Raw genomic sequence first — 141423 nt, forward strand, 5'->3', positions numbered from 1 at the left:
GTTTTTATAGTTCTGTGAAGAATATCATTGGATTTCACTGAATTTGTGTAAAACTTTTAGTAGTATGGCCATTTTCAGAATATTATTTCTGCCTATCCAAGAAATGGGAGGTCTTTCCATCCTGCTGAGTTGTCTTCAATTTCTTTCATCAATGTTCTATTATGTAAGTTGTAAAGATCTCTCACTTCCTTAGTTAAATTAATTCCCAAGTGCTTTATTTTATTGATGTTATTGTAAATGGTATAGTTTTCCTGATTTCTTTCTCAGAAAACTCACTATTAAAGTATAGAAAAGTTGTTGATTTTTGAATGTTGATCTATGGATGATGATCTTGTATCCTGCTACTCTGCTGAACTTATTTATCAGCTCTAGAAGTCTTCTGGTGGAGATTTTTGAGTTTTTTAGATATAGGATCATGTCATCAGCAAACAGAGATAATTTAACTTTTTCTTTTCCTCCTTGTATCCCTTTAATTTCCTTCTCTTGCCTCATTGCTCTGGCTAGAGTTTCAAGAAGTATATTGAACAGGGGTGGCGAGAGTGAGCATCCTTGTCTTGTTCCTGATTTTTAAAGTAAATGCTTTCAGTTTTTCATACTCTTGGGTATGATATTGGCTTTGGATTTTTCATATATAAACTTTATAATATTTTATAACCTTTAAAATATAATAACATGAATGGGTGCTGGATTTTATCAAAGGCCCTTTCTGCATCTATTGAGATGATCATATGATTCTTGTAATTCTTGAATTACATTTATTGATTTGCATATGTTGAACTAACCTTGTATCCCTGGAATTAGACCCACTTGGTTATGGCATGGTGCACTTTCTTCTTGGTGTGTTTTTTAAATGCAATTTGATAATATTTTATTAAGGATTTTGGCTTTTTTTTTTTTTGTACCAGAGATAGAATTCAGGGGCACTCAACCACGGAGCCATATCCCCAACCCTATTTTGCATTTTATTTAGAGACAGGTCTTCACTGAGTTGCTTACGGCCTCACTAAGTTGCTGAGACTGGCTTTGAACTTGTGATCCTCCTGCCTCAGCCTCCTGAGCCATTGGGATTACAGGTGTGCACCACCACTGCTGGGCTGCATCTTTGTTCATCAGAGATATTGGTCTCTAATTTTCTTTCCTTGATGTGTCTTTCCAGACAGTTTTAAGTGAAACTCTTTTTGTGTGTGGTGCTGGTGATTGAACCTAGGTCCTGGTGCATGCATGGTAAGCACTCTACCAACTGAGCTATATTCCCAGCCCTTCCAGACAGTTTTAAATGAACTATATTTTTAAAATGCCAATTTGTGACTGTCATAAAAACAACCTAAATTTACAACTTTTGGAAAATGAATCCTTGTTTATCAATTTGTACATTTGTTCAAAACAAATGCATAAATTATCAATTACATATTATGTATGCAAAATTATAATAATTTATTATTATATATGTTTATTATTATTATATATACATATATATCTATATATCTATATATCTATATCTATATATCTATATCTATATATTTATATCTATATCTATATCTATATATATATATATATATATATATATATATATATATATATCATGCATTGAGTGACTTAAAGCAACCACATTAGGGGTTCATAATTCCATGGATTAAATATAAGCACTGCATGGCTGAACTCCCACTCAGAATTACACAACAGAAATCAAGGTGTCAGCCAGGGCTATGATCTTATCTGGTTTCCTAATCCTCTTTCAAGCTCCCCACCAATTGGCAGGATTAATTTCCTTGCAATTGTGAACTGACCTCCTGTTTCCCTGTTAGCTGTGGATGGAGGACTGTTTTCAACTCTTTGAGGCCACCTCTTGTCATATGCCATCTATAAAATGAATGAATGTTGCTTTCTTCCAGGCCACTAGAACATGTCTCTATGACTTCTCCTGGAACCAGACTGAGAAAAATTCTTTGCTTTAAAAAATTTTAGACAGCTATATGTGGTGATGCAACCCTGTAATCCCAGCACCTCCAGAGGCTGAAGCAGGAGGATCAAAAGTTCGAGGCTCTAAGCAATTTAGGAAGATCTTGTTTCAAGATAAAAATAAAAAGGGCTGGGGATGTAGCTCAGTAATAACTTTGGGTTCAGTCTTCAGTACTGCAAACAACAACAAACTCATGTGATTTGATTAGGATCACAAAGATAATCTCCTTTTCTTGAAGCAAATTGTGTAACACGATTTAACCTCATCAGGGTAAAATCCATCATATTTATATCACAGGGATTATGCAGGGCATGTACAACAGGGAAGGGGATCTTGGATGCTATCTTGGAATTCTGATATTCACATGTTCTTTTACTATAATGATTACTAGAGGAACAGCAGTTTCTAAGGAGTAGGTTAAAAAAAGAAAAAAAGAAAAGAAAGACAGTCCCAAAGAAGAAATGGTCCCAATGAAGATCAAAAGAAGTCAGGGTAAAAAAAAAAAAAAAAACTTGTTATTGTTGTGTGATGAGACAGAAGTCTTGACTATAGTGATTCCATTTTGTTTAGTCACTCCATTTTGTGAAACAGTTATGCCAACTAGAAAGGACATGACTGGGGCAAGTTGTTTTTCCTTTTGTTGTGGATACCCTCAAGAACATGGAACTATCTAACTGGGCTTTGTTTCTGTAACTGGGGTAACTGGGCTTATTTTGATTGGCTAACCCTCCCATTTCTGTTAACTTGCTTGCTTGCATTAGCTAAACCCCCTAACATCTCTTTTTTTGTTGTTGTTGTTGTTTTTTTTTTTGGCTTAAATATAAAGCCAAATTGAAGGGGGTACACCACTCTGACTATCTCACTTTTAGAGAGTAGAGATTCCACTGCTGGCCAGCAATAAAGGCTTAATTGGAATGGCAATGTGTGGTCTGAGAGTTATTTGAGGGTCTCAGTTTGATCCTCAGCACCACATAAATAAAATAAAGGTGGGCTGGGGTTGTGCCTCAGCCTAGGTCGTGCAAAGCCCTGGGTTTGAACATCAGCACCACATAAAATAAGTAAATAAAATAAAGGTATCGTGTCCACCTAGAACTAAAAATATTTGAAAAAATGAAAAAGACAAGGAAGATCAGTTGAGTAGACAAAGGGAATAAAGGGAAGGGAGGTGGGATAGAAGAGAGAAAGATGGTGATGTAACCTTCCTATGTACCTATATGAATAAACCAGAATGAATCTCACAATCACATAAATTCCCAATATACTAATTTAAAAAATAGACTCTAAGTTAAAAAAAGAAAGGGGAGTTTGAAAAGAGAAAGGGTGTAATAGAAGAGAGGTGGAAGATTACATGCACCAAATAATTGGACAAAGTATTGAATAGTGAGTACAGAGCCATCAAAGGGTAAGAGATTTTGGGAAACAAAAAGGATTAAAAAATCTAAGTTATTGAAATTAGATGTGGTAGCAAGCAATTTAGATTTTGAGTTGTTTGAGAATATTTAAGTCTTAAATATTCCCAAGTTGGCTTCATATTGAAAAATCACAAAATCTCTTGAGATAATGGATCATTATTAGAGTCCAATAGCTAAATAATTTTGCATTTTATAGGTGTTTTTGTGTGAATTTATGAATATTATCTAACTTTATATGGGTTGTGAAGCTAATTTGAATGGGAAATGGTTATATATTAGACAAGTCAGAATGTGTTTTCTCATAATTTGACTGTGATTACTGTTACTATAAAAGATTGCCATCAAGTTCATGCCATTTAAGTTTCCTATAATCTCATACTTGTTTTAAGCAGCTGGTAAGAATTGATCATATATAATATATCCAATCAAAGAACAGGGTTTCAGCAAAACACCTGGCATATGTGAAGAAGTGAATTGAAAAAGAAATCATAATTTATCTAACAACCTTTAGATATAAGAGGAACAAAAAACAGAGAAGTTTGAGAGAACCCTTAGGGCAGGGTTAGAATTCCCATCTTGTGGTTTCTCACATAGTTTGTGAAGATATGAACACAAATGTAATTGGATTTGATGCAGTTATCACATATTTAGAACAGTTTTTGGTCACATGATGCTGCATTAAATTCAAAGCAATGTCACAAAAAAGCAATGCCTCTCAAGCTTTAGTGCACATTATGTAGGGATCTTTTGAAAATGAGGATTCTGACTTAAAAATCCAGGGTGAATTCCAAGAGTTTGCATTTCCAGCACACTTTCTGTGATGGCTACAAGGGCAGAGGGCAGTCCTAGGATGAGTCTTCTGGGCTTCCCTCCTTGTGAAAGTGGAGAACTTTAATGTTAGATGTTAATATCGTCTTTGGAAACATTATCATATATGTAATATAATATGTAGAGGCTAACTCGACATTGTCTCTTCAGTCCTGTATTCACCTGGGTTCCTTTAAGCTCTGCGTCAATCTGGAGGTGCTCAGCAGTATCACTATTAGACCTGGCAAGTGGGAACCTTGTCCTAGCCTTGCTCTTTGGAGTGACCTTGTTGAAAGTTTTAAATCCTCTTTTGGTGGCACTTCTGTTTCTCCCCTTTGGGGTACTTTCTCTCCTCCTGCATATATGGATTACAAGATATCCTGGAAAGCTCTGGGACTTGTATCTATGGGGCCCTGTTTCCTGGCTATGCTCCAGGAGGGTGACCCAGAGAGCAAATTGTTACTGCTGGTTGGCAGATATTTCTTTTGCAGGATCATGTGAGATTGGGCTTCCAGAATGATGCTGGCATATTTATTTTGAGTGATGTTCACTTACATCAGACACAGTTCTAATTCAGGGCTTTGAGTGCTTATTATCTGTGTTCTGAACATGGTTTCACCCCTGATATGTAACATCCAAGGGCTGCAGGCATGGGATCAAATATCCTTGACATTAACTTGCCAGTAATTTGCCACTGTAACTCAGGACAGTCACCCCAACTCCTCTATGTCATGGGTCAGGGAGTCTTTTGGTGGGAGACTGTATTTACTTCTTGTGAGGGACCTCTAGATTATTGCTTCTCCATACCAATAGATCATTCTGACTGATTTAGTGATGCTATGTTCTCCATGACTGGTGTTAAGCTCTCCCAGAGGAGGGTCAGACATTCCTTGTATAAAGAGAACTGCTGATTTTGTTCTCCTGGGACAAAATAATTCCCTCCTGCTGGAAGTGATGAATGGGAAGCAGGGTGCAGTCAACATGAAAAGTATCAATTCTGGGAATGCAGTGTTTAAGGCTGAAAGAGTTCAAGACAAGTCATAGTTGGAAGATGTGTTGTTCTGTTATGCTGTAACATTCTATATAATAAATCGAATCTATCTAGAATTCACATTTATCATTTGTGTTTTCCTATATAGCCTGGATCAATCTTGAGTTCATGGTTATTACCAAAGAAATGCAATATTCATCTGTCACAGTGGATGATATTTCACAATGCGCAAAGTAATGGTGAAATACTAAATAAATAGTAGTACAATATTGTTTTAGTCAGCTTTTTCACTGCTGCAACTGAAAGAATCAATCAGAACAATAATACAGGAAGAAAAGTTTATTAGAGGGCTCACAGTTTCAGAGGTCTTAGTCCATGGACAGCAGAATGTATTCCTTAGGGCTCCTGGTGAGACAGGACATTACGGTGGAAGAGTGTGGCAGAGGAAAGCAGCTCACATGGTGATCAGAAAGCAGAGAGAGGTCTCTATTTGCTAGATACAAATATATACCCCAAAGCCACACTCCCAATTCCCACCTCCTCTAGCCACACCCTACCGCTTCAGTTACCACTATCAGGCTTGATCTTTCTTGCATTGCCTCACATGTGAGCTTTCGGGGAACACCTCTCATCCAAACCATAACAGACATTTCAGAGGGTAGAAAATTCATATTATTCCAATATAAACATGTTACAAAGAGCCATAGCATTATAAGTAATAACAGTATTGTTATCCCTTTTTTGTAGTGAAAGGTATGAAGTTGACAAGGAATGGCTTATTTGATAATAAAGGAAATAAAGAAATAACTCCTGGACCAAACAAGAAGAGATGATACCTGGGTATCAAGAAGGATTTTACAGGGCTGGGGCTGGGGCTCAGCAGTAGCGCACTTGCCTGGCACATGTGAGGCACTGGGTTTGATTCTGAGCACCACGTATAAATAAATGAAGGTCTATCAGCAACTAAAAAAATATTTTAAAAAAGAAGGATTTTACATGCTTTGACTGGACAATAAACCAATAGCCCATTATTCCAAATCTTCAGTAAACCACAATACCACTTGCACATGAACTATGAATTTTATGATACATCTTTATTTAAGTAGTTTATATAGACAGGATCATTTTAAAAAAGTATTTGCCTATAGATCTGCACTCTAGTGGCAGTCTCGGGACTGGTGGGAGTGAGGAGATGGAGATTATCATAGTAAAACATTTAGAAACTCAGCTGGAACTTATAGGAAAGAAGTCTACATTCACAATATTCAAGAAAAAATGGGCAAAAATAGTTCATTTGTGCTTCCAGGCATTTCTGTGAGCTTTATTTAGAAAGGATTAAAACCAAAAGTGGAATTAAAACAGAAAATTTTGGACCAGGGACATAGCTCAGTGGTAGAGCTCTAGCTTAGCATACACAAGGCCCTGAGTTCAATCACCAGCACTAAAAACTAAATAAAAATAAAACAAAAACAAAAACAGAAAATCAAAACCAAAAACAACCCCCAAAATAGGAAGTTTCATTTTTTGTGGGGATTTATTTGGGTAGATTATGATGTTAATATGTGTATAACTGAATATTTTTTAATTGGCTGGTGTGTTTAGTGATTGCTCAATAATATACAACAAAAACCAAATATGTACAAGAACTTCCATCAAGTAAAAGACTAAGGTGTTGAGATTTCACAATTGCAAATCTGTGTAAATATTTGGCTCACCAAGTTAGATAAACAATATAACTCATTATTTACTCCCAGGCTGTGAGAAAAACTGAACTTTAAAGACAGATTATTAGTAAAATAAATTCTTTTGTAATTCATATAATCAAAGAAACAAGACAAAATTTTCATTGTTTGCAAAGTGCCAACTCAAAGCAATATTAAAATCCTTCATCAAAAGAGAAATCATTAGAAATAATTTTTGGAAGGCAACCTGGCAGTATTTTATGAAATTTTAATGGTTTGCCTTATTGTTTACTTATGTAGTAATTTAGTTTATAAAATATTTGCACAACACTGCAAATATCTATGTAAAAACATACTTACTGTCTTTTTCCTTGGTTGCCTAATAACAATGTCTTAATCCTTTCCTGCTGCTATAACAAAATACCACAGACAGGGTTATTTGTAAACAGTAGAAATTTATTTCTCACAGTTCTCTAGTTTTGAGACATAGAAAGGCAATTAGTTTTGCTGCTAGTGCCAAATCAATGTTTTTAATATAAACATCACTGGAAAATGTGAAAGAACGCTTTGAAGCATTGACTCTGTGCTTAGATTAACATCATAAATGTGCATACATCTTTGTCATTTCATTCTGGTTTTGTGACCAACCACTGCTTCAAATTGTATATTCTGTATACGACTTAAAGCTGCCAAGGCACGTTCAGGAAGAAACCTACATTAAAAAAAAAAGAAAAGAAAAGAAAAGAAAATATTTAGTTTAAAAATCGCTGACTCCAAAGCCATTTGTTTGTTGTTAGTTAAAATGGCCTGACCATTGAGTTATCTAGCTTGTATTTAATTTTCTTCTCTTCCTTAGTGCCCCTCTCTTTTGTGTGTCTTTTAGCATTAGTAGTCCATATTGCAGGCAAACATAAAGAAAACACCGAACATAAAAAACACTCTTCTCACCCTCTCATCTTATGTAAAATTGTATGAGATCTTATATCTTTAATGATCTAAAACTGAAGATCTGAACTCATTGCTGAAATTGTTGCTTAATCTTGATGTCAAGACCATATTGACAGACAGCACAAGAACACACTCCATCCATTTCTCCACCTCTTCTAAAGTAGAAATTGAGTATCTATTACATATTCTATAAAAAGAGAAACTAAAGAACTTAAAAAATGTCCAGTGCCTTAGGAATTTATTGTTTAGTGGGGAGGCTAATATAGCAAACTTGAAACAATCAATGAAAAATATTAGCCACATACAATTAAGGACTGGAACCATGAGGAGGGTTAACATGGGCTGGAATGTCAGAAAAAAATCTTCGAAAGACAATTGTATGTTCAAGGATGGGAAAAATTTTGATAGACCTATGAAGGAAAAGAGTATGACTAAATGGAAAGAGACAGAAATAACGTGTTCTGCAAAGAAAGTCATATTGGGGGAGGGGAGGGGGGATAGTAGAGGATAGGAAAGGCAGCAGAACACATTAGACACTAGTATGGCAATATGTAAAACAGTGGATGTGTAACGGATGTGATTCTGCAATCTGTATACGGGGTAAAAATGGGAGCTCATAACCCACTTGAATCAAATGTATGAAATATGATATGTCAAGAACTATGTAATGTTTTGAACAACCAATAATAAAAATTAAAAAAAGAAAGTCATATTGGAATTTTGGTATTATTCTCTAATTAAAGATTCAATTCCCCTGCCTTGGGATGGGAGGCTAGAAGATGAGAGAAGGATCAAAGGGGCGAGGGAGATGAGGCTGGGAGAAGGACAAGGATAAGAAAAGAGCTGGTGCAGGCCTTTCAACTACTCATGAAAAGAAACCTTCGTATTAGTAGTTGTATCTGTTCACAAAATGTGTCTCTCTGAAAGAGGAAGTAAGCGTAAAGAAGACTAACAAGATGACCCTGTTACTGAAATAAACAAATTCATAATTATAGTTGGAGATTTCAAGGGTCTTCTCTCATTTATTTATTTATTTGGTAGACACTAGTTAGTTTGTTCTTTTTTTCACATTGAAGAGTTATGGGTTACTTTTCAACAAAATAACTATTCAGGGCAGGGAAACCCAGTGGCTTTTATGTACAGGTCCATCCCCGGGGACCATACTTTCTGAGGGGCCTCATCTAGCCCCTTCCTGGGTCTCTGGAAACCTACTATAAAGAAGCAAGAAACAAAAGCCAGTTTGACTTTGGCACTTGCTTTCACCCCAAGGGAAAGTGGCAGCTGGTGGTATCCGAGTCTCTCCCTAGTGGTTGTGGGTTCTCTCAATTATTGGGAGATCAAGTAGACAAAAAAAATCAGTAGCGCTATAGAAACCGAATAACTCTATGAACCACTTTGACCTAATTGACATTTGTAGAACCCTCATTGAAAGCAGAATACTTATTCTTTTTTTTTAATTAATTTTTATTGTTGGTTGTTCAAAACATTACATAGTTCTTGATATATCATATTTCACACTTTGAGAATACTTATTCTTTTCAGGTGTACTTGGAACACTTTCCAAGATATACCAATGTATATTCATCTATACTATATATTAATCTCTGGTATGAAACATAGGAGATATGAAATATATCTCAACAGATTTAGAATATTTGGCTAATAAATAGAATTAAATTAGAAATGAACAGCAGAAAAAAATCTCTAGAAAGTTTCCTCAAATATTTAGAGACTAAAAAAACATTTCTAAAGAGTCCATAATATAAAATAGAAAATATTTTGAATAGAATGTAAATTTAAAAAGTATCAAATTTTGAGGGACAGAACAAAAGCACTACATTTGGGGAAATTAATAGCAATAAATGATTTTTTGAAAAAAAAAGATATATATATATATATATATATATATAATAGAATACTATTCAGCTTCACAAAAGAAGGAAATGTGTAACATGCAACAACATGGATGAATCTTGAGAACATTGTTCTAAGACATAAACCAGTCACAGAAATGCAACTACTGCATAGTTCCACTATATGAGATATCTAAAATTGTCAAATTCAGAGATTCAAACAGTACAATGGTGGTTTCTAGGTACTGATGGATAGAGAAATCGGGAGTTAATAATAATAGAATTTTAGCCAAACAATATATTTGAACAAACTAGGTAGGTGTGGTGGTGCACACCTGTAATCCCAGCAATTGGGAAGGCTGAGGCAGGATCACAAGTTTGAGATCAGATTCAGTACTTTAGGGAGATTCTCAGTAATGTAGTAAGACTCTGTCTCAAATCTCAAAAACAAAGAAAGGAAGAAAGGAAGGATGAAAGAAATAAAAAGAAAAAGACTGGGGATATAGCTCAGTGGTAAAACACTCCTGGATTCAACCCCTAGTATAAAAAAAAATAGCATAAACTCTAGAGATCTGAAGTGCAACATTGTATCTATGATCAATACCAGTGAAATGTACATTTGTAAATATATTAAGCACTGGTTGTCAGAGTGAGGCAGGCACTATTGTGCCAATTCTTCCCACTTAGGGGGGATCCACTCTGGGTGACTGTACTAGTATCATCCAAAAATGTAGCTTTTGAGTTTGCTCCAGTTGTTGATAAATTGAGTCTTACTGAAGAGGACTAAAATCTGGATGTAGGTATTCAGTGTCTTAGCACAGTATCTTGTCATGTAGAGGTAGCTTGAAGCAAAGGGATGAAGGCCAGGAATCCTGAGAAGTGGGAAAAGCCTTCTAGCATGGGTGATGAGGCTTATTTCAACTTGAATTTCACTTTTTCCCCTCATCAGGTCTGAACCTGGGACCACTTATGTGACCTTTCTGAGCCCCAATTTCTGAACCTGTAAGAGGAATAATAATTATTTTGCCCTGAAGGATTATTGTGAAGTTTATATTAGATAATGTGTGCTATTCACAGGTGTTCGGCACACACAGAAAGAATTGACTTTTCCTAGATGGTCTAGGGTTCATCTTCCCCAATAATCAATTGTCTGAATCTAACTGACCCTTCTAATGAGATATTAATAATTAAATGGTGTGATTTTCTCATTATTATGACACATCAGAGAAATATTAACCAATTAAAGTAATATGGCTTTCATCGTCTCATTTGAATGTGTTGACTCATAGTTTTCCTCTATTGCTTATAACACTGATATTGTCACATTTACACTTTTTAAAAAATATGGCTTACGTTTTCTATTTTTATGTATTTTGTTTTATGTATTGTATTTTAAAATATAAATATCATTAATATAAAATTTTCTTTTTCCTTTGAATTCCAGTCCTAGAGAAATGTTTCTAGTTTTAATATTTCTATTAAAAGATCACCCCACCCCCCAAAAAATAAAAACCAAACTGTTAAGATATAGATTTCATGTTGTGTTCCTAGCACAATAAAATAAAAAGGATAAAGTATCAAGTCAATTAATTCCTCCACATTAAGAAATTAGAAAAGAGAAAATTAAATGAAAAGTAAGTAGAAGCAAATTATATATATTAAAGGAGAAATTAATTAGAACATAAAAAACAGGAAAAATTAATTAAACCAAACACAAGTTTTTTGAAGAGATCAATAAAGTGGACTTCTAACTAGATTATGAGAAGAGAAGGAACAGAAATTATAGGTATCAGGAATAAGAAATTCTAAAGAGTTAAAGGACAACAAAGGAATGTGATACACAAATTTATGTCAGTATTTTTGACAACTTAGATGAAATGGAAAAAATTCCATGAAAGACATATTATCAAGAATAAATAAGTAGCCCCTAAATCCCTATGGTATTAAAGAAATTAGAATTGTAATTACAAACTATTCCCTCTTTGAAAAGTATAGGCCCAGTACCTTTGCTGTCGAATTCTACCAAATGTTTATAGAGGAAATAATACCAATACCACAAAAAGTATTCCAGAAAATAGAGGTGGGAATGCTCTCCAGTTCACTCTATGAGGTCAGTATTACCCTGGTATAAAATCAAACACAGTACAAGATAGAATTTGTTTATCTTTTAGAATGAATTAATGTAATTCATAATATTAAACTAAAATGGAAATATTATAAGAACTTCTCTATATATTCAGAAAAATCATTTGACAAAAATTTTTGTCAAAGTAGTAAAAGAAGGGAAATCCCTCAATCTGAAACCAGGGCATCTGTGATGAAAAATAATTCATAACTAACATCATACACAATAGTGAAAGGCTGAACATTTTCCTCTTAAAATCAGGAAGAACACTTAGATGCGTGCTCTCTCTAGTTCTATTCAACACTGAATAGAACTGGAGATTCTAGTCAGTACAACAAGGCAAGGGGGCTGGGCTAATGACTCAGTAGTAGTGCTTGCCTCGCACATGCAAGGCCCTGGGTTTGATTCCCAGTCCCACATATAAATAAATAAAATAAAGTTATAAAAAATAAGGCAAGAAAAAGAAATAAAGTCATGTAAAGGGAGAAATAAAAATTTCTTTTTTAATGATTGTGTAAAAATCTGATAGAGTCTACAAAAAAATCAGTGAGTTTAACAAGTTAGTTTAGCAAGGTTATAGAATACAAGAATGAAATGCAAAAATGAAATATGTGCTAGCAACAAACAATGGAGAAAGAAAAAAATTTAACCATGCCATTTGCAATAGCATTAAAACCATGCAATACTTGGAATAAATCTGATGAAAGATGTGTAGAACCTGAAAATACAAAATTTTTTAAAATATTTATTTTTTAGTTTTAGGTGGACACAATATCTTTATTTTACATTTATGTGGTGCTGAGGATCGAACCCAGTGCCTCGTGCATGCTAAGTGAGCACTCTACCACTGAGCCACAACCCCAGCCCCCTGTCTAAGGATTTTAACAAAACAAGAAAGATAGATTGTGTTCTTGGATTGGGTGAATCAATAATGCTATTATGTCACTTCTCCTCCAGTTGGTCTATAGTTGAAGATCAATACAATCTCCAACAACATTTCAGCAGATTTTTAAAACATAGAGCTTTTATTAACTACTTCACTATATTATGTGCTTTTAAAACTGTCATTCCTCTGTTTGAATAGTCATTTTTTTTAGAGAGAGAGAGAGAATTTTTTTTTAATATTTTTTTTAGTTTTCGGCATACACAACATCTTCATTTGTCTGTGGTGCTGAGGATTGAACCCAGCACCGCGCGCATGCCAGGTGAGCAGGCTACTGCTTGAGCCACATCCCCAGCCCTGTTTGAATAGTCTTTAGCAAAGTTTGGCCAGAGATGGTAGAGAAAAGGAATAATTTTCTATTTTTGAAATGAGTGAGAAAAAAAGAGGGAAAACTTAAGTGTTCATCCCAGGAGTAGAGAGTCTCCATAACAACTTTTACAACTGCAAGACTGTCAATAGTATGGTTCTATGTACAAAGAGTACAGATAGTCCATTTGTATTTTAGGTGTTCTGTGCTGTACTTACTTTTCCAGTGTTAGAGAAATACCAATATATGATGGCACAAAAATCATTTTCTTATTAGTAAGTATTCCATCTATCAGACTTCTTGCAACTTCATCTGTCTCTAATACCGGCCATAATCTGTGATTAAAAAGAAAAAGTTTATTTTCATTTTTAAAAAGATTTATTTATTTAAGTGCTAGGGATTGAGTCCAGGGCCTCACGTGTGCTAAGCAAGTGCTTTACCACTGAGCTAAACCTCAGGCCCCTAGTTTTAATGTTTTTCATTAATGAAGATAGACAAATTAATAGATCCTTTCACCAAAATTAGAATTAGGTTTTAAAATGTTCCAGATTCTACCACACAAATGTCCCTTGCCTCCTTTCCACACATCTCATGTTGATATTTTGTTAATACAATCTTATATTTTCATATGTAGTAGGTGTATTTCTTAGCTCACACAGTAAAAATACCAAAATGACAGAGAAGCCTTAGATGGTAAGGAATAGAGGAACCAGGGAACAAGGAAGAATATGTTAGTTCTGTGTCCACTGCTGTGGACAGTATAAAACTGGCACATAGCCTTAACTTTCCATACTGTATTTGCAGAGGATGACCCACTATTGGGAAAGGGGATATTAGGTATAATTCAATGTGGAGGTGTGGTTTCCAGGAGAGAAGGTTTTCTCCATTATCTTAAGTGTGCCTCACTAACCCACTCCTCCCCACTCCTCCCCACTCCTGCCTACTCTTGGCACCCAGGTGTGTATTGACCTTTTTGATGGACACAAATAAATACCAGTTGCCTAATTAACTGGAATCTGATCACACCTGCTAGTCCCTAATTTGTTTTACCCTCCTTAATTGTTTAAATTCAAAGCAAAATTTAAAGGTAATAAAATAATATTAAAAAGTAATCCCCCATTTTCTTAGTTAACCAACTTAAAAAGTTTCTCATATAGTTTTCGTATCAATTTCTCATGCCATATTCCCATCCTAACTTGATTTTGACTTTACCTTGTGCTTGGGTTTTTGGTGAACCCAGTATTCACAAAAACTGGGCAGAGACATGAGGTTTTGATACCAGTTTTCCCCAAGGTTTCAAGTTCTGCTGTCAGAGCCCTGTGAAAGCCAACAGCTGCAAATTTGCTGGAACTGTAAGAGAATTACCAACCATCATCAGCTAAAAGAGAGCAAGACAGTCAGCTATCTGTAAGAAAGCAGAATCATTTGATTTGAGAACAAGAAATCAAATCTCCCAAATCATCTCCTTGTGATTTTTCTGAGAGGATGAATGGTCAAGTGGACAAGGGCTGATGAACTCGAGATGATGTTTGGAAACAGGGTGACCTAAGCAGATTTTAAGTTAGCTTTATTTATCATTATATTCTAAACCATATGAGAAGATTTTCTTATAAGGATTCTAAGAGGAACTCATAAACCTGGGTCATTTTTAAAAGGTTTCTGAAAACATTAATGGCAATGTTAAGAATGAGAATTGTACTGCTGTGGAGGTGAAGGAAGGCTTCACAGAAGATAATATATTCCTTCATTTTGAAACTTGTGTCCTTATATAAATGATTTTGTCAAATGAGTGGTAGGGAAATGGTGTGTTTGTGTCATAAATTAGTGTCACAAGTACATAAATTAATGTTTTATTAACCATAAAAATAAAGCTAAAAAATTTTTAAAAAGTTTCATTTACATTTTCATATATGATTAAACAGAATTCTGAATGTACCAAGTTGCCTTTTTCTTTTTTGTTGCTGGGGATTGAACCCAGGGCCTTGCTCATTCTAAGTGTGTTCTGTATCCCTGGTCTCTGTGCCCAGTTTCTTAACTATCAACCATAACAAAAGAACAAATATAACTTTATTGGCTGGCCTGATGCTCACTTTTCCACCCTACATATAGCATTTTTCCATTCAATCTTCAAAATGTTTTCTAATCAGTTTTTATTATTTTTTTATTTAGAAAAATACCAATCATGAAAAACATATTTAGAAATACTGCAAAACTAATATCTGTTTCAAACTTCTGTAGGACTCTGAATGTTTTTCTGCTTTTGATGACTGACCTGATAGCTTCCCTCTTGACACTGGTGCCACTTTGTCATCTCAGCACATGTCTTTATCGTTTTTTTTCTTTCTGATTTTTAAAATGAAGATATTAAAATATAGGTTGTCTTAAAGATTCAATGAAGTACCATATGTATAATCACTTTATATATAGAGATATATTTAAGTATTAATTATATAAATGTTTTTTACTGAAGTGACACATAAAAACAGTAATGTTAGATAGTGGTTGTTTTCTCCAAGGAGAATGAAAGAAAAACTATTATTATATTGAGTTTCTACATTTCTAAATATTAAAACAACAGAAATGTTTAATCTGTGAAATTCTTATTTGCATTTTAAGATGATCAAGAAAGATTGGAACAGCCAGATGTGTGTATAATGGCAATCTACCCTACGTTGAAATTTAACTGTATCTGTGACTGCATTCAGTATCAGAAAGAATTTGGTTCTTGACTCGTTTAACCTTAAATGTGTATCTATAAGTAAATAATAGATCAACTAACTGCCAACCCACACACCTACCCATTCATACTCATGTGTTGGTAGAGATTTTTCTGAGGTTAATGTAAAGCTGAAGTAAGAAAGGGAGATACCATTACAGAGTATACAAGGAAAGGATATTTTGCAAACAGTATATGCTGAAGGCCTCCTACTTCCTTTTTTTTAATGTCCTTAATAGAACCTGGGGGTGTGGTGTTTGCATTGTTTTTACTCAGGTGGAGGCCTCTCTACCACACGTGAGCACACACACATGCACAAATGAACTCTCACTATTCAAACACCCACTGGAAAACGTTTTGAGGCAGAGTCCACTGTGGTTGGCTTATCTTGGACAGACATGCCATGCCATAGATTTGCATTCGTTTTAACTTCTGTATATTTTGTTTCTTATGCTATGTGTTTCTGATTTCTTCTATCAACATCTCTTTATTCCAGGAAGTTATGGAAATATACTTGGTATTTCTGCTTTCTTACATTGATCTATAGAGGAGTTTTCAAAGATATTTAAAATAAAATTACAATCATTAAAAAAATTATTCTAACTTACTTTTCAAATTCTGCAACTCCAAATTACTGTGCTGTGATCATTGAAATTCAAAGACTAATAATCACTCAAAAGTACAGAAATACATAGCACTGCTGGCAAGTAATACTTACCAATATGGGATAAGATAGGGAATTACTCCATGGCCGCACACTGAAGCCACTGTGACAATGTGGCCGTAATTTCTCTTTATCATTGAAGGAAGAAGTGCTTTTATGATCTTAATGCCAATGTAGAAAGAAGAGAAACAATGACAGAGGCATTAGGTTTCTAAATCAGGTCATCTTATTTTTGTTAAGACATAAGGGCAGACTGGGGATGTGGCTCAGGGGTAGAGTGCATACCCAGCATGTGTGAGGCCCTGGATTCCATGCCCAGACCACAAAAAAGAGAATGGCATTTGAGAAAACTTTCCAATGAAATAAAATAATTGCAACATTTTATGATAATTTCTACAAAATGAGAGAAATGAAAAAGATAAACATGTACTGGTTTTTAGCTGGCATTAAACACTGAATCTTGTCTATCATCTGCTAGGAACACATCTCAATATTCCCCTTTCTTCTCTTCAGAATACATATATGCATGTGTGCGTGTGTGAAAACACACACACACACACACAAAAACAACAACAACAACAACACACTTGCTCCTTTTTGAATTTGCTTTCTAAACAATGTTATTATTATTATCATTATTTTTCCAGTGGAAATAGAACTTAAGGCCTCATGAATGGTAGGTAAGCAATGTGCCATTGACTTATACCTCCAGCCTCTTGATTAAGGGAGAAATTCAGTCTTCAGAATTGAAAGAAATCCCTATGGTAATCTGGTATTTTGTAATTTTGATTGGGGATTCATCATTCTAATTACAAGAGTTGAAATCTTTTGTACCTGTCAAACAGTTGAGAAGAATGAACTAAGAGTCATATGGAGACCCAAACTATTATAAGGTATGAGTAGATTCAGCATCTTCCTATTTGTAATATTATAGAAATTATATATAGTATAATTTATATATATATATATATATATATATATATATATATATATATTTAGTATATATTACAATATACTAAGTCTGTAATACATATATAGTATTATACGTCCATGTTATAGGAAACAAAAAGCCTTTCTTTTTCCCTCCAAACCTTACTGTTTTGTGAAAAATATCAATAATATTTTATAATCCTACCCCATAGACCCTATGCAAATTTATTAGGCTAAAACTACCAAACCAAGCCACTTAGAAATTGTGGATCCATAGAAAGTATGAGGAGATAATGAATGCTTATTGTTGCTCAAACTTCTGAGTTTTGTTATGCAGCTATAGATAGCTAATGTATGGGTCTCTGGGTAGTTTTGTGGGCATGATCATCAATTCATATTAGCATTGCGAGGGGCTGGGAAAGGTAAAGGGAGGCATCTCTTTGCTGTCTTCAAGAATCCAGATTTGCCCCAGGTTCTACACTAATAGTAGGCCTGGAAGATTGATTCATATAAATGCTTTCTACAAAGGCGGTTGAAATTCATATTTTAGTTTCCCACAAAACTAACAAATTATAAGAGGGTTCTTGAGCTTCTTTCTCTCCTTCCCATCCTTTCTTTTCTTCTTTCCTTTCTTTCCTTCTTTTTGTGCTGGAGATTTAACCCAGGGCCTTGACACATTCTAGACAAGTGCTATAACCATTGAGCTGCATATCCACCCCCTTTGAAAACACATTTTACTTTATTTTTCTTGTTTGAAAACACATCTTATTTTGAAACAGGATCTCACCAGGTAGTGCAGGCTGGCCTTGAACTTTTGATCCTCTTGCCTAAGCCTCCTGAGTAGAAGGGATTATAGGCATGCACCACCTCACCCAGCAAGCTGTATTTCTAAATTTTAGCATTCCATGGGTCTGGAACTTATCTCAGAGTCCTACCCAGAAGTGTCCCAAACTGCTGTATTCATTTAAGTACTTTCTTTGATGTCTTTTCAGTTGTAAAATTTCATGAAAGGAGGTCACAAGTGAATGTACACTTTGTATATTTCCTCTAGAGGATGGAAAAGACATCTACTGATGACCGACCCTCAACAAAGCTCCACAAATATTTGATGAGGACCTGGTACTTGCCACTTGTGTATTCAATACTGTTGGATAAGACAGATCAAGTGGCTTATATTCTGGTGTGTTGTGCCCACTTGAACTCTAACCTTCCGTCAGAGACTGTGGCTCTTCCCAAGCAAACTTGATAATTCCTGGTTTAAGAAAAATATTTGATGTGTTTCCCACACCCAGGTGTGTGAACTCAATTATGAACTCCATGTGTCTTCAATGAAGGCATATAGACATGCACAGATCAGAAATATTTCTGATTATACTCACCCAAAAATGTCCCAGGATGTTGACTTCAAATGTTTTGGTAATTTCCTCATCCTTGGTACTAAGAAGATCGGCTGGATATATTGCTCCAGCATTATTCACCACGATGGTTACGTCACCCACTTCTTTCTTTATCTTTTACAATGGAAAGGACACATCAGTTGAGTTATACAAACTCAAAAGTTTTGGGACTGATATCATCCATATTTTTTATTCTACTAAGTGATGTTTCAGAGTTTAGGCATGAAAAAGCCTCTAGTTCAAATAATAGATGCAAAGGCAAAACTTTCATAAATGTGGGCTAAAATTCTTTTAAACATCTAAATTTTAGTGCCAATACATAATGGGATTTTGAAATCTTATCAATAAGGTAAATTTAATATTTGTGTTGATAAATTGATATATAAGTTCTGATTACATATTTTTCAAGTGCTGATTGAGTTATCACAGTTCCACCACCTACAACTACATGATCTTTGTCTGGATTAACCTCCTTGAGCCTTAATTAGCTTATCTACAAAATGAGATTAATAGAACCACTGAACTAAACCAAACTTAAAGAATAGAGTAGTTTATTGAAGTGTTAGGTTCATTGTGTGTACTTGGTATTTGTTCTTTTAAAATTTGTTATAACTTCTTTTTTTTTTTTCAAGCTGGGGATTGAACTCATGGCCTCACACATGCTAGGCCACTGAGCTGCAACTCCAGTCCTAGAATTATTATAACTATTATTACATTTTCCTTACTAGAGTAAATGATAACTAAAATTTTAAAATCTTACGAAGGAAATATTAAAGGAAGAAAAATTACTGCAAAAATACCAAAAATAGTTTTTACTGAAAACTAGCAAGTAATCCATTTTTCCTACTGATAAACCTTTTGTCAGTTACTCTGCGCCACTGCTCAAACTTCTGATCAGAATGAAATTGAACAACAATATGAAACCATCATAATGAGCAGAGTTGAGTGGCTTCTCTAGAACAAAAAAAGCGTACATATCCTTCTTTTGTCACATTACTTCATTTGGCAGTAAAGTCTAATTTAAATCAGTCATGAAGTACCTTTTTATTTTGCATGTCAGGGGCCATCAATAACAAAATGTGTGACCTGAAGTCACAGGAGCTGTCTCACCTGATTCACGGAGCTGTAAATCTCCTCTCGGCTACTGCAGTCGACCACAAATGCATGCACAATGGCCCCTAATTTTTGACATTCAGTTGCAGTTTCCTCAACACCATGCTGTAATTGGGGGGAAAAATATTCAGGAAAGAGTGGAAGAAAAAGCACTGGACAAGAAAATTTTTAAAAATATTAAAATTCACATCCAGAGTACCTCCTTATTTGTAAAAAACCTCTTGAGAGAGATTGTTTGCTTAATTTGTAACTGGATTATACATGACTTTTCTGCCAGGCGATGCTCAGATTATACTAAAGCAAAAGCCAAAAGCAAAACCAAACCAAAATGAAATGAACCAACAAAACTTCCAAAACCACGTTTATGTTTTTGTTTTCCTAGCTTTTCATCTTAACTTGGAGGCCCTCTCATAGGTAGTTTCTCTAAAGAGAGCTACTTTTGTATCTTGAAGAGTAATTATGATGGGGCTCTTTGCTGTGTCATGTAGGCAGGTGTTTGAGTATGAAGAAGGAAGACCCAACAGTTTATTTAACACACATTTGTTGAGCACCATGCATGTAATGTAGGCAGTGAAGTGTGGAGTAGCAGTTCTAAAATAGTGATAATTCTAAACTGTATGCCTCCACATATTTTTCTCGAGGATTCTGATTTATTCCTCTGGTAGCAAAGGGTAGAAGAAGGATCCTTATTTGAGAAAGACTTCTTTTGCAAGTTTTCCAATCTTAAAATATTTTTGGTACATATAGGGAAACCACGTCATTATCCTATGAGATAATAAGAGTATATTCTTCAGGTGGTCAGGGACATGGGAAAGACTCTCAAATTTAGGGAACAACCTTGCACATGACCCTAGGACATGAAGAAAGAAAGATTTATTTGGGGCCCAAATTCACAGACCTTTTTCCTAAAATTGTCCTAATGTTTCTTTTTTAAAAAATATTATTTTTAGTGAGGAATTTATTTTTATGTGGTGCTGAAGATTGAACCTAGTGCCTCACACATGCGAGGCAAGCACTCTACCACTGAGCCACAACCCCAGCCCCTAATGTTTCTTGACTTGCATTTCTGGAAAATTAGAATTCTCCTCAAGACTTAACATCTGCTGACTTTTATAGAGACAGTTATATGTTTTTAAAAATTATACTTTTTCCCCTCACAATTTGTAAACTATTCTCTGTGGTGAAGAGGTGAGGACATGTCAAAGTCCTTTCCTCCATTATTTGGGGTCATCCCTGAGGGAATGGTGGCTGGTTTCCCTTTACCAGCACTACCTCCCCTGCATTCTCTGTATTTCATGATTTGGGGTAAACCCTGAAGCAGCAGCCTGAAATCCCAAAGAACAGTCTTTAAGGAGTCCAGGACTATTTATTGTAGCAAAGCCCGTGTCCTTTCAATTAGCCTTTTGAGGGGTTGCAGAAGTGTAAAAGCGGGATGGGTCAGGAGAGTCACTGACTTTGGCTTCAGCAGGTAGCTTGCTCACTGCCAGAATGCATGGAGGACTATGTAATTCTTCATTCTGTCTCCAGATTCAAGGTCATAAGCAGCATTAGTAACCAGAGCTTTCATCCGATATTTTGATGAAGAAAAAATTCTTGAGTTATATCATTGAGCTAGAGCTGCAAGATGTGGTGCCTTGTCTTTTTATAAGTGAAATGCATGCTTCAGTTGCAGCTTCAGTGTGCATTGTGAGCTCCTCTTTTCACTGTGTTCCTAAAGCAGCAGTTTCGATGGAACAAGGGCCAAACTTGCCTCTCATCTTGGAAGGCAAAAGAAGCCAGCTATGACAAAAACCCAGTTGGTCCTTGACTAAAGGAAAACTGAATTACACCGATAGCCTTAGAGCAACTCATTTAATATTTTAACATTTAACCATATAATTCAAGGATTTGCAGAGAATTTTACAAGGTTGGGTTACCCATCATTCAGGCAGAACCTTAAGTCCTTTTTAATATAACTTCTTTCTAATTTTATGTTTGCTTTGTCACTGGAAATGTTAAAATTGAAAAAAAAAAGTAATAGATATAGTCCTCTCTCCAAAAAGACATATCTGGAAAGAGATCCAAAGGTTAAATTTTCATGGATTTATGAAATAAATGCCTGAGAAAAGCAGACAACAAATTTCTCAATTTGTAAATTCTTGTCCTAATCTAAAAAGTTTATTGGAATTTCTTCAACGATCAAATTCATGCCAAGTCATTTTCATATGCCAAATCATTTTCAGCTAATATACAAATGCTCCTATCTGTTAAGTAAGGAAATACCAACTTTTTCTTGAAAGTTATTCTTCAATATCCAGAAAGAACCAGAGAAGAATTAGTTCCTAAAGTTCAGGAGATATTTTCAAAGTCCCTAGGAATACAGGTGTCAACTAGACATGATGGCAAGGAACATGAGAGTAATAATTTAATGGCAATTTAAATCTCATTGTGATTGGTGGAAGATCTGGTTTTCAAAAAAATTTTTGTAAGTTTTCCAATCTTAAAATATTTTTTGTACATATATTCTTGATTTTATGAGAATTTATGAGTTTAGGGAAAACCATATACTACCTCAGTTATTTCAGATTTTGGAGGGGGGGGCAGTTAAGATAACATTTACAAACAAGAGTACAAGAGAAATAATGAATGTAAAAGAGAAAGCCTGACTCCCTACACTTAGATATTATTTAACACAACTAATGCTAACCATGTGCTAGGCATTATTCTAGGCACTTAAAATACATATTTAATGCCCTTGTCCAGGAGTTGGCAATATTTTTCCTCAGTGGGCCAAAGAGTGAATATTTTAAGAGTGTGTGTGTGAGCCAGGAGGCACTAAGGGTTTCAGTAGCATGTTCTTCTTTGTTTCTTTGGGTTTTGTTTTGATAACCCTTTAGAAGTGTTAATATTATTCTTAGCCTAGGCTGTCACAGGATAGATTTGGCCCTTAACTATAATTTGCTATGGTTCTTGATACCCCTAAGGTATTATCCCCATTTCAGAGATAAGAAGGCCGAGGCAGAGAGAACTTGTGACTTGGCTAATTTAATCAGCTTAGAATGATCCTGGCTCTATGTTTTTTGTTATACTGTGCATAACCTGTACACTATGGCAAAAAAAAAAAAAAAAATCACTGCCTGGGTCTTAATTATGTTCCCTTCATATAATCAACCTGATGCAAATGTATAATAAACTCCAGAAAATTTAACCAACTCTCATAAGAGAAATATGAAGATAAGCAGATGCTAAATCAAGAAATAAAATATGAGTCCTACTTTGTGAGTTTAAAAGATTGGCATTACATCCATTACCTTATTAATATCCCAAAGAACCAGTCTGCTTTTCCGCTTTGCAAATTCATAGGCAGTCAGCCTGCCTATTCCATGCCCAGCTCCGGTAATGAGAACAATCTCCCCAGCCACAGATTTTCTCCTTCGGGGAAGGAAAAACTTCACCAATGACTCCAAGTAGGAGTAGATGATGGTGACCAGAAGCAGGAGGATATCCAAGACAATGTTCATGGCTCAGCTCTACCCTCTTCCTCTGGCTATCTTTGTGTAGTCCTCAGAAGGAAATGGCCTCTGCACAGAGCACCAGTGAAGACCTGTGTGCCCAGGTGTTGACAGCAGAGCTAAATGAGGAAGGCTTTTGTGTTCCGATGAGTCAGAGCCACCTCTTGAGTTTTTGAAGTGATGCCAGTTGCTAGCAAAAGCTTAGCACAGATCAAGGGAAAATGCTCTTTGGTCATGTTTGTCTTAGAGCTGTTGTGTACCATGTTTCAACATGAAATTTAACCTCTAGAAGTAATTTTAGAGGTGAAAGATAATAGCCTGGTATCTCTCTGTAAATTGAGTGTGTGTGTGTGTGTGTGTGTGTGTGTGTGTGTTTATTTATTTTTTCAGAAGAGAAAAGGAGAAAGTAAGATCATTATCTCAGAAATTAAAACATGGGTCAGTGAAATGTAGTGGTTTGATTTCATTCACAAAATTTCAGCATTAATACTATATTTCAGCTAGCTAATCATCTTACATATGATTTTCATTTCTCAGAAAAACTTCTGAGGTTGAGGGAGATTTTAGGTTATGTAAGACAATCAGTTCCCTTTATGATGATATTTGAAAGATCATTTGACCAGGTGTTAGAAGTCTTGACATCTGACATCTGTCTTAGTTCAGGTAACTTTAACAAATTATATAAACTTATGTTGGCTTATAAGTAGTAAAAATTTATTTCTCACTGTTTTGGAGGCTCTGAAGTCCAAGATTGAGGAAATGTTAGGTGCCAGAAGAGTCTATGTCTAGTGAGGACTGGCTTTCTGGTTTATAGACTGCTTTCTTTCTTTTTTTTAAAATATATATATTTTTTATTGGTTGTTCAAAACATTACAAAGCTCATGACATATCATCTTCCATACATTTGATTCAAGTGGGTTATGAACTCCCATTTTTACCCCAAATACAAGTTGCAGAATCACATCGGTTACACATCCACATTTTTACATAATACCATATTAATGACTGTTGTATTCTGCTACCTTTCCTATCCCCTACTATCCCCCCTCCCCTTCCCTCTCATTTTCCCTCTCTATCCCATCTGCTGTTGTTTAATTCTCTCCCTTGTTTTTTTCCCTTTCCCCTCACAAACTCTTATATGTAATTTTGTGTAACATTGAGGGTCTCCTTCCATTTCCATACAGTTTCCCTTCTCTCTCCCTCTCTCCCACCCCACTCGTCTCTGTTAAATGTTAATCTTTTCCTCATGCTCTTCCTCCCTGTTCTGATCTTAGTTGCTCTCTTTATATCAAAGAAGACATTTGGCATTTGTTTTTTTAAGGATTGGCTAGCTTCACTTAGCATTATCTGCTCTAATGCCATTCATTTCCCTGCAAAATCCATGATTTTGTCGTTTTTTAGTGCTGTGTAATACTCCATTGTGTATAGATGCCACAGTTTTTTAATCCATTCATCTATTGAAGGGCATCTAGGTTTATTCCAAAGTCTAGCTATTGTGAATTGTGCTGCTATGATCATTGATGTGGCAGTATCCCTATAGTATGCTCTTTTGAGGTCCTCAGGGAATAGACCGAGAAGGGCGATAGCTGGGTCAAATGGTGGTTCCATTCCCAGCTTTCCTAGGTATCTCCATACTGCTTTCCATATTGGCCGCACCCTTTTGCAGTCCCACCAGCAATGTACAAGTGTACCCTTTTCCCCACATCCTCGCCAGCACTTATTGTTGTTTGATTTCATAATGGCTGCCAATCTTACTGGAGTGAGATGGTATCTTAGGGTGGTTTTGATTTGCATTTCTCTGACTGCTAGAGACGGTGAGCATTTTTTCATATACTTACTGATTGATTGTATGTCCTCCTCTGAGAAGTGTCTGTTCAGGTCCTTGGCCCACTTGTTGATAGGGTTGTTTGTTATCATATTATTTAATTTTTTGAGTTCTTTGTATATTCTGGATATTAGGGCTCTATCTGAAGTGTGAGGAGTAAAAATTTGTTCCCAGGATGTAGGTTCCCTGTTTACCTCTCTTATTGTTTCTCTTGCTGAGAAAAAACTTTTTAGTTTAAGTAAGTCCCATTTGTTTATTCTTGTATTTAACTCTTGGGCTATGGGCGTCCTATTAAGGAATTTGGAGCCCGACCCCACAATATGTAGATTGGAGCCAACTTTTTCTTCTATCAGGTGCAGGGTCTCTGGTTTGATATCTAGCTCCTTGATCCATTTTGAATTAACTTTTGTGCATGGCGAGAGAAAGGGGTTCAGCTTCATTTTGTTGCATATGGATTTCCAGTTTTCCCAGCACCATTTGTTGAAGATGCTATCCTTCCTCCATTGCATGCTTTTAGCCCCTTTATCAAGTATAAGATAGTTGTAATTTTGTGGATTGGTCTCTGTGTCCTCTATTCTGTACCATTGGTCCACCCGCCTGTTTTGGTACCAGTACCATGCTGTTTTTGTTACTATTGCTCTAGACTGCTTTCTTTTCACTGTGATCTCACATGGCAGAAAGAGGAAAGGAACTCTCTATGTTCACTTTCTAAGGGCCTCATCCCACTGGCCAAGTCCTCATCATCTATTCACCTTCAAAAGGTCCTACTTCATAATACTATCACATGGGGGTTATGCTTTCAACATATGAATTTGAGGGGAACACATTCAGTCTTTAGCAACTTCCTAGCCTAGTGAAAGAACTCTTGTCCATCAATAGATGAATGGTATGAGATATATCACACACACACACCATATATGTACATATATATGTATATATATATATATATATATATATATAAATGGTATGCTCAATGGAATATTATTCAGCTTTTAAAATGATAAAGGACTTTTTCTTTTCTGGAGGCTAAGACAAGAGGTTGGCTCCTGGACAAGTTAGCAAGCCCCTATCTCAAAAAGTTTCTAGAGATGATGTAGCTGAGTAGATTGAATCTTGGGTCAATTCCCGGTAATGAGAGAAAAAAGGAAGGAAAAACACATGCTACAACATGAAGGAAGCTCAAAGACAATATGCCAAGTCACATAAGCTAGACACAAAAGTACAAACATGGTATGATTTCACTTATAAAAAGCATCTAGAGTAATCAAGTATATAGGGATAGAAAGCAGAATGGTGGTGGCTAAGGGACGCAGGTAGGGAGCATGGGGTGTTACAGTTTCAGTTTGGGGTGATGGAAGTTCTGAAGGTGGGTGGTGGCAATGGTTGTACAGCAACAGGGATGCACTTCATGCCATTGAACTGTGCGTTTAGAAATGGTTAGAATGGTACACTTTGTGTTGTGTATGTGTAACTTTAAGTAATCCCTTTTATTTTTTCTCTGTTTTAGTTTCCTTTTCTGGAAAATAGAGATAAAGCTCGATTTGCCCAATACAGACCTTTTCCCCACATCGAATTGTCAACCTTCCTTTACACAAGGCAGTTATAAGGATCAAAGAGAGCGCATACATATGAAATGGCTTTACAAGTAGCTTGCTAAGTTGCGCAGGCTGGCCTTGGGCACTTGGGCACTTGTAAGTGTCATTCTCTTACAATCCTCTTGTCTTAGCCTCCAGAGTAGAAAGGTTCCTTCATTTTAAAAGTTGAATAATATTCCACTATTTATGCACTGTACCATTCATCTATTGATGGACGGGAGTTCTTTCCACTCTTTGGGTTGGTTACAGAAATGAAATAATAGTAATAGTGTTACTATTACTATTGAGCTCATGTGTTAGTGCAAGAAGGCTTAGAGGAGACATATTGGAGAAATATTAACCCAATCAGTGATTTAATTCCCTGATAGGGATTAACTGAGTGGTAACTGAGATGGTAGGGTATGGCTGGAGGAAGTGGAAATTGAGGCATGTCTTTGGGTGTATTTTTATCTGGCAAGTGGACTCTCTCTGCTTCCAGATCACCATGTGAGCTGCTTCCCTCTGCAGCACTCTTTTGCCACAATGTTCTGCATCATCTTGAGCCCCAAGAAATGGAGCCAGACATCTTTGAATAGAGACCTCTGAAACTGTGAACCCTCAAATAAACTTTTCTTCCTCTACAGTTGTTCTGTTGGGTCTTTTAGTCACAGCAGCAAAAAAGCTGACAAAAACACATAGTAATGGGCTGAATTATTAAGCACATACCATATGCCAGGGACTATGAATATTTAATCCTCACAATATATAATTGAGGTGGAAACCATTAAAATCTGTATTGTATAGATGAGGAACTGATATTAGGGCAAATAAGTAACTTGTTGACAGTTACATGACTGGTAAGAAGTGGAATGAAAATTTAAGCCCAGAAAGTCTGATTCTGAAGCCCCAACTTGTAACTTAACAAGTTTCTGAATTAGCACTGCTTTTGTACTACAGGGTACATGAGTGCATATCTGAGAGATTTTTTTGATTGCCACAAATCAGTCATGCTACTGTCATCTAGTGGGTAGAGGCCAGGGATGCTGCAACATCTTACAATGCATGGGACAGTCCTGTGCATTGTTTTGTTTTGTGTTTTTGTGGGATTGGGGATTGAACCCAGGGTCTCATGCATGCTATGCAAGTGCTGTACTGTTGAGCCACATCTTTAGCCCCATCCTGTGCATTAAAACAGAGAATTATCCAGCCCCAAATTTCAGTAGTGGTGAGTCTGAGACCCTCTGACCTATGCTATACCATTTTGCATCGGAGAGAGTATAATTGGTTAAGTTTGAAACTCGAGTATGTGTACACACATACGCACACACAGATATATGTATATATGTATATATAAGTGCTTGACTATTCGGCATGCAGTTTTGCAGTGTTATTTATATAAACTCGTAAATATTAACGTGGGTAGGTTAGATTAATTCTCATGCTGGGCTGCAATGCAGAAATCTGTTTTCAGGTTGAATGTCTCTAAAGGCAACAGTCAGTTTGCTCAGAGGGAGCTAGACCAGAGGACAACACCATCTAAATCCGTATGCTACTGATATACATCTGAAAAGCCATTTAAAAATTTATAGAGTCTAGATTATTTTGTTTCTGGGGTATTTGTGTTATCCAAGAAATAAGAAACACCAAGAAAGTGAAAAACAATATTTTTCTCAAATAGTTTGGATGCTTAAAACTTTTTGTCTATGAGATTACCTAATGAAACTTGGGAGGCTGAGGCAGAAGGATCATTAGTTCAAAGCCAATCTCAGCAACCTACTGATACCCTGTCTAAAAATAAAAAGGGCTGGGGATGTGACTCAGCAATCCTGGGTTTAATCCCCAGTATCACAAAGGTGGGAAGAGAGAGATATTACCTGGTGAACTACCATTTTTGTTTTCTGTTCCTCAAATATATAGGTTCCTATATACTTCCTTCAATAATGCTAGAAATATACAATCTACTCCCTGTTCCCTGCCCCTCCCTACCTAATTTTTGGAGACATTTTGTTTGTATGTCTTTATGACACCATTAGCTTCATTTTAACATATTTTAATAATAAAAATGCTTAGTTTACTTTAATCATGTTTTTAGGTGAGTTGTTTTCTTCTGATATCAGTGAAGGTAACTTGAATTTGTCATTAATTTTCTTCATATCACATTTTAGGATGTTATTCTCAAGTAAAATTTTCTCAACTAAGCTAAAATCATCTACAGTATTTAGAATTTTATTAAACTCAAATACTTTCTGAACTCTGCCTTTTCCTTTTCCCATTGCAATGTCTGTTGGTGGTACAGTGGAGATATTTTAGGAACTTAGCTATGTGTCTGGAGTTCAGAGGGAGGATCTAGGCTGGAAAAAGAAATGTGGGGATGGTGACTGATATGTGTATGTGTGTGGTGGGGATTTCGGTGAGGTAGGGATAACTTCAGGCTTTTGGCTTGGGCACTTTGTAAGTGTCATTCTCTATTAGGTAACACAGATGAGGTACAGGAGATGTTAAACTTTGCATATGTTGAGTTGAAGACATTTACTTAACTGGAACTGGAGATGATACAGATTATGCAGTCTAATTTAATTCTTTTATGGATGAGGAAATGGAAGTTCAGGAACAGCTAGCTTACATGAGATTTCCCAGGGCATGTTCTGCAGTCTGAGGCCACCTGAAATTGTAGGGAAAACTATGTAAGTAAAAGATACATCTAGGTCACTGAATCTGGGCTTGACTTAGTCATCCTAGATATCAAAACAAACAAACAAAAAACCCCACAACTTTTTGTAGTGATATTGGTGCTCAAGCCAAGCGAAAATTCCTGCCCACTTTGGGGAAGAATTTAGTGTCCAGAGTGGGTTAACACTCTCCCAATATTGATCTAAATTTATTTTGATTTCAGGAAACTTTAGACTGTGACGATAATAGGAAGAGGCTAGGCTGGGCCTTTTTCAGGTGGAATAATTGGGCATCTGCATTGTAGCATTTATTGCATCTTAAAATAGTTGAATAGTTTTTTACCGTTGTAGATTCCTACTTTTGATTTTAAAATATTGTTTGAATTCCAAGGAAAGTTTGGGTAAATGGAAGTAGGGTAAATGGAAGGGTGCTTAGAACAATAATTCAACTCTCTGAGCATCCCAGTAAGGCTCTATGATAGGTCAGCAAGTCTGTGATCTATCTAGAGTTTGATTTCTAATTAGCTACAGAATTTTAGGTAAGTTGTTTCAACTTCTCTGGGATAGGATTATCCATAAAATGGGGATAAAGGGGTCTACCACACAGAATTGTCAAAGGAAGCACATTTGGTTCTTGATCATTGTTTCCCTTCTTCATAATAACATTGAACCATTTAGCCAGCAGCCAAGTTGGTGTTGAAGATGTACTAAGGGTCAGTTTTAGATTTTCCACTCTTTCTAATCCCAGTTCCCAATAAAAAGACTACTTTCTGTCAAGCGAGAATGGTGGCCTGGGGTTGGGGTGGGTGGTGGGAAAGCCTGGGAATGTTCTCAAAGGAAGAAAGAGGCCAGTAAGTGTAGCAGTCCTGTGGTAGGGTTCCAGAATGATGTCAAGGATTCAAAGGAAGGCCTTGGGGTTTGTCGAGGGACATTGGGTTTCTGACTGCAGGCAGAAGTCTGTACCTCAAAAAAGAGAGCTGTGACTGTCAAAGGATGCCTTAGCATAAGACCAGGGTTGACAACTTGGAGTCTTTCTCAATTTTTTTTTATTGATTGTTCAAAACATTACAAAGCTCATGACATATCATCTTTCATACATTTGATTCAAGTGAGTTATGAACTCCCATTTTTACCCCAAATACAAATTGCAGAATCACATCAGTTACACATTCACAATTTTTACATAATGCCATATTAGTGACTGTTGTATTCTGCTGCCTTTCCTATCCCCTACTATCCCCCCTCCCCTCCCCTCCCATCTTCCCTCTCTACCTCATCTGCTGTTGTTCAATTCTCTCCCTTGTTTTCCCCCCAATTTCCCCTCACAACCTCTTATATGTAATTTTGTGCAACATTCAGGGTCTCCTACCATTTCCATATGCTTTCCCTTCTCTCTCCCTTTCTCTCCCCCCACTCGTCTCTGTTTAATGTTAATCTTTTCCTCATGCTCTTCCTCCCTGTTCTGTTCTTAGTTGCTCTCTTTATATCAAAGAAGACATTTGGCATTTGTTTTTTAAGGATTGGCTAGCTTCACTTAGCATAATCTGTTCTAATGCCATCCATTTCCCTGCAAATTCTATGATTTCTTCATTTTTTAGTGCTGCGTAATACTCCATTTTGTATAGATGCCACATTTTTTTTTTTTTACCCATTCATCTATTGAAGGGCATCTAGGTTGGTTCCACAGTCTAGCTATTGTGAATTGTGCCGCTCTGATCATTGATGTGGTAGTGTCCCTATAGTACACTCTTTTAAGATCCTCAGGGAATAGACCGAGAAGGGCGATACCTGGGTCAAATGGTGGATCCATTCCCAGCTTTCCCAGGAATCTCCATACTGCTTTCCAAATTGGCCTCACCAATTTGTAGTCCCACCAGCAGTGTACAAGTGCACCCTTTTCCCCACATCCTCGCCAACACTTATTGTTGTTTGACTTCATAATGGCTGCCAATCTTATTGGAGTGAGATGGTATCTTAGGGTGGTTTTGATTTGCATTTCTCTGACTGCTAAAGACTGTGAGCATTTTTTCATGTACTTGTTGATTGATTGTATGTCCTCCTCTGTGAAGTGTCTGTTCAGGTCCTTGGCCCATTTGTTGATTGGGTTATTTGTTATCTTATTGTTTAATTTTTTGAGTTCTTTGTATATTCTGGATATTAGGGCTCTATCTGAAGTGTGAGGGGTAAAAATTTGTTCCCAGGATGTAGGCTATCTATTTACCTCTCTTATTGTTTCTCTTGCTGAGAAAAAACTTTTTAGTTTAAGTAAGTCCCATTTGTTTATTCTTGTATTTAACTCTTGGGCTATGGGCATCCTATTAAGGAATTTGGAGCCCTACCCTGCAGTATGTAGATCGTAGCCAACACTTTTTCTTCTATCAGATGCAGTGTCTCTGATTTGATATCTAGGTCCTTGATCCATTTTCAGTTAATTTTTGTGCATGGTGAGAGAAAGGGATTCAGTTTCATTCTGTTGCATATGGATTTCCAATTTTCCCAGCACCATTTGTTGAAGATGCTATCCTTCCTCCATTGCATGCTTTTAGCCCCTTTATCAAATATAAGAAAGTTGTACTTTTGTGGATTGGTTTCTATATCCTCTATTCTGTACCACTGGTCCACCTGCCTGTTTTGGTACCAGTACCACGCTGTTTTTGTTACTATTGCTTTGTAGTACAGTTTGAACTCTGGTATCGCTATACCTCCAGATTCACACTTCCTGCTTAGAATTGCTTTTGCTATTCTGGGTCTTTTGTTTTTCCATATGAATTTCATGATTGCTTTATCTATTTCTACAAGAAATGCTGTTGGGATTTTGATTGGCATCGCATTAAACCTGTAGAGAACTTTGGGTAATATTGCCATTTTGATGAAGTTAGTTCTGCCTATCCATGAACAGGGTACATTTTTCCATCTTCTAAGATCTTCTTCTATTTCTCTCTTTAGGGTTCTGTAGTTTTCATTGTATAAGTCTTTCACCTCTTTTGTTAGGTTGATTCCCAAGTATCTTATTTTCTTTGAGGATATTGTGAATGGAGTGGTTTTCCTCATTTCCATTTCAGAAATTTTGTTGCTAATATACAGGAATGCCTTTGATTTATGTGTGTTGATTTTCTATCCTGCCACTTTGCTGAATTCATTTATTAACTCTAGCAGTTTCTTTGTAGACCCTTTTGGGTCTGTTAAATATATTATCATGTCATCCACAAATAGTGATAATTTAAGTTCTTCTTTTCCTATTTTTATGCCTTTAATTTCTTTTGTCTGTCTAATTGCTCTTGCTAGTATTTCAAGAACTAAATTGAATAGAAGTGGTGATAGAGAGCATCCCTGTCTTGTTCCAGATTTTAGAGGGAATGTCTTCAGTTTTTCTCCATTTAGGATGATGCTAGCCTGAGGTTTAGCATATTTAGCTTTTACCATGTTGAGGTAAGTTCCTGTTATCCCTAGTTTTTCTAGTGTTTTGAACATAAAGGGATGCTGTACTTTGTCGAATGCTTTTTCTGCATCTATCGAGATGATCATATGGTTCTTGTCTTTAAGTCTATTGATGTGGTGTATTACATTTATTGATTTCCGTATATTGAACCAGCCTTGCATCCCAGGGATGAATCCTACTTGATCATGATGCACAATTTTTTTGATATGCTTTTGTATTCGATTCGCCAGGATTTTATTGAGAATTTTTGCATCCAAGTTCATTAGAGATATTGGTCTGTAGTTTTCTTTCTTTGAAGTGTCTTTATCTGGTTTCGGGATCAGGGTGATGTTGGCCTCATAGAATGAATTTGGAAGAACTCCTTCTTTTTCTATTTCTTGAAATAGCTTGAAAAGTATTGGTATTAATTCTTCTTTGAAGGTTTTGTAGAACTCCGCTGTATACCCATCCGGTCCAGGGCTTTATTTGGTTGGTAGTCTTTTGATGGCTTCTTCTATTTCTTCTTTTGTTATTGGTCTGTATAAATTGTGTGTGTCTTCATGACTCAATCTGGGCAGATCGTATGACTTAAGAAATTTATCGATATCTTCATTATCTTCTATTTTCTTTGAATATAGGGTTTCAAAATACTTTCTAATTATCTTCTGTATTTCTGTAGTGTCTGTTGTGATATTGCCTTTTTCATCCTGTGTGTTAGTAATTTGAGTTCTCTCTCTTTTTCTCTTCGTTAGCATGGCTAAGGGTCTGCCGATCTTATTTATTTTTTCAAAGAACCAACTTTTAGTTTTTTCAATTTTTTCAATGGTTTTTTTTTGTTTCAATTTCATTGATTTCTGCTCTAATTTTAATTATTTCTTGTCTTCTACTACATTTGCTGTTGTTTTGCTCTTCCTTTTCTAGGTTTTTGAGGTGTAGTGTGAGTTCATTTATTTGTTGGTTTTTTCTTTTTTTTGAGGAAAGAACTCCAAGAAATGAATTTCCCTCTTAAAACTGCTTTCATTGTGTCCCATAGATTCCGGTATGTTGTGTCTGTATTGTCATTTGTCTCTAAGAATTTTTTTATCTCCTCCTTTATGTCTTCTGTAACCCATTGATCATTCAGTAACATATTGTTCATTTTCCATGTGATGTAGGATTTTTCCTTCCTTCTTTATCATTGATTTCCAGTTTCATTCCATTATGATTAGATATGGTGCATGGTATTATCTCCACACCTTTATATTTACTGAGAGTCGCCCTATGGCATAATATATGGTCTGTCTTTGAGTAGGATGCATGTGCTGCTGAGAAGAACGTATATCCACTTGATGATGGTTGATATATTCTATATATGTCAGTTAAGTCTAGGTTATTGATTGCATTATTGAGTTTTATAGTTTCTTTGTTCAGCTTTTGTCTAGAGGATCTGTCCAATGGCAAGAGTGGTGTGTTGAAGTCCCCCATAATTATTGTGTTGTGGTCTATTTGACTCTTGAACTTGAGGAGAGTTTGTTTTATGAACATTGCAGCACCATTGTTTGGTGCATACAAATTGATAATTGTTATGTCTTGATGGTGGATGGTTCCTTTTAACAGTATATAGTGTCCTTCTTTATCCCTTTTGATTAACTTAGGTTTGAAGTTGATTTTATTCGATATGAGTATGGCCAGTCCTGCTTGCTTCTGAGCGCCATGTGAGTGGTATGATTTTTCCCAACCTTTCACCTTCAGCCTGTGTATGCCTTTTCCTATCATATGAGTCTCCTGCAGGCAGCATATTGTTGGATTTGTTTTTTTTAATCCAGGTTACTAGTCTATGTCTCTTGATTGGTGAATTTAAGCCATTAACATTTAAGGTTACAATTGAAATATGGTTTGTACTTCCAGTCATGTTTATTTATTTATTTATTTTAGTTTGGCTAGTTTTTCCTCTTTGGTTATTTTTCTCCCCCTTTGCTGAGATACCTCCCACTGTTAGTTTTGGGCACTATTTTTCAATTCCTCTTCTTGTAGTATTTTGCTCAACATGTTTTGCAGTGCTGGTTTTCTGGCTGAGAATTCTTTTAGCTTTTGTTTATCGTGAAAGATTTTAATTTCATTGTCAAATCTGAAGCTTAATTTTGCTGGATACAGTATTCTTGGTTGGAATCCATTATTTTTCAGCATTTGAAATACATTGTTCCAGGATCTTCTCGCTTTCAAAGTCTGTGATGAAAAATCAGTCGTTAACCTAATTGGTTTACCCCTGAATGTAATCTGCCTCCTTTCTCTTGTAGCTTTTAATATTCTCTCTTTGTTCTGTATGTTAGCTATCTTCATAATTATATGTCTTGGAGTTGGTCTATTACGGTTTTGGATGTTTGGGGTCCTGTAGGCTTCCAGGATTTGGCAATCCATTCCATCTTTCATCTCTGGGAAGTTTTCTAGGATTATTTCATTTAATAAGTTGTCCATTCCTTTGGTTTGAACCTCTGTGCCTTCTTTTATCCCAATGACTCTCAAATTTGTTTTTTTTATGAGATCCCATATCTCTTGTATAGATTGCTTGTGAGATTTAAGCATCTTTTCTGTGTTGACTATATTCTTTTCAAGTTGATAAACTTTGTCTTCATTATCTGATGTTCTGACTTCTACTTGATCTAGTCTATTTATAATATTCTCGTTAGAGTTTTTAATCTGGTTTATGGTTTCTTGCATTTCTAGGATTACTGTTTTTTTTTTTTTTAAATCTCTATCTCCTGGTAAAGCTCATTCTTTGCAGTTTGAATTTGTTTGTTTAGTTCGTTTTCAAAATATACTTTCAATGTTTGGACTTGCTGTCTCATGTCTTCTCTAATATTCCATTCCATCTGAGTTAGGTATGCCTTGATTTCTTTCCCTGTCCATGTTTCTGATGCTTCTAGGTCCTCCTGTATATTTAAGTTGTCCTGCATTGTTTGTAATCCTTTTTTCCCTTGTTTTTTCATGTTGTTCACATTACTTTCCAGCTCTGTTTGACTGCTTTGTAACTGCTTTCTCCTATACATTTGTTTTGGCTTTGTATATCTCTGTTGTCTCTCCTTTGTGGTGGGAGATTATGCCTAGAAATGTTGGGCTTTATTGTACTTTAAAGCTGATTCATTCAATTCATAAAAGGCTTCTAGGTTCTGTATGCATATAGTGATTTGTTGTTTGTTCTTAGGACTATGGGTTTAGGTTAGGTGCTATGATGGTACGAGGGTTAGTATGTCTTGGCTACTTTAGAAGATTGCTCTACTGAAGGTGGATACTAACAGGCGATTGGATCAGGGTGCTGTTAGTAGCTAGGTATTTAGGAGCCCTATAGACAGCCTCGAGACATTCACCTATTTGCATTTAGACAATTACACGTAATGGAAGACGTAATGCTTGGGATGAAAGTTGGGGGGTAGGGGAATGAAGGTGCTCTTAAAAAGAAAGAAGGAGAGAGAGATAGATTAGAGGAGAATGAAAAGAACAATAAAACTTGAAATGGGAAAGGAAGAGAGAAGGAAAAGGGGAGAAAGGAACAGAGAGAGAAGAAGAAAAAAAAAATATTGAAGTCTTAGAGATCCATTTTCTTCTCTTCCAGTAGGTGGAGCTGTGCCCTCCGAGCGGAGCTTCTGCTCTCTACCTGCCCATAGCAATCCCTGTAAGGCGTCTCCTGGGAGCCTCTCAGACTTGTCAGTCCAGAGCCATTTCACTTCTCTGGCCTTTACCCCCCTTCCTCCTGTCAGCCAGCCAGCCAGGTCCTGTTCACCAGAAGCGGTTCCCCAGAGATCTAGTTACACTTGCAGCCCCACCGCGTGTCCCATTTAAGCCCCAGTGCTGTGGTAAACTGGAGGCTAAGACCTTCGGAGTCACCGTTGGTGATATGGGGGTTGGGGGTCGGGGATCCCCTCTACTTCCCTACAGACACGACCCCTGAGAGGTCCATAAGGTTTCCTGGCTGCTTGTATCTGGATGGGGAGGGAGTCACACGCCTGCTAAAATGGATTCTGCTGGGAAGGAATTCCGTCAGCCGAACTCCAAACCTCCATCAATAAATCTGTTTCTTTCCTGCAGAGTGGGGCTCCAGACTCAAAGGCTCCTTTTCTGGGTTTCTACATCCACTGCCACATCCACAGCTAGTTCAAGTCCTTCTAACAATCCTACTGCACAGGATTGCCATGGGGTTAAATGGCAAACTATGCCTGGCATATGGTTAACATTCAATAAATGGGATAGACTACCATTCTGTCATAAAATATCCAAAGAAGAATGTTTATTTCTCATCAGGGTTAATGTTAAAGTTCATCCAAGTAATTTCTGATGAGTGTTTTAGGAGCCAAGACATATTTATTGGGAAAAGAGGAATGCTATCAGTATACTTTGGTGTATGCTAAATGATCTTACTGAAGTTTCCTAAAGGCTTTCTCTTAGCTTACTTCATTGGCAGGCAAGCTGATACAGGTATTAACTTAACAAATCTATTTCTAAGTGAGTTAGAAGCTTACTGTATTTACTGTATAAGGTAATTTATGGAAAAGAGGGAGAAACATAATGTGGAACAATGCCTTCTGAGAAATCTTGTAGAATCCATAGCACAACTTGCCTTAAACAGATTACCATGATTCTCATAATTTGCATTGACACTGATGAGATGACTTGTTGAATAAGTGAAGCTTTTAACATTTGACATGTTATATAAACATTATTAATATGGATAAAAATCTATTATCTTGACATTTCTGAGCTTAAAATTTGCTCATTTGCTATATTCCATGGGGATCAGTGGTTCTTTCATGTTTTCTGAATATAACCGTCTGATATAAAGATCAACAATATTTATTTCATGTACATGTGACCGAGGCAGTCAGAAAATATTTTTCTTTAGTAGGTCCCCAACAATCATACTTATCTTTTCCATTTAAAGGTCTAAACTTAGTCTGATCTCATTGAGCTTCATACTTAAGAAATTTCTAGACACTTTAAAAAGAGCCGTTTTATCATGATTGATTTTCTTTTAATTTGAAGGTTAAACTATGTGATGTTTAAGATAAAAAGATGGAAACAACAAAAGTTGATATTTGGCCCAATTTATTATTGTTTATTTTATAAGTACATTCTCCCAATTCTCTGCCTTAAATCCCGGTGATGCTTTTAAATTTGTAACACATATCCATCTCTAGTTTCTTTATGCTGAAATGTTTGACTTCAAAATGTGAAGCATCTCTCAGGAAATAGTGGTAACATATAGGATGAAACACTTGAAAGATCACAAAATTCACTGTGAAATGCTACTAGACATGTAACCCTTCATTATATCTGGAGTTTGAAATTTATGATTTTATACAGAATAGAAAAGGATATATGCCAGTTATATAAAATGTAAGTGCAATTAAAAATATAATATCTTAAACATTTATAGTACAAATTTTGAAAACCTGTAGATGAGTCACAAAATCTGAGAAATTATTGTGATGAAATTGCTTTTGTTCTTTTCTCCTCATTTTCCATAAGGTCAACTTTTAAGATCTATGTCTGTATTCCATGAAGTTAGCTTTTACCTACAGAACAAGTGGTAATAAGCCAGTATGGCATGGCCCCCAAAGGTGATATTGAGGAAAATAGGATAATAAGGGGAAATGATTTAAAATATTAAAGTTTTTATTATTATTAGATGAAATCAACTGAAACCTGGTAAATAAGTTTTTAAGAAAATCAGGTGCTTATTGTTCTTTTACTTTATATCCAATAACTGCATCAAACTTAATGTTTACTCTTTTTTTTAAAATTTCCCGGAAACGTTGAGGTAAGAACCTAGAAGAAAGATACATAAAAATAATTAGGAAATAAATATTAAGTGCATTTGCAAAATATCTTCTTTTAAAATATTTTAATTTCTCCTGAATCAGGTCATGTTCCTCTTAGATAAGATTGAGAACTTTAACTCTGAGTTTGTATTATATATTTTTTCCTATTAAATTCATTTCCTTTTCAAAAGGGTAGGAGTGACCTGAATATTTTTGTAAATATACATATACATGTATATACATACATACACACATATACATATATATATACACATATATATACATATGTACTTATTTTTGAAGTTTGTATTTATTTTTGAAATAAATATACTCCTATGTTTTTCAGAATATCTAAGGGAAGAGGCATGAAGAACAGAATAGTTGAGATACTAAAGGGTTAAAAATAGAAACATGACAATGAAAAATAAGTGAGAATAGAAGCTAATTTTGTACTTTATAATTCAGAATATTATTTAAATGTTCCACTAAAGATTGGGGAAATAGAACTGCTAAACAGAAAGGCAGCCAATGCACTTAGTTTTGAGAATACTGATGAACAAATTAATTGACCTTTGAGTTTAAATTCCTCACATGTAAATGGAAAAATTAATCTCTCTCTCCCAAGTGTTCCGTGAGGAATCTTTTTTTTTTTAATTGTTTTTAGTTGTGGATGGACACATAACCTTTATTTATTTATTTTTATGTGGTGCTGAGGATCGAACACAGTGCCTCACACATGCTAGGCAAGCACTCTACCATGGAGCTACAACTCCAGCCCTCCTGTGAGGAATCTAGTGTTGATAAAAAATGTCTTGAACAGTGATAGATATGTAGTATGTCTCATTTCCCAACATATAGTTAAAAGAATATTCAGGAGCTTATAATATTCTAATGTGCTTGAGAGAAAAAGAATTTTAAGTCAGTGTAATATACAGAGATCTGACAGACAGCATTAAAATAGGGTTTGGAAATTGAACAGCCAGCCCTCATGGGGGAGAATTAAGGCAATGATAGTAATTGTAGTTGTAATAATAATAGTAAATAGCAGCACATAACATTCATTGAGTACTCATAGTATAAATACAGAGTACTTTACATGTTTTATTTACTCGTCTCAGCCTCAAAAAGTCCTACTGTTGTTTCCATTTCACAGAGGAAGAAACTGAGTTTCAAAGAAGTTCAGTAATTGATCTGTGTTTCTGTTGACAGCAAGTCCCAAACACATCTTCATTCAACTCCAAAGTACAAACTTTGAGTTAAAGTTCTAGGAATCAGAATGACTTTAGTGCTTTCTATGTGCCAGTCACTCTCCAAAGTACAGGGGTATAGTGATGAAAAATTGGCAAATTTTTCTCTCCCAGAGAATTACATTCTAAAGGGCCATAACACTGAGTGCTCACCTATGCAATGAGACACACACCATGCTAAAAACAAGTTCTCACTCATTTCTCATCAAGGACACCTGGAGCCTTATACCTAAATGTCTAGGGCATATTCAACCATGGCTTCTAGCAGAAAGGGCTAGAAAGATTGACACATGTCATCCGTTGAATATGGAATTCTTTTGGTATTCTAGATCATTAATTCTCAAAGTATAATCTTTAGACCAACAGGTAACTTCTGGTGGCAGTTACCTGTTAAAATACATATTTCTGAGTCCCAGCTCAATTATCCCATATTAAAATTTCTAGAAGTGAGATCCAGGAATCTATTTTTTAAATTTCCCTCGTGATCCTGATCTCCACCAACTTGGAGAAGCCTAAAGTTAGGCACCAGCAGCAAGAGGTTTCTTCTTCCAGTCAACTCAAGGCTCCTCTTCAGTTTCTCCTACTTACCTGAACAGCCTCCCTGCCATACTGCTGTCTCAGGTGAGTGAGTCATGACATGGCGTGTGTCATGATGAGGGAGTCTTTAAGCCAGAGGTTTTCAACATGGGCTGACATTAGTATCCCCCAGAGAGTTGCTACATCTCTGAAAACTAGGCCCATCATGGATCTTAAGGAGCAGGTCTCAGGCATCAGCATTGTTTAAACCCCCAGGTGAATTCCAATGCACTCCAAAGTTGAGTGCTACTGCTCCAAAGGAGGGCTTCTGGAATTTTAATATGCGTATAAATCATCTGGTATTTTAGCAAGTTCTCATTCAGGAGATCAGGAGATTCTGTATTTTTAACAAACTTCCCAAGACCCTGATGGAGGTAGTCCATGGACCCCACTGGAAGTAGTAAAGCTCAAGGATCTCCAAAATGATAAAAGATCATTTAGCAATTCCTATGCTTCACTATGATTTCCCACAAAATAAAAGGTGAATGATATCTGAGAATCAATATCTAAAACCTAACTAGGGTCTTCTTTAATCTCATTGCCCTATGATTTTGCTATGTGAAAATGCTTTAAAATATCCTTCATAGTCATTCATTTGTAAGACAAGACTTCCAGAAATAAACACTTTTTAAAAAACAAAATGAATGTAAAAACATGTGGACATGATTCAGTTAGTTTACTCAATAGTTATACCAATCTCACCTACCTGATTAACCTGTGGGGTTTTTTAAAAAAAATTGATAGAATCTTTGAGTCTATTGTTTTTTCTTAACTTAACTCTATTTAATTACACTTTATCAACTGTCTGGTTTAAAATATGAATTAAAAACATGTAAGAGATAAATGTTCACTTCTAATGCTGACAAACTTAACTGTTACTTACTTTTCCAAGATAAGTAAAAAGTTTAGAGAGGAGGGAACCAAAACCATCCTTTTCTCAGTCAGAATCCCATTCATTAGCTTGTCTACCACTTCCTCAGGTTCCAGGATGGGTCCTAAACTGAAATCAGAGGCAGACTTTAGAAACAAAACATTCATTAAGGTTTCAGTTTTGGCTTAGTGTTAAATAAATGAAATTACCAGATGACTCAACGTAACTATTCTGTATCAGCTAGTTTATCAAAGGTGCTCAGAAATTGCAGCTACTTTATCATTAATAAGAACAACCATTTATTTAGTACTTATTAGGTACGATACATTGTGCTAGACCTTTACATTTGTTATTTAAGTTTTACAACACCCTAGTCATACTGTAAACTTTATTTTATGAATGATAATTATAGAAGGACTCAAAAATAAGTTAGCTATATTAGGACTAACAAGTTCACTTCTAAATCTTGGGGAAGAAGTCAGATACTATTGTACAAGTTTTGTTATTATACTAAGTATCCTTATTGAATGAAGTCTAAAGTTTCAGAAGAATTAAAATATAGTTATTCCCCTGGCTCTACTTTCTTGATCATCCCATGGAACTTTTACATTTATTAGGTCTTGATTTACTTTTCAGCCTTGTTACTTAGTTCCATGTCACACACCATCACTGTGTAACCACCCTGCATCACAGACTAGCAAGTTGTCCCTAAAATGTGGCTTTTCACCAATCCCAAAAAACCAAAGCCTGAATGTTCTCCCTGATACCTGATGCTAACACGCAATAAGAGGAGTATAAGGAAGAATAGAAGTGCTTTGGATTAGACAAATGGGAATGAAGGGAATGGAGAGGGGATGGGAATAGGAGATAGTAGAATGAAGCAGACATAAGTTTCCTATGTTCATATATGAATACATGGCCAGGGTAACTCCAGGTCATGTCAATGACAAGAATACTCCATGAATATTCCATGTATGTAGAATATGTCAAAATATACTCTACTGTCAGTATAACTAAAAAAACACAAATTTTTAAAAGTAGCTTTCAAGTCTGGGTGTTAGGGTTAAGATCACTTAGGGAGGATTGTTGTCATAAGAGTTTGTCAGTTTTTAATATTTTGTTAATCACTTAGAAAAAAGAGACACATAATTAAATGTACTCATGAAACTTGCCAATGTCACTAAACTGAGAGGCTAACATTTTGGGGAAGCAGATTCTGAATGTGTATAATTAGTTAAAAGAAGTATGACAAAAAGTATTATACGAAGTTCTCTATAAATAAATACATTATAGTGCATTCAAGAGGGAAAAAATAAGTTGTAAAGTAAAATTTGGACTACCAAGAAGTGTAGCTTTGTACATGGTAACTGAATCACAAAGGAGAAGACAACTTAAAAACCCATGATACAGTCTTTCATTCTCAGTCATTTATTAGAAGACCATGTTTACCATGGGACCCTGAAACTATAATATTATTTATGAAAAGTTTGGAAACTAAACAGGAGAGGAAATATAAAAATTAGATGGATGTTTTTTGTCCCACTGAAGGCAAAAGTCAAAGGCAAATGGAAGCTTGAACAAACTAAGCAGTCCTTTAGCTAGTGGTGTAGGCCAGTATGTGTGCCATGGAGGATGAATCCAGAAACTGAAGCTTATTTCGCCCTGAAAAGCAAATTCTTTGTAGCATATTGCTACCAGCCTTCCACATTCGCAAGTTCCCTGAAAGCTCATAAACACCTGTGTCCACAGCATAGCTGTGGCCTTGCTAACCCCCAAATCATGTGGTGTTGCACTAACTGATCTTTACTTAGTGACCTGCTCTCTTAAAGTTCTTAGTGTCTTTTCTTTGAAATGTAATGACTATCTAATATCATTTTAATTAATTAATTAAGTAGATACTGGGATTGAACTCAGAGATGCTTTACCACTGAATTACATTCCTGTCCTATTTATTTATTTAAAATTATTTATTTATTTGAATTTGTTTATTTAAATAATCTCACTAAGTAGCCCTGGCTGTCCTTTAACTTGTGATCTGCCTTCCTTAGCCTCCCTGAGGTGCGGGGATTATAGGCATGCAACACTACACCCAATATCATGACTTTAAAAGAACCAAAAGACAATAAATATATGAAAAATTTTCAATGTCTCTAGCAATCAGGGAAATGCAACTTGAAACTACATTAAGATTGCATCTCACTCTAGTCAGAATACAAATAGTAAATGCTGATGAGGATGTGGGGGAAAAGGTACATTCATACATAATTGGTGGAACTGTAGGACAGTACAACCACTCTGGAAAGCAGTATGGAGATTCCTCAGAAAACTAGGAAGGGACTGCCATATGATTCAACTATCCAACTCCTCACTATTTATTCAAAAGAACTAAAATCAGCACACCATAGTGATACAGTCACTTCAATGTTCATAACAGCACAATTCATAATAGCCAAATTATGGAACCAGCCCAGATACCTGTCAATAGATGAGTCAATTAAGAAAATGTGGTTTGCATACATGATGGTTTTATTCAGACATAAAAAAGAATGAAATTATGGCATTTCCTGGTAAATAGATCAAAATGAAGAACATCATGTCAAGTAAAAATAAGCCAGACTCAGAAATCAAGGGTTGAATGTTTTCACTCATATATGGAAGCTAGAGCAACACAAAGAAAAGAAGGTGGGTTGGGTTGGGGTCAGGTATGGTAAAGATATAGGAAAGATCAGTATAGTAGAAGGAGATCAGGAGGGATGGGAAAGGGGAGGAAATTATGAAATGAATCTAACACATTCCTGCTGTGTGAACCTATAAATATGCCACAGGGAATTTCACCTTTTGTATTTGCAGAAAATAACAATAAAAAATAAATCAATAATGAGCAAAAGGAAGACAAGCAGAGTAGAGGAAGAATGGGGGGAGGAGGAGGGAAAGGAAATCGAGGGAATGGGGATAAAATAAAATTCCAAGCATGTTTGCAAAATTATAATGCTCTAATTTTTTTAAAAAAGGGCCAAAAGAAAAGGCTTTTAGAAAAAAATTCTAAAATTTTTTTGGTAGAATAAGATCTTTGTTTGGTAGAATAAAATTTGTTGGTAGAATAAAATCTTAATCACTTAAATGTCAGAACTTGGAAACATTTTCCCCCAACATTATAATGTCAATCAGAATTGCAAATCCTATTAAACAAATGTTCATAATGGATTTTGTAGAAACTATACAAAACCACTTTGGGCCAATTTGTTTGGGTGGGGAAAAAGGGCACGTGTAGGGGAGGAGGAATATTTAGGCAGGAGAGAGTTAAGGTCTGTTTGATTATCTACTTTATCAGCTAAGTAGCAGAGTAATCTGGGGGAAACATTTCAACTCAGGTTTTTGTTTTTGTTATTTCTGTATTTGAAAACCAGGGATAAGGCAGTGGAATGGTGGTAAATGTTTAAAAACTGACACTGGCAAAAATCCCAGTTTTATAGTACTTTCTGATTTCCACAATATACCTACTCACTATGGCTGTCTTTAAGCTACCACCATGACATTACTGGATGAAAACAGGCCAGCATGGAAATACACATATTTCCATGCACTTGATACAGCTATATAAATGCCACTTAATTTTTTCCTTTTTGGGCACAGGACACTGAACCCAGGGCTTCACATACTAGGTGAACGATTTCCCACTGAGCACATTTCCAGCCCCCCAAAATATCTTCTTATACACTATCTTCTTTTTATCATACTATTCAGTAAAAACTAATGCCTTCCTGTGATACACACACACACATACACTTAAATATCTAAAGAAAAAACAATTTGAGTATATATATTACAGGTAGAAGAGTAGGTGTTTTAAAACTTATAGCTATCAAAAAATAATCAGAACACTCTATTATACCTAATCTAACAAATTCAGATTATACTACATTGTTTAAACCATTAATTGAAAAGCAAGAAATAACTTAATTCAGCAAAAAATTAAATCACAATTGCTTGTTCCCCTAACAACAGAGTCCCAATGTATATGAAGAAAATCTTTTAGAATTAAAGTAAGACACAGTTTTGACAATGACAGTTGGAGAATCTCAGCAATGTAGGTAATAAGCAAACAGAAGATTAGCAGAAAACAGAAGACTTCAGCAATATCATAAATCAAGTAGTTTAACCAGACAGATATAAAATACTCTACCTAGCAACACAGAGAACACTTTCTTCTCAAGAGCATATGACCAGATCAGACAGATGATATTTCAAATTGTAACTTGGCTTCTTTTTTTTTTGTAACTTGGCTTCATATTAGCAGTATGACTTGAGAACAATTATTTGGTATCTTTGAATTTCATACAAAAATGTGGATAATAATGTTCCTTTTTATCTAATCTGAAAGAATTAGTACATGTTGTAAATAAATAAAATAAATATTAAGAACTTAAAAAGTAATAAAAAAGCATATGAACAGTCCTTTCCAGAATAGCTCACATGTCAGACCACAAGACAAATTTCAATGTGTTTAAAATGACTGAAATTATTCAAAGTGTGATCTCTGGGTACAATAGTGAAATCAATACAAAAGGAAAACTGGAGTCAGGTGCAGTGGCTCAGGCCTGTAATCACAGTGGCTTGGGAGGCTGATGCAGGAGGATCATAGGTTCAAAGCCAGCCTCAGCAACTTAGTGAAGCCTTAAGCAATTTAGCAAGACCCTACCTCTAAATAAAAAATTGAAAAGGAGCTGGGGATGTAGCTTAGTGGTTGAAGACCCCTGGGTTTAATATCTGGAAACAAAACAAAACACAAAAATCAACCCATCAAATGGATTGATCCATTGATACAGTCAGAGCTCTCCTAATCCAGTGATTTCACATCTGAACATTACTGCATTGCCTTACACATTAGCTTTTGGGGGGCCATTCCAGATCCAAAGTGTAACATTGGTTAAGGAAGAATTAATACCAATCCTTCTCAAATTCTTCCAAAAAAGTAGAAGATGAGGAAACTCTTCTTTTTATTCCAGCAATGCAAAGTGGCTCACCATACAAAAACTAATATTTGAAACTGTTGTAACCCAGTGAGGCCCTACCACTATGATGAGAGAATAAATTTGGACAATCTTTTCAAGGACAAATCTATAAAAAAGTAAACATGTAAGAACATGTTTTTTTGTTTGTTTTTTTTTCGCACCAGGAATTAAACCCAGGGGCACCTTACCACTGAGCTAAAGTTTGAGACAGGTTCCCCAAGTTCTCATCAAATTGCCAAGGGTCTTGCTAAATTGCTGAGTTCTGACCTGGCACTGGACTTGTGATCCTCCTGCCTCAGCCTCCCTAGTTGCTGAGATTTCAAGTGTGCACCACCATGCCTGGCAAAACACATTTTGAGTCAGCCATTCCATTCCAAAAAAAACGATCATAACAAAGTGGATGGAAAAGTGAGCAAAGATACACACACACACACACACACACACACACACACACACACATCTATCTATATAATACATAGACACAACACACATCTATGTAGACATACACACACATACAAAGATATACATTTATTATCTAAGTATCGATCAAACATTGGCATGCCAACATTATAAGAAATAAAGCAAGGTAATTATGTAACAATACAGAAGTCAAAGAGACCGTTTATAGAACAGCATATTTCCAGATACAGGGAAAAAAACCGATGCATTAAAATAAGGAAATCATTAAATTGAAAAACTGTAACTGGAAATCGAATTTTTTAATAAAGTGGTTATCTCTGGGAGAGGAGTATTTATAAAAGGGCCTTTTTCCTAGAGTATTTAAATTTTGTTTACTATCATGATACATTATCAGAAAAACAATAAGGATGTTTCCAATAAACATTTAACATGCATATTAAAATGATGAGTCTCAGGGGGAATTTTTCAATTAAAATTTATGTGAAAAATAAAGCTATTAGTTGGGCATTTAGAGCCAGAGAGACCTATGTAGGAATTCCAGTCAGTGTGACCTTCAGCAGTTTTCTCAAATTTTCCAAATTTCAGTCTCTGTCTTAAAAAAGTATGAAAAGAACACTATAGTTTGGGTCTTAAGTATCCCTCAAAGGTTTGTCTATTAAAGGTTGGTCCCATGCTTGCTGCCACTTGATGGAACCTTTAGAGGTGGGCCTGGTGGGAGGTCATTGGGAGTGTGCCCTTGGAAGAAAGAGCAGGCCTCAGCACCTTCCTCTTCTCTTTTGCTTCCTGGCCATGAGGTGAACAGCTTTGCTCCACCAGGGGGCTCCCACACTGATGAGCCACCTCTCCAGTGGCCCAAAAGCTATGGGGCCAATTGGTCAGAGATGCTGGAATCTCCAAAACCGTGAGCCAAATATTTCTTTACTCTTCATGATTGATTATCTCAAAATAAAATAAATCTTTTCTCTCTATAAGTGGATTATCTTGGTATTTCATTACAGTGATAGAAAGCTAACAAAAAGCCTTACCTTTCAGAATTATTATGAGAATTAGAGCAGGAATAGGCAAACTGTGATCAGGAGATCCAATCTAATTCTCCAACGTTAGCGATCAGAGGTACCTAGTAATGTTTCTATATTTATGTAAGGTACTTAGGAATGCTTCAAATATTTAGCAGGTCTTCAATAAATGTTCTAAAGAAAACTATTGATGGCTAAGTTTATGTAACAGAAATAATTCTTAGCTTCCAAAAAATTCATCAGAACACCCTGCTATATTTAATTTCCATAAACTCAAATTATGCTGTGCCGTAACCTTTATAGCAAACCAGTTTCTTGGCAGTGTATTAGAAGTATATTACAAAAACCAATAAACTTTATCTGGGTGTTTTCAAAGAGATCATGAAAGTTCCAATATTAATATAAAACCAATTATTTCAAATTCAGCCATTTAAAGGTTGGTTCAATTTTCTCTACTCAGAAGTTGAATCTCTTTTCTGGTATTTATGGGCAAATTACTTAATATCTCTAATTCTTAGATAATTCTCTTTCATTGAAGACAACTAACAAAGTATGACTGTGAGATTTAATAAAATGACAGATTTTATTGACTTAGTGTTCAATTAGGGTACTTGCTCTCCTCCTTCTTAGAAGGACCAAATTTCTATATTAAAACCAACTCAGGACTGGGGCTGTGGCTCAGGGGTAGAGTGCTTGCCTAACAAGCATGAGGCACCAGGTTCTATCTCCACAACCACATTTAAAAAAAAAAAAAAAAACTAAATAAACAAAATAAAGGTATTGTGTCCATCTACAACTAAAAATATTTTTTAAAAACCCATCTCTTTTTTTGCATTAAAATAGGACCGGGTTTAATTAATATATAAAAGCAAAATATCATATTGTTAAAGTATAAAAGGTACAACCTTAGGGCACATACCACATTACAAATCATTGATAGGCAAGATTTAATGGCTGAACAACATCTGAAATTCTTTTAGTCTTTTCTTCAGGGGAAAGAAAATATTAAAACACCCTTAAAATTTCAAATTATTCCAAACCAACAGAGTATGAATGATTCTACTCCTAACCTCAGACATAAAGGATCTTTCTATATGAAGTGGCCCAGAAAGTCAGTGACTCTGATAAGAGTTCACAAATTAAAAACCCATCTTTAGGAAACACTCTATTACCAGTTTACCGTAAGAAAGGACCATGAGCCAGGCCCTTGCTACCCAGTTTTATATATGCATATGACTATCAGGCTAGAATCATGTTAGCATCTAGTCATGTTTTTAGTGAATTTTGTTGTAGTTGTGCTAACAGAGTTTTGTCAAAAGAGGGCACTATTGCCTTGTGCAGACTTGTCTTGGGGGTAAGGTTAAAAATTCAGTTATGACTTAAAAAAAAATAGGGTATGTTTTTTAACTAATGAAATACAGTCTGAGGAAAAAAAAAAAAAAAACCCAAACAAAAACAGCTTCAAGTGTGTTATTTTAGTATCTAAATGCTGAAAATAACAGGAAATTGGCAAGCGGTACCTTCCACATCTGCTCAGTTTCAGTGAACTCTTAACTCTTCTACTCCTCTTCTTCAACTTCCTTCCCTGACCCCAAAACACATTTCTTTCCTTCTCTTTTCAGGGTATAGTTAGGGTTTTCTGGTTAATAAAGATGAACTTTAGCACTAGCCTTCTGAAGTATGTATACTTATTTTGTGTTGAGATGGGATCTCACTGTGTTACCCAGACCGGTCTCAAAATTGAAGTCTCAAGTGATCCCCTCTTGCTCAGCCTCCTGAGGGTTGGGACACGTGTGCACAGTCATGGAAAACTTTACTCTTACTTTTATTTTCTAACAAAACTGTGCCTTAAAAATAGATATTAAGGACTACAGATGAATAGAATGACTTAAGATTTTTTTCAACTTTGTGATATCCATCATAATAAACATCTGTCATATGCATCAGTAGAAACTATACTTTGAATTTTGGTCTTTCCCTGAGCTAGTGAGCGATATGCTGTATGATCCTCTTTCCTGAAGCTGGGTTAAATCTCCCTTTCAGTCATGTAGTTAGTCACAATCTTGAGGGGAAACAGTGGGTACTCTATGGTGTACCATGTTTCTGAAATATGACATTTGGTAGGTGAGGTATATTATATGCTTTTTGATTTATGACATTTTCTACTTACAGTGGGTTTATTGGAATATAATACCATTATATGCTGGGTAGCACATGCATTTCATAGATTCTTGGGAACTTCAGAATTTTGGAGAGCTCCCCAATTTTTTCTTAATATAGGCTTTTCACTCTGCCTACCTGTGGAGGGACATAAGCTAAGGTGTTATTCAACTTTTTGTTGCTGTGACAAAATACCTGGGAAAATCAACTTAGAAGAGGAAAGATCTATTTTGACTCGTGGCTCAGAGGATTAGAGGATTAGTCCATGGTTGTTGGTTCCATTGTCTCTGGGCCTGAGGTAAGGTGCAATATCATGGCAGAGGAAAGATGCTTAGCTCATGGTAGCCAGGAAGCAGAGGGAGGTTGAGGGGAAGGAGCCAGGGACAAGATGTAGTCCCGAAAGGCATGTTACCCCAGTGCTTAGGACTCACCTATATAGTTTCCACCACCACTTCTCAATAATGCCATCAAATTATTAGTCGGTCAAAGGATTAATCCACTGATAAGGTCAGAACCCTTATGGTTTAATCACTTCAGGCTCCATCTTTGAACATTGTTGCATTGAGGGAATACTACTGATGCAAACCACAAAAGTGTATTTAAGATAGAACCTGCTATCTCCCTAAGTGTCCACATTGTGAATATTTCTCATTAATTTTAAGTTTGTTTTCAGTAAGAACAGCTAAATTGGAAAAAAGAAGCACAAAGTTTGAGGGGGCAGAATAAAACTTAAAAATTAAATCTCTTGGGCTGGAGGAGTAGCTCAAGCGGTAGCGCGCTCGCCTGGCATGCGTGCGGCCCGGGTTCGATCCTCAGCACCACATACAAACAAAGATGTTGTGTCCGCCGAAAACTAAAAAATAAATATTAAAATTCTCTCTCCCTCTCTCTTTAAAAATAAAAACAATTCCTTCAAGTCTTTAAAAAAAAAATTAAATCTCACCAATGCAACGGAATAGAGAATCAAAAAGTATATCCAAGTAAATATGTGAATTTCTTTGATATAAATTTTAAATCAGTGAGGGAAATAATGCATTATTTAACAAATAGTACAGAACAACTCATTTAACTATTTGGGAAAAGCACACTGTGCCATAACTTTATTTCTCAAATAAAATAAATTTGGGTGGAGTAATGACTCAAATGTGAAAAAATGAAACCATTAAATATTTACTAGAAGGGCTTAGAGAGTAATTCAGTGGTAATGCACTTGGTTAGAATGTGCAAGGCACTGGGTTCAATCCTCAGCACTGCTAAGAAACAAAAAAACAAACAAAACAAAAACAAAAAACCCATGACTGGATATTTTCATATTTTCACTTCATAGAACCTAAAGGCCATGAAGGGGAAAAAACAAACCTTAGAAATTTTAAGGTGAAATAGACTTAAAGGCAATAATAGCATTTGGTAAAAATACATATGTGACAGAAGTGACACACGAAAGGGCATTTCAAATTATCAAGGACTCTATGTATTCATTTAAAAACTCTGTTGTTTGATAGAAAAAAGTGAGCAGAGATCATGAAACGGGCAATTCATATAAGAAGTCAAGTGACCACTTTGGTCAATTATCTGGATAAAATTAAAATGATTCTTCATGTATTGAACTAGCAATGATTAAAAAATAAGCAGAAGGCAGACTCATGAAAAAGTAGGGTCTGAGGTGCTCCCATTGCACTGTGGGTAGGAGTGCAAACTGCTGTGACATTTTTAAGGGGAGTTTTTGCAACATTTTGAAGGGGAGCAATAGGCATGAATATTTACAATCTGTATAACCTTTGATGCAGCAATGCTCTTTCATGGATCTACTTGAAGGAGACAATTACCAAGTATGAAAATATTTGTGCACAAGGATGTTCTTTACAGCTTTGCTTTGTTAAAAATCCAGAAAATTAAAAACCACACTAAAATTAACACTAGCAGCCCTTTTGTTCAATACAATTTTTGATAAAGGTCTATATTCTATCAACAAGAAAAGATGCCTAGAATGCATAATCAATATATTCATAAGTTCTATATTTATTGATATGAATAGATGCCCATGACATAACGCTGAGGGAAGTAGGCAGTTATTGCTTCCGAAACCTCATATGTAATATATGTCAGTTATTTAAAGTTTAGAAACTTATTCTATACATACTGAGATACCTAGGAAGATGTTTATCATATACTGAGTGGTTTCTATGCATTAAGAAAATTTGAGAAGATTCTGATTTGTATTTTTCTGTAATGTTGAAAAAAATTTTTTTTAAAGTATTATGATTATAAAGACATTAAAGCTAGTTTTAAAGAAAGGAAACATTAAAAATTATACTCAGAGGGCTGGGGATGTAGCTCAGTGGGAAAGCACTAGCCTAGGATGTGCAAGGCCCTGGATTAAATCCCTACCATTGAAAAAAAAATTAAAAATTATACTCAGAGCTTATCCTTTATTTTATTTTTCAATCAAGCAAAGAGTTTGGAAATTCAGTTTGGAAGATAATTTATAAACTACCATAGGGAAGAGTTTTTCACATTGTAATCCTGGTTATCTCTATCAGAATCACCTATGATGCTTTTGAAAAACAAAATTTTAAGGCCCTTTCCCCAATCAAATCCAAAAAAATCATCATGCCTGGGTGTGGGGCTTACATGATTCCAAAACACTCCTGTGACATTTAAGCATATCTGAGTCTGAGAATCACTGGTTAAGGGAAGGGGAAAAAAGGATTACCAACTTCACGTGTGTCATTCATATTCATATTTACAGTCTTCTTTCTCTTTTTTTTCTTTATCTCTCTACCTGTTCCCCACAATCTATAGAAGCTGAAAGCAAGATGAATTAAGTGCATTAAATATCAGGTGTTTTAGGGATTAAAATATTTGGGAATACCCACAAAATGATTGATATTCATAGTAACCACCAATCCTTTTGTCTCAACTTACTTGCTGCTTGGATTTTTGATGAAGCCAGTGTTTATGAAATTAGGACAAAGACAGGTTGTTTTGATTCCATTTTTTTCAAAGGCATTCAGTTCTTCAGTCAAAGCTCCATGAAATCCAACAGCAGCAAATTTACTTGAACTGAAAATAAACAGAGAATGTTTGCAAGCTAATTCATCAACACTGACATGTCCTCTTACTTTAGACACCTGTTTTCCTTAGTTGAGTATGGTCCTGCATCTCAGGCCCAGTGCAGACCTAAGGAATCAGCATCTGCATTTTATAAGATGCTCAGGTAAATTTGAAGGTAATATTGAAGCCAAAGAAACACTGATATCACAGTATCACTCATCAGAGTCAGAATTCAGTGTGTTAAATGGGTTGACAGGAAAATTGGTACAATGTTTATTTGTGGTGTTGCTGTTTCATAGAATCCAAAGTCACTACAAGCTGCTTCTTATTATAAAATGTTCATGAAATTCACTAGAAACTTTCCCTTTGTAAACCCTATTCTTTTTTTAAGTCATCACTTGACTTCCTTAAAGAGGCCTTTCCTGACCCCTAAACTGTTTGTTAATGACAGTGTAGTCTTCGTTTTCCATGATAGTCTCAGATTTGTAACTAAACATTCATTTGGGACTGAGTGTTTTAACATTTGCCTCCCATAACTTTATTATAAGCTCTGTGACTGTGTTGGTCATCAATGAATCTCCAAAGAAGCACAGTGCTTTGCTCTTAGTAGGTACTTAAATAAATGAATCTCAGGGCAAAGAAATCTTATAATAGTGCTTTCATTTGGAAATAGTAGTGAAATTATTGTAAATGAACATTATTTTTCCAAATAGGTTTTTAAAATAGCTTTACTGAAGCTGGGTATGGTGATGCACATCTGTAATCCCAGCAACTTGGGAGGCTGAGGCAGGAGGATCGCGAGTTCAAAGCCAGCCTCAGCCATTTGGCCAGGCCTTGAGCAACTCAGTGAGATCCTGTATCTAATAAAATATATATTTTTTTAAAAGGCTGGGGGATGTGGCTCAGTGTTTAACACCTCTGGGTTTAATCCCTGGTTTAAAAAAAATAACTTTATAGAAAAATAAATTCATTTATCATGAAATTAATTCACTTAATGGGTACAAAATTCAGTGGTATTTGTATATAATATTAGCAATTTAAAAATTATGATATGGATAACATAAAAAAGAATATAGTTCAGTGATAATAATTTCCCATTTTTTTTTTAACTTGGGGCATTCAACCACTAAGCCATGCCTCTAGGCCTATATTGTATTTTATTTAGAGACAGGGTCTCACTGAGTTGCTAGGTGCCTCGCCATTGCTAAAACTGGCTTTTTTTTTTTTTTTGTAGATGGACATGATACCTTTTGTTTTATTTATTTATTTATATTTTTTAAATATTTATTTTTTTACGTGTAGACGGACACAACACAATATCTTTATTTTTCGGTGGTGCTGAGGATTAAACCCAGTGCCTCAACACGTGCTAGGCAAGCGCTCTAACACTGAGCTATAACTGCAGCCCAGTTGAGGCTGGCTTTGAATCTGCTATCCTCCTGCCTCAGCCTTCCTAGTTGCTGAGATAACAGGTGTGCACCGCCCACAGGACTCAGTTTTGCTGAGTCCTCTTGCACTGGTAACTTTCATATGTCCCAGACTGGGTAATTGGCTATCTGACTTAACAAAATACATAGCCAGTTAATTGTTTTCTTCTGAAAATCAAAGTTATCTGAGAACAAAATACTTAGCAAGCATTAAAAATACATTTTTGCACATCTGCCACGAGAAGTAGAGAACAGAGGGTGCAGTTCAAAGACAACTCTTTACTTTTACTTGGGAAATTTCTGTAAACATGTAACTATACCTTGATAACCAAGATCTTCCTGTATATTCAAAATCATGTAATAGTATTGCTAGGAAACAAATGTTCACTGATCCTCGTTTATATGTGTGTGTTGTAGAGCAATGTACCTCCTAGTTTCATTCCAAATAAATAAATGTAGTCATAAAAAATATGTTTTCGAATGTAATACAAAGATTGACTTTCCCTACCATGAATCCAGTTCTATCATCTTGTGTTTTTTTTTTTTTTTAAAGAGAGAGAGAATTTTAATATTTATTTTTTAGTTTTCGGCGGACACAACATCTTTGTTTGTATGTGGTGCTGAGGATAGAACCCGGGCCGCACGCATGCCAGGCGAGCGCGCTACCGCTTGAGCCACATCCCCAGCCCTCATCTTGTGTATTTTCACATTAATCATTAAAACTGTTGACCATGACTCCAAAAAGAAACTGAAATATTTTTTCTAAGAGAGATTATTAGGGTTGCAATAGATTCTACTGCTGTGGCAACTCAGGACAGTTATAGACGAGGGCTATACTATATGAGAAAAAAATCAGGTAAATCTGTTTTTCCTCATTTCATTATAATAATCAGGAGCCAGAGCATATATACTTAGTTCCATGGGAGCAAATTATTCTGGAACCTAAGTTGAGAGGTGAGACCTTACTGTTTTGTGTGTAAACAAGAGAATGGAATTTAAACATGATACCAACAGACACCCTTCTGTGACTGAACACCTGCAGGAGTCCAGATTCTATACTAAGTGCACAGAATTATATGATTTAACTGTAATCATCCTGATGATTAGATGCTGTTTATATCCTGTTTTATTGGTGAGGAAAATGAAGCACAGAAAAGCTAAGCAATTTGCTTAAGACTGCACAGCTAGTAACTGATTGAGTCAATAATCAAAATATCATCATTCTTTAATAACCCTATTCTGGAAACAATCCAAATGTACATAATATAAGACTATACAGCCGTAAAAGTGATCAAACAATAGTTAACAATAGCAACAGAGAGAAATCTCCCAAATACAGTGTTATTCCACGTATATAAAAATTTAAGAATAAGCAAAATCAATCTGTGGTGCTACAAGTCAATACAGTCACTTTAAAGAAGGCAAGAAGCACTGTGATTGGGAAGAGTTCCTAGAGAAGCTTCTGGGGTGTGGTATATTCTGCTTTTTGATTTGCATGCTGGTTAAGGGGATATATACACTTTGCAATATATACTGCTGTATACTTGGGATTTCTTCATTTCTTACAACTATGTTCTACGTTTAAATTTAAAAGTTTTATGTTTAAAAGCAGTGTCTCTGTTTAATTACCCAGTTGTTAAAAACAACATCTGATAAATATTGATTTCTGGCTGGCAGAAATCTTCAGTATCTCTGCAAAACTTCTATCATCTATCAGATGCTTATCCAAAAAACAGAGCCAAATCAATGCTGACCTGTTAGCTCAAATGACACCCTTGTGTGAATTTTAAAAAGCCATTTCTCTTCTCAAGCTATTTCATTGCCATCTGCTTGAGAAATCATTCATTTGACAGTATTAAAAGTTCTATTTGCTAAAATATAAAAACAGTCAAGAACTAGCAGGCTCACCCGGCTACTATAGTGGCCTCAACGATCAAGTCTTTACAGCCCATTTGGGCCCACAATTACTATGACTGACCTGCTATAGAAAATTCTTCAGTTATTACAATGATTTTTTTTAATGAATAATCATTCAATTGTTAAACTCCATTGTTAGAAGACTTTCAATATTTAGAATCCCCAATACACACACACATACATTCTCTGTTATACTGTTTTGCATCTACAAAATTTTATCCATTTTTATTCATATTAAAGTTATTAATATTAATTTTATTCTTGGTACAGAAATATTATTGTTTTGTATAATGCCCTGCTGCTAAGAGGGATGAAAAATGCTTTAAGTGGTTTGTTTATAACTGGATAAATTCCGTACAGCCTTTTCTACAATAGTTCTCTAGTTGAAATACAGAAAGCAATTAATAGTTGATAATGCTGTTACACAAGACACCATCCAACTCTATTTTAGCAATTTCAAGTCTATTTTGATAAAGGCGGTCCTCATTAAACAGGGTAAAATATCTCACACAAGTTAAGTATAGGAACCAATGAAGAAAACATGTGCTAACATACCAATAAGCCAGTAAGAAGGGAACCCCAACTAGCCCAGCTGCTGAAGCCACAGTGACAATGTGACCATGATTATTCTTCATCATCGATGGGAGAAATGCCTTTGTAGTCTAGAAAGAGTTTTTATTAAGAGAGGAAAAAAAAATATTGTATTTTTGATTTGCAGACTCATTAGGAATATTTTGAAACAAAGGTATATATTTTAAACATTGTTCCTAATATGAATAAAAAACCTAAACTGTCAAATGCGGTGACATAAGACAAGTGGATGGGATACCCACATTAGAAAAACTAAGCAAAACAAAGATAGGAAAGCTCTAAGAATCCACCTCATCTAAATGGTTAACTTTTTATATCCATGATCCTCCACCTCTTATCATTGATGTCTTCTACTCATATATTAAATTGGGACAATAATCTAAAATTATCAAAAGAATTTACACTTAATGTGAAATTGTTAGAAAACAAGTAAGTTATATCAGCAAAATATTGAAGTAAAGAGCAATCATCCAGTGATAACTAAACAATTCACGTACTAAACATTTATTGAGTACCTACTATATGCAGGAAATGCAGAAACAAGACAATATTCTACATTTTAACAAACATAAAAATACAAATGAAAACATTAGTAATCTGGGAATAATAATATAAAATAATACTGCAATTTCACTAACCCCAATATTCTTTTGCTATGCATCATCCTGAACTCACACCCAAGAAATCTTTGAGGAAACGTTTTATGAACTAGCTAATCAGGAACTATTTGGAGATTTTAGAAACATGAAGTGTATATAAGATTTAAGACCTTATGAACAGTGAGGTTTAGGATAAAGTTTATAATTTTTAGTCCAGGAAATAATATGAGAATCTGGAAGCAATGGATTCGTCTTTACAGAACCACAGAGTGACTCAGATGGTCTCTGTTCTTTCTTTATTTCTCAACAATTACATGAAAATGTAAAAACCTAGCTGAGAATTAGAATACACACAACATCTGAAGTTTATAATTATTTTATTATTATTATTATTATTATTATTAGGAGAATTATAGGTAGAATTTATTCATAGCATGAAAAATGAATTCTCTGTATAATGTTATCTCTAGTACCTAAACAAAATTTTAACATGAACTTAATACTTTTTTTCCTCAGTGGTGGGGACTGAACCCATGTCCTTGAGCATGCTAGGTAAGAGCTCTACCACTGACTTATACCATCAGTTCTTGATTTCATACTTTCTTATATTTGCTAAAAGCTCCACTTTAAACTTAGTCTTTGGAGTTTTCAAAATGGAATGTTTTGTAAAACAAATCATACTCACCCAAAAATGTGCAAGTGTATTGACTGCAAAGGTCTTTTCAATTTGAGGGTCTTGTGTAGAAAACAAATCTGAAGTGTAGACTACACCAGCATTATTTACTAAAATACTAATATCTCCAATTTCTGTCTTCACCTTTAAAAATAAGAAAAATACATCCATTGAGAGGTAAATGTATAAGTCTGCATGTAATCACTATTCAAGGAGTATATTTTTTCACTGTATGTGGAAAAAAAGGTTTGTCATCCACGTGCAAACATGAAAACAAAAAGAAAAAAAGCTTTTTATTTTAGACACCTATACTCAAAACAGCTCTGCCAACCAGTCTACTAGGTAGAAATTTTCTTTTGCAACTTAGTCTCTTGACTTTGTACTATTGATTAGAGCTCAAGAAGCAATTGGCTAAGCAGTATTTATTTTTTAAACATGATTGCAAATGGTAAGCCCCCAAAAGTTAAATTTATTGGCAAATTCTGAGACTTCTATGGAGAATTATGTAAAATTGACTATACTATTAAGCTGGCAACATAGTTACTTCTTTCTTTGTATTTATGTTCAGGGTCACTCTATTCTATTGCTTATCAGCTTAAGTGGCAGTAGGCTTAGGGGTGAAGTGTGGGGTAACTTTGGTCAGCCTTGAGTTGAGTCCTGGCTTTTCTACTATCTGAACTTTGATCATGTTATTTAATCTCTCAAAACTTCAATTGATTCTCTTAAAATAGAGATAATAATATGGTTTGCTTGTGAATTATTTTTTGTTTTCTTTTGTTTTTTTGTGGTGCTGGGGATTGAACCCATGGCCTTGTGCATGCAAGGCAAATACTCTACCAATTGAGCTATAAAACCAGTCCTTGCTTGGTTTTTTATGGGAAAAATGAAATAATGCATGTAAAGGCGCTAGTACTCTCTGATATACATAGAGAATTGCTACTGTTATCACTATTATTATTCTTATTTTGGTCCTGAGGATTGAACCCAAGGGTGCTTAACCACTAAGCTACATCCCAGTCCTTTTTTTTATATTTTATTTACAGATAGAGTCTCGGGCTGGGGATGTGGCTCCAGCAGTGGCATGCTGGCCTGGCATGCGTGCGGCCCGGGTTTGATCCTCAGCACCACATACAAACAAGGATGTTGTGTCCGCCGAAAAGCTGAAAAATAAATATTAAAATTCTCTCTCTCTCTTAAAAAAAAAAAAGAGAGAGATAGTCTCGATGAGTTGCTTAGGGCCTTGCTAAGTTGCTAATGCTGGTTTCCAATTCACAATCCTCTTGCCTTAGCCTCCCAAGCAGCTGCAATTACAAGCATGCACCACCAAGCCTGGAATTAATATTATATATCATTATTACAGACTTATTTATACCTATGTGCATGGAACATGTTTGAAGATTCTTGCCCATCTGAGGTATCTATGAGAGTACTTTATATGAAAATACAAATATGATGTAAATAATGTAAGAACTATGCATGCTTTCCTAACATGCATGTGTGGTACATGTATGTGTTTTCTTTTGATAATTAAATCTCTACTTTGGTATTTATTCAGAAGGAAAAACACTTGAGAGATTAAAGTGATCATGTGCAAGTCCAGAAAATAATATGAGAATCTGAAAGCAATGGATTCATCTTTACAGAACCACAGAGGTGACTCAGATGGTTTTCACAGCTATCTAGGTAAAATGATTTCAGATGGGGAAACATAAGCAAAAGAACAGAGCTAGCTGCAAAGAACAACAGAAGGGATCCTTTGAACTATAAAGATATTTGTATTCAATAGGGAAGAATTACAGATAATGCAATTTTTTCTTCAAAATAATAGGTATATATTCTGGACTTTCATATCATCAGTAACAGTTCCTTTAAATAAGAAAGATTATAGAATCTTTTTTTAAGAGAGAGAGAGAAAAAGAGAAGAGAGAGAGAGAGAGAGAATTTTTTAATATTTATTTTTCAGTTTTTGGTGGACATAACATTTTTATTTTATTTTTTATGTGGTGCTGAGGATCGAACCCAGCGCCCTGCGTGCCAGGCGAGTGCGTTACCGGCTGAGCCACATCCCCAGCCCAAGAAAGATTATAGAATCTTAATGCTTAAGCTCTACTTTTCATAAGACCAGGGTGCCAAGGGCTATCAATGCAAGGTTATCTTATATGATATTTTTTACATTTCTTTGAGTAACTAAGATTTTTGGTTGAATAGACTCTAGCGTCATAATGAGTTTTGCTATATAACATATTTCAAATAAAAGCTAGCTTCTATGAATGGTTAGAGAAAATGCTATGGTGTGTTTGGGTCTGAGGAAAAGGTGGTAGCAAAACACCTATTAGAAGTTTTCACTTTGTTACGCATTTAACATGATTTCATTATTTATCTCATGTGATTCTCATAATAATTCTATGAGGCAGCAACTCTTGTATGTACACTTTAAAGATTGAGAAACAAGAAACATAGAAGGACTGAATTTCTTACTCAAGGTTCCATGGCTATTAAAGGGTGGGGTTGGGATGCTCCCATATCTGTCTAATCTCAGAGACCAAGATAAGACACCTCAAACAGAGAGAAAGCATGGAGGCAAAGGTCCATCAATGCAGAAGGCTCACCCTACACCACTAAATCTCATCAGGTTTTATTTAAATTAGTTAAGTGTCAAGCTAAGTTATTTGGGCCTTGATCAGCACCAATTGTACCTATGTCCATATCTCTAGAACAATATAAAAACTGTTCAGAATGATGCCCCCAAATTATCAAGAAAGCCAGGATGTTTTATGTTGTTGAACTGATGAAACTGTTATAATGTTATAAGATATTAATTCCTATTTCATATTACCAAACATTATCATATTTCCCCGATACTCCTGAATCTTTTCATCATTACTATTAACTCTTCAGGATAGGACTGTCTTGTTTGCACATTTCATAATAAAGAAAGCAAGTCCAGAGTTTGTTTAGTGATTTCAAATGGCCTAATACCCAGATTGCTATATTAATTAGCTACTTCAAAACGTCTGATCATATGTCCTTTGTATACTCTGTTTAAGTACACAGGCTTAGAACAATTTCAATAAAAACATCATAGTTAAATTAGCTGGAATGGGCTAAAATAATAAAATTATTTTTTCCCAGAACAGCCTAGTCCAAGATGAATGTGGAAACAAATGTTTTCCATTTAGGTAACTAAAGATGTTGGGCTAGTAGATTCTTCTAGCAATATCTAACAACAAAATTATATAGATCATGTCCTGGGACAGCTACTATAAGTACTCAAAGTACTTTGCATTGTTAATGCATTTAATTTTCATTAATAACCAAATGAAGTAGGCACTGCGGTAATCCCCATTTTATAGTCAGTAAAATCAGATCAGATATAGAGGTTAAGAAATGTGTGCACAGTCATATAGTTGGCATTAACTGAAGATCAGAATTTGAACCTGCCAGTCTAGCTCCAGAGGCTATGGTCTTAACTATGCAACATGAGCTTCTGTGGGAAGGATAATCATTATTTATTCCAGCTTTCTAATCCAATTTTTTAGGGTTAAAAAAAGAGCTTCAGGAGATATCCAAGGATATTTCCTTGATAAGAATCATGGACTAGGTGGGTGTGTAGGGTACACAACATGTAGTTTCCTGGGTCCTGCCCTAGACCTAGTGGAAGAAAACCTCTGGGGCTCGGTCCCAAGGATGTAGATATATTTTTAAAATTTACTTATTTATTTATTCTGATTAGGTATATATGACAGCAGAATGCATTTTGATTCATTTTACACAAATGGAGCACAACTTTTCATTTCTGTGGTTATATACAATGTAGTGTCACACCATATATACAGTCATACATGTACCTAGGGTAATGATGTCCATCTCATTCTATCCTCTGTCCTGCCCACATTCCCCCCTCTCTGCCCCCTCTTTGCCTAATCAAAGTTCCTCCATTCTTACCACTCCCCACATTATGGGTCAGCATTCACTTATCAGAGAGAACATTCGGCCTCTGGTTTTTTGGGGACTGGCTTACTTCGTTTACCATAATAATCTCCAACTCTATCCATTTACCTGCAAATGCCATAATTTTCTTCTCTTTTAATACTGAGTAATATTCCATTGTGTATATATACCACCATTTCTTTATCCATTCATCTATTTAAAGGCATATAGGTTGGTTCTACAGTTTAAATCTTGTGAATTGAGCTTGAGCTGCTATAAGCATTGATGAGGCTGCATCACTATGGTATGCTGATTTTAAGTCCTTTCGGTATAGACGGAGGAGTGGGATAGCTAGGTCAAATGATGGTTCCATTCTAAGTTTTCTAAGGAATCTCCATACTGCTTTCCATATTGGTTACACCAATTTGCAGTGCCACCAGTAATGTATGAGTGTACCTTTTCCCCCCACATCCTCACCAACACTTGTTGTTGTTTGTATTCTTGATAACTGCCATTCTGACTGGAGTGAGATGAAATCTAAGAGTAGTTTTTGCAATTTATATGCACTAATTATAATAAAAATAGGTTTTAAGAGTGTAAAAAAAAGAGTAGTTTTCATCTGCATTTCTCTAACTACTAGATACATTGAACATTTTTTCTTGTATTTGTTGATCAATTGTATTTCTTCTTCTGAGAAGTATCTGTTCAGTTCCTTAGCCCATATATTGACTTGGTTATTTATTTTTTTGGTGTTAAGTTTTTTGAGTTCTTTATATATCCTGGAAATTAGTACTCTACCTGATATGCATGTAGTAAAGATGTTCTCCCACTCTGTGGGCTCTCTCTTCACATTATTGATTGTTTCCTTTGCTGAGAAGAAGCTTTTTAGTTTGAATCCATATCCCATTTATTAATTATAAGGACATATATTTTTAACAAGCTCCCTGGAAGGCTCTGCAACATACTAACATCTGTGCATATCAGCTCTAGAGACTAATTCTGGGTCTAGCCAACTGCATAGTATTGGAAAAATTATAATATTTCCCAATTACCTTGTCAGTATCATCTCCAAAATACCTCCTAGCTCTAACATGGTGTGCTTCTAACTAAATATAAAATTTTACCTTGTTTGCAGAGTTATAAACATCTTCTCGGTTACTGCAGTCTACTACAAAGGAATGAGCCTGGGCACCCAGTTTTCTGCATTCAGCTGCCGTTTCCTCTATGCCATACTAGAAAAAGCAACAAAAAGGCAAGAGAACAAAATAACAAATGACATGAACATTTATGTCAGCAGATGAAAAAAAGGGGGGGCCAAGAAAATCTCAAAATAAAAGGTTAATTATTTAAACTAACTTCACCTAAAAAAAAAAACCCCAAAACAAACAAAAAACTCTCATTACATTGTCCCTAGTTTTTCCGACCATTTGTCACAAATTCTGCTACTATCAGCCAGATCTGACAAGCCTCCATCATATTTGATTGTCAAAATACTGTCTTCACTTGCTCTTTTTATTTCTTTTCCTCCTCATTCTTTTAATCCAGTGGCTGGAGAATCCTCTTCAACAGAAATTGGCTCAACACCTTCTACCGCCTTCCCAGAGTAAAAACCAAAATGTACACAGTAGTTTCCAGGAAACTTTATGACCTGGAGCTTCTGTCCTTCCATCTCTAGAACAGCATGTCCCATAGATATAATGGGAGCCATGAATGTGATTTTAATATTTCAATAAGCATGATACAAAAATAAAATTTAACTTACCAGTATATTTATTTGGATCAATTGAACAATTTGTCTCTCAGATGCCTTCTGTTGAAGAACTGTCCCTGAATAGTTGTACTAAAGCATACTAAAGCCAAAAGTCAACATCATACTAATTAACAGAAAATTGTTCTAATAAATTCAGTAAAAGAAAACATCAGATCAGTTAACAAGGAATTGCTCTGATACATACAGTAAAGGAGAATTAAAGATATTATTTCCAAATGGATTACACCATATAATTTAGCCAAATATGAGTCAAACACTTCATGATAAATTCCTCTCGTGGTCTTATACTTTGTTTTACTTTTGTTCCAGTGAGACTTAATGTTTTGGGTATGCATCCCAAGAAATGACACAAAATGAAAGTTGGTATCATTGTGCTTAACCTGAACATTTCAGGAAGTTAAGGAGAGGCTGAATGTGTAATTCAAACTCAGGTCATGAATCAGTAAGGGTCAAACCAGGCAGAACTATGCATTACAAAACAGGCAGCAAAGTTTGGTCAGAACCAGTTCCAACAATATCTAAAAGCCCAAGAGCTTGTTGATGTGTAGTTTCTGTAACTCACAAGGTTGTGGGATTTGACCCAGGGACAAATTGTTCAACTGATCTTTCATTTAGCCCAATATATCCATATTACTATCATTTCAACATATAAAAATGACTACATTGTTTTTCACACCAAATCCTTAAAATCAAATGGGTTATTTCCATCCACAGCACATTTCAATTCAGAAATAGCCATATTTCAAATGCTCAACAGCCACAAGGGGCTGATAGCTATGACCTATTCTTCTACTTGATAGCTGAGATCTACATCTTTTACTTCTCTCGCTTCCCTCACTCTGTCCCAGGCTTTGCATTTGCTGATCTCCCTTTACAGAGAGAGCAGAGGGTTCACTGTTTTCTCAGCATCTTCTGGTCTTAATTGTCTCCATCTTTTTTCTTTCAGTTTTTTTTTTTTTTCTTTTTTGGGGGGTGGGGTACCAAAAATGAGCCTGGGCACCCAGGGCACTTGAAAACAGAGCCACATCCCCAGCCCTATTTTGTATTTAATTTAGAGACAGGGTGTCACTGAGTTGCTTAGTGCCTCACTTTTGCTGACGCTGGCTTTGAACTTTCTATCCTTCTGCCTTAGTCTCCTGAGGATGGTGTTTCTGGCCACCAGGTGCCTTCTAGAAAGACTTTTGGGTCCTCTTTTCTTCCTTAAGCTCATGCTTACACTTGTTCTGGGTAAAAAATTACATTGGAATTCTTTTTTCCTTTTTATTGTTTTTGTTAAAGATTATTCTAAACATTACTCTTGCCAATAACTATAGTAATGTTGCTTTATGTTGGATATAATCTTTTAATTCATTTATCTCAGTAACTGCAAACAGGATGCAATAGGTACAAGCTTCTTAATCTTTTAATACCCTAATACTTTTTCTATATGACTAAGATTTAAGATCAGTGAAATCAAGTTCAGAAGAAGATCACAAATGATTTTCAGGGCAAAAGTGAAGATCCATTTACAACACTCATTTAGCCATGGGAGGTAATTGAAAAATCATATCCTCTAGGTATTCATCCTGGGATCATAAACATATTAATTCATGCCCCTCTCATCTGTAAAATGGCAATGTTAAGTTTTTTCCATCTTCTTTACAGAGATGTTGTAAAGGTGTTTGCCAGCAAAATGTAGCCATGTCCACAGATTAAAGGTACCAGAAAGGAAAACATAGTAAGCACTATTACCTTATTGATATCCCAGAGAACCAGTTTGCTTTTAAGTTTGGCAAATTCATAGGCAGTCAGCCTCCCAATTCCATGTCCAGCTCCAGTAATCAGGACGATTTCTCCGGTGACTGATTTTCTTTTTTTAGGAATAAAAAGCTTGACAAAAGATTGTAAATAGAAAATGAACAGTAAGGGCAGAAGCAGGACTAACTCCACAAGGAAATTCATCTTTTTCTGTTGCTGTGAGCTTTGGTTATGTTTTCTTTTACCAAACAGTCTAAACGGCTTTGGAGAGCTGAGTGGTCAAAGATCGGAGTAAAAGCTAGAACAAGGAAGAGCTCCTTTACAAAAGAAAACAACCCTGAAACCGTTCCTTCCGCTGGGCTGGGCTTTGTTAGGTTTTTTGCAATTGGCTCGGGCTGCTGTGCGGAGCGACAGCGCGCTGGCTCAGAAATCTGGGAGGGACCTGGTCCACACCAAGCAGAGCTTCCTAGTTCTCAGCCGCAGGGCACCAACCAACTATGCAGCCTGCGGCGTTCGTAGCCTTTTATCCACTTCCTCCCTGTCTCCTGCGCGGACCTCTGACCGCCAAGGGTTAGTTGCCTTCGTGTTTTCCTAAATTTGATTAAGTTTGGTAAATCCAGGCTGTTAAAAATACATAAATAAATAAATGTGTTTTCCAGCATGCTTCTTTGGAAGTTGACAGTTTTTTTAACTCTAGATAAAGGATGTAAATGTAAAATTATAGGTTAAAGGACATGGTCCTGCTTCTGACCTAGAAGTGACTCTACAGCACATTTAGTTTGAATTAAGACAGAGGAAACTGTCCTTTCAAGGACAGCCATAATCAAGTTTTAGGAAAGTGTTTTATCATATTAAAGGGGACCATTTCCCTAAGAAAAAACAATATATTTATTTGACTAACCATTTTCCACTTGACCCATTATTATTTGGAAACAACAACAAAATATTTACTCCGCGGTAGTAATTGTATCTTTACATAGATTAATAAATTGTTGTGTCCAAAATGCATAATAAAATAGGAAGAATATAATTTTAGCCGAAATTGCCTACGTAATTTTATATATATATATATATATATATATATATATATATGAACCAAATATGACTATTCCATATGTTAACTGGTGATTTTGAGAAACTGATCCATTTTTGAAAGTAAATAAATAACAGCAGTTTCCACCTCAAGGCCTGTCCTAAGGAAGGGGGCGTGACCCTGGTCCTGGAAAAAACCCACAGAGCACTCCTAGGCACATACCCACCCTGCTGAGTTGTTTGTCTGTAAATAACAGGAGAGATCTGCATCAACAGGTGTCCCTGACTCATTTAAGGTAGGTGAGGACCCATAGCAACCCTCTACCAACCTCCAATCAGCATGAGACAGGGAAAATACCTGGCATGCCAGATGACCCTCCCTGTGTAGTTTTATGGTGGTTGATAACTTGTTGGGAAACCATGTAGTTCAGCATGTTCACCCCTGGGCCTAAACCAATCAATGCAAAGGAATCCCCCTCTTGTACTAACCAATCACCCCTACCCAACTTGTTCCCGCCATTGAATGTGCTTATCAATGTTAAGAATTTTTGTTTGATTTTCCCGCGGTGTGTGATGATTTGCTGTGTGATGTTGTGATGCATAGAGTATCTCCCCAAATCCTACAAAATCTCACTGAACAAAGGGCCGGAACTCACTCCCTTGGACCCCTGTGTTGGAAATGGTTGTGAGTCCAGACTCGAGCTTGCAATAAAGACTCTTGTGTGATTGCATCGGATTCAGCTCCTGAAGATCTATTGGGGTCCCACGAATCTGGCATTACAATTTAAAATTAAAAACAGCCCGGACTCCCTGCCAAGCCTATAATCCCAGTGACTGGGGAAAACGAGGCAGGTGGATTACAAATTTGAGGTTATCCTAAGCAATTTGGCAAGACCCTGAGCTACTTAGTGAGACCCCGTCTCAAAATAAAAAAAAATTAAAGTGTTTCCGGTGGTAAAGCACTCATGGGTTCAATCTCCAGTACCAAAAAAAAAAAAAAAGAAAAGGAAGAAAAAAAAGGAAGAAATGAATTAAAAACTAAATATATCCTAGTGAGTAGGATATATATATTCTCTAAAGAGAATGTGTAAGTAAGGCTTGTATGCAGTAAGAGCTTAATAGCTTTCTGTTATTTGCATTTGTTTTTTCAATTCAGTTCTTGACAGTAATTGAATTTGGGCCTTGGGTAAGATGCTCTACTTTTGCAGAGGAGACTTTTGTGGCCAATGAATGATCACAGAAAATTGAAATTCACAAATAGTTCATATCCACTTCTTCTTACTTAGATGGGGATGCAGATTAAGGGATAGTAACAGTCCCACCAATTCTGATATCTACTGTTAGGTCAATGGCAGTGACTTAGAACAAAGCAGCCCCCATGGAAAAGAAACATCAATCAGGCGCTGAAAGAAATGCCTGTCAATCGGCAGGATCTCCTGACTAATGCCTGTCAATCAGCAGAACCCCTTGCCAGGCCTGGCGTTCAGCCAACTCCCCTGACCAACGGGTCAAGGGACTCTAAAAACACCTTATCCTGTCCCAAGCCCTTCCCTTCCTGCTGTAGCCCCATAAAAGTTCAGTCCGGTCAAGCTTCCACACCGTTTCTCTTCAGACCCTTCTCTTGTCCACTCTGTTGGTCTGATCCAGTTCCGCCCAGGAGTGAGTCTCAATAAAGCCTCCTTCAGCAGCCTTTTTAAATCTGCCTCCTTTGGTTGCTGCCTGCCTTGCCTGATCTTAACATCTACATTTTAATTTTTTAATATCTTTGTCAACTTTTTCATATACTCAAGTTTTAAAAGTACAAAGTCATATTGAGAGAATAGTTTCCAAAGTTTTTTTCCACATATTTTATCTCATTTAATTTTCAAAAGCCTCCTAGAAAGTAGAGAAATTTATTTATATCCCTGCTTTATAAAGGAATCAATCAGTGAAATGACTTTTAAAAAATTTCACAGTAAGTAAAAGCAAAAATGGGGTTAGATGCATGGTTAGTGATGGTCAAATATTTTTGACTCATACCTACAGGAAGAAATTACATTTTATGTGGTGATCAAGTATATTTATGCATGTTTGCTTTCATTTACATTGACTTTCATACATACTGAGGTTTAGGCTTTTCTATTTCCTATTTCATTCTATTGAAAAAATTGGCCATGCATGGTGGCTCATGCCTGTAATCCTAGTGGCTCAGGAGGCTGAGGCAGGGGGATCCTGAGTTCAAAGCCAGCCTCAGCAATTTAGTGAGGCCCTGAGCAACTCAGTGAGACTCTATCTCTAAATAAAATACAAAAAGGTCTGGAGATGTGACTCAGTAGTTGATTTCCCTGAGTTCAATTCCTGGTACCAAAAAAATAAATAAGTAAAATAAAATTGTATTAGCTGGGCATGGTGGTACATGCCTGTAATCCCAGCTACTCTGAAGGCTGAGGCAGGAGGATTGCAAGTTCTTGAAATAAAATAAAAGATCTGGTGGTGTAGCTCAGTGGTAGAGCACTTACCTAGCATATGTAAGACCCTGGATTCAATCCCCAACACTGCCAACAAACAATTTAAAAACTGTATTAAAAAGCACCAGGGAAGTTTTAACCCACTAGGTTTACCAAGGTTTCCTTGGTTTTGGGAAGAACCCAGCGTATGAAAGAAGTCATACCTGAATCTATATGTGTATGTAACTTATGCTCTGAACAGTTTCCTAGTTTGTAGAATTGAAAGATTACTGGGTTACCTACAGGATTCCCATGAAGCTCAAATTGTTAGGGGACAGACAAATTAGGATGGTGGAAACACAAGGTTAAGAGAATAATTCTATAAAATGGGCCCATTATGCTAACCCCAATATGCTTTCTTTGCCAAAAAACAATTTACCTGCTGCCTTGCCTGGCCTAAGTGAACAGGATATGCCACATTGCTCAGCAAATTACCTGGTATTCTGCAAGGAAATAACATTGTGAATGTGTAACTAATGTGATTCTGCAATTTGTATTTGGGGTAAAAATGGAAGTGCATAACTCACTTGAATCAAATGTATGAAAGATGAAAATAATAAAATAAAATAAAAAAATAAAGGCAGGAAATAACCTTGATAAAGTAACAGTGGTCCACTTCATCTTTTGAATATAGTTCTGAGGCTCATTTTTAAAAGGGACATGTTTTCCTTCTCCTTTTCTCTCTCTCCCGCTCCCTAACCTAGGGGTAAGGAACAAGATTACCCTGAGTTATCCGTGCTCCTCTGGAAGGAGATATCTGCCAGAGGATCTAGGAAGTGAATATCTCCCAAATTAACAAGTGAATCCTAACACATCATCAGGGTGCTCAGGGACCCCACTGTCAGGGCAAGCCTGGAATGTAGCCTTTGAAGAGCTCCTGATGTCAGTCAGCAGGACCCCTGGCCAGTCCTGGGGTTCAGCAGCTCCCCTGACCAACTCCAACTGGACAAGGGACTCTAAAAACACCTTTTCCTGTCTCAAGCCCTTCACAGGCTCAAGGACAGGAGTCCCCTCTGTTTCTCCTTTGCTAGCAAAGCAATAAAACAATTTTTTCTATCCTCTCAGTAATCATAAGAATAGTTTCCAGGGCTGGGGATGTGGCTCAAGCAGTAGCGCACTCGCCTGGTGTGCTTGCGGCCCGGTTCAATCCTCAGCACCACATACAAACAAAGATGTTGTGTCCGCCGAAAACTAGAAAATAAATATTGAAAAATTCTCTCTCTCTCTCTCTCTCTCTCTCTCTCTCTCTCTCTCTCTCTCTCTCTCTCTGTCCCACTCTCTCTTAAAAAAAAAAAAGAATAGTTTCCATTAAAAACTCTATTATATGAATAAAGAAATAAAGGATTAAGAGAAATTAAGCAAATTATCCAAAGTCATAGTAAAAATGGCAGCAGCGTTGAATTTAAACCTTTCCCTATCTCTCTTTCTCTCCTCCTCCTTCTCCTCCTTCTTCTTCTTTTCTCTCTCTCTCTCTCTCTCTCTCTCTCTCTCTCTCTCTCTCTCAGCTGGGGATCCAATCCAAGGCCTCACATAAACTAGGCAAGTACTCTACCACTGAGCTGTATTCTGGACCCCTGGTCCAGCACTATGGCTTTGGGCTAAGTAATCTTCAATCTCAAACTCCCTTGAAGAGTTGTATCAATATTATAAAATACTAGAACGCATTGTCTTCTCTTTCAGTGCCTTCCTCTCCATAACCAAAGGCAGCTCTGTGGACATTGTGACCCAGTTTTGACAAAGAGTTAAGTAGAAGGGAATTAGATTGTAATGATCTTGGAGATGTACCCCTCAGATTCTCCATCCAGCTGCTGTGGATGTTGATTAGGAGACAGCCTTCAAGTGGTGACCTCTTCTGGGATTGCTTTATTCGTGGAGAACTGCTGCACCTAAGGTAATTGGGAAGCAATTTCTTGAACATGGAGCAAAGGTATAGCTACTGAGAGAGGAGAAAATAGAGGAATTCAAAATAAAAATAATATGAATCTGTAAAATGCAATGAGGCAAAGTTCTTTATTATATGTTAGAACAATGGATGACTTTAGAAACTCATCCAAGAGGAAAATCTCTAGATAGCCAATACTGCTATTTATTCTGAAGAGATTATTCTGTGCCATTACCCCTGTTTTTCTTGGAATGCTTTGCAGCTGTTAGATTATGATTTGTAGGGACTAAATCCAAGTGTTTCCAATTTCTCTATTTAAAATTAAACAAAAGACTCAGGCTCTCTCTATATAATTTTCTCAAACAATCTGTTCTCTACTGCATGTTCTTATCTTGAAGATTATAGCAAATAAAGCACAGTCCCTAGTACATACTCCACTGCAATGTCAAAATGCACAAATTGTCGGGCTGGGGCTGGGGCTCAGTGGCAGAGTACTTACCTAGCATGTGTGAGGCACTGGGTTTGATCCTTATCACCACATACAAAAATAAATAAGATAAGGCATGCTGTCCATCTACAACTACAAAAGAAAAAAAAGAAAGAAAAAGAAAAGAAAAAAGCACGAATTGTCTCACTGAAAAGTAAGTGAAGATCCATTTAGAAATAGTCCTAATTAAATTTATATACTTAATTCAGTAATTAATTTGTTGAAAAAATAATTTTATCAAATTTCTTGGTCTAATTTTTAAATATTGTTTTAATTTAAACATAAAAGTTAAATCTTAATTCATAAAATAGGAGCTGGTGTTGTTGGTTCTCAGGAGAGGCCTGAATTGGGGTCTCAACAAATCAGGTCTGGTCATTTCCCCAAAAAAATCAAAAGGAAAAAGTAATAGTGAAAACCAGGAAAGGAACTTTAATCAATATAGATATTGGGAAAGCAAATGAGATCAAGTGTCTTGGTCCTATATTCTAGTACTGACATGTGCTTTAGGTTTAAATAGAGGAAGAATTGGGGCAGAGCCTGGGAGGTATGTATGATTAAACCACTTGGTCAAACTGTGGTTCTGGTTGATCATTATCTCAGTTCTAGTTCTGCTGCAGCTCCAAGTAGTACTTATTGCTTGAGGAGGCTTTGTTCATTTGTTTCACAGAATGTTTTTTTATCAGTCCTGTGATCCTTGAATTGGGAAATTTGGTTTCCAAGAGATGATTGCTTCTGCTTGGGGAGGGACATTCTCAACCTGAGGTGATTTGCCTGCAAGGCCCCATTGTTCCAGGAAGGTGTAGGGCAATGACTGGAGACTTCTAAGTGTTTCCCCAGTGGCATGGAACAGGATTTTGTAAAAGCTGGCAATTGAGTGTTCCTGCTGATCTTGAAAATATCTCAAGTTACTCTTAATCTTGGTGTCCTTGGTCTTGTAGGGGGATGAGTGGGTTAGGTAAATTTAGGGATAATAAAACTTGTATTAGCATGCCTATGTGCACAGCTGAGCAGGAATATTACCCAAAGATAATAGGAATGTTACCCAAAGGCAGATATGCCAAGCTTTTACTTGTTTTTAGTTACCCATTCTGCAGGCCCAAGTGAAGAGTCAGTGCATTTAGCAAAAGCAGCTTCTAATTCTGTGTTTTAATGGGTCTACCCTAAAACAAAAGAATCAAAGAAAATACTATTATACTGTGGAAAGGCTGAGAATAATTAATTGTTCCTTTTCTTTTTTTCTCCCAAGAGACTCCTTTAGTTAGTGTCTTTATCCCTCCTAACAAAAACTTCTAGAAGCTTACTGTCAATCTGTTTAAGCCATTCAACAAGTGTCAATCCACATTTTTTCCATGCAAGTAGATAAAAAGATATCTCTTTAGTAACCTAAAAGAGCAAAGACATACCAATAAATTACCCATAAAGAGAAAACACAAATATTTGAATAGAAAATAAAGCAAAAGGGTAAAGAGATGAATTCCAATGACTAGGGTTAGAAATAACTTACTGCTGAATTAGATTTGAATTGTGTCCTGAGGGTGGGTAGTGAGAAACCATCCTCTACCTCAGAGCAAAGCCTGTCCAAGGAAGGGGGCATGACCCTTGTCCTTGGAAAGACCCACAGAGCACTCCTAGGCACATACCCACCCTGCTGAGTTGTTTATCTACAAATAACAGGAGAGATCTGCAGCACCAGGTGTCCCTGACTCAGTCAGGCTAGGTGAGGACCCATAGCAACCCCCTAGTAACCACCAATCAGCGTGAGACAGGGAAAATACCTGGGATGCCAGATGACCCTCCCAGTAGTTTATGGTGTTTGATAACATGATGGGAAACCATGTAATTCAGCACGTATTCCCCTCGGCCTAAACCAATCAGTTCAAAGAAATCCCCTTCTTGTACTAACCAATCACCCCTACCCAACTTGTTCCAGCCAGTGAATGTGCTAATCAATGTTAAGAGTTGTTGTTTGATTTTCCCGCGGTGGTGTGTGATGATTTGCTAAGAGATGCTATGATGTATGTGAAGTCCCTGTCTTTCCCAAAGAGTGTATAAAACTATTGCAAACCCTGGATTCAGGGCCTCTCAGCATCACCAGTTGCTGTGTGCGCATGGAGGACCGAGCTAGCTTGCAATAAACATCTCTTTCCTGCTTACATCAATCTTGGCCTCTGGTGGTCTTTTGGGGGTCCCGAATTCAAGCATAACAGTAGGACTCTAAAAGAGTGATGGAGAAGGACATTTCAATCTTGCTTCTAAATCCAACCAAGAGAGAAAAAACTATGCTGTTCCACATAAGTAGAAACTTTATTTTCACAGAACGCCTTCTATTTTTTTCAAGATAATTAAACTTTGAAATCCACTCAATATAATTAAGATTACTTGTTTTATCTACTGCTAAGCCAACTAAAGGAACTTCTGCCCAATTAAAAAAATGCATTGATATTCCAATCTGGCATTTTAAAAATTGCACCTCATCACCTATTAATAAATCAAAGAGTCAGTTTTGTTGTAAAATCAATTTAGAGGATCACACCATCATTTAAAAAGACAACAAATATATTTATAGGATATTTATAGAACATATCATGGTATTGCTTTGGGTAATATTTTGATTTTATATAGGTAGATTGGGTGGGGTGGGGACAGAGAGAGAACATTTTGTACTGTTTACTTGAGAGACAACAAAGCAGTGTTGAGAATAGATTCTGCAGCAGATTGCCTGAAGTTGAGTCCTAGCTCAGCTAATTACTATCTGTGACCTGGGTGCAAATTATATAACTATTTGGTTTTAACTCCTTCAATTATAAAAGGAAGATCATTGTAATTTTTATTGTGCTCATCATGATGATTAAATGAAATATTTATCAAATGTTCAGAGTAGGGCTTGTTACATGGTAAGCTATGCACTTGTGGCTGAGAAACTAATGTGACTCCATTTTTGAGAAACCAGCCTCTACCTCAGACAAAGCCTGTCCAAGGAAAGGGGCGTGACCCTTGTCCTTGGAAAAATCCACAGAGCACTCTTAAGCACATACCCACCCTGCTGAGTTGTTTGTCTGTAAATAACAGGAGAGGTCTGCGGTTCCAGGTGTCCCTGACTCAGTTAGGCTAGGTGAGGACTTAAAGCAACCCCCCTAGCAACCTCCAATCAGCATTAGACAAGGAAAACACCTGGAATGCCAGATGACCCCCCAGTAGTTTATAACATGTTGGAAACCATGTAGTTTAGCACGTACACCCCTTATGGCCTAAACCAATCAGTTCAAAGGAATCACCCTCTGTATTAACCAATCACCCCTACCCAACTTGTTCCCACCATTGAATGTGCTAATCAATGTTAAGAGTTGTTGTTTGATTTTCCTGTGGTATGGAATGATTTGCTGTGTGATGTTGTGATGCATAGAGTATCCCCCAAAAAACCTATAAAATCTCACTGAACAAAGGACCAGGACTCACTCCCTGGGACTGCTGCATTGGAAACGGTGTGAGTGCAGGCTCGAGCTTGCAATAAATACTCTGTGTGATTGCATCGGATTCGATTCGGCTCCTGGAGGTCTATTGGGGTCCCACGAATCTGGCATAACATGACAAAGAGTCAGCAAAAAAAATTGGAAGTTATTATTCTACTCAAATCTGAATTAACCCCAATACTTTAGACTTTAAGAACTGCTTGAGGGCTGGGGTTGTAGCTCAGTGGTGGAACGCTTGCCTAGCATGTGTGAGGCACTGGGTTTGACTCTTAGCACTTCCTAAAAATGTCCATCTACAACTAAAACAAAACAAAAGAACTGCTTGATTATTTATCAATAATAGTTTTAAGTTGAAGGCGAAAGTCTGTGATATATCCTCCACTTTTTTTTCCCTTTGAGAGGGATGATATGTGCAAATATTGTCTATACAAGAAAAGAAAAACATTCCTGGAGGAAGGAAAATAAAATATCCAATTTCCAAAGGAAGGACAGTTCAGGGAAGGAGAATAACTTGCACAAGGAGGTGCTATACACATGGTAGGGCTGGAATTTAGGTCTATGACATTTTTTAAAAGTTTTATTCAGATATAATTTACATACTATAAAATTGATCTGTGTAGAGTATATAATTTAGTGGTTTTTCAGAACATTCTCAGAGTTGTATAATCATTACCACAAATGGATATTAGAACATTTTTATCACCTCAAATAGAAAGCTCATATCCATTAACAATGATTCCCCTCTCTTTCCCAATTCCTCATTCTCAGTCCAAGACAACCACCAGTTTACCTTCTCTGTATATTTGCTTATTCTGAACACATCATACTATGCCATCACATAGTATATTCACTTTTGTGATTGGCTGCTTTCTTTCAGCATAATGTTTTTGAGAACTTGGATACATGCTTCCACATTGCAGGATGTACACTTCCTTTTTTGTCACCAAATAATATTCTAGGATATGGATACATCATATTTGTTTATCTAGGTCATTGAACAATGTTTTCCTGTTTCTATTTTTTGGCTGTTATTAATAATGTTACTATAACATTTGTGGGACTTGGGATGTAGCTCTGTGGCAGAGTGCTTGCCTGGCATGCATAACGACCTGGGTTTAATCCCCACACTATAAAAATAAATAACACTTGGTATACAAGTGAAATTTGAAGTTTGAGAGAAAACTAGTTTAGCACTTCTGCTGGTGGGTTGAGTTTGTATAAACACAGGCCTCTGCAGCCAAGAAAGCCCATTTTAGTGTTAGCAGCTAATCACAGCAGGGGACGCCTGCCCTTTCAACTCTGAGGGTCACAGCTGACAAAGCCAAATTCATCTCCAATACTATCAAGTGGCTTGTTGCAGGTTTTAATGGTTGACCGTGCTCTCCAGTGTTGCAACAGACTCCAGCAGCTCACTGCTGATTTCTTCTTTCTGGATTCTTGTCTTGCGAATTCAAAGAATGAAATCCACAGACAAGGAAGAATGAGTGTAAGAGAGCAGGATTTATTAAAGTGTGAAGAAAATAAACAACTCTCCTAGGGTGAGAGGGGATATAATAGGGGTTGCTACTTGAAAGTGCTAAGTCTAGGGATTTATAAGCACTTGGTCAACGCTACTGGTCCAAATTTATGATAACCTGGTTTTTGAAAGTATCAATGCTGTTGTTTAGCCCTGCACTGTCCATTTGGGTCTGCCCCCACTTCCATTTTTTCACTGCTCATTGGCCCAAGACTGGGCCACCAGGTGACAGATCAGAATGTTCTGACTTGTTTTGGCTCTGGCTCATCTTGCCTCAGGCCTATGCTAGCATGCTGGGCTCAGGCATGGCTCTGACCAGGGCTCACCTCCTGTGCTCCAACAAGCCCGGACCACTTTTCCCCCACTCCACCACTGATTTTAGGAGGGGGATTAGTGTTCTGTCTCTGTGGCTCTGCAGCCCAGCTAGGGAGTCAAGCCACAAAGTTTTTTGTGTGAACATGTAATTTCAGTTTTCTTACCTATATTCCTAGATGTTAAAGTGCAGGTCATATGATACCTTTATGTTTAATTCTGAGGAATTGACAAACTATATACACAGTGAGTGTACTATTTTGTATTCTCATCAGCCAATGTATGATGGTTTCAATTTTTCCATATCCTCACCGATGCTTGTTATTTTCTGTTTTAAAAATAGTATTATGTTCATCTTAGAGAGTATGAAGTGGTATATCATTTTGTGTGTGTGTCTGTGTGTGTGTGTGTGTGTGTTGGTACCAGGAATTGAACTCAGGGGCACTTAACCACTGAGGCACATCCCCAGTCCTATTTTGTATTTATCTAGAGACAGGATGTCACTGAATTGCTTAGTGCCTTGATTTTGCTGAGGCTGGCTTTGAATCCTCCTGTCTCAGCCTCCTGAGCCACTGGGATTACAGGTGTGCACCATTATGCCTGGCTCATTGTTGTTTTGATTTACATCTTCCTAATGACAAATGATGTTGAACATCTTTTCATGTGCTTATTGGTTATTTGTATATTTTTTGAGAAGTGTTGATTCAAGTCCTTTGCCCACTTAAAAAAAATGGACTGTTTTTTAGTTGTTGAGTTTTCAGAGTTTTTTATATTCTCTGGATACTATACCTACTATACCCTTACTGGATATTTATTTTGTGAATAGTTCCTTTCATTTTGTAGGTTAAATTCTTTTTACTTTGTTTATGATTTCTGTTTTAGTCAGCATTTTTTGCTGCTGCGACTAAAGGATCTGACCAGAACAACTATAGAGGAGAAAAAGTTTAAGGGCCACTGAATGAGGCTTTATTGAGATATCACTCCCGGGGGAAGTCGATCAGACCCACAGAGGGGACAGGGGAAGGGTCTGAGGAGAAACCGTGTGGAAGCTCGACTGGACTGGACTTTTATGGGGCTTACTGCAGAAAGGGAAGGGCTTGGGACAGGAAAATGTGTTTTTAGGGTCTCTTGCCCCTTTGGAGTTGGTCAGGGGAGTTGGCTGAACTCCAGGATTGGCCAGGGGGTCCTGATGATTGACAGGCATTATTCAGGAGATCTGGCTGATTGACAGGCATTTCTGCCGGCATCTGATTGATGTTCTTTTCCCTCACGGGCTGCTTTGTTCTAAGTCACAACTAAGTTGCCACCAAGTCACCATCACCGACCTAACACCTCATATCCAAACTATAATAATGTACTTGGTGCACAAAAGTTTTTAATTTTGATGAAGTCTAATTTATCTATGGTTTTCTTTTGATGCTCTGCATTTGGTATCACAGTAGCCTAAAAAGGAAGTTCCATCTGCTTTAACATTTACAAGAAAAGAAATTTTGAAGTAACCAATCTTTTTGTTCAGTTTCTGTTTTCCTTGGTGGTGGTTGGGGGTACGCATACACACTTACATCCTGAGGATTGAATCCAGGGACTCGAACATAAAAAGTACACATCTTACTATTGTGCTATATCCCTATGCCCCTGTTTTTCATCAACAAAGTCAAATTCTTCTGCTCAGCTCATCATAGTGCTTGTTCTGTTTTATAGAATAGGTGTTGAGGTGTTGCCCGATCCAATTCTATAATAACAAATAAAAGACAATTAAGATCTTTAAATTTGTTGTAATTTTGTATTATAATACTGTCTTCATAGATTAGAAAATTGAAGTATAGGGAATTGAAGTAATTTGTCTAATGATCCATGGTTTATAATATGAGAATCTATGATTCTCTAATGCCAAGATCATACTTTTGTAATATTATGCTTTTTTTTTTTTTGCCACAATGATGTCATTGGATTCAAAGAGACTAAAGAGAAGATCCAATTTAAATGGATGTTATATGGCTTCCTTAAGCCAAGCACCCCTCTTGACAGCGAACATTTGAATCTGAAGAAAACATTAATAACAAACAACCTCTCATCCAACTAACCAATGGAAAAAAGCAGAGGTGATCAACAGGTAAATATCCAATAAATTGAGGTGCTGGTCAGTTTCTTCAGGACTTTTCTACTCCCCTTCTAATCTCTCTGCACTCTAAATAACATCAATCCAAGCAGTTAGACTGACCCAGCTTTTGCTATTCTTAGTGTCAATGCTACTGTTAGTGTCAATGTTGACCAGGTAGTCAATAAGACTCACACAGTAGAGGTGTTTACTTTGGACCTTTATTTTGCATCTAAAAAATGATGAGAAAGCCTTTGTTGAAACATAGGCTTGGATGTAAGTTTTCCAAATCACATGCATGTGCTTAAATGATAACTTCCTAGAAAATTGATATAATTTTTTTTTTCTTTTTTGTGGTGCTGGAGATTGAACTTAGGGGCATTGTATTGCCGCAGTCTGGCTGGGCACAAATCACGAGCCACTCACAGCTTTGTAGATTCAAACAGCAATTCTTTATTCCCGATCTCACACCGGCCTTCTACAAACATGTTCTGGGGAAATCCACGTTCTCTGCCCAAATCTACACCTCTACTGGGCTTCTGTCTCCCAAAAATACTGTCTGAATCCCGTGAGAACTCCAGAGGAACTCAGGCAGCAGGATACGCCCTATTCCCAGCAGGAATAACCTTCCTAAACTGGGAACGCCCTAAACCCAGATCCGCCCTGGTCCTTGAGCAAGGTCACTGCAAAATGTCCTATTTCCATGAATCCTTCCACTAAGCAACATGGGGTACGCTGGCAAGGAAATTGTCATACCTAAACTTGGCTAATGGCTCCCAGCATTGTATCACTGAGCTATATCTGCATCTCTTTTTATTTTTAATTTTGAGACAGGTTCTCACTAAGTTTCCCAGAGAGGCCTCAAACTTGTGATCCTTCTGCCTCAGCCTGCTGAGTACCTGGGATTATAGGCATGCAAAATGCTGTGTTTGGCAAAAAGATTTATTAGCATATGATACCACTTCAATAAAATATTAAGGCCTCTGATGAAGAATTTTATTTTGCTTAAGTGATAATGTACTAAGAGCTCTAATAATGAGGTTATCAAATAAATATCAGTATAAATTCTCACATATCACTAATCGGCAACCACAATTTTAGTGTTGTCTATCTCAAAGTGTTTAAAAGATATATATTTTTGCTAAAGCAATCTGATTTATAATACTGTTATTGTTATTAAATATCTTAACAAGATTTATAATGCATTATTAAATAGTATGTTTATTAGCATACACCACTTGGGAAAAATAAGTTTAGAAAATTTAGGCAGAGAATTGCCATTTAACTTATTTCAATGAGTCAGACTGAATGACAGAAAGCAAATATCCAAGGATGACTTCTTGAATTCAGAAAGCCAGTATTGGACACATAGAAACAAAAAAAACAACTAGGCAGAAAGTAAACATTATGTCCTATGATGCAACAAAAATATGTTATAATAGACCAAATAAAGCAACAATGACAACAGATAAGCTATAAAAGAAAATAGAGAAATAATTTATCTAGTTTAATAAACAATGCTTTATCAAAAGGTTAATTCATTAAAGTGCCTGTAGTAAATTATAGTAAACATTTCTGTTCCTAGGAAGCCTCCACTAAGAGACAGTGGAAGAGTGGAGGCAGCTCACTGTAGTTTATAATATTTTATATCAGCATCCACAGAAAGAAATATGTTTTATGCTTCATGAAAGCCAATGCTTATCTGCAACTGCAAAGGTCCTGAAGCAGTTTGTGCCTGGCACTGAGTAAAATGCATGATTCACCTTAAGTCAGAATGACCTGGGCTTCCTGATCCTGCTCTTAACAGCCATTAGACCTAAGACAAAGAATTAATTATTTGTTTCTAGGCTTTAAAAAAATTTAAACTTGTGACCTTTTTGATTAAGAATAAATTTGTTCAAACATAAGGCTTTCCTTTAACATTACTGGAGATAAACCTACAAAAATTAATTATAATTAATGTGTAAGTATGTCTAGGGCTATTAATAATAATAATTAAGCATATTAACACTATAAGCTTATGTTTAAAATTATACAGTGTAAGGGTCTGGCGAAGCGTCGGAGGGAGAGACCACAAGAGACCGGCTCCATGCAATTGGCAGAAGGGGATTTATTGATTCAGCATGCTGAGGCTCCAGGCTCACTCAGGAAAATAGAGCAGCCCAGAGCCCCGAGCAGAGGTCAGGCAGAGCTTAAGTACACTTTTTGGAGAGGGTGGGGGGCTTTGCATACATCAGAACAAATCATCATGAGGCGCAGGAAAATTGAACAACAACTCTGAGACCTGATTAGTACATTCATTGGCGGGAACAGATTGGACAGGGGTGATTGGTCACTTCTAAGCGGGGTACACATTTAAACTGATTGGTTTTAGGTCCTGCGATGCCTACGTGCCAGCTTCACAGAACCCCAGGTTATTAGACAACCAGAGGAGTCAGTGAGAATATTTACTGGGCAGTTCGGGTATTGTCCTAACAGCTACTGGGATTACAGGTTTGGGGGGTAGCAGGGGAACTTTAACAATACTTGGTCTTTTACTTTTTAACCCAAGCCTTGCAGTTAGAAACTTCACAATGTCCGGTCTTTTACACTTTAACTCGGGCTCTGCGGCTTAGAGTCAGCTTAAAAATTTTACCTTTACAACAGAAGAGATCCTGGTAAACCCTCCTTAGGGGAACTCTGGTTTACCCTCTGTTCCATCTTTACCTTCATTTGAGAATCACTTGGACAACCTCACTGAATCTCAGAAGTTTTTTCTTTTGTGGTCTGAGCAACCTAATTAACGTATACAGCCATCTCCTTTCTGGAGAAGTATTTGAAAGAAGCATATCCTTTCTGGGAAGTATGTTGAAAACTCATCTTATTTTGTGATCATGTAATCATACCTCAACAGTAAGTATGATTACAAAATAAAGAAAATAATGCCTTTACTTTAGTCTTTGACTTTTTCATCACAAGTCTTTGTAGTATAAATTATTGGAATTATACATAAAATGTATTTCTTTTAAAAATATATTTTTAGTTGTAGATGGACATAATACCTTTATTTTATTTATTTATGTGTGGTGCCAAGACTCAAACCTAGTGCCTCACACATGCTGGGCAAGTGCTCTGCTACTGAGCTACAATCCCAGCCCTTAAATTTTCTTTCTTTCTTTCTTTCTTTCTTTCTTTCTTTCTTTCTTTCTTTCTTTCTTTCTACTGGGGATTGAATTTGAGGGCACTCAACCACTGAGCCACATCCTCAGCCCTAGTTTGTATTTTATTTTCAGACAGTGTCTCTCTCACTGAGTTGCTTAGGACCTTGAAAGTTGCTGAGGCTGGCTTTGAACTCCTCCTGCCTCAGCCTCTCAAGCCACTGGGACTACAGGCATGCGCCACAGCACCTGGCAAATGTATTTCTTAATAAAGGGTCAGTGAATAACATCTAAATGGTATTTTGGACTGTAACTAAAATTTTATTCCCTAGATTCTTTAAAAATGCAGTACATTTTTTTATTGACCTCAAATATTTAATGTAACCCAGTGCCCTGGGTTAAATACGATGAGACTATATTAACTGAATCAATCAAAGGGGACACAAAGGTTAATAACTTTGAAGAATTCAGCTATAGTTGTGGAGTTTTTCAGAAAACTATGATCTATAAATTTATAAGAAAGAAAACACGTTATAAGGAAATTATCTAAGGTTGTGCTCCAAGAAAAATACTTTCCTGAATGAGTTCATGTCATTAAACAAGAATTGACCAGATATATAGAGATGAAGATTTTATTTTTTTCTGCCTCAAAGGTAAGACTGGAATTTAGATATGGATGTCTTTTCTAAGAAATGCACAATATAGAATGTTCAAACTATTTGATTTGTTTATTTATTTTTTTGCAGTGCTAGGGATTGAACCCAGGGCTTGGAGAATTCCAGGGAAGTACTTTATCACTGAGCTACACCTCTGGCCCCAAAGACCCAATTTTTAATCCAGTATTTGAAGGAGATTGGTTTTCACTCTGTACCAGAACTTAATACTGTTTCCACATTATGTATTTACAATTTTCTTGTTTTTTAGTGAATCAAGCTCAGAGAGAAAGAAGTTCAAAACCTTCCCTATAATCTCCACCTTTGTTTTTAGTCTTTGTTTTTGTTAGGTGCAGGACAGGCTGAGTAAGCTGTCTGCAGGGCATGCCAAACAAAGTTAGCTGCAGGATGACCTGGCCGCTCAAACCCTCTGTCTGGTTCTTTATCAACTATTTGCTTCAAGCCCAAACGCCCAAGCCCCCAGCTCAAGGCTGAACACTCAACCCCCTGCTCAAGGCCGAACACTTAATCCCCCTTGTGCCAATAAGGCAGCTTGCAGACCCAGAGACCTCATTAGATTTGGGCTATAAAAACTCCCTCCTGCCAGGCCCCCCCTCTCTTGCTCTCTCTCTTGCTCTTCTCTCTTGCTCTCTCTGTCTCCTTTGCGCGCATGCCCTCTCCTCCTTCTCTCTCTCTCTCTCTCTCTCTCTCTCTCTCTCTCTCTCCCTCCCTCCCTCCCTCCTTCTCTTTCTCTCTCTTCTCCTCTGTTGCACTGCTGCAATAAAGATCTCTTGGTTGCTCTGAGTGTTGTGGTCACTTTTCTTTCAGTTTTCCTTTTCAAGTCTTCAGTGGGTATACAGATCACTTGATTTACATGAAAATATTCCTCTGCTGGTAGATGAGGCAGTACATAAAAAGGCCCGTAGGGTTAATGCTCCCTGGTTTGTGACCCTGAAAAACCAGCCTCTACCTCAGAGGAAAGCCTGTCCAAGGAAGGGACATCACCTTTGTCCTTGGAAAGACCCACAGAGCACTCCTAGGCACATTCCCACCCTGCTAAGTGGTTTATCTACAAATAACAGGAGAGATCTGCTGCGCCAGGTGTGTGCCTGACTCAGTCAGGCTAGGTGGGGATCCATAGCAACCCCCTAGCAGCCACCAATCAGCATGAGACAGGGAAATACCTGGGATGCCAGATGACTCTCCCAGTAGTTTATGGTGGGAAACCATGTAGTTCAGCATGTACACCCCTCTTGGCTTAAACCAATCAGTTCAAACGAATCCCCCTCTTGTAGTAACCAATCACCCCTCCCCAACTTGTTCCCACCAGTGACTGTGCTAATCATGTGTTAGAGTTGTTATTTGATTTTCCCGTGGTGTGTGATGATTTGCTAAGAGATGCTCTGATGTATGTGGGGGTCCCTGCCTTCTCTAAAGAGTGTATAAAACTGCTGCAAACCCTGGGTCTCTCACCAGTTGCTGTGTGTGCGCGCGGAGGACCGAGCTAGCTCGCAATAAACACCTCTTTGCTGTTCACATCAATCTTGGTCTCTGGTGGTCTTTTGGGGGTCCCAGATTCGAGCATAACAACCCTAGGAATTAGAGTGAATTTGCTTAATCCAGTTCTTTTCCTACTGTTGACTTTATCTCCACTTATCTGAAATAATCCAACACTCTTCTTTCTTTACTATTTTGTTGTCTGTAGTCTTCCAAGTCGCACAGGGGTTTTGTCCCCTTAATTTTCCTGACACTTTAGAGAGCTGCCTGATCCCTTTGTCTTCTGACCTCTACTGTGTGAATTATGAGTCTGTTTACTATTCGATATCTACTTACCAGCAATAACCTTTGAGAGTTCACTGTTTTTCATACACAGTGAAGTTCAGGCCTCTGAGCTCTGCCAGCTCTACTGCTGTTGTGCAATGGTAATGACAGTCACAGGTTAGAGACCAGCATGCAGGCTGACATTTCACTCAGTTTTCTTTAACACCCATCCCTGGGGCTATCTTCATGACCTTGACACCCTCAACCCCTAAACCCTAATCTGAATTTGAAGTCTCTCCCTCTCTCACTATCAGCCCTAACTCTTCAAGTCACACACGAGTGAGCCTATCAGAGCCACTGCTTGACTATCATCATCGATTAAAGGACTCTACCACTTCCTATACCAATCGACTGACTGTTCTTCCCTTCTCTTCTTAGCTTAGATCCTAGGGCTCTTCATTATAATCATTCTAATGCTTGCTCCTTCCACTGGACTCATGGCAAAGATCCAACTGTACTTGAACTCCACCATTTTCTACATTGTGCTGTAGGAAGAAGCCAAGCATTCATGCTATAAACAAACCACCTCAACCATGGTGACTGAATTCACATGGTCAAATTTCATATTAGTGTTCAATATTCCCTGGGGGAAAATTTCCCATGATATCTGGTTTTCTACTTTCTGAAAGAAGATTGTCCTCTTTTGTGGAACTGCCTGGACTCTCTTTCATACCTCACTCTCAGCTGATGGCCTCATGTCCACTGACAAAAGCAGAAGCAATCATGAGAGATGTCCTCATCGTCTAACCACAAGATCCCTCAAACTCGGGGCTGGGATGTGGCTCAAGCGGTCGCGCGCTCGCCTGGCATGCATGTGGCCCAGTTTCCATCCTCAGCACCACATACAAATAAAGATGTTATATCCGCCAAAAACTAAAAAATAAATATTAAAAAAAAAATGGATGGCAAGTTTAAGCACAACCTCAGCAACTTAGTGAGGCATCAGCAAATTAGTGAGACCCTGTCTCAAAACAAAAACTAAAAAGGGCTTGGGATGTAGCTCACTGGTAAAGCATCCCTAGATTCAATCCCCAGCACACACACCAAAAAATTAAAAAAAAAAAAAAATCCCTCAAACTCCTGGTACCTAATCCCAGGCTCTTGTGTCCTTGATTGTTCCTACAAGGACTGTTTCTGCTCCTCCCTCAGGTCAACTCCCCCACTGGGCTCTGGATCTCAAGCCTTCCTATCCCCTAGCCTTTGGCAATTAATATCTCTTCTTTGTGATGGAGTTGATGTTTTCAACAGCAAGTAATTGTCTTCCCTGGAAGACAAGTCCTCCTGTAGAGCCCAAGGGATTGGGTCTGTGACATTTACTGAACCATAAACTATCTGTAGGTGAAGAGATACATTTTTCTCTAACCCCTTAAATTCAGTTTTGGGGCAGGGGCTGTGAATTAAACCAATAAAGATTAAAGGGGGAAAAAAAAGGCAGATTTTTACTCATGCATTTATGGGGTTGCACAGAAAAATGTGATTCAAAGAGGGGGTTACTTCGATGTGATTCTGAAATCTTTGTAATATTTTGAATAAAAAAAATAAAAAAAATAAAAAAAACAAAGAGGGGGTTACTTATCATTTTTATAAGGAAAAGGGAGGAGAGTTGGGCATTTATGGAAAAACAAAAGATTTTTAGGAAAGATAAATGCTCCCTTAGGAAAATGAATGGGTGATATGATAGTTTTGTAACAATCTGTTTAAATGTTGCTGTGGTTTGAATATGTTCCCTCAAAATTCATGTGTTAGAAACTTAATCCCCAAATTCATGTTGATGACATTTAAAGATCAAGACTAACGGAGGTAATTAGGGTTAGAAGAGGTCATGAAGTTGGGGCCCCAGATGGGATCAGTGGCTATTCAAGCGAAGAAAGAGAAGCCTGAGATTACTCACTTCCTGTCTTGCCACATGATGTCTGCCTTGGAATGAAGCATCAAGAAGGCTCTCAGCAGATGCCAGCACCACATGCTTGGACTTCTCAGCCTCTACAACTGTACTATAAGCAATTTCTTCTCTTTAGAAATACCCACTCTGTGGGTATTCTGTTGTAGCAGCAGAAAATGGACTAACCACAGTTGTGGTGTTGACCTCTCTCCAGTGGTAAGAATCAATCTTCCTTGGTTGTACAGCTCCCTGGGAGAGGACTTATTTCACTTGAGTTCATTTGAGAGAGTCTCCTTTTAGGCAGATAATAGAAAAAAAATCCTATTCTTAAATGCCTTCTGCTCAAAAATAATTTTTCTGCCTCAATATCTACTTGGAACCCTTTGTAGTACCTCACCACATCATTCTAGTTGGCGCATACTCTTATCCTCTACCTTTTTGGGGGGAGTGGGTATTGAATTCAGGGACACTGGACCACTAAGCCACATCCCCAGCCCTATTTTGTATTTTATTTAGCGATAGGGTCTCACTGAGTTGCTTTTGCTGAGGCTGGCTTTAAACTCTTGATCCTCCTGCCTCAGCCTCCGGAGCTGCTGGGATTACAGGCATGCACCACCAAGCCTGGTTTATCTCCCTATCCTAAACATGAACTTTGCCTTACTTACACTCTTCTTCACCTACCACTCTTAGTTTATTCCAGGCTTCTCATTATATGTAAAATAAAACACAAACTCCTTGCCCTCCTTCAGAGAGTTCTACATAATGTGGTCTTTTCTTCTTTGCATTTAACCTCATCAGCACATCTATGCTGGAAGTTCAAGATTTTTAGGTTCTCTACCAAATATTCCAATTCCAGCTCTGAGTTCTGATCTTTTCCTATTAGGGGTCAAACTTTGTCCTCAGATACCTAGAGAGCTGTGCATTCAGTCTTCTTTGAATTTCTCCTAGCCCTACAATTAAATCCTTTAGTTCATCTACCATATGGTTTGCATGATGTAAGGTTTTCTTTAAATAGTGCAATGGAATATTTCCAAATTTAATATCATACTTCAAGAAGATAATTGATCTGATTCTGTAATTTTCATTTTTAAGACATCTAAAGTCATTTAAAGTCAATCACCTCTATTTCTCAGCAGAATGATTTCTTCCATACTGTTCAAAAGCCAATGCCGCCAGCATAAGCCAATGCCTTACTTAACACCTGTACTTCATCGCCACACAAGTCTTACTTGTTTTATCACTGCTGCATACCAGTAGTTATCACCACTCAACCAATTGCAGTGAGATTCAGAATCCTATCCTGAATGTCTCATACTTCCCTCACCAATAGTCTTAGCCTAGGTTACCTCAGGAAAACAGAACAGGGAGCTGATGAAGTGATCCCAGGGAAGTGAGTAGGAGAACTACAAAGTGTACAAAAAGGAAAAAATAAAAATCAGTACAAGGATTGTGGTATGGATATAGTCACTGCAGTGGGCAATTGAGACTCATGATTCTGAAGAACCATGTAGTATTCAGAATTTTTCATCTGAAGGATGGAAGAGAAACACCTATATCTACAAGCTTTTGGTCTCCATTGTTCAATTGGTGGCCCCGTAGAGTGTTAACTCCTGGGTAGTACAAGTAGCCTCTGGAACCAGATTGAGTCCTTGTTGATGTATCTTGCAGCGTTGACATTTGAAAGGCACCAGAGCAAAAAGAGAAAGATGTGTTGTTGAGTGGAGGTGCTATGAGTTTACTCCTTGAAAAAACTGGTTGTGGCAGCAATGACTGGGGTAAAATATGGACAAGAGAATGTGGAGTGGAGCACAATGGATGTCTGATACAAGGAGGAAAGTATTGTAAAATGAAGTTCCAAAAGATGCCAGGCTATGCTGGATCTTGTCAGTTATGGTAAAATATTTGAATGTTATTCTAAACTTAACAGGAAAAGGTTTTAAACAATGAAATACTGTAATTGGATAAGTATTTTTTTTAAATGCTCTATTAGCCATGTGGAAAATGCAGCAAAGAGGAAGTACAGAGGCAAATTAGAAAGCTATTTCAGGAGCCCAAGAAAAAGATTCTGGTAGACAGGCATAGGATGATGGTAGTAGAAGGAATATGGAGAGATCATTCTGGTTTAAACCAGATAGGCTTTACTAATGGCTTAGAAATTAGTAAAACCAAGGACTCAGGGATGATTCTTGAGTTTTTTTTAAATAGGAAATATGATATTCATATGATCCAGCAATTCCATTTCTGAGCATATACTAAAAAAAAAAAAAAAAAATTGAGCTAGGCATGGTTGTATGTGCCTCTAGTACCAACTACTCATTAGGATGAGGCAGGAGGATCACATGAATCCAGGAGATCTAGGCTAGCCTGAGAAATATAGCAAGATCCAATTTCAAGGACAATTTTTTTTTAAAAAAGAAGAATTGAATGCAGAGACTCCCAATGATATTCGTATGCCAATATTCATAGTAGCCTTATTCAAAAGAGCCCCAAAAAGGAAACAACTCAGATGCCCATTGATGGATTTACGGATAAACAAAAATGTGTCTACATATACAACAAAGCATACTGAGCTATAAAAGGAAATAACATTCTGATACATACTACAAAATGGATGAAGCATGTTATTTTTTTAAGTGAAATAAGCCATAAAAAGACAAATATTGATTCGACTTATATGAGATATCTTGAATAGTCAAATTCAGAGAGATAGGTGAGTTTTGTTGGATATGGGAATAGTACAGAGTTTCAGTTTGAGAAAATGAAAAATTTCCAAAGATGGAGAGTGGTGATGATTGCACAACAATGTGAATATACTTAATGTCACTGAAATATACACTAAAATGGTTAAAATGGTAATTTTTAAATGTATAATTTACTAAAATAAAAGGAATGTAGTATTGCTTCAACATGGAAGATGCTGTACCCAAACTGTTAACCATGAAAAGCACATATACTCTGTTAGATAGGAGAAATATAAGGTGCAATGCAGGGATGGGAACTCATAACTACGGAAGTTTGCTCAGGTAGCTCTTGTGTTATGCCTTCTACTATACACAGTAGTTTTTATCTGTTGTAAACTCATAGTTCTCAGTTCTTTCTCTAGCTATGAATTCTGTTAAGAGGTCTCTAATGAAATTTTATGGAACTTGCTAAAAAGAACAAAAATTACTGACTTAAAATATGAAAGCCATTTCATATTTTGTTTTTCATTGGCTGTTAAACAAAATAAACTTTATTAATAAATTTCAGTGAAAACTTTGAAGTTTATTTTCAACTGCAAAAACAAATTTTCTGAAATCCCTTTCATGTAACACATAATAACAGTTGCAAAGATTGTCCTTGAAAGAGTTTATCTTGCACAATAACTATCTGAGATAGAGTCAACAAGACCTTCTTTAAAAAAAAAAAAAAAAAAAAAGTCCTGCTAATGGATTATCTTTTGATCTCTGGGAATGTCCTTGATCATGTCTCAGTCCCATCTTAGAGCACTAACAGCATTGATAAAATGCTTGTCACAATACACAGCACACTGAGTTTATTTTTTAGTTCCTGTCTTGCTGAAGCAAGACATATGAAAGATTAGTTAAAATTTACACTGATAACTATTACTTCCAAAGACTACAGAATGTTGCATAGAGAGTGAATTAAAAAAGACTCTCAAAGAACCTGAATATTTTACAGCCCCACTGTAGTCATAATCCTGCAGCTGCACTGACAGATTTCCTAAAGAAGGGAGGGGCATGAAGGAGGGAACTTGATTTTCTGAGCACTTAAATGTGCCAGAAGTGCTCCTAGCAGAACTACATAAGGACTTTTGCTTCTTCTCATTTTATGTCTGAGGACTCCCATTCTTCCTTCAGATCTCAAGTGTTAGTTCTCATGTGGAGCATTGTCACACAAGGCCAAATTTCCCCAACACATATTCTCAGAGCACCATGAACCTCTCAAAACAACATATATCATATTTGCAACTTGGTATTTATTTAGGTGATTTTTTACCAATGTTTATCTCCCCAGTTAACCTGCAGGCTGATGGGGGCTGCCTCAATCCGCCATTGGTGGTGAGTTTTGCTCACCATTACAGCTCAGTATTTACCGCAGTGCTTGCACATATCAGGTGGTTAATAAATAGTGAACAAATACATGGTTAGGAAATTTGGCTTAGAACATATAGACCTAAATTTGAATCTTGGCATAGTACACAGAGTGATGACACCAAAAGATGTGAGGTCCAAATCTCTGGAACCTGAAGTATCACCTAACTTGTAATATTATTATTGAGATGGTGATATTATCATGAATTAACTGGGAAGCCACGTGTCCTTATAAAACAGGTCGAAACATAAAAGGAGGAAGTTAATATGACCACGAAAACAGAAATTGGAGTGATGTGACTATAAGTAATAAATGCTGGCTGGCCTCAGAAGATGGAAGACAAAGAACAGAGCAGATTTTGGCACTGTGGAATCAATTTCAGATTTCCAATCTTCTGAACTGTGAGAGAATGAAGGTATGTTGTTTTAAACTGCAAATCTGTAAGGTGTTGAAGATTTAGCTCAGTGGTAGAGAGCTTGCCTGGCATGTGCAAGGCTCTAGATTTGATCCCCAGTAGTGGGGGGTAAAAAATCAGCTAAACTACAAATCTGTGATAACTTGTTACAGTAATCAAAGAAAATTATTATATCTGGCCCTACAAATTATTAGGTAGGTTGCATAACTTTGGCAAGTTATATATATTTTTAAGTTCTTTGAGTCTTTATTCTCATCTCTAAAGTAAGGGCCAGCATACCAGATATCCTGCTAAATGTGGTAATATGTGTAAAGTATAGAGCAAATAGTAGGGACTGTATTGTAAATGCTTGAAAAGAGTAATTACAATTTTTTTGTTAGATATTTTACAAATCATCATCTTTAATAATTCTCATAGTTCTATGATGTCAAGGACTATATCTCCTCATTTTATAGGTGTGGAGAAGTTAAATAATTTGCTCAAATTACAATTTGCTCAAAATGCAAAATAGCTTAAGTTTAATGTTTTCAAAATGTTTTTTGATGTATTTTTAAATATTCTGAATATCTTATTTGCCTGAGGCACCCCATCCATTGAAATAATGGTTTCAGTGTTTCAGAGGGAAGGTCAGATATGAAATAGAACAAAGACGTGTCTGTCAAATGGGAGTTTTTGAGTCTCTACTACAGGATTAATCTTGAAAGTGAGGCTTTGTCAATTGAGAAAAGATTTCAAAATTCTTTCAGCATGCACTAACAAGAAACAGGACCAGTATATGCGAAGTTTTCCCTGATTGAATGAACATAGACCATATGAAGAAAATCCTTTCCACAAGAAAGAAAGAGGGGGAAGAAAACTGCCTCCGACCCGGTAGATGATGGAAAGAAGGAAGAGATTTATAGCAGTGGAAGCAAGTATTAAGAATCCAATAATTGGACTGTCTGTTCTACTATAGTTTGAATTTTGGATATCCCACAGAGCTTTTGTATTAAAGGCTTGGTCCCCAGCCTGAGGGGTCATGGGAGGGAATACAACCTTTAGGAGGTGGAGCCTCATGAAAGGAAGTTAGGCCATAAGGCATGCTCTCAAAGGATACTGAGATCCTGGTTTTTTTTCCTTTTCCTCTCGCTCTTTTGCATCTGGCCTTTAGGTGAACAGGTTGTTTCACCATGTTCTCCCTGCCATAATGGGCTGCCTCCCTACAGGACCCAAAGTGGTGGGACCACCCAAATATGGACTGAAACTTTTGAAACCATGAGCCAAAATAAATCTTTTCTCCTTATAACTTGATTTATCCCAGTTATTTGTTACACTAGCAGAAAATTGAGTAACACATCCCATCCTGATGATGCTGTTTATACTTTTATAATACTTACTTCTCTATGTTGTGAAGAATAAAGTGGAGTTTTAATGGCTTCTCATTTTTCTTGGATAACTCTGTGTTACCATGATCTGTAGGGCCTTGTATGGTTAGCTCTTATATCAGGACTTTTCTATAAAACAAACACAATCTTATTCACTTAGTCAAGTTGGAGTTTATTTTCTTCAGTTTGGCAGCAGAATGTTCAGGGATAGTGCTCCTACTTGTGAAAATCATAAAAGACTCAGGTTCCTTCTTGGATACTGCCATCCCACACTGTGTGACTTTTGTCATTATGGTCTTAAGGCAGTTGCTTCTTCTCTAGGATATCTGCCCTCCTTTCAAGCAGGAATAAAAGATGGAGGTGAAACAGGAAAGGGCAAATGGTGCTTGCTAAAGGAGTCAGTGCCTCTTCATGAGGAAAACAGTATCCTTCCCAAAAGAACCACACAGTAGACTTTCACTCTGATCTCATTGAACAGAAAGGATCATATGGTCCCTTGAGCTACAGGGAACATATGGAAGTTAAATTTTGAAATAAACCATTTTCTACATGTAACTTAGAAAAAAGAAAACGTGTTGGAAAGCATCCAGAAGTGTCTATGCACTGGCCCACTCTCCAGCTGCCTTGCAGATTATCATTCCCCTAGATTATATGCTTTACTATGCTGGCCTTTCTGTTTCCTGATTATGGTCAAACTTTTGTACCTCAGGGATGTATTCAATCTGTAATCCTCTCTTCCTGGAATGCTCTTTTGCCAGCATTTCCAAGGTTGGCACCCTCATGTCCTTAGGTCTCTGTTCAACTGTGACCTTTTCAGAAAAGTCTTTGATACCTCTACCCTGAAATTGAAAATGGTCACCTCTGCCTTGCTAATTATCTTCCATAACAAGTTATCTATTTCCTTTTTAGTATTTTTTATAGTACTTTCACTATCCTGGAATTGGAATTTCCAATTCATTTACTTGTTTATTATTTCCCTCTCTCAGAAAGTAAACTTCTTGGAATAGGACCTCATCCAACTGTTGGGTTCAGCACTAATCAGTGCTTAGGAAAGCTTGCAGTAAGACAAGAATTCCAAAGACTGTGATAATAAAGGAAATAGGGGAAGCTGGCCATTGGGAAGTGCTCTTATCTCTAATCTTTAGGTGGGCATCAAAGCAGAGTGACCTTGGTTGGAAAATAAAGGAATGTGCTCATAAAACATCTGAGGAACTCTACCTGCACAGTGGGCATGCAGCCAGTCCTACATATTCCCCCTGCTTGTAGGCATGGTTCAGCCCTCTATATTATCTTAGCCTGCTGTCCCCAGAATTGCACGAGTAATAAAATGTCTAAAACTTCCCAGCTTCCCTGTTGAGTCCTCCTAGTTCTTTCATCCTCCTTTCCCTCTCCTTCTCTCTCTCTCTGCCCACCCCCCTCCTGCCTTTCTTTCTTTCTGTACCAGGCACTTAACCACTGAACCACATCCCCAGCTCTTCCAGCCCTTTTTATCTTTTATTTTGAGACAGGGCCTTGCTAAGTTGCTTAAGGACTCGCTAAGTTGCTGAGACTCTCTTTGAATCTGGAATCTTCCTGCCTTAGCCTCCCAAGTTGCTAGGACTACAAGTGTGAACCACTGTACCAAGCTCCAACTTCTTTCTTTGGGATTAGTAAAACTACTAATGCTGGGACATTTTCAGCTCTGGGACTGAATTGGCAGAGTCAGTGGGGTCCCAAAAGAGAATGTGTTTCCCAGAGTTGGGAAAGGGCATGGGTCTGTGGGGGAAATCTCTGACTGGCCATAAGCCTCCATGTAGTTTGAGGTGGCTTCCCATTGGAGGGGTGGGGACTACCATGTGAGTATAGGGATGCTCTGAAAACACAAAGAGAGGTGCCACAAATATGGGAAGCAGCACCTAAAGTAGTCACAGAAAAGCAAAAGAAATTCAAGGTAATCATGGGAAAGTGAAAGGAATCCAACAGTGCTACTCCCTTGGTGGCAAAGTCCCTGCTGTGTGAATTAAAGTGAGACACAGACTGGGAGTCAGTCACGCAGGTTTAACCCTGTAGAGTAGAAAGAGAGGCCTGTTTAGCACAGGTTGACAGCAAAGATAAGCTGTTGCAGTCATAGAATCTGCAGGTAAGTGTCTACAGGTCATAACTTGCCTTTATGCCACAGGAAGGCAGGAGTGACTAGAGAAAACTGGGACCCCAGATGTAGGACCCACTCAGGGAGTCCACTAGTGCCAGAGACTCAGAAATTGAAGTGGAGAATGAAGATAAAATAGCAGGAAGCAGTGATGGTCCAAAACTTAAAGAACCAGCAGGAGTGGCCTGAAGTGGCTGATCCAGTCTGCTCCCCATTCCAGAAAGAGATTTACCTACCGCCATGAAACTGTACACTCAGGCAGAGCCAGCAGAACTGGGGTCCAAGTTCAGGTAGAAAACAAAAGCAAGTATACTTGCATGGCTACTCCACTTGTGCAACAGAGAAGCAGACGGGATTATAGTGAATGGTATGTAGTTGTCTAAAATGGCTTACGCTGCTTTATGTCAGCAGCTTTACACCAATGCCACTGATAAAAGTGTAGGGTCATTACTAGCTCAGCTGCCTCTTGCCACTTGCAATACATGTTTAAATTTTGGAGATATCCCTATGCCTAGAGGCATCTGGGCCTCTATGGAGGAGCTACAGAGCTATCTGTGGGAACTGGGAATGAAACATGTTATTTATGTGAGGTCTTTTCCAGGACCAGCAGTATGACTTTTACTGTCAGGATGAGGGATGCAGTGTCACACACAGCCCCTCCATCCATTTGGGGTGTCTTAGGGCAACTCCTCCAGCAGGTAACACAACTGATAACAGATCTAAGGGGAAAAGGAAGTTGCAGCAGAAAACAGGAGTCTAGAAGAATCTCTTTAAGTCTATAGTAAACAGATACGGGTGAACTTAATACTAGCAAGAGTAGATGAAAGGAAAATAGATAAACAATCTAAGGCAACCCTGGTATGCTTGTGGAAAGTAATGACCAAAGGACAAGAGATTTCAGTCATTATCTCTCAATGAGAAAAATGAAGATGTCAGAAAGTCAGAATGGACTTCAACTCAAAAAAGAGAAAAAGAGAAGCCTCTTCTATTAGGAGGTGTAATGAAAGCAGAGACCACAACTTTCCCTGGGGAGTCTTTGAGTCCTTGGGTGTGGGAGAACTAGGGGAAAAGTGAAGGTTTTTGGGTCTGAGCCATGTCTCTGGATGGGAGGCCATATGTAGAATTGGTAGTACATTGGTCTTCAAAGAATATTCAGAGAGTAACAGCACTGGTGGACACAGGAGCTGAATGTGTATTGATATATAGTAATCCTGACAAAGTCTCAGGCAGGTTAACTGCTCTTGACCAATACGTTGGAAAACAGTGAGAGCTGAGCTATAACCTTGACACCAAGGCTTAGATGCTTGCCTTCCACTGCAGCATGGAGCATGATGATGGGGTTGGGTTCTTTATCTCATGAATTTGAAGAATAAAATCCATGGACACAAGGGTGAGAGCAAAGTACAGGATTTATTGGGGTAATAGAAAGAAAGCAGAGCTCTCAAAGAGGGAGGGGTCCCAAGAGAGGGATACCAAAGAGTAGCTATTGTCTTGGAGTGTATATAGATCTACAGGGTTAAGGAAGTCAGCCTCCTGCCCAATCCTGGGTAAGCCATTCAGTGTCCAAGAGGTATTCATGCAATCCAATCAAAATATCAACTGGGCATTTTTTCTTTTTGGAGAGGCATGAATTCTAGTCACATATGTCCTGATTTTTAAATGAACTTTTTGTACATTTCTTAGCAAATATTTGCAGGTACTGTTTGTGCTCTTATTGCCCAGGAAGTTAACCAGTAGCCGATTTCCCTATCTGCCCAGCCTTAACTCTTCCTCCTGATGTCATCACCCTACCCTTTGTTCATAGATTGCATTGGTGAATATTTAATAGGTATTGATATATTGTGGGGTAAATGCCTACAAACTATCATAGGGGAATTCTGTTTGCATTGTGAGGTGATTAAGCATGCATCCACTATAAAGCCAACATTAAGAGGGCTTGCTAAACACCCCCTATTTTTGCCTGTACCCTGCTGAATTGTTGCCCCCTCAAACTATATCTACATGTTGGCCCCCAAGAGATAATGGACACTATATGTAAATTGGCTAAAGTAAACACAATTTTTCCAAACCACAGTCCTTTTAAATTTCCTTCATAAACAGTAAGAAACTGTACGTGACAGAACTTAGTATGTGACAGTGGAGTACAGGGAATTAAATAATGTGATCCACTCACATTATGCAGCCATTGCCAATGTAGCCACCATTCTAGAAGGGAATTTATCATTGTGTATTAGACCTTGCTAATGCCTTCTTTGGAATAGATGAAGTGTCTGAGGGTCAAGACTCATTTGTCTTCATGGGAGAGGATGGATAATGGATGTTTACAATCTTACCTGGAGTATGTCTCCATCACATCATCTTATGCCATGATATGGTAAAAAACCTGCTGCCGACATGAATTGGTAAAAATGTTTATATAATTATCACATCAGATTTTCTTGCAGTGCTCACCAAGGATACTCCCGTGATTTTGCCTCATTTGCAAAGAAGAGAGTAGACTGTGAACTCTGACAAAGTGCAGGGTCATGGATTATTAGTGAAATTCTTGGGCTTTGTTTGGTCAGGTAAGACAAAGGTTATATCTCAGGCTATGATAGATAAAATTTAGGTGTTTCCACTTTTCAAATACAGTAAAGCAAATGCAAAAATTTGTGGGGTTACTAGGTTATTGGAGGAGTTTCATCCTTCATCTGGCTCAGTTATTACTACAATTCTATAATTTGTTTAGAAGGGGTACAGGAACTGTTCTGACTGGCATACTGAGGCATTTGTTTAATCAAGCCAAACCAATAGTCAAGCAGGCACAAGCCCTTGGACACTAGACATGGAAACCTGCTGTGCTTACCACCCATGTCACTCCAGATGGCTTTTGATGAGGCTTATGGCAGTGGATTAAGGGACATACGACACCCATGGGATGTTGGTCACAGTATGGAAGTAGGTAGAGGAATGCTAAAATTGTTAGAAAAACAACAGTGTGCTACTTGTGCTGCCTTCTTAGCCATGGAGCCCATCACTAGCCATGGTTGTGACCGCCTATCTAGGTGTAACAGGAGTTCACTTGCTGCTCTGCCACTGTGGCTTATTTTAAAACTGATGTTTTCCCCCCTTTTCTCTTCTCCCACTCCACCTTCCTAACCTTTGGGGAAACAAGGCCATCTTAGGTCATGCTACCTGTCTTTGAATACACATGCCAGAGGAATAAAGTTATTCAGGCCTTGGGACTGACCTAAGAAACTGCTCTCTCTCAGGGTCATAAGTGAATTATGGTCCCTGACAAGGTTGAACTGGAATTTTTTGGCCTTTGAATCACCTTTATAAAAGCCTTCTGTTCCCCCTGACAAGCAGATACACAACTTCTAGGACAGGAGTCCCCTGTGTTTCTCCTTTGCTAGCAAAGAAATGAAACTTGTTTTTCCTTTTTTTCTCAAATGCTTAAGTCTTGATTTAGCCTCCCACGTGGCTCAGGTTCTTTTTTTTTTTTTTTTGTACTGGGGATGGAACCCTGGGGTACTCAACCACTGAGACACACATCCTCAGCCATTTTTTAATATTTTATTTCGAGACAGGGTCTCACTGAGTTAGAGCCTTGCTTCATCAGTGATTGTCTTCATCACTGGATTGGCATTGAGGACAAGGACTAAGCTTTTGGTAACAAGTGAATGGCTACATCAAATGGCCAAGGTTCCATAATTGGGGCAGCTCAGACAGTAACCACTAGGAAATATTGCAAATACCTTTGACAGCAAGGAATAGACAACACTTTGCCTCTCAGCTTAGAACTTCAACAGTTCCTGGGACCCATCACATATGTAGAATAACAGGATGAAACATTATAAGACACACCTTTACTCCCTTCACCCATACAAGAAGGTCATTCTCCAACATCAGAGCAAGCCTAGTATACTGATGGATCAGCAAAAGGAAACGCCCAGAGTGGACAGCTATAGCCTCTCATCCAGTGACTGATATTGTGGATTGATGAAGGAAATTGATTGATTGATGACAAGGAAACAGCAACCAGTGGGCTGAATTGTAAGTGATATGGATGTCTATTGTTCACCAAAGTGGGCCATTAGCTATCTTTACAGATAGTAAGGACATATTCAGAGGACTTAACAATGTGATTGCCTCAGTGGCAACAACAGTGGATGATAAATGGCAGATATGAGAAGAAATTTGGTGTTGTGCTCAAACCAAAATTGTTACAATGTACCATGTAATTGCCATTGTTCTCTCTGATTTACAGGAAATGATGAGGCTGACTAACTGGCAATGATAAATGACTAGAGCAAACCCCAGCAGGAGAAATTGCCTCTTGGCTAAATCATAGATTAAAGAATGCAGGTTGGAAGATTATGTGGGTAGCTGTGACATACCCATAAAGATGTATGATGTTGTCGCTGCAGCTAGAAACTGTCTTCCTGTGGTCTGTTATCACTATCCACAACAACTGAATGCTACCAAGTGGTATATCAAGTGAGGTGATGTCCCTCTTCAGAAATGGCAGATAGACTACATTGGCCCTCTCCCATTATCAGAAAGGGCCAAATATGCATTAACTTGTGTGGCCACTGTAACAGACTTGGTGTAGTCTTCCACAGCAAAAAAAGCCAATCAAAAGGCAATTATTAAGGGATTGACCTGGTTGACTGCCGTGTGTAGCATACCACAGGAATTAACAATGACCAAGGAGCTCATTTCACAGGTCAAGACATACAGCAATGGGTTCAAGACTGGGGACATACTATGAATTTTCCACCTGCCATGCAATCCAACAGGAGCTGTATTAACTGAAACAATGAATGGCCTGCTGAAACAAGCCATAAGGACTGAGAATGACTCTATGCGGGGCTGGGTTTTCCTTATGAGAAACCCAGACATCAGCTGCCTGCAGCTGTTTCTATGTTATCTTGCCCATGGCTGCCAGGGTTGGGGTTACAGATAAAGTGCACATCCACTAAACATTTTCTTAAACTGGCCTGAGCACAAGTAACAATTTACCATTGCTGGCTCTTCAAGATATTAGCTGGGAGACAAGGAGCATTAGTTGGCCATGGACTGTATAAGTAACCACCTCCAGTGGTTTGCCTTCTGGTTCCTTGTAGGGAGGAAGAATGGCTAAATGAAAAGTAAAACCTACAATATTGGGACCCTGGCACTCACAAGTACAGGCGATGATACTCTTGGCATTATCACCTGAGGAAAAAAAATTGGGGGGGGGGAGAGTTACTGGGGATTGAACTAAGGAGCACTTGACCACTGAGCTACATCCCCAGCCCTGTTCAGTATTTTATTTAGAGACAGGGTCTCACTGAGTTGCCTAGTTCCTCACTGTTGCTGAGGCTGGCTTTGAACTTGTGATTCTCCTGTCTCAGCCTCCCTAGGCACCACTGTGCCTGGCCTGAGGAAAATTTTGTATCAGTTTATGGCAGTTATATATTCCAGAGTTGTCTTGTTCCTTCTATACCCCTCAAGTGCAAACAGGTTGATATGGTACATTTGCCCTGTAGGCTAATTTATGGACAAAGCTGTAAGGACCATACAGTAAAGATCATATAATAGCCTATATATTGCCTCATGGAGTTGCTTTGCTATTATTGGTGTATATTAAACATTTGTCATATTCTCCACAGGTTAACAACAAGGTTGCTAAACAATAGGTTTAAACAACTGCTTAACAATAAACCTATAAACAACAGGTTTATTCCTGGACTGAGTAATGGAAGTTGCACATCATGCTAACCAGAATAACTGTTGGATCTGCTCAGAACTCTGACTTCACACAAGAACTTCCCTGGATATCTTAATCTGGAAATGAGATGGAATAGACTTGGCTGACACTGACTAGACTGCCTGCAAAAATGGCCTTCATATGATTACGCTAAAGAGAAAAACATTTGCTTTGATTGGAGACATTAAATTTCTCTCAAGTACCTGGGTATACTTACATATGGAATGGACTTTTATATGAGTTAGCAATTCAGGTTAGAGTTAAAAAGTAAACTTTCCTTTGCATCACCCTGTAGGGTCATGATAAAAAGACTGCAGGTTTTATGCCTCCATGTCTGTGTGAGAAAACAGTCAACTCACCCATTATCCCTTGTTACTCATGGGGCTTTTCCCCTGCCATGGGATGAACTGTGTATATGTGGGCTCTATGGATGGCCTTACCTACCTTACCACTGGACAGGACACACACCTAGTAAATGGAGTAGCATAAAGGCCCTGCCATGCCATCTGGTGGTTTTAATCATTAGATTACCTTTCCCCACAAACTACAATGATCGATGTAGAAGTTTAAGTCTTGATTTAGCCTCCCACACTGCTCAGGTTTTTTTTTTTTTTTTTTTTTGGTACTGGGTATGGAACCCTGGGGCACTCAACCACAGAGCCACATCCCCAGCCCCCCCCCCCCACACTTTTTTTGTATTTTATTTAGAGACAGGGTCTCACTGAGTTAGGGCCTTGCTAAGTTGCTGAGGCTGGCTTTGAACTCGAAATCCTCCTGTCTCAGTCTCCTGATCTGCTGGGATTACATGTGTGTGCCATAGCACCTGGTGCTCTCATTCTTTTTTTTTTTTAATTTTTTTTAATATTTATTTTTTAGTTATAGGTGGATGCAATATCTTTGTTTTATTTTTATGTGGTGTTGAGGATCGAACCCAGTGCTTCACGCATGGTAGGTGAGCACTCTACCTCTGAGCCACAACCCCAGCCTCTCATTCTTAATAAGACTAAACATGCCATAATTTGATAACTGAGGAAACTACTAGGATAAGAAAGGAAGTTTTACAAAATAAGATGGTGTTGATCTTGTGGCTGCCCAAAGTTTTGTATGTGCAGCCTTAGGGACAGAATGCTGCGTGTATACATCTGATAATGGACATAATTACACTTAAACCCATGTGTCTAAACAAATTAAAGCCATCTTAAGTACCTTAGCATGTTTGCTGATAGGTTCTTGCTCTTTGTACTGCTATTTTAAAATATAGATGCAATTTACCTCTGGATCCCTGCCCCAAGGGATTTTTTGAACACATAAAACAATATTAGATTGTGAGAGATATGAAGGGGCTTCTGAGGCACTGAAGGGGTGGAATATTGGATTAAATTCTAATCAATGCCTGGGAAAGCTTGTAGTAAGAGAAGACCTCCAAAGAATGTGATGATGAAAGAAATGGAGAGGGGAAGCTGGCCACTTCCTTTATCTTCCATCTTTAGAAGAGGACCTGAACGGAATGACACTTATTGTATGCTAAAGAAATATACTCATAAAACAACTGAGAAATTCACCTGTACAGTGGGCATGCAACTTATCCCATATATTCCCCCTGTTTGTAGGTGTGGTGTGTACAGTTTGTTGCCATGAAAAGTATGAGTAGTAAAATGTGCAAAACCTCCCTTTTGAGTCATCCAAGTTCTTTCTTTGGGATCAGTAAACAGTGCACTGGGATAATTGCATCCCTGGGCTGAATACCATCTTGTTCACAACTGTACTCCCGGCACACAGGACAGTGCTTGGTAAATAGTAAGCATATACTCAGTAAACATTTGTGGCATAATTTAATAATGGAAAAAGGGGGGATAAGATTCTTTTGTTTTGAAAATTTTTATTAGTTATTGATGGACCTTTATTAATTTATTAGTTTATATGTGGTGCTGAGAATCAAACCTAGTACCTCACATATGCTAAGCAAGCACTCTACCACTGAACCACAACCCTAGCCCCTGGGATAAGACTCTTAATCATTCTTTTTTAAACATACATATCAATTTCAATAATCAGATACATGACTCTTCTACTTAAAAGAATTCATTGCTCAGTGTCTCTTGCCTGTCTTACTATTTTAAGATGCTTCTGCCCTTAAAGCTGATATGGTTTCAAAATTAAGAAGAAAATAAAAGCTCTCATTTTCTTATGTTCTGATAATAGCTACTTAATTAGTTTTGGGTGTTGGTAAGTCGATGAGAAGGTGTTTAGGTTCTGCCCAAGAGTAAGCTGCAGCATGTGCACTCACTACACTCTTGCAGGCAGGGAATACACATCTCTGAAGAGAGGAACCCAGGAGACCTGAGGTCTGAGCCCATTGTGGTTCAATTTCAGTGCCACAGAATTGGATTTGTTTGCTTATAGTGTGGTTATTTAAAATAGGTCCATTCCAGCCTCTTGTCAAGGAATGTGGAGTTAAAAGACTAGGGTTTGAGGGGCTTCCTATGAGACCTTCGTTTTGTTGCTCCCGTCGATGAGAGGCATTCTGAGTCACTGCCTTACTCCTTTTCTCCCTAGTGACTAATTTATCAGTAGACTTTTGATGAGCTGAACTTCAGAAACAAAGCCTGCCCAACATGTTTCTGGTTGAAGTAGTGATTAATGGCTGCTGAAAACATTGAAAGCAAATCTTATCTGAGCAAAGAAAGCCAAGTACTGGTATTTTATTTATTTAAAACAGGTTTTCCCTATGTTGCCCAGGCTATCCTGGAACTCCTGGGACTACAGGTACATCACTGCCATAACTGGCTTGATATTTATCTTTGAAGTGCACATTTTAATAAAAGTACTTCACTACATGAAGGAGTTGTCAATAATAAACAAAGATGGCACTAAAATGTTAAGGCAAGATTTTATTAGTATTTTTTCCAAAACAAAGAGAGTACAGTATGAACTGAACTCTATTTCCCTGAAACAAAAGGTGGGAGATGTTTTAAATGCTGTTGTGTTATAAAGGAAAGGCACTGCAGGCTCTAAAGTGTGTGTGTGTGTGTGTGTGTGTGTACACGTGTGTGTGTGTGTGTGTGTGTGTGTGTGTGTGTGGCGCATGACAGAGGGGAAACAAATTTCTATCTTAACCACAGGAGACAGTGGTGCAAATTGAAACAGGGCACTTCTCACAAGTATTCAAGATTAGTGTGAGTTATGTTACATTGTTGTAGGGACAAACAAGGCAAGGCACCGAAGATAGCAGGAAACAGTTTTATTTGGCTGCAGCCAGGTTCAGAGGGTACAGCCTTTGCTGTAATTAATCAATCCCCTGAACCCTGAGTTCAGGGAGTTTCAGAGTTTTATACCCAGCAGGTAAGGGGAGGGGCTCAGAAGTTCACAGTCTGCAGAAGTTCACATAAAAGCAGCTTTTTCTTTCACTGTTCTGGGCATGTTAACTCTTCAAGGATAATACCTGAGAAGGGGAGAGCTTCTTCTCCCCTTTCTTTCCTCCCCCTGCCAGCTGTTACCATGGAGCCCATTTGTAACTTATCTTAAAAATTTAGATGTCTCTGTGAAGCCCAGCTCAAGGCCAGAGGCCTTGTTTGCACTTTTCTTCAAAATACATTGGATACATTTGTGAAAAATTAGTAAGGGGGTGTCCAGCACCTGGAGTGCTTTTATCTTCCCGGCCAGTGGCCAAGTAAACAGGGTAACACGAAAATAGGAAGTTTATCTACAATGGACTCTTTTGCTGACAGTCCTAAAATCAGCCATGGTGAAGAGGGCTTTTCTGTGGAGAAAGAGATGGGACTCAAGTCCACAGCAAACAGGGTTGGGTGGTAAGAAAAAAAATTATAATTAAGCTTTCTAAAGTTATAGCTCTGGGGCCATCTGGGAAATTGAGGCAGCATAAAGACCCCTTTCAAACCCTGATTCTTGAGATTAAGTCAGAGGATTTAGACATGTTGCTCACAGTAGCAGGCATGAGTTTCTTGAAGGGATACGAAAAGAGAAAAGCGAAACTCTCAAGGGAGAAAGTGGGTCTTTTCAGATGAGAGGGACAGTGTGCCTCCAGTTTTATTGGGGAGCTAAGAGATGTTTCCAGAGAGTCCCACCCAGGTCCACTTGTTGACTTTTGACTCACAGCAAGCTAGCATGGCAATTTCAAATCCCCACTGCCATGGCAACTCTAGGTCACTTTGACCCATGCTGACAGGTTCTAATGGATTCTTAACCATGAATTCTTACAGATTTTATGGTTAGGAGGAACTACTCTTATCTTCCTGAGTTTTTGGGATCTGGTCTGTAAAAAGGGTTGCAAAAGTCTCCTTCTTCAGGGTAACTTGGGTTCCTCTTGTGGACATTATTTCAGGCCTGCATTTCTCCTGCAGATAACAGGTAGTTTGCTGAGGAATGTAACATATTCTGTCCACTTAAGCTGGGCTTCAAGTAAATTGCTTTTTGGAAAAGACAGTATGTGGGTGGTCAGCACAGTGGGCCCATTTTATAGAATTATTCTCCAAACCTCCTGTTACCACCATTCCCAGTTGTCTGTTCCCTATCAAGAGGAGTTAAGACACCTATCATATGACTGGGTTTTGTCAGGAACAACAGTAAAATTCTACTACCTTTGTGTTCAGGCAGGCATTTCAAGAGGGTCTGGGGTTATCTCAAGTACAAGCCTTTATGCTGCTGGATATCATGAAATATAGAGGGTGATCAAATCTTAGTGCATAGATTTGGTCAGAGTCACTATGTGCCAAGAGTCCTACAGCTTTCAGGAAAAGTGCTGTTTAAAATTTAACTGGCTTTTAAGATAGTCAAAGCTTTACAATGTCTGTGTCTGAACTGTACCCCTTAAATAGTGGATTATGTTTTTAAACATTACGAATTGACATATTAATGAGTTGATGAATATAAAAAATATAAACCAGATCATGAACTGCTTTGGACAACTTGGGTTTCCAACTTGGCTAATATCTGCTTTTCTCGACTTTATTCTCCAGGCTGTGTGCCAACTTTACATCCTGTTTATTCAGCTGCGGGTTTCCAAGGGCCACACCCAGCAAAGCCCTGTGCAATTTACCAACTGGAGGGAAGGACTTGTTAAAGAAGGAAGAGAAACGCCTCCAGGTGCGTGGGCTCCAGGTTTCTTTTCTACTTCTTCTTACAACCACCGATTGTTCAACATATGACTATGAGCGCGTGGTTCTGCATTTCCTTCCTTAGAAAAAAGGGCAGTAAACTTTTCGCAAATCCCTTTCCTTCTTTCCCCTTTTGTCCCCTTCCAGTTCTTCCTTTCTCTCAAGCCACCTTTCCTCTGGCCGTCAGGGTACTTCTGTCCGCCTCGTCGAGCGCCTGCGCCTGCGCAGATCGGGCCGTCGGCGAAGACAGGCGCTGCCAAGTCTGCACGGCCTTTGCTTTGCGACATGGCCGTAAAGCGCCGCCACGCACTTGGGACGTCACGGGTCCCGGTGGCTGTTCTCGGCAGCTGACCCTGGTGTAGTCGGCGGTACTTGCTAGTGGGGATTTCTGTATAGCACTGGGGAAAGCTGCGGTTGGTTATTTGGGGAGAACTTCTAGTCTGTGTGTATTTTTAGATAGATGCAGCTGAAGAACCCGCGGGCTGCCGGGTCCTAGTGCCCGCTAGATACCCGGAGCCGGGATCGGGCAGTGGGGCCGGCGGAGGCTGAGGCCCAAGCTAGGGAATCTAGCTTCCTCGAAGCCGCCCGCCGGGCGCTGATGGCCGGACGCTCCCTGCGAAAGGCTTTAGCCACGGTGTCTCTCTCAGTAGCCTTGGCCTCCGTGACTGTCAGGTCCTCAGGCTGCCGCAATATTCCGGCGTACAGGTATTCACTCCTCCTGGTGCTGACCCCTATCCTGAGACCTTGGTTTGGGGGTGGGAATCAGCTTCCTTTCTGGCGTATTCTGTAGGCTTTACTTATGACCCCGATTTACGCATCCCCGATTTACTTATGACCCCGATTTACGCAAAAACAAAACAAAACAAAAATCTTCAAAATGTATTAGTTTTTTTTTTTTGGGAAAATTAGTTCTGGGATCTTTATTAACCCCTGATTTTGAAATTTGCCGTCCTTTATAAGTCACCAACATTGTGGTCATCAGAGAGTCAAGCACTTGTTTGGGTTCTGTTTCCCCGTGTCATTTTCTTTTCTGGGTAATATTTAAAACATCATGGACATTGGCTGTGTTTTACTAATATAAGTAGTCGTTGTTTTCTCTATATGGGAAGACTGATTGACTTTTGGCTGTTTGTATCTGGCTCCTAGTCTGGAAGTTCAGTGGAGAGTGTGTGAGCTGGTACCAGGTGTACAGACCTGAACCCTTTAACCCTAGAATTTACAGTAGTATAGTTTCCTCAACTTTATTTTCTAGTGTGACTTGTAAAATTATTAAACCTGTTTTTCTCTTGTTTTCTAACACCAGTATTAATGGTAGGGGTCCCAGCTACCTCCCCTGTTTTTTAAACTTTTGACTTTATCCTGGGAATAAATAACTATTGCCAACTTTTGGTTTTCATTTGAATAACTTCCATGGTTATTGTCTCACTGCCCACTTAACAAAGTTTGGGCTTATTGACTTCAAATTTGAAATCTCTTGGCTTCTCTTGTGGGGGTGGTATCTCTCCCTTTTGTATATACTCCTAAATGTAATCTGTTCTACTCTGGCTTTTAGGCCATTATGGTTTCTGGCCATTTGCCGTCTTCCTGAAATTGGTTAAAATCTCTTTACTAGTGGTGTCCCACTTATTCTGATAGTATGGATTTTATTTCCTTGTATATATCTTTTATCTTCTTACAGTGGAAGTTGAGGAAGGAAGGAACACATGACAGTGGTATCTGGAAGTCACTAATTCTATTTTTGTTAGTTGCCCCTGAAACAATGTAAAGTTGCTTGAAAATTATTCTTCATTTTTATAAGGTGGGAACTCTAGAACCAGAGACTGCATACCAGCTTAGAAGAAAAACCCAGAAGTTAAGTCAACAAATATGTGTGGAATACCTGGTTTCTAATGTTGCAAAGCATCCTGGAGAAGACAAAAGAAATGTATTATTGAGAATTTTACCATTCTTGGTCTGGTAGGGTGGCCCATACCTGTAGTCCCAGCAGCTCTGGAGGCTGAGACAGGAGGATCCCGAGTTCATATCCCACCTCAGCAACTTAGTGAGGCACTAAGCAACAGTGAGATCCTGTCTGTGAATAAAATACAAAAAGGGTCTGGGCTCAGTGATAGTGTGCCCCTAAGTTCAATCCCTGGTATCTCTCCCCCCAGAATTTACCATTCTTTAATAATTGGGGAAAATCCAGAAAGTGACAGTTTTTTTTTTTTTTAATATCTATTTTTTTTTTAGTTTTTGGCGTAGACAACATCTTTGTATGTGGTGCTGAGGATTGAACCTGGGCCGCATGCATGCCAGGCGAGCGTGCTACCGCTTGAGCCACATCCCCAGCCCAGAAAGTGATAGTTTTGCAGTTAGTTTTTTTGAGTTCACCAGTTTCAAATGTCTGTTTTCTACAAAAAGCAATAGTATTTGGATTGTTATGTTTCCAGGTTTCCCAGCAGGATCTACCACAACATACCTTGGTTGAGAACATTGTATATTTTGTTTCTGTGGTGGGGGGGAAAATATATATATCTGAGCCAAAGATTGAAATAGAGATAGTTTTGCATAGTGTTTAGAGCCTGAAACTCTGAGCCAATTTGCCAGGATTTGGTTCTGATTCTGTTATCAGTTGTATGACTTTGGTAAACTTGCTTAGCCTCTCTGGGCCTTAATGTTCTTTTTAATTTTATTTTATTTTTTGTAGATGAGCCTTAATGATCTTATTTCTAAAAGAAGAATAATACCTAAACTCAGAGTTGAGGATCAAATGAGTTAATAATATTACAATATTTGGAACAATGTTTTTCACACACAGCATGCACTTACTATATATATATGTAGTTATAACTATTATGATTATTGCAATTTTTTTTTTTTTGGTTTAAAGCACATGTCACTATTACATTTCTTTTCTTTCTTTCTTTTTTTTTTTTTAAGTATTGGGGGATTGAACCCAGGGATACTTAACCAGTGAGCCCCATCCCCAGCCTTTTTTGTATTTCACTTAGAGACAGGGTCTCACTGAGTTGCTTAAAGCCTCCGTAAGTGGCTGAGGCTGTCTTTGAACTCATCATCCTACTGCCTCAGCCTCCCAAGCCACTGGGATTATAGGTGTGTGCCACTGTAATAATGCCTGGCAATATTGCATTTCCTTAAATTTGCCAGTTTTGGTAACCAGTTTTTGCTTTGTAAGATACAAAGGTATTTAATTGCCTTTGGTAGGCCAAATAAATTTCTTGCATCTATTGAGTAATGCAGTTAAAAGAGGTCTAAGCTGTATATGTATATATGATAAGTATACTTGTTCTGATATCTTTTAGTATGTCACATTACACAGAAGATATAAATGGCGTTAGTGCTTCTTTGTAGGGTAAGAGGAATTTTTGATGTTGTTCTTGCAAAAGTAAAATTATTTAGAAAAGTAAACAATCAGGTGTATTACGTTTTCTCTCGTTTAAGTCCGTAGCAGATTTTTGGAATTCCATATGCTTAACCTTGCTAAATGAGGGAACAGAGAACCCAAAAGTACTTAGAGAACATTTTCGTACACGTTGGGGGTAGAGTTTAACAAGATTCTTGTTTTTTGTGGACATTTTTTCTTGCCCTGCTATCAAATCATGAAACATAATTGTCATTTATAATAGAATTTATTTAGAGACTAGGGCTTCATATATTATATTATGCTTTTTAAACAACATACCTGAAATCTAATTTTGATAAATCTGTGTTTCATATTTATACATTTTTATTGAGTATGAATTTAGAATCAGTGGGAAAGATCTTTTAAGAATAGTCATCATTTAGATTTCCAAAGTTGTGGCAGCTGAAGCAAGTAAGTTATCATAACATGAAAATAGTGAATGAACTTTTAATAAAGTTAGTCACAAGCTCCCACTTTTTGCTAGTGTTCATTGTCTCTGGGGATATTAATTTCTTTACTAGTTAGGCTTTCCCAGAATTTTGGGTGTTTGACAGTACTTCATGGATGCAAAGGGAATGCAAGATGAAATGATGCTTGTTTCAAAGTCTTTAAATAGGATGAAAGACATCTTGAATTGCACAAGAGCTATAGACACAAGAATAGGAAAGATTTAAACCAGTAAAAAAATCAAGGAAGAGAAGACAGTGTGGCAGTTTTGTAGAAAACTAAACATAACTGTTATTGTATGACTCAGCTATCACAATTTTTGTTATTTATCCAAATTAATGAGGTTGTGTTCACACAAAAACCTGCACACAGATATCAGCTTTATTCAAAAGTACCAAGACTTAGATGCAACCAAGATGTCTTTTGGTAGGTGAATGAGTAAATAAACTGTGGTACATCCAGATAATGGAATAATAAGTGCTAAAAAGTGAGTTATTTAAGCCATGGAAAGATGTGGAGGAATCTTATATGTCTATTACTGAGGGAAAGAAGCCAATCTGAAAAGGTTATCTGATTCAAACTATATGACAATTCTTGAAGGCAAAACTATGAAAACAGTAACAAGATCAGGAGTTGTGGGGGCAGGATGAATGAATTGGGGGAGCACAGATGATTACTTTTAAATAGCTTATTTTTTAGAGCAAAATTGAATAGAAGTTATGTAAATTTGCCATGTATCCCCAACCCTTATGCATGCATAGTTCCCCCTTATAGTGTATCTCACAGAGTAGTATGTTTGCTCTGTTAATGTGTCATTGTCACCTAGAGTCCCATAGTTTACATTAGAGTCTCTGTTTTATTTATGGATTTGGATAAACAATATAATCACATGTTTTTATATTGTTCATTGCATATACAGTACACTTTGAAGAGGGGTCTGGAGGCGGTGTGATAGGCAGTCCTTGAAGGTCCGGTTAAGAATTTTAATCTTAATTTTTAATAAGTTCCTATACAATTTAAATACATAATTTGACCTTAATGCATAAATTTCATCATTCATACTTCCATTTCTTTAATATGTTTGGATAGTCCATTCTTGCTTGCTTTCTTTTCTTATCCCTTCTTTTTAACCTCTTGCTCTTTTTCTTCCTTTCTCTCCCCTTCTTTTTCACACTGTCTTCCCATTTTGTATCTCTTCCATCTTTCCCTTTTTCTCCTCTCAACCTTTCCCTCATATTCTCCTTTCCTTCTGTCTCTACCTCACAGTGGCACTGTATTTTCTAATCCATATTAAGAAACTGAAGATATGCTCTTTCTGTAGTTTCTACCACATACAGGTAATAAATAGTAAAAACATTTGTGGAAAGCAGAATATGCCCCCCCCACCCCAAAGATGTCCACCTCCTAATATATGGAGCCTCTAAATATGTTGCTTGGGAAAAGAGACTATAGATTTTTTTAAGTTTAAAGACTTTGAGCTGGGAAATTATCCCGGGTTATCCAGGTGCATCTGATCTAATCAAGTCCTCAAAAATGGAGACATTCTGGACTGTGTTCAGAGAAAGGTATGACTGCTGAAAAATGGTCATAGATTCATTATCTTTGAAGGTAAAGAAAGGGGGCCATTGTCATAGAACCATGGTGCCCTCTAGAAAAGGTGTTATAGTAGCAATAGAAAACTGATTTATGTACATACTCTTACTTAAAGTCATTATTTTATAAAATTATGATCTTATTATATACACTTTTCTACATCTTGTTTTTCTTTCTTTTTTTAACCAATATCTTATGAAAATATAGCCAAGTCATTTGATGATGTTATTTTTTTAAGCATTTTTTTTAGTTGTAAATGGACACAAGGCCTTTATTTTGTTTATTTACTTTTATGTGGTGCTGAGGATTGAACCCAGTGCCTCACACATGCTCTACCGCTGAGCCACAACCCTAGCCCCTGATGATGTTATCTTTAACAATAAATAAATTTCTCCTTGCCAGTACTTGCTGTGTTCTTTTATCATAATGACCACCATAATGGGTATGAGGTGACATCTCCTTGTGGTTTTGTGTTGCATTTTTTTAATGATTAGTGACGTTGACATTGACTTTCTTTGCATGTATTTGTTGACCAGTTATATATCTTTGGAAAAATGTCTGTTTGGGCTCTTTGCTGATTTTGTAATTGGATTATTTTCTTGTTGAGTTATAGAAGTTCTTTACATGTTCTGGGTCTACCCAACACCCTATCAGAGATATGATTTACACTTCCATTTTTATGAGTTCCCTTTTCACTGTGTTGTGTTCTTTTTTGGGCCTATATTTTAAATTTTGATGTCCAGTTTACTTAGTTTTTTTTCTTTTGCTGCCCATGTTTTTGTTGTCACATATAAGAAATCATTTCAGATCCAGTATTGTGATGCAATCCTATATGTGTTTTTCTAAGAGTTTTGTCATTTTTGGTTTTATGATTAGATCTTTTTTTTGGCTATTGCTAGGAGTCAAACCTAGGGCTTAAACATTTTTGACAGGTGCTCTGCCACTGAGCTATATCCCCAGCCCTGATCTAGTTTTAGTTAATGTTTGTATATGGCATAAAGAAAAGGTTCTTTTTGCATATGAATAACCATTTTTCCCAGTATAATTTGTTGAGAAGATTATTCTTTCCTGGTTATATGGTCTTAGCACACTGTTGAAACATTTGATCCAAGTTAAGGAACTATATAGGTGTCCATGAACAGATGAGTGAATAAAGAAAATGTGATATACATATTATATACATAATAGAGTTTTATTCAGCCATAAAGAAGAATGAGACTGTCATTTATGGGAAAATGGATAGAACTTGAGAGTATTTTGTTAAGTGAAAATAAACTCAACTCAGAAAGTCAAGGGTCATGTGTTTTCTTCTACATGTGGAAGCTAGAGCGAATAAAGGAACAACAAAGGGGATGGGGAATCTAATGAAATGAGAAGGGAGGCCCACAGAGGAGAGGAAGGGAACTGGGGTTGGAGGCTAGAAATGAAAGAGAAAGTACTGGGGAAAACTTTACCAAATATATCACAATAATTATGTATAATTATAATTCATCAATAAAGAATAATTAAAAATAAGAAACATTTGGCCATATATATGAAGGTTTATTCCTGGGCTTGCTATTCTGTTCCATTTATCTATAATGTCTCTCTTTATGCCAGTACCACACTCTTGCGATTATTATGGTTTTGTAGTGAATTTTGAAATCAGGAAGAATGAGACATTGAGTTTTATTTTTCTTTTGAAGATTGTTTTGACTGTTTGGGTCCTCTTGAGATTTTATATGAATTTTAGGATGGAGTTTTTCTATTTCTGGAAAAAATGGAAACAGGGATTGCAGTAAATCTATAGATTACCTTGGGTAGTTTTAACGTCTTTACAATATTAAGTCCTCCAGTCAGTGAACATGGAATGTCTTTTCATTTATTAATATCTTATTTAATGTCTCTCAGCAACCTTATGCAGTATTCAGTGTACAGGAGTTTTGCCTCTTTGAAGTTGATCACTAAATAATAATTTTTTTGTCCTATTTTAAGTGGAATTATTTCCTTAATTTTCTTTTTGTATTGTTTATTGTTAGTGCTTTGAATGTAACTATTTTGTTGAATTCATTTATTTGTTCCAACAATTTTATTCTTGGAGTCTTTTGCATTTTCTAAATAAAAGATCATGTGATTTGCAAGTAGATCATTTTTCTTCCTTCTTTCCAATTTGAATGTATTTTATTTCGGAGCTGTCATCAGTTTACCATGTTCTCAGATCCCTTTCTCCACTTTAGATGTTCTAATTTAGGGTCATTGGGAATTTTAATTTTTATTGTAAGAATATTAAGAATCTATAAGTTTTTAGGCAAGAGGAGACTTGCGTATGCTCTGAGGTTAGTATGAAAGTTTAGTTATTAGTTTTTTTTCTGTGCTCTCCAATTATTTTATATCCTTTAATTTTATTAAATTTTGCTCTAAAGTTATATATTTACACACATACATGCATTTGCATACATATACACACATATATATCAGTCACTAACTTCAAATAATATTACATTAATTGCTTCGTTACTTCATTCCATTGTGTAAGAACTTTACAACAGTAAATTTTCATCTTCCTATTTTTCCTTTGTGCTATTTTATCATGTTTTATACATACATGTTAGACTATAGATGGTTTTTTAAAAATATATTCCTTTGAATAGACTTAAACAGTTTTACTTCATATTTATGGTTGAGTTATAACAAATTTCCCTTCTCTAACAAGTAACACAAAAGTAAACTTGTCCTTTTTTCTCAATTAAAATCAGTGAACAACCTCCAATTAATAAAATTTAATATTAAAACATTTTTCATATTTGAAAACCTTTCACAGATGGGCTGTTACATAAGTATATATCAAATTTAATTTTCTGGTTTTTAAAAGCTTTTGAAATTGAAAACTATCGTTTTTGGCCTTTGGATTATGTTTTTAAATTAACATATTTTTGGTGTTTCTGTAAAATGTTTCTCCTTTTTTTTCCTTCCCAGAAACTCACTTTTATCCTCTTGGTTTCATCTTAACTCCAACATCATGTCTGGTTCTAATGGTGTCAAAGACAATTCCCACAATAAGGCTCGGACATCTCCTTACCCAGGTTCAAAAGTTGAAAGAAGCCAGGTTCCTAATGAGAAAGTAGGCTGGCTTGTTGAGTGGCAGGACTATAACCCTGTGGAATATACTGCAGTTTCTGTTTTGGCTGGCCCCAGGTGGGCAGATCCTCAAATCAGGTGAGTAAAGAACCTGTAATTAGCTGGGTATAGACTTTTGGAAAAGGTAGTGAATATATTTGTAAAATTATTTTTTGACACTTGAAAAATAATTTTTATCTGTGTTTGACTCTTATACAACTCAGTTTCGATATTTGCTTGAATTTTTGCCAAGCTAAGCAGTTCACCTTTGTTAATTTTTGAGGGGATTTTATGAGTACACTTTCTAATAGGTAAATCCATTTTGATTTGAAATAACTGCCATTAGTTATAAAATAACAACTGGTGATATCTATTTTCATGTGTTTTTTTTTGGTTATCAATAGTTCATCTTTCAAAACTAGACTTGTATTTGAAGCAGTGAAAATATTTTTCAGATATTTTTTCAGATAGTTAAGAATAGGATGATAATAAATTAGACCCCTGGGAAAAAATTGAAAAGGGATAGATAAAGAGTGGGTGGGGCTGGGGATGAGAGAGGGAGAGGGAAAGAGAGGAAATATTAATTGAGGCTTGACTCAAAAAAATGTTCTCTTGACTAAATTCATAGAAATGCGGCATTGGTTCACATTTTATGTTTATATTTCTTATTTTTTTCCAGCTTCATCAAGGTATAATAGACAAAAGTGTATATTTAAAGTGTAAAACTTGTGTTTTGATACACATATACATTGTGAAATGAGTACCACAATAAAGCCAACTAACATATCTGTCACTTCACATGTTTACCTCTTCATTTTTTGTGGTGCCAATACATGAGATCTACACTCAGCAATTTTTGAGGATACATTATTATATATTATTAGCTATGGTCACTGAACTGTAAGTTAGGTCTGTAGAATTTATTCATTCATTCTATGTAACTGAAACCTTGTATCCTTTGATCAACATCTATCCATTAAACCTGTTGTTTCTTTTAATAATAAATGTAATGGTAGAGATTTTTCTTTTCCAAAATTAGTTTTTTTTTTTTATGGTCCTGGGTATTTAACCCAGGGGCTTCCTTGTACATGCTATTTCCCCAGCCATTTTCTTTTTTTTTTTTTAATTTTAATTTTGAAATAGGGTCTGACTAAGTTGCCTGGGTTGGCTTCGAACTTGCGATTCGATTCTCCTACCTCAGTCTCCCACATTGCTGGTATTAGAGTCATGTGCCATCATGCCTGAGTAGTTATTAACTAGATTTACTTTTATTATTATTATTTTTTAGTGTTGGGGATTGCTAAGCATGCACTCTTCAACTGAGTTATATCCCCAGGCTAACTTTATTTTTAAACATATACATTAAAACTATTCATATTAATGAGGTACTATGTGATATTTTGATGAATGTATATATTTTGTAATGTTTAAATGAGGTTAAACATATCTGTCTCCTCAAATATTTGCCCTTTATGGTAAAAATGTTCAAAATCCATTCTTCTAGCTTTTATGTACAGTACATACTGCTCTCTATAGTCATCCTCCTTTGCAACAACACACCAGAACTTCCTACCATAAAAAAATGATAAATGTTTAAGGAGATAGAAATGCTAATTACTCGAATTCAGTCATCACAATTCTATATATGGAACAGATTATCACACTACCCATAAATATGTATGATGTTTATATGTTAAATAAAAAAAAACAAAAAATGGAAGCACAAAAAGTTTATCCTTTGCCTATGGTTGCAGAGATACTAGATGGTATAGTTTGTACTTAGATTCAGTCTGATTCCAGAATTGATTCTCTTAACCATTTTGTTACATTGTCTTATTACTTTTAGAACATTTTATTTAAAAAGTTTGATTCATTAAGTTTATTATAAATGATAGTCCTCTCACAATAATTATTGTAAACTACCCAGTGCTAAATAAAGACATTTGCTAATTGAATAGGTCTAGTAATAATTTATTACATTGTTAAACGTCACCATGGATTTATTCCTGTGATTTGATTTTGACTCATGGTTTTCTTATTGTACTCACAGGTAATGTTTGTAACTTTATGATAGTCTTAGGATATTAGTCATGATGACATCTGTGGAGAAATTATTAGCTTTAAATGAGTTCCATTTCCCCCATTTTAGAGGTTGTACATATTTATACATCTGTTACATACAGACATTAAACACAATTAAAGATTAATAATATTGGCAGGGTGCTATATAATGTAAATAGATGAAGATGGAATACATTTTTTTGTTCTTTCAATTTATTTTTTGAGTTAACTTTGTATCACTATCTGAGTCAAGCCTTATTACTAATATTAATGTTTCATTTATAACTAGATTTACATTTTTAAAAAATGATTTAATTTCTAGAATCTCAAAACATTATAATTTTGGTTTTATAATTTCATGGTTTTTATCATTTAATTTTTTAATATTTGTGTGTGGCATATTGGTTAAAAATCTTGAGAGAATGTCTGGATCATTCAAATTGGATATTATTCCCCAAACAGATCACAAGTATTTCTTTATTCATTTATTGAAATTGTTATAGCAAGAAAAAGTAAAACATATGTCAGAACTGTCCAGGAACTAACCAGTGCCACACAACTCTTTATCCACTATTGGTATAGTTACATCAATGATGTCCTAATGGTGAGGAAAGTAGTTCAGTTATATAGTTTAAGTGGTTAAAATGTTTTTGTTGAGGGGTGCTATAAATGCAGTTAAGTCCACATTTTCTTGTAAGTGTGCAGGTGAAGCTCAGCAAAATTGTATTTGTATAGCTCTGTAACTACAACCAAGACCAAGATCTAGAATATTTCTAGCATTTATATGTGTTTTTAATAATCACAATCCACATATGTGTTTTTAATCTGTGCGGTAAATTTATTGTTTTAAGAGTGTACTTTGATAATACTAATCAGTATACATTTGAAGAAATTAACATTTTAAACAATTGAAACATCAAGATTATCAGGTCTAGTAGTGCACACTTGAACTCCCAGCTAATTGGAAAGCTGAAGCTTGAGGATTGCAAGTTTGATGCCAGCCTCAGCAGCTTAGTGCATCCTTGTCTCAATAAAATATAAAAGGGCTAGGGGTGTAGCTGAATGGTAGAGACTGCCTTGTTTCAATCCCCAGTAGAGAAAAACAAACAAACAAAAGAATATAAAAAGGAATCTTACTTTTGGAACTACAAAATACTAATCGTATAATGTTCTACAAACAATTTTTTGTTGCTGAAGGTAGTGTAGACTTTTTTTTAATAGTATGGGGAGGACCTTCAGTTCTTTTGCCAGTAGTTCTTCTAAGATGATTTATAAATATAGTAATAATACACATCCTTGTAATTTTTTTTTCTTCTTAAGTAACTATTCTGAAGAAATTAGATGGATATGTAAATAAAAACTAACCTTTAAAAATTTATTCATTCAAGGAAGTCACTTATGAATAATAGATAATAATAGACTTATTATTAAGTTATTGGTAGTATTGAATGATTATGTCTTGATTTGTATTGGTATTCTCATTACAGTGAAAGTAACTTTTCTCCCAAGTTTAATGAAAAGGATGGGCATGTTGAGAGAAAGAGTCAGAATGGCCTGTATGAGATTGAAAATGGAAGACCTCGGTAGGTATTGGGAATGGAGCATCTTACAATAATGGTCTTCAAAATGTAGAAAAGATAACTGAAATTTATTATATGATTGTATGTGCCAAACATTGTGCAAAAATTTTATATATACAATCTAATTAAATCTTCAAAACTATGGTTATATGTTTTTAGTTTCTATTTACAGATATGGAAAGAGTATAAGTAGCTAAGTCAGAATTTAAATGCATTTTTTCATAATTTTATCTTGAAGGTAGAAATAATTAATTGAATAAATTTACAGAAAGGATTGAAAATTGTAGTTTTAGTTTTTATTGATGCCTTAAAGTAAGAATTTATCCAAAGTAAGACTATAACTAACTCAATAATTTTATCAGCAATGTTTTGGTGTACTTTGAAAAATGATTTTTCTACACAACTCAAAAATTATCCATTTTCCTTAAGAAGACACAGAAATGAGGAGTAAATGTGAAAATTAGCATACCCTGTGTAAAATGATAAGAATCACAATTATGGTTATAACCTTATAAAAATGTTACAATCTTTATTTTAGTTTCTTTAGAACAAGGAGGTGGTAGTGTTTCTTTCACTGCAACCTGGCCCTTCAGTGTTGCTAAATTCTTCCCTTTATCAAAACTTATTTACTTTCCAATGATCATTGAGTCTTCTTAAGTTAACTCTTGAATTTAATTTATTCCTTAGGTTCTTTTCTGAGTAAAATATATAAAAGTATATATATATATATATACACACACACACACACACATACACACACACACACACAGTGAAAATGATAGGCAGCAAAGCCAAGATAGGTTATTATTTTAGTTAGGATTCAAACAGAAGCCAATTTCTATTTCCCTATATGTTGGGTTCATTTTTGTTTCTTTGAAAACAATTTTCTCTGTTTCTCAGGCTATATGATAATTTCTGTATGTCTGCTTCACAGTTTCTAGTTTACAAGTTATAAACTTTGTTCTTATATAAAGTAATATTCTCTTTACATTGGCTTTGGTCATTTGTGTTCAAGAGTGTGTTTTTACATAGAATAGAAAATGTATGTTGACCACCTTGTTCTTTTTCCTGCTATTACTGATTAGATCATTTTATTGGTATATAATGAAAGTTGAACATTTAAAGAATGTCGACTAAAGTTACTCAGGCATGAGTGTTGATATATTTATCTGACAGACTTTTAACACTGGGTTATGTTATTATGTTATAAAGCAAATGGAAATCTAATAGATTTCTAGTACACTAAAATCTAATTTTATAAAGATGATATCAATATCTTACTTTGTGTTATATTTATTTATGTGTGTGCAAATGTACCACACACACATGAATATATATACGTGTATACAAAACATCTATGTGTGTGTATGTATACATATATGTATATGTTTATGTTTATATATGTGTATGTTTACATACCAAAATCTCAGTGATACACTGATATAGCAATGTCTTGAACCCACTTAGGAAAATGACCCTAAAAATGTAATATAAAATAATGGGAAGGGTTGTGGGAGACTGGAATAGGAAAAGAGAATGATGAGAAAGTAAAGAGAAGTTGGCTATCCTGAAAGATAAACTGTTGTAGAGATAGATATTTGGGTACAGAGCAGTTTAAGGGTCCAGTTAGGTTCAGTTTGGATTTCGGTGCACACATGAAAACTGAAACAAATTTGTATATTGTAGAAACACTTTGGAAATCAGATCATACAGATCAAATCTAAAGCTTAAGACATGTGCAACAGAAAATTTAAGTAACAGTATTATGTGATATGATTTCAGTGGTAGATATGTGACAATATTTCTAGATTTATGAGGAAATACATTTCTCTTCTAGTGCACTTTGTGTGTGTGGGGGGGGTTATAGCAAGTTGGGTTAAAAAAGATGAACTCATTTAATTGATTTTATGTTTTTATTTTCCCCCAGAAATCCTGCAGGGCGAACAGGATTGGTTGGCCGGGGGCTTTTGGGGCGATGGGGCCCAAACCATGCTGCAGATCCTATTATAACCAGGTGAGAACCAAATGAAATATTTTAGTAAAGAGCTAAGTGATTAGAAAAATGTAGACTGTAGCTATATGTGTGTGTTTCCATGTGTGTAGGTATAGTATATCTATATGCATATATGTAAATCTGCATACTTATAGACATACAAATATTTATAGATGTATTTATAGATGTATTTATAAATATGTGTATATATGTTCACATACATGTATATGCACATATGCACACACGTAAATATAATCCATATTTTAATGGGACATTTAAAATTATCATGATATAAGTGTAAAGTTGCAGTTTTATGTTGTATGAGTAAATTAAGCATTTAAAGTTAAGTTCACTAGATATTTAATGGATTGTCTAGTTGTTTTTGGCATTGAGTAGGCACTTTAGAGGATGTGTGTAAGAATCCAAGGTCAATTATTTGATGCGGATTCTCAATGTAATAAAAAAATGCAGTAAACACAAGATATATGAAATTGCTACTGGTGTAACATAGTATACTCTTTTTTTAGTTATTCTTTTTAGGTACATGACAGTGCATTTTGACATGTTATACACGCATGGAACATAACTTCCCATTCTTGTAATCACAAGAATGTATGTGATGTGGACTAAAACTGATTCTGTATTCATATAAACATAGGAAGCTTAATTCTGTTTCATTCTACTGTCTTTCCTATTCTCATCCTATCTCCCCCCTACCCTTCATTTCTCTTTGTCTGATCCAATTAACTTCTATCCTTCACCCCCCGCCCCGTCCTTGTCCATTAGCAGTTAGCATCTGCATTCAGTCTTTGATTTTTCTGATTGGCTTATTTCACTTAGCTTCTTGTCCTTGATAGTCTCTAGTTCCATCCATTCACTGGCAAATGCCATAATGTCACTTTTCTTTATGACTTAGTACTATCCTATTGTATATATGCATACCACGTTTTCTTTATTCATTCATCTGTTAAAGGCTACCTGGGTTGGTTCCATGAATCTAAATAAAAGAAGGTAGGTAAATTTAATATTTAGGTGGACTTAGCCATTTCCACAGGAAACATCTTTTCCAGTGCGTCTGGAATATTCTGTTATATCTACCATTCTTCTTCTTTTTATTTTTATAATTTGTTTACTGACCATCGCGTTCCCTATCATAATGGTTACTTTCCTTCTTTAAATAATGCAAATATCCTTGATGTTTTTTTTTTAGTTTTGATATTTTGGATACCTTCCCTTTCTCAAGGAGACTGTTTTTCTCTGATCTGAGCTATGATAATGATTTGAAGCTCTAGGAAGTTTTTGACTCTAGGAAGGCAGTTTATTTGCCTTATTTTAAAGTTACTGAAAAGAGGCACTAATACCATCCTGTCCTGTTCTCTTACCCTTTCAATTCCCTGTCCCAACTGATCTTTACTCCTTACAACTTCCCTTTCTTCCATCTCTCTGTCCTTTTGTCCATCCATTCATCTACCTACCTACTAACTTATCTACCTACCATCCTACCTATTTTTCTATCTACAATTCTCTTAGAACTTTTATGGTTTAAGTGAGAAAGGAACAGTGAATGCATTCTTGTGAATGACCTGAAGTAAAAAAATACTACTGGCATTATTGGTTTCTTTCCAATGTTGTGAAGTTGGCTAAACATAGGAAGGTTTGAAGTGGAACTATAATGCTAGTAAGAGGACAAGAAGCAGAAAAGGGAAGCTGGAAACTTGTATATTAGCAACTCATGGTTTGGATCTTAAATTTATCCCACAGGCCCATGTATTAAAGGCTTGGTTCCAGCCTGTGGCACTGTTGGGGGGAGGGTGGTGGAACCTTTAAGAGGTGGGGCCTAGTGGAAGTAAGTGAAGTCATTGAGGGGCCTTGAAGAGGATGCTGGGATCCTGACACACATCCCTCCCCCACCCCCCACCCTCCCTTTGGTTTCTGACCATCATGAAGTGAGTAGTTACCTCTGCCATATCCTTCCCCTTCTTGTCACAGGACCAAATACACTGGAACCAACCTACCATGGACTGAAATCATGGACCACAGTAAATCTTTCATCCTTATAATTTGATTTTTTTCAGGTATCTAATCACAGTGTCAGAAATTAACACAGAAAATTAGTACTGAGAAGTGGAGTCATTGGTGTGATTATACCTGACAGTGTGGTTCAGGCCTTTGAAATTAGCGTATGGGAGAAATTTGGAAAAGTTTGGAGAAGCAGGCTAGATAAACCCTAGAATGCTGTAGACAGAGCCTAGTGGGTGATTCTAGTGAAAGCTCAGAAGACCAGAATGCTGTTAGGAATATAAAGAGAAAAGGCCAGGCTCATGAAGTGTAAATGAGGACTCTCTTGGAAATTGGACTAGAGTCCATTTGTATGTGTTACATTTTGTCAAAGAACTTGACTACCTTTTGTGCATGTCCTGAGACTTTGTGGGAGGCAAAGTTTATTTATTTATGTATTTATTTTTGGGGGGCAGCTATCGGGAATTGAACTCAGAACTAAGCTACATCCCCAGCCCTATTTGTACTTTATTTAGATAAAGGATCTCACTGAGTTGCTTAGCACCTTGATTTTGCTGAAGCTGGCTTTGAACTCGAGATCCTCCTGTCCCAGCCTCTGGGATTACAGGTGTGTGCCACCATGCTCAGCTTGAGACTGAGTTTAAAGGTGATGGATTAATTAATCTTACAGAGGAAATTTCAAGGCAGCACAGAATTCTGTCAGTAGCAAGATATTATTGATTGTTTTAGCCAGATTTGCAGTGAGATTTGGGAGCAAAAAGCAGAGTGGAAATATCTGAAAAACTTACAGTTCGGCGGAAAAGGGGAGAAGTTAAAGTTGCTTTTAAGGAGGGTACAATTGCTAAAAAGATTAGCACCATAAAAAAGAAACTTTATATTGGGATAATAGGAAAGATGCCTTGAGGGTATTTCAGGTATCAGTTGGAACCCACCCATCACAGATTCAAAGGTATAAAAAAGGTACACTTGTTTCCAAGACTCATATTTGAGCAGAGAACTCTGCTCACTCAGGTCCAACTACAGAACTATTTCCTTGGGATCATTTTCCCTGTGTTCAGGCATTCAGAGACTCTGCAGATTTGATTCTGTTGGGTCCTGGTATAGCTCCTACAGGCAGCAGACCTTGGTGTCATCTGTGTGATGCTGGTTTTGCAGGTATGCAGAATGCAGCAAGATTGCAAAGGAAATCTTGGAAGGTCAGGCATTGTATGGTAGTGTAGGCCTCCTTGCAACATAGCCCCTTACAGAATGATGTGTAACGTTGTGAGAATGAAGCCAAGGCTGCGATTGAGATCCCAGCCAGAAAAGTAGGCTTCATCCAACAAGATTGTAGGGATGGGGCTGCCCAGTCCTTTTGGAGGTCCCATCATGTTACTTTGTGCTCCTGATGACACATGGAGTTAACAATATATAATGTTTTCCCTGCTGTGTTTCCATCTTACTTTGGTCCTTTTCTTCCTTTCTATGCTCCTATTCCTTCCTTTTGGAATGGGAATATTTACCCTATTCATTCCCAGCCATTGTGTTTTGAAAGTTTGTAACTTTTTGATTTTTACAGAAGTTCACAGCTAAGAATTGCCTTGAGTCTCAGAGGAAACTTTGGACTTGGACTTTTCAGCAATACTGGGAATTCTTGGAGATGGACTGAATGTATTTTGTGTTGTGAAGTGGACATGAGCCTTTGGGGGCCAGAGGCATGTTATAGTTTGGGTCTTAAGTGTCCCACAAAGGCTCATATGTTAAAGGTTTGGTTGCCACTCTGTTGTACTTTTGGGAGGTAGTGGAACTTCTAGGATGTGTGGCCTAGAGGAGGAAGCTAGGTTATCAGGGGCATGCCTTTGAAGGGAATATTGAGACCCTGGCCCCCTCTCTCTCTGTTTGTTTCGTAGCCTGTATGAGGTGACAGACCCTCTCTGCCATGAGTTGTTGCCTTACCCAAAGTGATGGGTCTGTACTTTTAGGTTGATGTTTATTATCTTAATAATGCATGTATTAATTGATAAATTGCTCTAAATAGATGAGTGGCAGGAAAATGTAGGGATAAGAAGAAGGAAAGATGTTGAAGGAAGAATTAACAAGACTTAAATGGATTATTAAAAATAATGCTCTACTACAGCCATTCTTCTAGGTCCTACTTTGATTTCTCAGAGTAGGTATCAGTACATCCATTCTATAGATTTGGAAATGAAGTCTTAACTTGGGTAAGTGATTTATCTAAATCTTTCAGATCTGAAATTTGAATCAGGGATATGTGGCTTTAGATTTTGTACTTTTTCCTTTAGCCATAATGAGTAATCATAAGAATCACATGGGCATGAAGATTCCATCCCCCTTTCTTTCATGTATTTCAAGATTCAAAACAGCATTGTATAGTACAGTTTCACAAACTTTCCAGTTCAGAATCTTCAGGGCAAGTATGAAATTTTCAAATTCCCAATAAGTTCCTTCACATTCCTTAAAGTTAAAATGAGATAGGAAGTGTTGTGTATTACTGTGAATAAACTTAGTTCAAATAATTAATGGCAATATCATTTTCTTTTCATTTTTGGTTAAGCACAGGAAGGTGTATGCCATCAGAAGTGGTTAGAGAATGTCAGTAGGGCATATATTATCATATATTATCGTTACATATCACATGTTAATGATGTCAGTAAATAGTAATGAAGTTTGTTAATTAAAATGAAACTTTACTTCTTTTGTATCAAGAAATATTTTTACTTTGATGTTATATATCTAGTACTAATAAAGAACATAGCAAAGGGGCTGAGGCTATAGCTCAGTGGTAAAGTATTTGCCTTGCATGTGTGAGGCACTGGGTCAATCCCCATCACCACATAAAAATAAATAAAGATGCTGTGTGTTCATCTACAACTAAATAAATATATATATATATATATTTAAAAAGAACATAGCAAATAACTTCTGCTTAAAATCCTTAAAAAAGGGTCAAAATAAAATCTAAGAATACAAACATAGTAGGCAGACAGCTCTTCATTATTCTGGCCCTGTCTTCTTACCTGGCAGCATCTCTTTCTTTTGCTTTTCATTGATCCTTTCTGGCCATGGCTGTCAGACTGTCTGGATGTGAAGCAGGGGCTCTGTGTTAAGTCTGTTTTCCTATCTCCTTGTAATAGGTGCCAGTAAATATTTATGAGTGAACAGAGCTGTCATTTGTCTTATTACCTCTCATCTGATTAATACATTCATTCTGCTTTTTTAGTTAAATAGATAGCAATAATAAGAGCTCAGATTTTAGAACCAGATTGCCTGGGTTCAAATCTTGGTTTATACCCTTATTAACACTGTTGTCTTAGATAAGTTATCTGACTTTGCTCTGCCTCATTTCCATGTCTGTGAAATAAGATAATACAACTACTTTATGATGTTGTTTTGAAGCTTAAATAAATAAATATCTTAAAGCACTTAAATGTATATAAAAAGTGTTATATAAACAGATTTATATCTGTTTATCAGATATATAATAAGTGTTATATAAACAGATTTCAGTAAAATAAAAAAATCTGTTCTCTCTCCATTTCACTGTCTGCCTCCCTTCCCATTCTCATTATCTTTTACATGGATTGTGGTAACCTTTTAGCTTGTCTTCTTGCCCCTAGTCTTGATTCCCTCTCAACCAACCACTATTCTTGTCAAAATGAGGGAGCTTTCTAATTCTAAATTTTAATTGCTTTATCCTGCTTAAAATATTTTCTGGCTCTCTAATCAGAGGAATTTCATGACTGCTGTCATGTAAACACTTTGCCTGCTTCCTCAGCCTCATCCTCCATCTTTTCCTCAATAATACCCACAGTACTAGACCCCATACAGATGTTCAGTTTCTTGAACACATTATTTATTTTATTGCTTTGCTTCTTGCTTATGTTATTCTTCTGTCTGGTATCTTAAAAATAGATGTTGTCTTATAATAGTTATTCTTTCATTTCTGTTTACCCTATACAAATTATTACCATCTTGATAACTTATTCATGTATACACATGTAACTCTACTGATAGACTGTAAGTTATTTCTGGGGAGAATTTTAGGTTGGATATGATAGTCAGCTGTTATATAAAAAGCCACCTGGAAACTCATATCCAAGCTAGAATATTTTATTGAGTCTCATTCAGAGAAATGATCAGATCATAGATTTTCTTTTGAGTTAGTATTGGAAGTTTAAAATCTTTACCTTCGCCTAAGAGACCATCAGAACAGTGTGGTGGAGGTTAGGAAGGGGGAGGTACATTTGTCATCTCTGGGAAAGGTGATCATAGTTACAAAAAGTATGTTCTGAAATTAACATACCTTGATACTTTTTATAAGACCATGTAATTCAATTCAAAATATAAAATTAGATTAAAGAATGGAGTGAGTTTTTGTTTTTTTAATCAAAAGAGGGCATAAAGATTGAAAAAACACTGCTTTAGATACTGAGTAAAACTGTATCAGGTAATCTGCTTTTCTTATAACTCAGGGTGAACTTTTAAATGCAAATGTTGCCAGGTCTTTTTTCTTTTTTCAACCTATAATTTTTTTTTAAAAAAAACCTTTGTATTTAAAAAGAAATGTTTACAACCCTTTCTTTCAATTCTGTTTGTTCTTAAACTATTTTTTTTTTGGATAGTACTTTAAATAGTAAAAACTGAAAACTGTTAATATCCTGAATTTTCATTACAGTGAGAGCACAGTATCTTTTATGTGTAGTAGACTTTTGTCCTTGCTTGTAACAATGCTTAATGTAGAATATTTCAAATGAAAAAAAGAATAGTTTTTCTTGTATAAAACTTATTTGAGGTAAATTTAAATATATTGTGTTAGAAAGAAAAATATATCTTTATAATTTTGTCTTGGCTTGAGATAGAACCTTGGTCTTTGTTCTAAATGAGCTACGATCTTTCATTACTATTCACAGGTGGAAAAGGGATAGCAGTGGAAATAAAATCACCCACCCTGTTTCTGGGAAACACATCTTACAGTTTGTTGCAATAAAAAGGAAAGACTGTGGAGAATGGGCAATTCCAGGGGTAAGCATTGCAATTAAATCAAATTAATGTTTTAAGTCCTTTTTAGTTACTTTATTTCCTACAGGGTTTTTGTGTGTGGATCTTTACTACTCCATTTCTCCTGAGTTTCTGCCTATTTCCATCATCTTTCATCACTGCAATGAAGTGGCATTTTTAATAACAAGTGTAGAATCTGAGTTTAATTTTAACATTTTTGTAAAAACACGTGGACTTTAGAGGTAGATCTCAGGTTGTGTTCTGGCCTTTTTACTTGCAACTGGATGACATGCAGTTTAGGCCTCATCTTTAAAATAAAAGTAATCATATCTACCTTACAAAATAGAATAGGCACTAACTAATGTGGGGTCCCATCTTAACCACTATTTCAAATCGAAGGTAATATTTTTAGCATTATTTATTAAATTCTGATACTTTATACATAGTAAAAAAAGATAGCATTTTTTACTTATTATTCCTTTTAGTTTAAAAATTTCCATAATATTAGGAAAAATATACTTTTGTCAACCAAGTATACCTTAGTTTGAATTTATGCCAGTATGATATTTGAAGTGACTTTTAATATATGTATCATATGTGTGTAGAAGGTTTTCTATTTTGTTCTGTATTGTGAAATGGAGATGATTTAATATAATAAATATTCTATAAATGTACTGTTATCCGAAATAATTTTTTTGTAGGATAAGAGTAGAATGGAATTAAAGATCTAAGCTGATTCTAATAAAAGCTTAGACTAATTATTATGAACCAAATCATTAGACTTCACTCGTGCTCAGTGCAACAATGTCATAATGTTTTCATCATAGGAACTTATATTTTAATTGTCATTTGACATTCTGATGAGGTAACTATGGTTACTGATAAAATTTTGAGTTATTCATCTACTCAATATAATTTGAGTATTTTCTCTTTGTTGACTAGTATCTTAGACACTGAAGGTACAACACAGCAACATAAACAAACATCCTTGTTTTATAGTGCTCACATTCCAGAGAGGGAGATAATAGAAGTTAAATATATTTTACCTTAGGAAATGCTAAGTATTAAGAAAGAAATTAAAGCAAAGTAGGAGACTAAGAAGTGTATGAGAATTCACAATTTTAGATAGTGATGTTTGTAATCTGAAGGAAGCGAATGAATGAACCATGTAGGCATCTATGAAAAAACATCTTGGACAAAGATTATAGCAGGTGTAAAGGCCTTCAGGTGGGAGTAGGTCTGGTGTGTCCTGTGAATACCAAGGAGATGAGATCAGTCGGCTGGAATGGAATGGACAATTGGGATGACTCTATTTGCTGTATTCTTTCTTGCCTCTGGCCTTCTCTCCTTTAAGTTTGGAAAAGTGTCAGGATATGAATTTGATTGGCTTACCATAGGCTAACTTTGGATAATCACTGTGGCCAAATAGATAAGGTACATTTATTGGCTACTTCTACTAGAAACAAATGGTTTAGAGAAGAGCATATTACAGAGGAATGAGGACCATTATTATAGGCTGATTGAATAATGGTCTGTTGTACCTCAGTAAATATTTCATTAATAAATCAAAGCTTATTACTTCTTCTTCTTCTTCTTCTTTTTTTTTTTTTTTTTTTAAATAATATGATTCTTAGGGGATGGTAGATCCAGGAGAGAAGATTAGTGCTACACTGAAAAGAGAATTTGGTGAGGAAGCTCTTAATTCCTTACAAAAATCCAGTGCTGAAAAGAGAGAAATAGAGGAACAGTTGCATAAACTCTTCAGCCAGGAACATCTAGTGGTAAGAACTGATGGTTTCCAGAAGGGATTTAGTCCTGTGAATTAATAAAAAATGACTTAAAATATATCTGCAACCTAAAAGAACCTTCTCTAAAGAAAATAAAACTCCTTGTGTATTTGAAAAATATATTCATAAAAAATTTAGGCTGTAGATCTTCACTTTAAAATACATTTCTATTTAAACTTTTATAGCTTTAGGTAAATTTAATAATAATTTCTTTTAGTTTTTTTCTGTAGACCAAATGTGACAGATAAGCTCTTTTTTTATCTGCTGAGTATACATCCAACAGCCCTCTTTCCTCTTTTTTGTTTGTTTGCATGAATCCTTTCTCTGAAAGGACATTCACATTTTAAATTTTATAAGAGTTTTTCAGGTATATAACTACTTAAATCTCAGGTCTAATTTAAAAAATTAAAAATTTAAAAAATTTAAAAATTAAAAAAAACACCTTAAAAGGTATATGTGCACTAATAATAAGGAAAGGAATAAATTTTCTTTTCTTTTCATTTACTTTTATTTGGATTACTTTGTTTTCTTTCCGGAATTAGAACTTCTTAATCTTTTGTCTATGTTATCCAGTTTTATGTATTTATTTTTTTGTATCACATTTGTGTTAGATGACTAGAACCAAATCTTTTCATGTATTAACAGCTTAAATATGTTAGTTTTATTTATAGATCTCCTTTGTTTAAGTAGAAAATCTACCTTTCTATTTATGAACTTATAATCACAGAAATTATTAAAATAGAAAAATGCCTAAATTGTGGAGCTTTTTAAAAAAAAATCTTATGGGCCAAAAGGATTCTTTTCTTTCTTCTTCTTCTTCTTCTTCTTTTTTTTTTTTTTTTTTGTGGTGCTGAGGATTGAACCCAGTGCCTTGTGCATGTGAGGCAAGCACTCTAGCACTTGAACTGTATCCCCAGCCCCCAAAAGGACTATTTTCAGTTTTTCCCCCTGATGTTAGTGATTAAACCCAGGCTCTCCCACATGCTAAAAGCACTTGCACTACCATTTAGCTATGTCCCCAATCCCTTTCACATTTTGAAATTAGAAATCTAAGATATGGAGGAGTTTTTGAATCTTAAAGCTGCCTCTAAAGAAAATATTGTCTCCTGAGAAATTTAAAAGAAGTGTTTGAAAGCTACAGTAAAGATTCTATGATATTTACATTTCTTCTTTTTAAAAAATTTTGGTAAAATACATGCAACAAAATTTAACCATTGTTGTACAACAGGATGTTTACATTTCTGAATCTAGTGAATCTTCTGAACATTTTTTTGTTCTACCAATTCCCGTTTCACCCTAGACTTTTTTTTTATCTGCCTCCTTTTAAAAATAGATATATAAGGGATATGTTGATGATCCTCGAAACACTGACAATGCATGGATGGAGACAGAAGCTGTGAACTACCATGATGAAACAGGTAATTTTATACTCATGTTTATTGGATTGATTGGAATTGAGGATCAATGTAAGTCAAGCAGCCTACTGGGGCAGTTATAGCTGGACTATCTTAGCATTTTAGGTCAATTAACTTTTTTTTTTTTTTAATTTTTTAGTTGTAGATGGACACAATACTTTTATTGTATTTTTTTAAATATTTATTTTTTAGTTATCAGCGGACACAACATCTTTTATGTGGTGCCGAGGATCGAACCCGGGCCGCACGCATGCCAGATGAGTGCGCTACCGCTTGAGTCACATCCCCAGCCCTTATTTGTTTATTTTTATGTGGTGCTGGGGATCGAACCCAGTGCCTCATGCATGCTAGGCAAGTGCTCTACAACTGAGTCACAACCCTGGCCCCAGGACAATGAACTATTGATTTTAGGACTATATTTATATGAAAGCAAGATTATTGGCATTAAAAGACTCATAGAACAAAACTTCAAAAGTGTTATCACCAGTAACTATTGGTAGCATATGAAATTAAGGTTGAATTTATGGACTAAAACGATGTATTTTTAAAGGTTGTCCTATTATTTGTATAATATGTATCCATTTGTGTATAAGATAAAAATAAAAGCAACTAGGAATTTGGGTGGGAGAGTAGGGCAATAATAAAGGAGTTGGGATTTATATTTATCTTAGTGTTTGAAATATTTTAATAATAAGCATGCATTTTTAAAGCCCAAAACAATATCAGAAAGGTTACAAATATTGAAAAAATTTAAAATGAATGCTTTTTTCTAGTCTGTGGATTTTAGAATTTATTTGGGAGAATCAAATGTGTTATAAAAAGAGATGAAATTTGCTATCTTAAAAATTAATTATTATTTTTAATTTACATATTGAATATCTTTTCTTGAAACACATTTGATTGCCAAACTGGATGATTTCCTAAGTATTTGATATTTATCTGAAGCATAATGGAGTGAGGACACTGTGTCAGAGAACTGATTGTTCTACTAATGGCTCTTCTCTGAGCTGTGTAGTAATGTGCAAATCAGTTTTCCCCTTGGACTCAGTTTATTCATTTATAAAACAGACTAGAATTAGAAGATCTGTGACTTCTCTGTGCTTTTGCTTGTTGAACTTGGGGGAAACTTCTGGCACTATTTCTATTCTTCTACTTTAAGATAGTAAAAAGAATTCATCCTTCTGGTATTAAGAACTGAGAAGAAATATACAAATAGAACTTAGAGGCAGGTTTATACAATGGAAATACGGACAAATTTGTTATTTTGTTTTGGTGGGAGTGGTTAAAAATAATAACTAATCCTCCAAAAAGATTGATTACATAGTTTATATGTTGTTCATTGTTTTCACTTCACTTCCTTTTCTCCATTTAAAAAAAAAAAAGAATTCTTCCAAAATAGATATCTGAGTGTCTTATTGCTTACTTTGTCTCTTCAGACTGCGTTTTTGACTTTTTAGCATACCTGCAGTGTATTTTAAAAGCTGGACACAATTTATCTGGTAAAACAAATTAAGGCAAATAGGACTTTAGTGTGAAGTTTTGTTTTTATCTGGCCAGGATAGCTGTATTTATTGCTAAAGATATAATAAGAGTCAGAGACTAAAATTTCCTCTAGTGTCCTTGTTTTTTGTTTTTTTTTTTTAAATTTTTTTAACTTACTCTGTTGTTTTAGGGTTGCCTTAGAGACTTCTTAATAAGGTCTGAGATATGCTCTTCAGTTGTATTCTCCTGTTATAGTAAGTTTTGGGGTAGAATCCAGTGTTTGGGTCTCAGCCTTTTAGTGAGCCCTTGACCTGTGACCTTTACAAGTGCTTCTAGGCTTCTCTTCCTCCTTCTCCCATCCTTAGGTCAGACAAGGAGACAGAGAGCTCTGGAATTGGGTATTTCCCTTCTCTAAGGTTGATTAAGCCTTGGTAAAATAATTTTCTATAAGGGCGATATGGTGGGGATATTTTAAAATGGTTACTTTCATTTCCCCTTTCTGGAAACTAGAGGGGATTTTCCTCTAAAGAGGGGGAAGGACTCTGCCCTCTGTTGGATATAAGAAGAATTGTTAATTTTCAGTTCAGCTTTTTTTCTTGTTAAGGTAGGAATTATGACTCCTGAAGTCTAAATGTCAGATCATCTCCCTTTAAATTTTTAAAAATTTGTTTTGTATAATTTATTAAGTGACCACAGGGGTGAGTAAAAGAACCTTTCAGACATTATTAATTCTAATAAGAAACTTGATGTAGAGAGTTGTTATTTAGATAATTTGATACTTTAACTTTTGGATTCAGGTTTACTTTTTAGTTCTCTTTCTCTATGGATGGTTGGATGTTGCAGTTATAATGAAGATGCACATAGAGCTATCATTTCAGCATTGGTATTTAGGAATCTGTGCTAAAATATAATAATAGTTCTTTCTTTTAAACACTAGCTTTATTATTTTATTACAAGTACTTATTATATAGGTAAAGTTAATTGAAAGTTATTTAAAAAATAAATGACATAAAGAGGAAGTGCTTTAACAGGCTGTTTTTTTTTTTTTTAGATAAATTCTTCATAGAGGAATTGCTGGATTGTTATTGTACATTCAGTGCCTAGTTTAATGTTTGGTACACAGACACTCTGATATTTATTGGTTGAATGCTTATAAAGAAGCATTTGCTTTCTAAAAATACCTGATAAACATTACCAAATTGTTCTATAGAAATATGCCATTTATATTCCTAAAAATGACCGAGAATGTTTATTTTAATTTTTTAATAATTAGAGATATTTTAATAAATATATTTATGCTTGTATAAATATAAATATTTTCTGTTGTAGTTTTTTGTCATGCTTAGAAAAGTCTACTTAAGCCTGTATTTATTTATTTATTTATTTATTTATTTATTTATTTATTTTTGTGTGTGTCTAATCCCTCAGGAATTTTTTTTTTGATGTAAGGTTTTGTACTCATTTGATATGTTCTCTTTGATAAGTATACTATTCTTACTTTTTTAAAGAGAAAAATCTTTCTTTTTGGTGCTCAGCCTGAAATTTAGTAACTTAATTAAAATATAGGCAACTTGGAATATTTTAATTTTTAAATTTCTTGGCCAACTGATACAGTAATGATTTATGATTATTTTTACTAAGAATACTTGGAGATGTAGTTATGCTGGGAAAAAGAAATAAATAAATGAATTCCTTTTTTTTGGTGATGGTTTTTCTTTGGTAACCAGGTGAGATAATGGACAATCTTGCCCTAGAAGCTGGAGATGATGCTGGAAAAGTGAAATGGGTGGACATCAGTGATAAACTCAAGCTTTATGCCAGCCACTCCCAATTCATCAAACTTGTGACAGAGAAACGAGACGCACACTGGAGTGAGGACTCTGAAGCTGACTGCAATGGGTCATAGCTTGTGGTCTCCGTGTAAGCCAGAGGCCAGCAAAGGAACATGCACTGAAAAGAAGGCAGTGACAGAACTCATACTGTAAAAAGGCAGCATAGCTCACTAGGAAGTAATTTTATTCACTTTCAAAATGTTTGTATTTAGAAGGTTTTTGCATCAGAATAATATGAGTAAATATTATAAAATAGAATTTCCACCTTTATGATCAAAAAGATTAGAAATAGTTATATTTTGTATGCATTCTGTAAGCATGGCTTAAACCAAGTTTAATAACTGATGCTCTTGAAGAGTTGTAGTTAGAACAAAGATAAATTTCCCATCAGCTATAACTTCTGCTTTTTCCATCTAGTTCTTGTTCGTTAGTTCTTTTCCTCCCTCTAAACTGAGGTTTGAAGGTTGTTTGTGCCACATCCAACTTCTTTTGGAGGAGTACTGCCATTGGTTGTATAGTTTAATGTCTAATCTGATTTTTATTTAAATTATTTTGCTTCACATTTTGCTTCATATGACTTTGTTGAGGCTGACTTCAAAAGTGGAAACTGTATTTTTGTCTTTGAGTCATCCATTTTATAAGGAAATTTCAGTTATTTTGTCAATAAAGATCAAGACTGATGAATAAGAGCTCATATTCTCATTTTTCAGAAATTCTGAATTTTAAAAATATGCCTAGGGGATTAGAAATTTATGGAGATTTCACTCTACTATAACTATTGTATGTCACAAATGAATTAGAGATGAATGTAAAAAGGCAGGGACAGAGAGAGGTTGTTGTAAGTTAGAGTACTTTTTATGAGGAAGGGAATGTTAAGGATTGAACTTAATTTTTGAGAGAAATGTGGTCAGTGTAAATCATAGAGGAAGGATAGGGTTGGTATATTAGGGTCTTTTGGAAGCAGGGAAGAGGAAAGAAAAAGAGCACTGCTTGTCCCAGTGGACATATCTGTCACACTCAGGCTAAGGATTTCTATTGGAAAGTCCTGTGATATTGACTCCTGACAACTTGCAGTATGGACTGTCAGAATTCCTTCTTCCTTCCAGTTAGATTATAGATGGGACACCTAAAGAAAAGGAAGAAAGAGACATGGTACTTTTCTACAGATATTTGAAAAGGGTAACCAGGCTTACTCTCATAGCTAGAGAGCAAGATTAGGGCTAAGATAAAACAAAATGGTGGAATTTTTTTTTTTTTTTTTTGTCTTGATTGTTGTTGATTTGATGTCATGACTTTTTTTGGTGATAAACCCGAACTGATCTGGAAAGAGACATTTCTTTTCTTGGTGTAACTGTAAGTTTTGCAAAGAAATGTTGTAGTAATTTCAGGATACCTTGGTCTCTTCTGGAAGAGTTATATTATGAGGCTTATTATGATATTATTCTTTTAAAATCCATGAAATCCTGGTCCGTAGGATCCTGTGCATTGATCACCCTCATTTGAATGACTTTCTCCCAGCATGAAAGAGCTGGCTTCTACTTTTACTGTTTGACAGGAAGAAATTGCTTCTTCTTGGCAATAAATAGAATTCTTTGAAATTGAAATGACTAATGAAAGCTCTCAAGAAAGTTTGAAAAATTTTGTGAAAATAACATTTACTTATTTTTTAATAATTTTGGTATATTTGAACTGAAATAATAAAGATATTAGTTTGTGTTGAAGTTTTATTTGAAGTATGACTGAAGCAGATAGGTCTATAGATAACATTCGTTGTGATATTTTAGAGTTTTCATTAGAACATTGACAGAGTATGAAAAATGATTAAACCACTACCAACTATAGATAAGATAAATGCAGATAGTCTTCTGATAACTGTAAATATCCAGCACCATCTATAATTAAGAAAAAACAGATTAAAATGTTAGTTTAAGACCTTCCTGGAGGAACATCTGCATCTCTATTGCTAGATAATGTCCCCTTCATATTTATTTTCCTAATGTCTTAGAGATAAATAATATTTTTTTCTTTTAGAGACTGAATAAAGTAAGTAGCAATAATAGATCCCATTTACCGAATATCTATATCATTATTACTTAACCCTCACATTCCATTTTACAGATGAAGAAATTGAGACTTTGAAAGATTGCCTAAGGTTTTATTCAGTAAGGGATAGAGCTTGAATTCTGGTCTACCTAGTTCCAGTATCTGTTCTCGTTTCTATTACATATTAACCCTACTCAGGTTATGAGTCTTGTGATTTGTTACTTTAAGGATGCAGATAGGAAAAGTATGTTACATAAATGATACTCATGTTAGCCAAAATAATGCATAGTTTATGACTTGAAATTTAAGGGCCACACCTGATTAAGCCAGCATTGTTGAAATTGTTTGTATAATTTTGGACCAAAGACAATTTATTTGGTGGTATCTTAATCTAAGATATCAGTACTTGTCTTGCCAGCAGACATTCTTGAGCTTTTGAAAGAATTTCCAACTCAAATAGAAGTGTATGCTAAGTTTACTTAAGGTTGTAATTATCTTAAAAGCTAGACACTGGGTAGCTATGGAGAGAATTTGAAAATTCTAGCAGTTTTAGAGGCTACTCTTGTTTAGAAGTGTAAATTATGCTTAGGACTTCTGGTGGCTATTGTTTTCTCAAATATTTCAGGAGTTTTAATAAATAAACTAATTTAAAAATATATCCTTTGAAGAAATCCTTTGTCATTAGGTTGGTCTTATTTATGGTTGATTTCATCATACTATGAATTTACCAACATGGACACAATCTCAAGGTGATAAAACACAAAAATATTTAGAAATATATAACAGTGGTCTGCAAATAGAAAAATATTTGGAGATTTTACTAACCATGTATAACTTCTGGCATAATGGTGACAGGATTATTTCTGTTGAAATAGAAAATACAGATTATAGTTATATGAAAATATTGTCACCACCTGTCTCCCATTTTATGGTTATTTTATTGCTCATGTGTTAATATTGAAGTGACTCTGTGGGTTGGGAGTGGAAAATAACGTGATTCTACTGTACTTTAATGCTGATAAATTGAACTCTGAACTGTCTTGTCTACAACATGGAACTTTATTTTTCCCGTTTGGCCTCTGATGACCTTAGAGAAGTATTTGAAGTGGTAAAAACATACTAAATTAATACTTAAGGGCATTGAAACTGATTAGGAAGGGAAACTGTTGGGTGAAAATCCAATTTCTTTCTCAATATTGAAGTTGAAAATATTTTGATTCATCAGCTTCTTCAAGGTAGATTAAAAAATACGTATGTATATAATTTTATTTATATTCAATTATTTTGAAAAGGAATATATATTTTTTTGTTCCTACTTTTTTTTTTTTTTTAAACTGTATATTTTAAATGGAAGCAAACTTGCTTGAGAGAGAGTCAAAGCAGATGTCCTAAAGTTTGTAGCCTTTTCATCCAGCAAGCTGGATGGCTCTTGCATTAAGGAGATGTGACATGCAGAAATTTTGATCTAAAAGTCTTGGAGGACACTGAGTTTATAACTAATGAATTCTAATTGGGTAGATGAAGTGGGTTGATTCTGCCATGTGTTTTTATAGTTCAGAGGCATTATTCTTACCTTTCTTGACATTGCCACTTATTTTATAAGTAGAAATAAAATCTTACCCCAAGGAAGCCCTAAAAATAAGAAAAAAAAAATTAAGCTATTATCTTTAGTCCATTCATTAAATTTGTAGTTTATAGTAGCCTAAAAATACTTACCCCCAGTTGGTTCAAAATGGAGGTGATCAACTGAGAAAGAAGAAAAATCAATGTCAGGACTATCAGTAGGTTTATTTTTAATTTTAATTTAGTACATGTATAAATTAGACTATTTTGTATATGAAAATGGTTTTATTGAAAATTCTACTTTGTTACTTATGATTTTATTTACATAATGTAAGATTTTAAAATGAAGAATCAATACCAAGATTTACATTTCTTTAATTTACAGAAATATTTTTTTCTGTCTTGTAACTCTATTCATTATGTTTGACTCTCACTCTTGGCAATCACAGAGGAAATTGTTTCATTGATGTATAGTTGGGTTGAATTGAATAAGTGAATATATAATTGTTCTCAGGCATTAAGATTGTTTTTTGGGTTTGAATTTAACAGCTGTGCTTTATTTTGTATCGACATGAATTGGACTAATAAGAGTAATTTTCAGGATGAATTGGCTCATTTTATGCAGGATATTGAATATAATATATTTATAGGCTTATAGGTTAACAAGGCAAAATATATTTACCATTATGAATTCATTAGGTGTCAGGACCTAGAATAAAGGAAATACGAAATAATCTAGGAGTTCTAATTCAGCATTTTAACTTTTTTCTGTTATAATTTTATATTAGCTTGGTAAATGAAAACATGCTTTTTAGAATGCATTTAAGAATTATATCATTAAGATTCATATTTACTAATATTTTTAAAGTATCTCCCCCTTGGTACCTCTTTCTCAAACCTATTTCTGGATATATGTAGTCCATATTTTCTTTTGTGGATTCCAAACATATAATATTTATTTTTTAGTTATAGGTATACACAATATTTTTATTTTTATTTTTATTTTTATGTGGTGTTGAGGATCGAATCCAGTGCCCCACACATGCTAAGCAAGCACTCTTCCTCTGAGCCACAGTTTCCCAGTTTCCTTTTTCATAAGTTTTTTTAAAAATGTTTTTTAGTTGTCAATGAATCTTTTAAAAAAAAAATTTTTTTTGTAGTTGTAGATGGACAGAATGTCTTTATTTTATTTATTTTTATGTGGTGCTGAGGATCCAACCCAGTGCTTCACGCATGCTAGGCAAGCACTCTGCCACTAAGCTACAGATCTAGTCCAATGGGTCTTTTATTTATTTATATGCCATTCTGGGGATGGATCCCAGGGCCTCACATATGCTGGGCAAGCATTCTACCACGGAGCCACGACTCCAGCCTGGAACTTCTTTTTTGAAGATCATTAAACCTATGCTTACTAGGTTGAGAAAAAATACTACACTTTTGCATTAACATTATGAAAGAAACTATAATAATGTTATTTTCTATAATTTTAAGAAGAGTATAATTTAAAAAAATGGAATTAATATACTATAAAATATATAACTTTTTTTTCTAAATCAGTCATATAATTATCAGTACTTCAGTGAAGTCCCATTAAAGTAAAATTTAAATAAACCTTATATACCATGAACATAACCCTAAATATAGTTCAAAGGCTTCAAGGACAGATACATTTCAATAAGTATCCCCTCTCCCCATTAATGTCAAATGTAAGCATAACTTTAGAGGCACAATGTATTTCATAAAAGATCTATTTTTACTCTCTTGTCTTTGAGAATAAGGTAAGGCTGAGAGGACCCTGATTATTCCAAAGTGTTAAAGAGCAGACCTAGAGCTGGCATCTCTAGAACAATTTGCCTTCAAATTTTTCTACTGGTCCCCAGGTTTATTCCATACAATCACTGAATGTATCAGGTTTTAGGTTTGAGATTTATGTATTAAGTTGTTCAAAATTTAACAATTGGTATTTTGTTAAGACAAAATATCAATAACTAGTAGTCCCCAAAGAGAATGCTAATCATTAATTCTTGGTATAAAATTCCTGTCTAATTAAAATTCTAGAGAATTTTCAAGTTTGTGTTTTGTATTCATTTAAATGTTTTCTCAAAGTTTTAAGTATAATTACCTGGTTTGGATTATAAGGAAAAAGAATTGGAATCTAAAGAAGGGGAAGAAATGAATTATGAACAAAACAAATCACAAACATTTCCTTTGGGCTTTTTTTCTCACAACTCATTCATTTAACCTTCCAACCATCTGTCCATCTATCCATGCTTGACATGTGTACTGAGCAATTAACTTTGTGTCTAGGGCTGGGCGTATCAGTATACAAGACACTTTCCTTGGGAAGCACAGGATTCTCTATGATTTATTTTTCTTTCTAGAGGTATGGTCATTTTGCTTTATCAGTCAAAACTAAAGCCTGGCAATCTGTCTTTTGAATCAGTGTTGATAGTTCTTTCGAATTCCAGTGGGATTTCTTTACTTGCTTACTTTTAAATACTGTTCTGCCCTCTGGTGGTAAGAAGAGTTTCTATTTCAGATACTATTGATTCCTTTTTGTTGCCACATATAATTACATAATTTAAAATATAAGATGTTAATGGGCCAGGAAAGGAAACCATAGTGAATTTATCATTGCATTTTAAGTAATATTGATAGTAATTTTAATATTTTGATATCCTGAATAATACTGTTGTTTAACAGTGAATCAAATAGGAATAAATCCAATTTGACTAAACACAGACACACCAAAAAAGATGTTAAGCCATGTGTGGTAGCATGCCTGTAAACCCAGAAGCTTGAGAGGCTTGAGATTGAGAGTTCAAAGCCAGCCACAGCAACGGGGAGGTACTAGGCAACTCAGTGAGACCCTGTCTCTAAATAAAATATAAAATAGGTCTGGGGATATGACTCAGTGGTTGAATGCCCCTAAGTTCAATCCCCAGTACCAAAAAAAAAAAAAAAAAAAAAAAAAAAAGATGTTAATGATGGCTACTAAATTATAATAAAAAACTAATACTTTAGGCTTTTACACCAACTTAAAAACAAATTTACTGAATTTCAGCCAGAAAAAGGAAACAATGTATTTAGCTCCTATTAGAGACAAAATAATTAGAATAATTATCAATTAATAATAAATACAAGTACCCAGAAATTAAGCAGGTAGAATTCAATATGTGAACATGTTAAAGGGAAAGAAATGTTCCATTGAGGACAGCTTTAGCCACAAATTTCCAAAGCCTATTTACAGTTGAAACCGTTTGAAATTAAATATAAGGGGAAGTGTTTTTCTACACTTAAATGTAAAACTGAATTAAGAAAGTTATATATTTTAAAAATATTTAGAGGATCAGACAATAAATTAGACAAGATGCTATTTTAAAATGTGTTTGAACTTTTCTGAACATTTTTTTTTTAAAGAGAGAGAGAGAATTTTTAATATTTATTTTTTTTAGTTTTCAGCGGACACAACATCTTTGTTTGTATGTGGTGCTGAGGATCGAACCCGGCCCGCACGCATGCCAGCGGAGTGTGCTACCGCTTGAGCCACATCCCTACCCCAACATCATTTCTTAAATACTGTCCAACTTTAACATGGTCACAACTTGTGTTGCAGCCTATTGTATTAATCATTCCTCCCCCAAATTGCCTTGTGCTTTTCAGGTCTGTGGCCTTGCACTTACTGTTCTTCTACTCAAAATGCTGCCCACTCCTTATCCTTTGAGCCCTGGCCCAGATGCTAACTCCTTTGTGAAGTCTGACTTGTGGCCTGATTTAGCTTTTTATTTGTGTAGGAGCACTTATCAAATGGTGTTGTATTTTTCATTTCATTTCATTTTTCATATCTCTTCCTCATCAGATTATGAACTTACCTAATGCTTTTTGAGTTTCTAGCATTCACCATTAACCCTATTATGTAGTAGACACTCAGTGTTAGCTGATGAATGTTGTCTGTCTATAAAAGTTATATGTAGACTAAAGGAAACTATGTTTAGTGTTCTTCCAGCCTTTATTGAAAAGATGTTATAAAATATATTAGGAGAGATTGGAGAAACCCCAACAAGAATAGAATTAGTTTTATTGTCTGACCTTTGATAAAGAGTTGTAAAAAGCTGGGGAAAACTTTAGAGAAAAGAAAGCAGCAAAGGTGATTTAGTAAAAACAAAAGAATGGATGTCATAGACGTTAGTGTTCTCTTCCTCAAGACTAACTACACGTGTCATAAAGTAATCAGTTCCGATAATATCTTTTTGATGGTAGGCGTAGAAGGACTCTGGAGGAGGTTGTTGATTTTGGGGAAATTTGTTCATCCCTTGTCAGACCCCACTACAGATATTCAGGGAGAGAAGTATGAATAGCCGATTCCTGGCGACCTCATTCCATATGAAAAATCAGAAAGTTTCATAACCATCATCCAACTAATCAATTTGAGATTCCCAAACCCATGCTTACCAGGGGCAGTTGTGGAGGTTGTGGAAATAGGATCTGAGGGAAAAATGGTGATACTTGTAGTGGGAAAAAGTTAAATCTCTATGAAAAGAAATGTAATGTGAGTGATTCTGACAGTTGAAAACATTTAAAATGATGAATGTCTCATTTGAAAATACAGAGTTTACCTGTGCACTGGAACTTCCTCCAGATTGTTCAAGCTTGTAAAACAACAAGAGCAATACGGTAAGGCAGCAAAAGGCAGTAAATGATCCATTAAAAAGAGATTTGATTTTAAAAGAGAACAGGTAACAACCCACCATTGAGCATTATACCTGTCAGTGATGTAGCTTCACCTCTGAAATAGAAGTAGTTGAATGTCTAATAGGGAAAACTTGAATTAATTTTATCCAGTGATTTAGAACACTGAAATACTTTT

The 141423-nt window shown here is 36.2% G+C and overlaps 3 protein-coding genes and 1 long non-coding RNA gene across 8 annotated transcripts; 2 read left to right on the top strand and 2 right to left on the bottom strand.

Annotated features, from left to right (window-relative positions):
* Positions 1-7289: 7289 nt before the first annotated feature.
* LOC143406076 (17-beta-hydroxysteroid dehydrogenase 13) lies at positions 7290-23348 on the bottom strand. 2 transcript variants are annotated; one of them, XM_076864662.1, is made up of 7 exons: positions 23139-23348; positions 19846-19953; positions 18718-18849; positions 16463-16569; positions 14241-14378; positions 13247-13363; positions 7290-7564 (listed from the first exon to the last, which is right to left on the bottom strand). In XM_076864662.1, the coding sequence occupies exons 1-7, from the start codon at positions 23346-23348 to the stop codon at positions 7474-7476; spliced, it is 903 nt and encodes a 300-aa protein (XP_076720777.1). In that variant the 3' UTR covers positions 7290-7473. The 2 variants fall into 2 exon arrangements, with proteins under 2 accessions (XP_076720777.1, XP_076720778.1); XM_076864663.1 differs by lacking the exon at positions 19846-19953.
* Positions 23349-37884: 14536 nt separating this feature from the next.
* Positions 37885-65961, bottom strand: Hsd17b11 (hydroxysteroid 17-beta dehydrogenase 11). Its single transcript, XM_076864343.2, has 7 exons — positions 65613-65961; positions 63235-63342; positions 58193-58324; positions 56873-56979; positions 52845-52982; positions 41324-41440; positions 37885-38624 (listed from the first exon to the last, which is right to left on the bottom strand). The coding sequence occupies exons 1-7, from the start codon at positions 65820-65822 to the stop codon at positions 38534-38536; spliced, it is 903 nt and encodes a 300-aa protein (XP_076720458.1). The 5' UTR covers positions 65823-65961; the 3' UTR covers positions 37885-38533.
* A 12843-nt stretch (positions 65962-78804) lies between these two features.
* On the top strand, positions 78805-91714 carry LOC143406528 (uncharacterized). The gene is made up of 3 exons (XR_013092203.1): positions 78805-78916; positions 90729-90904; positions 91651-91714. It is a non-coding gene; the product is annotated as an uncharacterized LOC143406528 (long non-coding RNA).
* Positions 91715-105536: 13822 nt separating this feature from the next.
* Nudt9 (nudix hydrolase 9) lies at positions 105537-135455 on the top strand. Of its 4 annotated transcripts, none has more exons than XM_076864528.2 (8): positions 105537-105949; positions 113643-113882; positions 117332-117427; positions 119352-119438; positions 126347-126458; positions 128069-128215; positions 129555-129639; positions 132846-135455. In XM_076864528.2, the coding sequence occupies exons 1-8, from the start codon at positions 105843-105845 to the stop codon at positions 133022-133024; spliced, it is 1053 nt and encodes a 350-aa protein (XP_076720643.1). In that variant the 5' UTR covers positions 105537-105842; the 3' UTR covers positions 133025-135455. The 4 variants fall into 4 exon arrangements, with proteins under 4 accessions (XP_076720643.1, XP_076720644.1, XP_076720645.1 ...); XM_076864530.2 differs by having other exon boundaries at positions 105554-105574; XM_076864531.2 differs by lacking the exon at positions 105537-105949 and adding an exon at positions 112983-113002.
* Positions 135456-141423: the final 5968 nt, after the last annotated feature.

The sequence above is a fragment of the Callospermophilus lateralis genome, chromosome 8, assembly GCF_048772815.1.
Source record: "Callospermophilus lateralis isolate mCalLat2 chromosome 8, mCalLat2.hap1, whole genome shotgun sequence".
NCBI lineage: Eukaryota > Metazoa > Chordata > Mammalia > Rodentia > Sciuridae > Callospermophilus > Callospermophilus lateralis.

What these genes read in the sequence shown, in the direction of transcription:
- Hsd17b11 (XM_076864343.2), bottom strand. Translation starts at nt 65,822, where the DNA reads ATGAATTTCCTTGTGGAGTTAGTCCTGCTTCTGCCCTTACTGTTCATT. An exon ending in ATACACTTGCACATTTTTGG is followed by an intron (nt 56,980 to 58,192) that starts GTGAGTATGATT and finishes AACTCTTTCTAG; the next exon opens with ACTACAAAGGCATTTCTCCC. An exon ending in CCCTTCTTACTGGCTTATTG is followed by an intron (nt 52,983 to 56,872) that starts GTATGTTAGCAC and finishes GTTTATTTTCAG; the next exon opens with TTCAAGTAAATTTGCTGCTG.
- LOC143406076 (XM_076864662.1), bottom strand. Translation starts at nt 23,348, where the DNA reads ATGAACATTGTCTTGGATATCCTCCTGCTTCTGGTCACCATCATCTAC. An exon ending in CCCTATCTTATCCCATATTG is followed by an intron (nt 14,379 to 16,462) that starts GTAAGTATTACT and finishes ATTCTCTTACAG; the next exon opens with TTCCAGCAAATTTGCAGCTG. An exon ending in ATTTCTCTAACACTGGAAAA is followed by an intron (nt 7,565 to 13,246) that starts GTAAGTACAGCA and finishes TTTTTAATGTAG; the next exon opens with GTTTCTTCCTGAACGTGCCT.
- Nudt9 (XM_076864528.2), top strand. Translation starts at nt 105,843, where the DNA reads ATGGCCGGACGCTCCCTGCGAAAGGCTTTAGCCACGGTGTCTCTCTCA. An exon ending in CGCAATATTCCGGCGTACAG is followed by an intron (nt 105,950 to 113,642) that starts GTATTCACTCCT and finishes TTTCCTTCCCAG; the next exon opens with AAACTCACTTTTATCCTCTT. An exon ending in ATTGAAAATGGAAGACCTCG is followed by an intron (nt 117,428 to 119,351) that starts GTAGGTATTGGG and finishes ATTTTCCCCCAG; the next exon opens with AAATCCTGCAGGGCGAACAG.